The sequence below is a fragment of the Solanum dulcamara genome, chromosome 3, assembly GCF_947179165.1.
Source record: "Solanum dulcamara chromosome 3, daSolDulc1.2, whole genome shotgun sequence".
NCBI lineage: Eukaryota > Viridiplantae > Streptophyta > Magnoliopsida > Solanales > Solanaceae > Solanum > Solanum dulcamara.
In genome coordinates, this window is record NC_077239.1 from 36,770,466 (window position 1) to 36,914,644 (window position 144,179).

Sequence of the window (144,179 nt, forward strand, 5' to 3'; positions counted from 1 at the left end):
GTGAGGTACACAACAGATAAGCTAGCCCAATTGTATATTAGTTAGATCATTCGGCTTCATGGTGTCCAGTATCCATCATTTCAGATCGGGGTTCAATATTTACTTCAAACTTTTGATAGGCATTACAACATGGTTTGGGCACTAGACTTGATATAAGTATAGCTTTTCACCCACAGACCGATGGTCAGTCCGAGCAGATGATTCAAGTGTTAGAGGACATACTCCGAGATTGTGTTATTGATTTTGGTGTTAGATAGGATCAACACTTGCCCCCAGCGGAGTTTGCCTACAATAACAGTTATCACTCTAGTATTCAGATGGCTCCATTTGAGGCTCTATATGGTAGGAGGTGTCGATCTCCTATTGGCTGGTTTGACTTAGCTGATATGGACTCCTTAGAAACGACTTACTTAGAGATGCTATGGAGCAGGTTCGTAGGATTTAGGATAGACTCTTACAGCCCAGAGTAGGCAAAAGAGTTATGCAGACCGGAGAGTTCGACCATTGAAGTTCATGGTAGGTGATCATTTTGGGCTTTGAGTGTCACCCATGAAGGGCGTGATGTAGTTTAGGAGAAGGGGCAAGCTTAGCCCTTGATTTATTGGCCAATTTGAGATTTTGGCGTGAGTGGGAGAGGTAGCTTATAAATTGGCCTTACCACCTAGTTATCGGTTGTGCATAACGTGTTTCATATTTCTATGCTCCAAAAATATATTCTGGATGAGTCCCATGTGTTATCACTCGATTCAGTGGAGTTGGGTCCAGACTTGACATTTGAGGAGGAGCCTATAGCTATTCTAGATAGGCAGGTCCGTAAGCTTAGAACCAAGGAGATAGCTTCAGTAAAGGTACAATGGCAGCACCGTTCAGTCGGAGAGGCGATTTGGGAGATGGAGGCTGATACACATGCTAGATATCCCCATATTTTTGAATCTTCAGGTATATTCTTTTACTTTATGTTCGAGGACGAACATGGTTTTTAGTGGTGGATAATGTAACAACCTTATTTTGTGACTTTTGTTGATTTTCCTATTTAACCCTTAACTTTTATAAATAATTTATGACTTGTGGGAATGAGTGACATGATTTTCATATTAAGCCATCAAATGTAAACGAGAGAACGATAAATCGGCAGAAACTGGAAAAAAAATACGGAGGAAGAAAGAAAAGAAAGGGAAAAATAAAAATAAAGAAGAAGATAAAAATAGGGATTTTCATTCCAAAACGTCAAGGTAATTATTCTCATCCTTTCCATTAAATTTTTATGTGATTATGAACGTATTTTTAGGTTATATTGGTGGGAAAATAACACTGAAATAAGAAAATATGATCCTAGAGTTCTTCACATAAAATCTTGATTTGGAAGTCGAATAACGATCCGTTTTAAATGAAATTTGATATGTGAGTTTATTTTATCGTGAATGAATATAATTGGAAAGAAAATTTTAGATTTGACTTTAATGACTCAGAATTACTTTTTGACTCAATTTTTTGATCCGAAAATAAATATAGCAATATGGATGTCATTGGATTCGTATTCTTATGAAGATTATGTATTTGAATAGATTTTAATCATTTGGAAGCATTATGAAAGGCTCAAGTTTTAAAGTGATTATTCAATTTAATTGAGGCAAGTGAATTTCTAAACCTCAGTTTAAGCTTGTAGATGCTTGTATTTCCGTGTTATATGTACTAGAGAGTAATGAGAATTGGACTGGATTATTGACTGTATGGTTGGCCTTAAAAATGGAGATGAGGGATATAAAATTGTGATCTAATGATATATGTTGGTGGAATTGATATGTTGTGATTATGGATTTATTTTGGACATGTGAAATGACTATATTGAAGTGAGATAGGAAAAATTATTGTTTTTGTCATGTTATTATCGTGAATCATATGAACATGAGTTGATTGCATTGGTCCTGATATACTGTGCTAAGACTGAAAATGATATGAAATAAAAGGGTTGGACCACACGCTCCATGGCAGGTATTATGAAATAAAGGGGTATACGCTCCGTGGAAAGATATGTATATTGAGGGGATGGGTCACACGCTCCGTGGCAAGTAACATGGATAGAAATGTCCCCTATGGGTTTCAGACTGTAATTCAGCGAATGTGTACCGATAGGACAGACATGCATCATCTCATTGCATTGCATCGCATTTTGTTGATATTTTTGAATTCGTGTTTACCACTTATTGCTCTGTATATATTAAATTTGAGTTGATATGATTCACTTGATAAGACTACCGATGAATATTCATGGACTTTATTGTTATTATTGTGTAGAGTGTTGAGTTGGGCTAGTTTTATGCAGGTTGTAGTTGAGGAGGTTCGGTTGGGATGATAGGAATGGTTGTATCTATCGAGCTTTGCTTTGTTTTAGTTATCCACTTACTAAGTACCATGTTGTTTGGTACCCACTCCTTGCTTCTACACTTGTGTAGGTTGTGAGCCCGAACCTGCTTGATCTCCTAGTGTTTACTACTACTTCTGAGGCTATCATCTCGAGTGTTGAGGTAGCTGTTACATCCATCTAGCGGACACATCTTACTCCTTTAATATGTTTTAGTCCTACTCTAGAGAAAAAGACATTGTGACTGTATTTTCTTTCGTACTTCGGTAATGTATTAGTGTCTTGTACACATGACAACAAATCTTGGGGGAATTTGAGTTTGTTTTATATGTTTTTAATTAAGTTAAATTTTGATTTATTTCATTTTCTTTCGCATCTACTTTCCATTGGGTATTAGGCTGACTTATCTCGATAGGTTGAGATGAGTGCCATCACACTCGGATTTGGATCGTGACAGTATGAAAAGTGGTCAAAAGTTCATGCAATCATAAATGGAAGAAGAATAATGACTTCTAACATCAAAGAATGTATCAATGACTGCCTTGTTAAGCCACGGCAACTACCTATATTAGATTTTTAAAAAGATGCTAGAATTTTATTTGGTTCTTAGCATTACAAGAACATGGAATTTTCCTCATATATAAAAGAAATATTAGGAAAAAGATTTGTAAAGATTTTGATTATAAACGCATCTAAATATTCGAGAATAAAGGTATGTACAACCATATAAATATATTATGTATGGCTGAACACATAGATAGGCCCTTGAACTTGGTTGGTTTTTCCTCTCAGGCACCTCAACTATGCTATCTTCCTATTGAAGCCACTAAACCATACATAATTTGTACCTTTTAAACGTTCATTGCCAATATTGCATAAAATCTTTTATAATGTTTGAAGAGCGCGTGAAAAGTATTCAAAGAGGTTGATGTGGAATCCATTCTGGGATGTAAGGGGAAAATGTGAAATCCATTAAACGTGTTATCACATTTGAAGAGCACGTGAAAAGGAATACCATTACATCCCAAAATGGATTCCACATCATCCCCTTTAAATCTTTTTCACCCGCTCTTTAAACGTGATAAAATTACAATGTCAGCAATAAATGTATAAAATGTACAAATTATGTATGGTTCAGGGGTTCAATAGGAAGGCATCATAGTTGAGGTGCCTGAGAGGAAAAATTAACCAAGTTCAAGGGCATATCTATGTGTTCAACCTTTATGTATCTAAAGTAATGAATCAGTTGGCTTTTTGATCAGTTTTGATTTAAAAATCTTTGGAAAAAAAACATTCCATATAGTGTATCACTTATATTCTTAATGTTTGCATGTTGTTTCATCGTTTGAATTTATTTTTTCAATTTACAAAGGTGGAAGAAGATACATTGTTTGCCTTCAGAGAAAAATATGCAATTATAGGAGATTTCAAATTGAAGAGATACTTTATCACACGCAATTAATACTTTAAAGGGCAAGAATATTACAGATATGTATCCCTACTGCTCTGATTACTATAAATCAAATGCATTGGCAAACACATATGAAGTTCCAATGGTTCCAATGCCAAATAAGGAAGATTGATTGGTTCTAGAAAATATTTTAGATGAAGTAGTATTGTCACTTAGATTCAAAAGGATGTTTGCACGACCATGAAAAAAGGAGAAAAAACTCATATGAAAAGCTAATATCAAACACAAACTATTGTGGTCAAGAAGGTCAAAATCAACAAACTTGTACTTTCTTTCCCAAAGAGAATTGAAATAATATATTTTTGTGATACTTTAATTTTCCTGATGAATAGTTATTGAGTGATAAATTTTAGACTGTTCAAATAATTTTCACTAGATTTTACTGGTAGTTTGAATATTTTTGATACAACATATTAGAGTGTTACTATTAAATTTGAAACTTTCTTAACATTTGAGTTTAGAAGTGTTTGTTAAAAATATGTTCGAATATATATGACAGTTGATTTTTATAAAGTAAAAATTTGGGTATCTAGTACATTATGTCTTAAATCTGATACATGCACTAATAATTGTATCATTTTATTTTAGTTAAAAATGTATCTGATACAATATATATGGTAGTTGATTTTTATAAAGTAAAAATTTAAATGTATCACTTTATTAAAGAAAGGTGATAGGCATCTGATACTTTATTTCATGTAACCTGTTCATTATATGCATGCCTGAATTTTTATTAGTAACGTATCAAATATATAACAACTAACATATTGACATCAGATACAAAATAAAAAAAAAATATTAATGGCATTCATCTGATATTTACCTATGAGGCATTTTATTGTATAAGATAAAGAATTAAGTATTAAATACATTATTTTAAATCTGATAGATGGACTAGCAATTTTATTAAGTATCAGACACAATGTATCAAATAAAGTAATAAGTATCAGACACTACATGACTATATGTTAGAATGAATAACATAATATATTGACATCTAAGAACAAAATATATACATGCTTTAAGAGTAACAGTGACAAACTTAAGTAAAAGTATCTTCAAAAATTCAAAACAAATATTAAAGGTGTCTTTCCACTGATACATAACTATTCAACATTAATCAAATCCTCCGCAGATATTTGAGTGACATGACTCTTAGGCTTTGGTGGATCATCTTTTTCGCTAACATATTCTCCCTTGGAAATTTCAGTTTCATATCTCGATAGCAGTGCTGCATAGCTTGTGCTGAGGTAATCAACATTGAAAGCATCGAAAGTGATCAGAATCTCATTGTTAAGAAACTCAGCAAATGCAGCTACATACAACTCATAGTCCTTACAAAAATAATGTATATAAATTAAACATAAAATTAAAAAATATAATGATTTGATACTTACAAGCTATCGCTTTCTTGATGAGCAATGCCTTGGAGAAACTCAACATTAAAAGGGTGCTATGATCTCAAGAAGCTTCCCTTTCCTTATCCTTGTAAGCATCCAGTGATGACCAATCGATTCTTTTTATTTGCTAAAAAAATAAGACTGTCCTGAAGATAAACAGGTAGCATTAAAGACAACTTCTTTGTCTTTCCTGATTGTTATTTTTTTCTTAAAACTAATGATGAATTGTTAAAAAAATAAGCCGATGTTTTAAAACAAACAAATCCAAAACTCAATGAAACTCTCCATCGAAGTATACATGAATGTATATGAATGTATACATCATCTACTAGATGCCACGATAAATCTATTGAGATAAAAAATCCTTTGATGATGTTTGTCTGCAATGTCTCAAATTTAGATATAGAAGTTGCAATCGCCATGTCTTCCTGTGTATTAAGATTATCATCAACAAGACTGCACTAGTACCTTACGTGTGCATTGTTGATGTATGTTTTGAACAGGCAATTGGTTGTGGTGTATCTGTATTGATTGGACATTCAAAATTTGACTTCTTTCAAAGATAGTAGAAAACTACATCAATGTGTTGCATAACAAATCAGAAATCCACAAACACATTTAAATATTATGTATCTAGTAAAGTATGAATAAAGATACATACTATAAATGTATGTGATACATAATTAATTTTATATCATATACATATTATTAATGTATGTGGTACAATTGAATCATAAAATATCTATTATACTTCATCAGTTCTTCAATTCTTAGGCTAATATATATCTTAGAATCAATTTTTATTTTTGAAAGATGCAACAACAAAGTTCATCCTATCAAAATAAAAAAAAGAGGACTTTGTTGTGTAATGATCCTCCTTGGATTTCCTAATTGAACATTTCTATTCAATAAAACCTAAATATAGAATGAACTAATAATTTTTGAAAATATAAATAAAAAACTCACTTGTTGGCATATGTTTTGAGGAGGCCTTTTAAAATTCACTGACAATACTTCTCCATTAATTTGGAGGGAGGTTGATAACAAATTCTAAATTCTTCAAATGTGAAACTCTGATGAATATCAGAATTCAATTTCTCTTTGCCTTTCTCACCGAACCCAAAAGTTGTCAAATATGGAGACTAAAAATTCTTTGATGGCATCCTATTACTTGGAGCAGGGATCTTGATATCAACATGTAAAATAATTTCTTTGTCAGAAATTTCAGTGAGAAACTGACTGTCAGCTAATTCTTGAGGGCTGAGAGCATTCAACGGATTAGCAACAATGGAAACAGGAAGTCAGATAGAAGAACATCTACTATCATTTCAGTATCGAAAGATATTTGTCACGATCCAACCTCGTAGGCCGTGACTAGTGCCCGAATTGGACACTCATATACACATCTATTATCTATAATCGATCAACATTCATATGACATGAAATTTATATGGATGGAGCATCTTCTCAAAATCATCACATTTACATATATGTCGAAACCACCTGTCTCCTGGGGAGTCACAATTGTCAAAAATAAGATAGAAAAAAAATAAGATAGCATAGTGTGTAAGCCGACAAAGCTGTCATTACATGTATGAACGTCCCACTATATACATAACGCGAGCTGAAAATGCTGACACTACGAATGAGAATGTTCCAAAACATAAGTCATACTAGTACAACCGGACAATATCTATATAAAACCCACACATGTGTCTACAAGCCTCTAAGAGTATTAACAATAGCATATGACGAGACAGGGCCCCGCCGTACCTCTAAATAAACAAATATATACATCAAAGATTTGTACCAAAAGTATATGCTCCAGAAGATGGAGCACTCCAAATCAGCTGAGTGGAAATCCTAAGCTGGCGGATCTCCAAAATGATTATCTGTACTCGCGGACATGAAATGCAGCCCCCAAAGAGAGGGAGTCAGTACAAAATATATACCGAATATATAGAGCATAAAATACCATAAAAGAGATCACATCTGAAATAAAGATTCAGAAGACAAGTATCATAATCAATGAATCACTGTACCTGCGTCTTATGAAATGTAGTCATGCATATCATCATCATATATCATACCCGGCCCATTATGGGACTCAGTGTCACAATTATATAGTTATATCGCCATATGTATATATATACCATACTCGACCCTCTAGCAAGGGGCTCGGTGAATAGAGTAGTGTACACTTATATCGTACCCAACCCATTATGGGACTCGGTACCATAATTATATCTTCATAACATCATATTATCATATTATGTACCCAACCCTCTAGTAAGGGACTCGGTGAATAATGTAGTGGAATCCATACATGATAACATACTCGGCCTATCATAGGACTCGGTGGATAATACAATAATAATATGCACGAATAAGGTATCGTTAGCAACCATGTGTAATTTGATCATCATCTGAGACTTAATGGAATAATCAAATTAAACCATCATTTGAAAATCAAGACAATAGTCATTTCAAGTACTCTTCTATTGTCATTATGAATTATACCAAGTATGGATTATACCGAAATATGAATTATACCAAAATCTGAGTTATACCAAAATATGAGTTATACCAAAATATGAGTTATACCAACTAGGACGGCTGGAAGCATACACATGAGTCAAGACATAACGATATAAGTTATGGAAATCAAGAATATTAGCCATCCTAGTATATCTAAGAATAAGAGCTTCTTTGGAATTTATACATTCGTTTTCCGTTCGTTTCATATGGATCATGCCAAAAGAAGAAAAGGTTAGATTTACATACCTTTAGTGTTATACGTATATGCTTCCCAATATTGTCTCAACCTATATCAAAATATTAAGTACTATGCTTAAGCTATGGATAGGAATAAAATGTACTATATCGTTAGTAGGTTATTTCTAAAAAAATTTGGACAGCACCTCCCCCATACAACTCTCTTTCCCCACTTCCAAACCAGCCATATAATCATCAAGTAATATCAACAATCCAAATTATTGACATAAAACAAGATTTATTATTGACAATAAGCCTAGAATGTTGCCACCCGAATTATGTTACCAAAACAGTAAGTTCGGAAAGCCGAATACCTCAAGTTTTATCTAAATTTTGAAATTAAAAATGGCAAAACTGGACTTGATGACCTCACTAAACTTTTAGATCTCTGTATTAAGTTTTCAATCCAAAAGAAATCAATTCAAAACTCATTTTGTACAAAAATATATCATCAAAACACTAACAGCTATAAATGAGGGATTTTTCAATTAAGAATCTGGACAGAACTTGTCTTATGATTCATCCTCTTTTTTCGATATAATAACAACATATATAGGCTCTAACATAAATATAAGTGTTGTAGGTACGTGTATTAGCTTTCCAAAACATATTTATTTTCTAAAACCAAATGTCTGTACAATGAGATATTCAAGAATTACTACAAGCTACGCAATTCCAAAAATGGATTTGAACACTTACAATCTCTATACACCTTATTCCTCCAAATTCAAGAACAACAACTCATCAACAACATCAAAACAATATCAACCATTATTATACATCATCACTAAGCTAATTCGATTCATTTAATCCACCTAAAATAGCCCCTTAACCCATAAATCTCAACAAATCATCAAACGAGTTTATAACGCTATTTTCTCCGTTCTAATCCGTTAAAACTCTAAACAAACTTGTTAACAATGAAAAATGGACTTTAATATTACTTCAAGTGTGCATAAACCCTATTAACACGTCTTTCTTGCCTGATATTTAGCTCAAATTAAAGGCAACGCGATGTACAACACTTTTCTCTTCGTGAGCTTCGGATTTTAGGACTCGAATTTTGGTCAAATTTGGTGTTTCTCTATAAGATCTTCCTCTCTCTCTCTCTGGAAATTTCTGGATATTTATTTATTTGAGAATGAAAAAGGAAGCTAAAAATATCCTTTAAATGATGTGGGTATTGGGCCAAACCCGAGTTGGAATCCGGTTGGGCCGAATCCACTATTTAGCTTGACCCTTCTGCCTTAAAACATCCATATCTCCTTATCCCAATGTCTTCTTCAGACCCACAACCTATGGTTGAAAATATATTTCAATTATATACAACTTTAATTTTGAGAGTTTTCCCAAATTACCAAATCGTAAAGGGGTTATGGCCTCCCGAAGTCAGCTTACCCAAAAATGTGACTTTAAAAAAATATATTTGATGGCTTCTACTTTGATTTGGCTCAAGGGTCCTTCTTGAGATGTCTTTTACTTCACATATATTATCCATATTACTTTTCATTTACAAAAAAATCATGCCATTTTAAAATTCAAAAGTAAAAGTCCTTGAATTTATATCTGTTAGCTCACGAATAGTCCAAGATGTAAAAATACGGAATATAACAATATTGAAGTCTAAGTGGTAGAATCCTACATGATGCAAATTGAGTATAATATAATTCTTGAATATGAATTATAGTTAATGGGATATTCTTAATAAAGAAAGACATGACAAAATAAACGATTGTAAAGTTTACCGATATATCAACCACTATTGGATGTGCAGTTGATCGACGGATGTTATGATGTATTATGTCAGTGAGATCTTAATCCAGTGACACTTCTTCAGTTGTTTTGGGGACTTCAGGTGCTGCATCATCTTAAAAAAGATATATGATTAGTTAGAATAATACATTAAATAAGTATATATATCATATAAAAATTTTTGTGCTTATCAACTCTTTGTTAGTAACAATTGGTCCAATAGGGACATGAATATGAGCTGCTGTGGATGGAAGTTATGTTACATCCTCCATGCCTTGTTGATTCTTGGATGTATCATCACTCTATATTTTAAATTTTAATTTTTTTTTTAAGTAATTAAAGTATTTATTAATAATGCAATGTTAAGTTCATTAATCAATAATAAATTACAATATAAGTGAAACAATAAATTTATCATTAAGTGTATTTAATACAATCGTGTATGTATAAATTTAATGTATCAATCAAATGATAGCATGTATTATTAACTCAAATTGATACAAAACTTATTTAGATAGACAAAATGAATATTGTATCAAATATTAACTATTTAACAACAGTAATGGAGCAATGTTCAATCAAGTGTGTGTGATATAAGTGTTTATTTGATATAATAAATAATGCATCAAAATAAAATTAGTTATAATTAGTGTATCAGATACATGACCTCTTTGACATCCTGCTTGGAGACTTGAATTGGTTCTTCGGTCTCAACAACAAGTACATCAATGAGAACATTAATTGCAATGGATAAGTTTTGATGTAGTACTGTGGGAAGAATCAACATGGCTTATTGATCGAAATCTTCCACCATATTTTAAACATTTTTACCATCAATATCCTTCATGTAGAAAAAAATGATACAAAACATATATGAAACTAAACAAGGTCAAAAAACATGGTAAGTAAACTATTAACTTCTCTACTTTATTATGTTACTTTCGAACAACTTTCATCAACTCAGTGTGGATTGTTTGTATTAAAAACTGAAGATCTTCAATTTTTTTGTCAACCTAACAAAATATAAAAATATATTAATAAAAATTTAATGTAAATAAATATATATTTAATACAAAAGATGAGAATTACTTTCTTGAGTATTCCTTCACTTCTTCAATATCTGAATTGATAGAATGCTCTTTCAAATGAAATGAAGATGTCAGATACATTACCAGATGGCGTGAGTGGTTCATCTGAATTTACAAATGCTTGATTCGGTGGCACTGGAGCTTGTTTAGGTTGTTTAGCTTCAGGTGCAATTAATTTAGATTGATGAACATTATTTTTTGTCTTTGATGATGGTGTAGAGGCTGAACTAGAAACGCATCCTAATCTCCTTATCAACTGCTCCGGAGGTTTTGTAGACAATTCCTCAAAATCTGGAAGATCTTATGGTATCAATTGATTGGGCTTGGGAATATCTTGTGATTGCACCTGCTTGGACTTCGCAGTTGATATGGAAGGTTAAAAAGGTGATACATCAAGAGCACTAGGCAAATCAAATACTGTCAGTTTCTCCGGTGTAGGATGTATATCAGCGCACGTATTTTAATATATCATTGTAAATGAACAAACAAAAAATAAATATGTGTATCAACAAGAGAAAATAAAACTGATACATTAATATGAAAAAAATATATTCAAAATATATAGTGTAAATGAAACAGAACATAATTAAATGTTTAATTTCAATATCAAAAAATAGAGTATGAACATTACCTCGGTAAAAATACTCGACATATATATGTCAAATTTCAGCTTAATATCCATGACTTTCCAATTGCACATCTGTAACGATCTTATTTTGTAACTTTTGTTGATTTTTCTATTTAACCCTTAACTTTTGTAAATAATTTATGACTTGTAGGAATGAGTGGCATGATTTTCATTTTCAATGTAACGACCTTATTTTGTGACTTTTGTTGATTTTTTTATTTAACCCTTAACTTTTATAAATAATTTATGACTTGTGAAAATGAGTGACATGATTTTCATGTTAATGTAAAAAAAATTATTTTGTTGTTACAAATATTTTTTTAAAAAAGAAATAAAAATAATAAGAAGAATAAGAATAATAATAAAAGAAAAGAAATATATATATATATATATATATATATATATATATATATATATATATATATATATATATATAATCTGATGGCATTAATCCATCAGATGTAAATGAGAGAAAGAGAAAGCAGCAGAAACTGGAAAAAAAATACGGAGGAAGAAAGAAAAGAAAGGGGAAAAGAAAAATAAAGGAGAAGAGAAAACTAGGGAATTTCATTCCAAAGCGTCAAGTAATTATTCTCATCCTTTTATTTTTTTATGTGATTATGAACATATTTTTAGGGTATATTGGTGGGAAAATAACACTGAAATAAGAAAATATGACCCTAGGGTTCTTCACATAAAATCTTGATTTGGGGTCGAATAACGATCCATTTTAGCTGAAATTTGACATGTGAGTTTATTTTATCATGAGTGAACATAATCATAAAGAAAATTTCAGATTTGACTTCAACGACCAGAGATGACTTTTTGACCCATTTTTTTATTCGACAATAAATATAGCAATATGAATGTCATTGGAATCGTATTCCTATGAAGATTATGTATTTGAACAAATTTTGATCGTTTGGAAGCGTTATGAAATACTTAAGTTTTAAAGTGATTATTCAATTTAATTGAGGCAAGTGAATTTCTAAACCTCAGTTTAAGCTTGTAGATGCTTGTATTTCCGTGTTATGTGTACTGGGGAGTAATGAGAATTAGACTAGGTTATTGACTGTATGATTGACCTTAAAAATGGAGATGAGGGGTATAAAATAGTGATCTAATGACATGTACTGGTGGAATTGATATGTTGTGATTATGGGCCTATTTTGGACATGTAAAATGACTATGTTGATGTGAGATAGGAAAAATTATTATTGTTATCATGTTATTATTGTGAATCATATGAACATGAATTGATTGCATTGGTTCTGACATACTGTGCTGAGACTGAAAATGATATGAAAAAAAAGAGTTGGGCCACACGCTCCATGACAGGTATTATGAAACAAAGGTGTCGGGTGACACGCTCTGTGGCAGGATATGTATATTGGGGGGATGGGCCACACACTCTGTGGAAGGTAACATGGACAGAAATGTTCCCCATGTGTTCTGGACTATTATTCAGCGGATGTGTACCAATAGGACAGACATGCATCATTTCATTGCATTGCATCGCATTTCGTTGATATTTGTGAATTCTTGTTTACCACTTATTGCTCTGTATATGTTGAACTTGACTTGATATGATTCACTTGATGAGACTACTGATGAGTATTCGTGGACTGTACTATTATTATTGCGTAGAGTGTGGAGTTTGGTTGGTTTTATGCAGGTTGTAGTTAAGGAGGTTCAATTGGGATGACAAGAGTATTTGTATCTATTGAGCTTTGCTTAGTTTTAGTTATCCACTTGCTGAGTACCGTATTGTTTGGTACTCACCCCTTGCTTCTATACTTGTGTAGGTTGTGAGTCTGGACCTGCTTGATCTCCTCGCGTTTAATACCACATTCGAGGCTATCATCTCGAGTGTTGAGATATCTGTTACATCCATCTAGCGGACACATCTTACTCCTTTAATATATTTTAGTCCTACTCTAGAGACAAAGTCATTGTGACTGTATTTTCTTTCGTACTTCGGTAATGTATTAGTGGCTTGTACACATGACAACTAATCTTGGGGTAATTTGAGTTTGTTTTATGTGTTTTTGATTAAGTTAAATTTTGATTTATTTCATTTTCTTCCGCATCTACTTTCCATTAGGTATTAGGCTGACTTGTCTTGGTGGGTTGAAATGAGTGTCATCACACCCGGATTTGGATCATGAAAACATCCTAGGGATATAATTTCCCTCTTTGACTACAATTTTTTCATTGATTTTAGTTGATAAAGAGTTTACGAAAATTGGGCAGCACCTCCCCTATAGTATGCCCTATCTGAATTTCCAATTCCACTCTGAATACCTAAATCCAACCAACAATAACCTGCAACATATGTTTAAGCAGTTTATATCAATAATATATAACATAAACTCCAAATGACTCGTTCGGAGCTACGATACCAAAATAGGGTGTCTAGCCTTTATTTTGTAGAACCTTTAATTATACAAAACAAGGGGTCGTGTGGCTTCAACCAGCAGCACCCACACCCATTTTAGAACACATTTAGGCCCTACAACAAACCACCACACACCTGCAGCAATATACCACAAGCACAATACTTTACTTTGACGACAATTCAACTATAGCGACTCCAATTTAGTTTATTTCGAATGTCAAGCATCTCTATGATGTTTTCACATTTACAGCCACTTAAACAACATATAATACACTTCTTAAAAATACCATAAACTCCAAAATTAAGAGGAGAAACCTTACCTTACCCGAAATTGGCCAAAACTGCCAAATTACAACTCAGAACTTTTCCAAACGTGCTGAAATTAAGCGGGCTGTTTATTTCCCTTCTACGCTTCCCCAAATTGTAATTTTTGGTTATAAAACACTATTATATAACCTTGTAACACCTCAAATAATTAATTCACAGAATGAAACTCGGAAGCTTACCTTGGCAGCCCCCAAACCCGTAGCTCCTCCCCTTGCCCCTCTAGCGTTTTCCTCTTGTTCTTTCACCCTTTTCTAGGTATAAAGCTGAAGATATGGTTCCATAGGTATCTTAATATACATATATACATCTCCATGTGGTAGAGTAACACCATAGATAATTAATTCACGGAGAAAAATTGAAGAACTTACCTTTAATTTCTCAAAATTGGCTGCCTTGTTCCTTGTGTTCTTCACATTTTTCTCTCAAATTCCTTGGCTTATTTTTGGATAATGAAAAAGTTAAGAGTCACTTAATACATATATATACACCTCTTTAGAAGGTGCCAAGTGGAAGCCTCCTAGGGTGACACATGACAGCCTTCCTAGGGTGCCACCTCAACCCACGTGGCCAATCACATGCTGCCATATGACAGTGGGGTCCACCCCAAGCTGGTGCATCACTTACTTGACCCTAAGTAGGTGCATCACCTACTTGCTTCGAGTAGGCGCATTATTTCCCTATTTCTCTTTCGTGAGCTCATAATATCATCTTACTTCAAGAGCCTACACACTCCTTGCTACTTAGCTCGACGTGTACTCAAGTAGCTTAAGTTTGTAGGACTTCTAAGTTAGTAGCTTACGTAGGTAAGTCGAGTCCTACGACTCATTACTTGGCCTCCAACTTCTTCCGACTTCTCATAACCCTATTTCCAACCTTCCCTACTATGGGGTATCACATTCTCCCTTCCTTGGAGTTGTTTAATAGCGTTGTAGATTATCCGACTCATATAGTAACTGCTAAGAAGCTTAAGAGACATTCCAAGATCTATAGTGTGGGGTGTAACAACGTTCGATAGTGCTAATAATATATATGTGCTTATATGACAGAATGATGTAGATGGTACACCAAGTCCCCTAACGGGCCTGACACAGTACGTGATGGTAATATGTATGACTTTTTTATACGATGCGAGTATGGTAAATGGTTAAATGTTATACTTGCCCCCTGCATCCCTATGCCAACTATAATTTCCTTATGATGTCTATGCTTTACATACTCAGTACATATATCATACTGACCCCCCTTTTTTAGGGGGGCTGCGTTCATGCCCGCAGGTACAGATACATATTTTGGGGATCCATCTGCGTAAGAGTTCCACTCAGTATTTTAGAAGTGCTCTATTATGCCGGAGCTTAGTTTTGGTATTAACCCTCAATGTATATATTTATTTATTCATGGGTACGACAGAGGCCCTGTCCCGCCTTATGTTGTTGTTCTTACTCTTAGAGGTTTGTGGACATGTATATGGGTTGTGTATGGGTTGTATATGCATGTATGTACCATGGTGCCTATGATAAGTCTCGCCGGCTTATAGGTTATCCTGCCTATTGATGTGCTATAACTTAAACAGGGGATAGATTTACTTACAGATATCAGGGATATATGCGAGTGCCCAGTTCGGGCACCCATCACGGCCTATGGGGTTGGGTCGTGATAAAAGTGATATCAGAGTGGTCTTTCCTTGGAATATCTACAGACCATGTCTAGTAGAGTCTCTTTATTGGTGTGTTGTGCACCACATTTATAAACAGGAGGCTACATGACATTTAGGATGTTATCTTCCTTTCTTGTCTTAGATCGTGGGATAGAGCCTAGCTATAGGATATGAAATCCCTTTTTCTAACCTTTGGTTTCAGCTGAAGAACGATATCGACAAAAGAAAATGATGGATGATATTGGAAGCTACCCAGTATACAGGTAAGTAATGGTGTGAAGGAGGCATGCTAGATAAGGTAAGAATATTAAAATATGATTGAAATGTAAAGTCGAAGATTGAAGGGAAAAGTAGACAGAAAAGTGTAATAGGTGCAGTTCAAGTTGGACATACGAGGTAAGTCCATTATTTTAAACTGCTGTTGATATTGGGCATCCTATGTGGCGGTGATATGAATATATATATGTTGGCCCTGTGAGGCATTGTTGATATTTCCTGAGTGCAGGTTTGGGATAGTAAGGAATATAAAGGAAACTCTGCTGAATTGTTTTTTGAAATAAAAAGAGAATGAGATATAAGGTTATAGTATATCTTGAGAGATTGTATCCACGGTAATGATAAGATCCAACTAAACTAGGAGTACAACTGACTTTGGGAAATAGGTAAATTGCGGTATGGGTGGTAATTAAAAGGTCGATACTGATATGGTAAGAAGAATGGTGATAGATATGAACATCTTAAGACTAGGTATTAAGGATGAGAATGATGAGGAAGGATAAAGGGGTTAAGTACACTTGCTCCACCAGATGGAATTAGTCCAGAGTAAGGATCGTGAATAAAGGTTAAGAAATATTACCTCCGGGATTGACCATGAGCAGAATATAGTGTGAATATAATGAGGATCATCATGGAAGTACGTAGGGCCTAGTAATGAAGTAACTAAAGAATGTGATTGTGAGTAAGATTAGGAGTTAGCATCGAGTACACGATAAGAATGAAAGCGCACGAAGCAGAAAAGGGTATTGTGTATATGTACCTCCACCATGGAAAATAGTAAGACCCCTCAAGGATAAAAGAGGTAGCTCTGCAAGACCATTGATGCATTGCGAGTCCATTAAGAGGAATAAGTGGTATTCACTAGGATGAAGGTAGTGTTATAGCAAAGCTAGAAACACGTGTCATCAGAGTATAAGTTCCCCCGAATGGAGAATCGGACATGATTATAAGCATTAGTGACGTACTGATTGGGATGAAGGAAATGCGGGTTCGGCTAAACTACTACATTAGTTATATGACTCGAGTACTAGTACTTGGACTAGATTGGGTACTAGTTATTGAGAATTTTGAGCACCCCATGGTTATATTAAGGTTTCTTACAGGGGCAACCTAAAGTATAGATAAGTTAACAAAAGGTGTAGACATGGTGCAGTATGTCAAATGTGTTGGAACAGAATCATATGCGTATGAACAGTTGAAAATAAACAGAGGATGACATGGGTACACCCTAAAGGGGGGAAGTGGACAAGAGAAATACAAGCGTGAGAGGAAATCAACAGACACTGTCACATGTTGACATGACCGCTTAAATTTCAAGCGAGATCCAATACTGGCACGAGTTAGTAAGAGCTCAAGGCCAACAATAAATAGGTAGAATCTGCGGTATCTAAGACCGTGTGAAGAATCATGGGTTCCTACAAAAAAGGGTGAATACGATAAGAGAGTAGGACTGAGAAAACTAAGGGACGCGAAAAGGGTAGTAGGGCCATGTTTGAGTAAAGATTAAGATATGACAACAACGTCATTGGTCGCTGATATCGAGACGTACAAGTAGCAAGGAGAATAGAAAATCTCCTATGGTAGGAAATGAGGAGACCAAGGAGTACGTAAAGGAAGAAAAGAAAGAAGTAGGACAAAATAGCATTAGCATGAGCAAGTCCTAGTGTGAAGTCGATAATGTAAAGCAAGACAGACCGGGAGATGAAAAGACTGCATTTACCTCATACTAGTGGTATAAGAGTAGTTGTGCAACCTACGAATAGTTATATATAGCATAAGACCAAGCGAAGGAGTGCATGATGAAAATGAGTTATGATATTTTGGAGATGTTACAAAGGAATACGAAGAGAAGTTAAATTAAATGGCCAAAAAGGACACAATCATGGTTGAATTAAAAATCTACCCCGACACCGGTTGTAAGAGAGAAGAAGAGAGGGCAAGGATAAACATGAAGACTAGCGAGAAGATACTAAGGTAAATCTTGGGCTAAGATGAGTGCCTTCACACATTATTGCAAGGATGGCAATAGAACGTGACACGAGGACTTCCCGAGGGGGTCACCCATCCTAGTACTACTCTCGTCCAAGCACATATAACTTTGGAATTCCAGTGGGATCCGGTGTGTTAGTGCTTCTATGATCGCATGAGATAGGAGAATTTGAACTAGCGGCGAAGCAACGACACGAGATTATGTACCTAGAGTGTTATAACTTATGATAAGGTAATTGTAAAAGAGCTTAAGCAAAACAAGCAGGATTAGCCGATTACTATCAGATGACGCACTTATATGCCACAGTTCTTCAACATAATACCAGTTAATGATAAGTTAAACCACATAACGGCTATACAGGTCATTGTGTGAGGGGACTTCAGCACAACTTGGTAGCCAACTCTGATGGGCAAAAAGCAAAACCCAAAAGGCGAGGGTACCAGTTGATGTCATCTAAAGAAGGCAAGAAGTAATATATGAGGTCAAAGATTACATAACACAACCTTGGATATAAGACTCACTTTGCACTTCCTAGACATATAATTCTATATGGAATATTTTCCGCAGATTAACAAGATCAGCCCATATTCCTTCAATCAAGGACTACCTATCCAGTCGAGATTGTGTAAAATTATAGGTCAAAAGGGTGGTGAGACTTTATGGAGTTCCCATAGCTATTGTCTTAGAAGAAGGAGCCCGAGTTACAATTAACTACTGAAGATCAGTCCAAGAAGAGATTGGGAATATAGATAGGTCTTCGTACACCATTGTACCATCAGACCGAAGGATAGACTAAGCTTACTAGCTAAATGCTAGAAGAGGTATTGCGAGCCTATATGGTTGACTCCAAAGGTAGCTTGGATAATTGCCTACTACCTGTCAAGAGTATTTACTATATCAACTATCATTCTAATCTCCAGATGGCCCCGGAAGAGACTTGGTATGGAAAAAAGAGTAGGTCATCAATTGGTGGGTTGATGTTGGTAAAACGCGACTAATGGGCCCAGGCATGGTTCAATAAGCCATCGAGAAGGTGAAACTTATTTAGGAGAGAGTGTTAGCAGCTCAGAGTTGACATAATTCATACATAGGTAATCGATGTCAACTTCTAGAGTTTTAAGTTAATGATTGGGAATTTCTGAAGGTACCCCCCACAGAGAAAGTAATGAGATCCAGCAGGAAAGGGGACCTTATTCCTAGATACATTGACCTTATTAGATCCTCTGCCGATTAGGCAAGGTTGCCTATGAGCTTGACTTACCAGCAAATCTGGAAGTGGTACATCCAGTCTTCCATGTATCAATGCTTTTCAAGTACGTTGGTAATCTAACCCGGGTATATCCCGCATATGTTAGCCAGGTCACACATGAGTTATCCTATGAGAAGCAACCTATTGCCATCCTAGGTTGGTGAAGTAGAAGATTGTGAACTAAGGATGTAGCTTCCGTCAAGGTATTGTCGCGAAATAAAAATTGTAAAGAGATGACTTGGGAAGCGGAGAAGGAAATAAAATACAGTTATCCATACCTACCCCTTACGCTATAGGTAATCCCAACCTTTGGGACTCTGATAGTGATGACTCGATGAAAGTATATGTTATTGCAATGGAATAGAGAAACTCTCCAATAGTCTGTGTAAGATCTTGAGGAAGGTTTTGGTTCACAATCGAGGATGAATGTTCTAAAGGGGGGAAGGATGTTACACTCAGTACTTTTGTACCTTGGAACACGTTCTTAAGTTTCTTGAAAGGCTCTTAAGTTTCACGGAAGGATCGTAAGCCTCTTAAGTTTCTTAAGGTTTCCTAAAGTTTCTTAAAGCTTCTTAAGACTTCTTAAGAACTTTTAAGCTTCTTAAGAGTTGCCATGTGAGCCAAATAATCTATAACGTTATCAAAGAAATCTAAAAAAAGGAGAATGTGATACCCTATAGTAGAGAATATTGGAAATAGAGTTATAAGAATCTGGAGGAAGTTGGAGACCGAATGATGAGTCATAGGACATGACTTATTTACGTAAGCTACCAACTTGGAAATCTTACATACTTAAGCTACTGGAGTACATACCAAGCATACGTAGCAAGGATTATATAGGTTCATAAAGTAAGACGAGATTACAAACCCACGAGAGGGAGAAGAGAGTGCCACATGGCAGCATGAGAGATTCCCATGTGGAAGAATCTAGAGCAAGGATGGTGGACCCCACATGCCACATGGCTGCCTATGATTGGAGGAAAGGGGTGTATTGGCCCAATGAGGGCTTGACACATGTCACCACTTAGTGGTTGACACGTGTCACACCCTTAGGTGGCCTATATATATATATGTCTTATGACTTATTAAATTTCCATACTTATCTAGAAAATTCAAGAAAAAGAAAGAAGAGAAGAGAAGAAACTAGAGAGGGAGAGAGCCACAGTTTTAGAAGGAAAAAAAGGTGAGTTCTTTGATTTCTCTCCGTGAATTAATTATCTAGGGGGTACCACAATGTTATGAAGGTGTTATTAATGAATATTTATGGTTTTTAGCAGCCCAAAACATTAACAAATAGCCATAAAGTTTTAGGCGCGCTAAAGGAACTTCTGAGGCAAGTTTCGACGAGTTTGACGAGTTTCGGTAAAGGTAAGGGTTTCCCTTTCAAATTGAAGTTTATGATGTTGTTATAAGGTATATTAAATGTCTTAAATAAGGTTGGAAGTGGAAAAATTTCACAAGGATGCTTGACATTAAAAATAAACTAAATTGAAGTGGTTGTAGCTAAATCAAAGTCGAGTAGTGGTTGTCGTTGTGGTATTGCGGGTGCAGCTGGTTAGGTTGCGTGTTTCAGGGATTTAAAGTGTTTTAAAAATGGAGTGGTCACTTTTGGTTGCAGAAACACAACCCTCCATTTGGTATGGTTAAAGATTTTGTGAAATAAAGATTAAAAACTCTATTTTCGTGTCGTAGTTTTGAGCTAGTTGTTTGGAGTTGTATTATGTAATGTTGAAGTGGTTTACTTGTATATATTCTTCTGGTTGTTTTTGGTTGTATGGTTGTTGAAACTTTGGTCGAGTTGAAATCTTGGGGATGTTGAAGTAACAGGGGAAATACTGCCCGATTTTTGGTAGCATCGGAATTAGTTGAGGGTAATGGATAAGGAAATGACTCCTATTAGTACTTGGTTGTACAGTGGGATATTAGAAAGTGAAAGGCTATTAATCTTAGTATTAATTTTATGTCAAATAGGTTAAGGAGGTATCAAGGCAAGCCAAATTTTAATTAATCTCGAAAAAGGTATGTGAAGCTTTCTCTTGGCATGTCTTTTGCATAAGTATGTGAAGCTATCCTTCTTTTCTCTTGGCATGTCTAAGGCTTAAGTAATTGATATACGAAATGTGGGGATAATTCCATTCATATAACCCCAAGTATGACTCATAAGTCTTATTCACTTCTCAATGGTAGAATTCCTATACTAGTTGAATTATTGCTTCTCAAGGCTTCTATATGATGGAGAGTAGTAAGTATGTGAAGTTATCTCCTTTCTCTTGGCATGTTTCGGCATAAGTACATAGAGCTACCCTTCTTTCCTCTTGATATGTCTTTGACATAAGTGTGGTGCTATGATGGTAAGGTAATGTAATAATAAGGTTATGATACCGAGCCCATGACGGGCTGGGTACGATATATGTAAATGATGACTCCTTGAGGAAAAGTAGAGGCTAGGTAAAGCTTATTCTTTCTCTTCCTTTGGCATGTCCTAATTGTAAGTAAAATGTGATACGAGCTCTTGGGTAACTCCACTTTTAAGTCCTAAATGTAATCTGTATCTCTTATTCACTTCTGAATGTCAAACTCTTGTAGTAAGTTGAACTACTTTCCTTGAACTCCATAGGTTTAGAAGTACTGGATACACAAGCTCCTAGTCCTAAGGACTATGTGATGATGGGTATCCCTGATTCTATGAACTATTAGTATTACTTTAGTACATGTCTAGGGTCCTCGAGGTCCTAAGTGATATAGGCCTCAATTGCATTTAGAAAACACTTGAGATGGCTACACTACTATTCTGGTCCTCAGACGATAGCTTAATCTTCTTACATTTTCGAGTCTCTGATAATGATTTAGATTGTATATGGTTACTCACTACTTTATTCATGTATACTGTAATACATATTTCACTGAGTCCCGGGCCGGCTATAATATAATTATTATTATATGGTAGATGGATTGTGCCAAACGTTCCTTGGTATTACTATATGATATGTGGATCAGACCAAACATTCCTCGACATTACTATATGATATATGGATCGGACCGAACGTTTCTCGGCATTATTATATGATACGTGGATTGGACCAAACATTCCTCGACATTACTATATGATACGTGGATTGGGCCGTCGTTTCTCGGCATTATTATGCAATGTGCGGATCGGGTCATACGTTCCTTGGCATGTACTTACTATATACATGGATCGGGTTGTATGTTCCACAGCGCTAATAATATATATGTGCTTATGATGACAGAATGATGTAGATGGTACCCGAGTCCCCTAATGGGTTGGGCACAGTACGTGATGGTAATATGTATGACTTTCTTTTATATGATGGCCCTGGATGCGCTAGCGATTGGCACATAGGGGAATGGTTTCCCGAGTACGGTAAATGGTTAAATGTTATACTTGCCCCCTGCATCCCTACACCAACTGTAATTTCCTTATGATGTCTATGTTTTACATACTCAGTACATATATCATACTGACCCCTCTTTCTTAGGGGGGCTGCATTCATACCTGCAGGTACAGATACATATCTTGGGGATCCATCTGCGTAAGAGTTCCACTCAGTAGTTCAGAAGCGCTCTATTGTGCCGGAGCTTAGTTTTGGTATTAACCCTCGATGTATATATTTATTTATTCACGGGTACGGCAGAGGCCCTGTCCTGCCTTATGTTGTTGTTCTTACTCTTAGAGGCTTGTGGACATGTATGTGGGTTGTGTATGGGTTGTATATGCATGTATATACCGTGGTTCCTATGATAAGTCTCGCCGGCTTATAGGTTATCCTATCTGTTGATGTGTTATAACTTAAATAGGGGACAGATTTACTTACAGATATTAGGGATATACACGAGTGCCCAGTTCGGGCACCCATCACGGCCTATGAGGTTGGGTTATGATAGTTAGAGGTTGGACAAGGCCTACTTCTCCTATTGGTATTTGTATTTTTGTAGGGTTAGTCGGTTATTATAGATGGTTCGTGCAGGACTTCTCCACTATTGCAGCTCCATTGACTAGATTGACTCAGAAGGCCTTGGATTTTCATTGGTCTGACGAGTGTGAGAGACTTCCAAAAGGTTAAGACTTTATTGACTCCGGCTCCTATTTTGATGCTACCCAAGGACGGTGTGGGATTTAGTGTATACTATGATGCTTTTGGAGTTGGTTTAGGCGGAGTGTTGATGCAAAAGGGGAAAGTGGTTGCCTATGCTTCGAGACAGTTGAAGGCCCATGAGAAAAACTATCCTACTCATAATTTGGAGTTAGAGGCTATGGTTTTCATGCTTAAGTTATGGCATCATTACCTATACGGTGTGCATTGAGAGGTCTTCACCAATCATAGGGGACTTCAGTATATATTCAGTCAGAGGGATCTGAACTTGAGGCAACGTAGATGGCTTGAGTTGCTGAAGGACTACGACATGACTATCTTGTATCACCAAGGAAAATCCAATGTGGTGGCGGATGTCTTGAGTAGGAAATCCTCTAGTATGGGGAGTCTTGCCGCGATCCGAGTTGAGGAACAACCATTGGCTAGAGATGTTCAAAGGCTGGCTAATAGCCTTGTCCGGTTGTAGATTTCAGAGGATGGTGGTGTTCTTGCCTTGTGGAGGCACGTTATTCCTTGGTTGAGCAGATTCGGGAGAGACAGTTTGAGGATTAGAATTTATGTATCAATCGAGACATGATATTAAAAGGTGAAGCTAAGGAGGTGGTACTTGATTTGGAAGGTGTATTAAGGATTGGCGGCAAAATTTGTGTGCTTGGGTGACCTGAATAGACTTATTTTGGAAGAGGCTCATTGTTCAAGGTATTCCATCCATCTGAGAGAAACCAAGATGTATCATGATCTGGCCAGCACTATTGGTAGTACGGGGTGAAGAAGGACATCGCAGAGTTCGTGTCCAAGTGTTTGACTTGCCAGCAGGTAAAGTGTGAGCACCAGTGGCCTGGGGGTGTGAGTCAGAAGATGCCTATTCCCACTTGGAAGTGGGAAATGATCACTATGGACTTCATTGTGGGTTTACCTCCCATCGTGGGTGGTTATGACTCTATATGGGTGTTGGTTGACAGACTAACAAAGTCTGCCCATTTTATTCCAGTTAAGGTGAGGTACACAACGAATAAGCTATCCCAGTTGTATATTAGCCATATCGTTTGGATTCATGGTGTCCCAGTATCCATTGTTTTGGATTGAAGTTCAGTATTTACTTCACACTTTTGGCAGGCATTACAATATGGTTTGGGCACTAGACTTGATATGAGTACAGCTTTTCACCCACAGACCGATGGTCAGTCCGAGTGGAAGATCCAAGTGTTGGAGGACATGCTCCGAGATTGTGTTATTTATTTTGGTGCTAGATGGGATCAACACTTGCCCCTAGCGGAGTTTTCCTACAATAGTAGTTATCACTCCAGTATTCAGATGGCTCCATTTGAGGCTTTGTATGGTAGGCGGTGTCGATCCCCTATTGGATGGTTTGACTTAGCTAGGATGGACTCCTTAGACACAGAGTTGCTTAGAGATGCTATGGAGCAAGTTCGTAGGATTTAGGGTAGACTCTTGATAGCCCAGAGTAGGCAGGAGAGTTATGCAGACCGGAGCGTTCGACCATTGAAGTTCATGGTGGGTGATCATGTTTAGCTTCGAGTGTCGCCCATGAAGGGCGTGATGCGGTTTGGGAGAAGGGGCAAGTTCAACCCTCGATTTATTAGCCCATTTGAGGTTTTGGCGCGAGTGGGATAGGTAGCTTATAAATTGGCCTTACCACCTAGCTTATCGGCTGTGCATAACGTGTTTCATATTTTTATGCTCCAGAAGTATGTTTCAGATGAGTCCCATGTGTTATCACTCGATTCAGTGGAGTTGGGTCCAGACCTGACATTTGAGGAGGAGCCTATAGCTATTCTAGATAGGCAGGTCCATAAGCTTAGAACCAAGGAAATAGCTTCAGTAAAGGTACAATGGAAGCACCGTTCATTCGGAGAGGTGACTTGGGGGACAAAGGCTGAGATACGTGCTAGATATTCCCATCTTTTTGAATCTTCAGGTATATTCCTTTACTTTATATTCGAGGACGAATATGATTTTTAGTGGTGGATAATGTGACGACCTTATTTTGTGACTTTTGTTGATTTTTCTATGTAACCCTTAACTTTTATATATAATTTATGACTTGTGAGAATGAGTGGCATGATTTTCATATTAATGAAAAAAAATTATTTTGTTGTTAAAAATAATTTTAAAAAAATAAAAAAATAAATCAAAAAAGGAAATAAAATAATAATAATAATAATAAAAGAAAAGAAATATATATATATATATATATATATATATAATCTGATGGCTGTCATCAGATGTAAATGAGAGAACGAGAAAGCGACAGAAACTTGAAAAAAAAATACAGAGGAAGAAAGAAAAGAAAGGGGAAAAGAAAAATAAAGGAGAAGAGAAAAATAGAGAATTTTATTCAAAAGCATCAAGGTAATTATTCTCATCCTCTTCATTAAATTTTTATGTGATTATGAACATATTTTTAGGGTATATTGGTGGAGAAATAATGCTGAAATACGAAAATATGACCCTAGGGTTCTTCATATAAAATCTTGATTTGGGAGTCGAATAACGATCCGTTTTAGCTAAAATTTGACATGTGAGTTTATTTTATCATGAGTGAACATAATCAGAAAGAAAATATCAGATTTGAATTCATTGACTCGAGATGACTTTTTGACTCAAGTTTTTATCCGAAAATAAATATAGCAATATGGGTGTCATTGGATTCGTATTTTTATGAAGATTATGTATTTGAATAGATTTTGATCATTCGGAAGCATTACGAAAGTCTCAAGTTTTAAAGAGATTATTCAATTTAATTGAGGCAAGTGAATTTCTAAAGTTCAGTTTAAGCTTGTAGATACTTGTATTTCTGTGTTATGTGTACTGGGGAGTAATGATAATTGGATTGGGTTATTGACTGTATGATTGACCTTAAAAATGGAGATGAGGGGTATAAAATGGTGATCTAATGACATGTACTGGTGAAATTGATATGTTGTGATTATGGGTTTATTTTGGACATGTGAAATGACTATGTTGAAGTGAGATAGGAAAAATTATTGTTGTTGTGATGTTATTATCGTGAATCATATGAACATGAATTGATTGCATTAGTTCTGACATACTGTGCTGAGACTGAAAATGATATAAAATAAAGGGGTCGGGCCACACGCTCCATGGCAGGTATTATGAAACAAAGGGGTTGGGCTACACGCTCCGTGGTAGGATATGTATATTGAGGGGATGGGCCACACGCTCCGTGGAAGGTAATATGGACAGAAATATCCCCTATGAGTTCTGGACTATAATTCAGCGGATGTGTACCGATAGGACAGACATGCATCATCTCATTGCATTGCATCGCATTTTGTTGATATTTGTGAATTCGTGTTTACCACTTATTGCTCTGTATATGTTGAACTTGACTTGATATGTTTCACTTGATGAGACTACTGATGAGTATTCGTGGAATGCACTATTATTATTGTGTAGAGTGTGGAGTTGGGCTGGTTTTATGCAGGTTGTAGTTAAGGAGGTTCGGTTGGGATGAAAAGAGTACTTGTATCTATTGAGCTTTTCTTAGTTTTAGTTATCCACTTGCTGAGTACCGTGTTGTTTGGTACTCACACTTTGCTTCTACACTTGTGTAGGTTGTGAGTCCGCACCTGCTTGATCTCCTCGCATTTTATACCACATCCGAGGCTATCATCTTGAGTGTTGAGGTAGCTGTTACATCCATCTAGCGGACACCTCTTACTCCTTTAATATGTTTTAGTCCTATTCTAGAGACAAAGACATTGTGACTGTATTTTCTTTCGTACTTCGGTAATGTATTAGTGGCTTGTACACATGAAAATCAATCTTGGGAGAATTTGAGTTTGTTTTATGTGTTTTTGATTAAGTTAAATTTTGATTTATTTCATTTTCTTCCGCATCTACTTTTCATTGGGTATTAGGCTGACTTGTATTGGTGGGTTGAGATGAGTGCCATCACACCTGGATTTGGGTCGTGAAAACATCCTAGGGATATAATTTCCCTCTTTGACTACAATTTTTTCATTGATTTTAGAAGCACATTCAAAAATACAAACATTGAGTGCATAGGGCATGTCAGCTAACCGATTCATATATTTTTCCTTCATGAACTCATGCCTCAGTGTTTTCATCAACTTGAAGAATGCAAGTCGTCCCCAAGGGAACTGTTCATACCTACCATCTTCAACCATTATGAAATCATCGATAGATATCGGTGTATCACCATGTTGAGAAAATATGAATGTGTAGATAAAGAATAGGGTTGCCATTTTAAAGGCATCCTAATTGTTCTCCATCCGCTCATTTGGAATCATTGAGCCAAACGTCCCTTACTTACACTGATTCTTGAACCAGGGAAGTACCTTTCCAACAAGGAGTTCGAAGTGGATTCTGAATATCTAAATTCATCAGCATTAGCCCGATGCAGAACACCTTGCACCCTATCAAGGAGGAACATGAGTTTAAGGATTGCTTCCTGATAGCAAATTTTTTGATACTAAAATGCAGTATATTCCCTTTTGCATGAAGAATGTGAAGCTCATTGATGTTGTCCTGCTCTAACTCAAGAAGCAACAAACACTTTGTGAGTTGGCCTTGATAGTTACAATTAAGGATGTTGAAGTATGGCCCAAAAAATAATTTTTTTGAATAACTCGACATTGCTAATTGATGTAATTGATCGTGCACTTATTTGGATATGCTTTCATCCCATCCATCATCATCAGAATCATAAACACTATTAATGTTAGATGCGTTTAACTGGATAATACCAACACTAAAATAAAGAGAATCATCTATATGTATTAGGACTCTGAATATGCAAAAAAAAAATTGAACTATAAGATGAGAAAAAAGTACCTATTGAGGAAGCTGATATATATTGACTGGAGAGAGAACTAGTTTGAATTTCAAACTTGTAGTTAACTTTAAGATTGTGGGAGTGAAGAAATTGGAGTAGTAGAAAGAGGAAGAGGGAAATGTGGACCTAAGGAAAGAGAAGCAATGTATCCGATGAAATTGGAATTTGGCGTAAAAGGAGGGATTATTGAAATATTTTAAAATGATAGATAATAATGAAAAATATGGTAAATAAAGTTGTGTACATAGGTAATTTTTTCTTTCTTTAAAAAAATCAAAATAAAAAAATAAAGGTTTTGCCTCCCCCTCTATCCTACCCCTCCCCTACCCAGAACCCCTACCCCCACCCAACTCCCAAATTTTTATTTTAAAAATATATAAAAAAAAATGACCTCCACCTTCCATCCTACCCCTGGGACACCCAACCCCTAATTCTTTTTTTTAAAAAATCAAAATACTTCAAAAAAATAAATAAAATAAAAGTCACCCCAACCTCCACCCTACCCACAACCCCACCTCTAATTTATTTTATTTTTTAAAAATAAAATAATATTTTTAGTGTAATTAGGATTTTTATTATAAGTGGGCAGGACTGCGTATTAGTCGGTTCGGTTGGATTTTAAAGTTTATCGATTTAACTTATCGGCTATCGATTTATAGACATGCTAAATCGTTATATAACCATTAATATATTGATTTGTAAGTTATTGATCGTTATCGGTTTGATTATCGGGTTAACCATTAAGATTTGACACAAATATCATTAAAATTACTTAGAAATGAGGTGACAAACCAAATGAATAATGCATATGAGTTGACAGATTGCATTTTGCTAAAAAAACAAACACTATCACATTATAGAATAACCAAGAGTTTGAGACAATCAGAAATAAAAGTATGAAACTGAACTACAATTCAAGGACTTTATATACCAAATTGTATAAATATAATTATTTAATTTACTATCGGGTTATCAGTTAAGCCATTAAGAAAAGAACTAAGACAGTTAAGAACCGACAACTTTATCGAAATCACTAAATCATTAACCCATAATCAATAAACTGATAACCTTTTTTTGATTCAGGTTATCAATTTCGATTTGATTTGAACCGCCCTATAAGTCGGTGATCTATAGGTCTATATGAATACCCATATTTTATTCACTTCGTCCATATTTGTATGAACTTTTCAAATAGATCAATTCATATTTATTCATTTAAAAAATATGAGTAATACTGTCACGACCCAAACTACCCTATAGGCGTGACATGACGAATAGAATTTCGAAAGAGCCTAAACAAGCCACTTGACATAAGCATGACACGAAGATAAACAACATAAGTAAATATTGTGAAAAATGGAAGATAAGTCTTAGAATAATTTGATATAACAAACTAGGTAAATCAAATATAACTCAACATACGCGGAATCATCTAACATCGAAAAGCCTCTATCGTAGACGAGATGTTAGAACATGTCTCTAGCTATCTCTAGCATAAGGAAAACTAAATAAAAGTCTGAACAAAGTCTAATATGAATGCTTGCAACTTGAGGACTCACCAATACTATGAAAGCTGATAGGAGTCTACACTAACCACGGGCCAAATGAGAAGCGGTGTGACCTATATTATAAAATAATTTAGGCAAAAGTATGCAGTCAGTACTCGAAATGTACCGATTATGAGAAAAAATTCATGAAACTGAGAAAACATAGCATAATAAGTCTTAAACATAATGATGCAATGACCAAGTTAAAACATGACATAATCTGACGAATCTAAGATTAAAACATTCCATGGTGAATGCAATAATCGTAAGAAAATCATAAGCTTAGCATAACATAAGTGAGAATCATAAGTCTTTATGAGAGATGTCGTTATTCGACATAAATCATGTGAGCTATAACTTGGGGTCCAGTGTCTTTCCAATACCGAACAGGGATTGTCTTACTTGCCAGGTAAGGACCATTGAAATGAGTTATTTGTGGATCCACTATCTTAAGCTGATTATCCGATTGGGACATCCTATGGGGGTTCGCAGTTATGGGACAAGGAGATTGCTAATAAAGAACTCCACCTCTACTAGCGGGGGAGCCTTCATCCCAAGTCCTCTTGGGGCTAAGTAAACTCTCAACGGAAAATTATACATAAATATATCATAATCTGAAAATGATAAGAATCTAGTAATACCAATTTCATCATAACATACTTGAATCATAAGAATAGCTCCTTTAAACATATCATGATTTCATAACATACTCATAAAATCCACTTATCTAAAGTATCTAGATCATGATAAGCTTTGCTTAAATAAAAAATCACACTTTAAATGGAAGTGGCTAAATCATAGAAATCTTCGTAATGAGAATATTTCAATTTGAAGAAATCTTGTTTTCATAAAAACATAATTGATACTTTATCTAAAAGCATCCTTGAATCATAATTTCTTCAATCATATGATGTATGCATAATCTCAAAACATAATTCATAATTGTAAGTTAGACATAATGTATGGGTTCATGAGAAAACCATCGAAAATATGTAATTTAGATCGATCATGCATAATAAGATCAAATAGGATGCATTTAGTCATAAACAATGAACCCATAGGAGACTTGCAAAATCCTAGAAATTTGGATTTGAAAATCATGGAAAAAGTAGAGAAATCTTTGGAACACATGGATGGAAAGGATTGGTGAACTCACACATACCTTAATGAATTCTAGCCTTGGAATTGGAAGAGGAGGCTTGAATCCTTGAAACCCTATCTTTCTTGAAGATGACCTTAGAGAGAGAATCTCCTTGAGAGTTTTGGGATTTTGAGAGAATGAGGAAAATTTGAAGGGTAAAGGTAGTTATAGGACATAGGAATAGTCTAAAAATGACATAGTTTAGATATTAAAAGAATAGAAAATGACTGAAATATCCCTAAAAAATTACTGCCAAAGTGACCCTACGAAGCACCTACAGACCGTAGGTCCTCCTACGGACTGTCCTGTTCGTCCGTAAGTCACTTACTGAGACCCCAAATCCCAGAACAAAATCACGAACCCCTCTATGGTCCGTATACCCTTCTTGTAAGGTTCCGCATGGTTTAAAGGCTGGAATATGTCATACTAAGGTAAAGTAGGGGGAAATGGCTTCGAGGGACCCTTTTTGTCTTGAATTCGATGACTTCTAATTGTATCTATGAGTTAGGATCAATTCCTAAGTATTTAAAGAGTGTTAGATGTGGTGTAGGGTCATAAGGGATCTCTAACACCAAGCCGAGTCTAAATAATTTCTATCGGTTAAGTCTTCGTATGAGTCCAAAATAGGATCAACTTCAAACGTCATATCTCTAAGTATATACCGAATTAGGTATCCCATTACCTATCAAATTAAAGGTCTTTTAGTTTTATTTTCAACGCCACCAAGATTGTATTATTTGGAGTTCGGAGTAAAAATTTATTTCCTCTTAACTAGAAGGGTGCGTGCCAAGTCCGCGTCACAGACTTGGTCAATCTTAGCTCAAATTTTAATTTCGAAAAAAAATGAATTGTGGGGGAACACCTCCGCATCGCGGACCTGTTCCCAGTTAGGACAACTTGGACAATTCTCTAAACATATATAGACGAACTTGGACGCGTTTTGGGGTCATTTTTGAGTCTTTTGCCTCCCCAAAATTCTAAATTTCATCCTCTTCTCTCTCAAATCATCTCCAACAAATTTACCCTCAAACTCAAGGATTCAAGCTTCCCATTGAAGACCTAACATCAAGACTTCTCCAATTCTTCTTCAATTTCTCTCTAAGGTACATGGGTTTCATCCATGGGTTCTTCCACCCATGGAGCCCAAATATTTTCTCAACTTAGTATTTCAATTTTAAATGATGAAATCCTATGGGCTTTTACATGATGGTTCCAAATGCATAGATTATTGTATATTTTAAGTTTATTTACTCATATTATATATATATATATATATATATATATATATATATATATATATATATATATATTGACTCTCAATTTCAAGCGATGAGTTTTATGGGTTTTCATACTACGATTCCAAATGTATAGATTCTTGAATATTTGAAGTTTATCTGTCTATATTGACTTGTGTTGATTCTTATTTACATGTAATGGATGATTTATCAAGGTCCTTATATGAAGGCTTGAAAGTAGTTTTAAATTATATTGGTGTGTTATTTTAAGATGTTTAAATGATGAATTCCTTCCTCTCATGCATGCTAGCATTGATTTAAATGACTCAAAGATGATTGATTTGAACCCACCTAGTTTGACTCTATTTTCACTAAAACATGACGTGAAGTTTATGGACACCAATTAAATGTTTAAGAAAGATAAGGACTATGGTCATAGGAGTCTTTTCAATGAAAGAATGAATGGTTGTGAAAAGTATCCCCATCTAGTTTTACTATGTTTGGATGAAGTTTGAAATGAAAGCTTTGACTTCAAAATGAATGATATGAAACAAGTATTTATGAAATGGGAGTCTTATGATTGATTGAATGATGAAAGGACTTCTTAGCCAAAGTAAGGTTTCAATGTGAAAGGAGAATTCTCGCATTGAATCAAATGAAAAGTTTTAATGAGCTATTCCATCGAATGATGATTTTCTGTTAAACTTATATAAATGCTTATGTTATTATAATATTTAAATATTATTCTGTTGAGAGCTTACCTAGCACCGAGATGGACTAAGGGCGAATACACATGTCCCAAAACTACGTGCCACCGTAGGTATAAAGGAGATAGAGGCGAATACTCAAATCTCTAAGAGGTGAGTACCCGAAATATCAAGGCTTACACTTAGTACATTCAAAGTACTAACGCAAAATTTTGCCTACATGATATCACCATGTAAGGACTGGTGTTCCTCCTCCTCCTCTACGAGGTTAGTTTGGATCGCTTGAAGACTACTTTTGGTGAGTTCACATATTTTGGGAACAATACTCCTCCCCTTTCTAGCCTATGTTATGTTGAGACATTAAGATACCTATTTTGGTACTTCGTTGGTATTATATTTGAGGGTGAGCTAGGGACATGTCTTAGCCCCCACCAAGTCTAAAGGTAGAGGTATTGTTGGATATATGTATGATGAACCTTGGTTATTATAGTTCATGTTATGATGATCTCCCATAGTCCCTCTTTCCTATTTGTTTCTGCTGTTATTAATGTCATTACCGATGAAAAGGCTAAATGAATGCTAAGAGGCTTGTTTGAGATATCCTCAAATTTCTCATTCACCGTGTCACGTCTAGGCCCTAGGCTTGGGTCGTGATACTTCTCGTCATGTTGAAGCCCTAAAACCCACTCTTAATCTTGACCTACAAACCTCTCCTATGGGCCGTATAACCCATCTACGGATCATCCTGTTGATCCGTAGAAAATCTTCCAAGACTTGATATATTTTCCAACTTTCAAGATCCCTTTTACGATGGTCTTCTATGATCCGTAGGACCTTGCCCGTTTCGTAGGTCGGTTCATACACCAACTTCTGAAACTCAATATTTTTTCCAAGTACCAGGACTCACCTTCAACTGCCTTCTTATGGGCCGTAATCCGCAGGTGATGGCTTCGTGAGAATTGACACCAACAAATTTTCTGCAAATCTCAATTTTTCAACTTCCAAGGTATTACATGTCTATTTAAATAATTATGGATTAAATTTGCCACCCCTAGGAAGGACCCACCACGTTAGGCAGTTGAAGATTTGCCACTCTCTTTTAAATGTAGAACCAGATAAAGTTGAATAATTTAGCTTGCTTCAACTTTCATGTCACCACACAAATGAAAGATTCAGATCAATAACAATGAATGAGTAAATAAATGAAAGACTGGTGCAACATCAAAATTTTTACATTGGTAAGATGGTTGTATATCATCAATCCTTTTCCCAAAACAAAAATGGAATGCAGTCAGATATCTCAGACTTTGTTCTCATCCTCTCCTGAATGCAATAACATTACAAAACTATCACACAATTGAAAAGGTAGCAAGCATTATATGGATGGTTAATCCACTGAATAACATTGTTCAACTATCAGCTAAACAATTTACCAAGACAAACTCAAGATAGGGAGTTGGGACTAATGTCCACACTGACATATCATCTGATCTTGAATACAAATAATCCCAAGAAACAAGGCTACATACCTTACAAGATGCAACTACAACCTTCCACCTATGAATGCAGTTATTTATTGAAAGCTTTGCTAAATTGAGTCAATGAAGACCTCAAGACTATAGATGTCTAGCCAACATGAGGAATCCTGTTTTAGAATCCAACTCTCCCACTACAGTCGTTGCTTTTCTTTCTGTTACTTCGAAAGTAGCTGCTTCAGAATTAGCCACTCGAATTTCACTAATAATACAGGATTTTATAATTCTCAACATAGGCTTGGATAAAACTTGGCTGACTTCTTGAATGAAGTAACATCTTTGATGACCTGAGCAGATGCTACAGATGAATCAGCATCTTTCCAGTCAGTGTTGCAACCCCACACACGAACAGAGAGTCTCCGGCACTTGGGAGATGGTTGTCTTAAATAGGTGAGGTACCACTCAATTAAATCACTTTTCTGGATGCTCCGCAGCTCCTCTGCTTCTTTCTCAGACATGTCAAACATGTACCTGAAAATCAGTAAAACAGTTGAGGTGCACACTAAACTAAAAGCTATTTCATTTTCTATCACATTTGACAACAATGGTTCATTTTCTACAAGTCTAACTGCCATCACTTGAAATGTTTAAACCCGTTCACTACAGTTGCTGGAAAAAATGAGAAGTTTCTTCTGCACCTTTCTGGATTGGACACCACAAAATTAGAAGCAGAAGCACTCTCTGCTGGTTACAACTATACTTGCGCGACCATACTGTTAAAATTTAAAACCTTTTTGGAAAAGATGTTATGTATTTAATATTTAAGCAATGAATATACAAAACATGTACACTTTTTAGACAAAGCAAAAGGCTAGCTGCTTGGAGTTAAATTAAGTTAATTCCTTCCCAAGTCAGTTTGTCGTGACGACAATATTAGGGCATTCAATAAATACAGCCAACAAATCAATCCCGCATGGATAACGATTCAGATCATCTCCATAAACCTGCATGCTCTAATTAAATTTTGACCAACCGATCATCACAAGCTGACAGATCCCCAGATAAAAGCATCTCTGAATACCCTCTACTTATATGTAGTTTATGTATAACCCAACTATTGAAACCAGACAACTCAACCATCCTAGGCTTCTAAGCCATAATTGTAGACAACATATCTAGGTGAATTGATCAAATCTAGTGTTTATCCCAAACCCACATTCTATTTTCTTTTTTTTATATGATGGTGCTTGAGCCAACTTGCTGAACCTTGACTAATTGACAGGGCAACCTACAATATTACACATACCAAGTCTCCTCGAGGGCACATCCACATCCAAATTGAGTTTGATTGACATGGGTGCCGCAGAGGATTCCGTGACATAAGTCATCATAGGTATCCATCCTGGTGGCATTTCAGCTTGCCTCAAATTCCCAATTTTTGCTCCATCCAGAAGCATGTCGGGTAACTCGTGACCCTTCCATAACATCACCATCAATTGAGAAGCTTCCTTTTTCACCGCATGAGCTGACAGGTCGCACAATTTGGCGAAGTACAGTTACCTCTTTGGCACACTACTATATTACTCCATTCGTCCCATTTTAGGTACACTCACCTTTTTAGTCTGTCCCGAAAAGAATGATACCTTTCTGTATATAGAAAATGAGTTAACATTAAACTTCCCATTCTACCCCTATCTACCCTTAATGAGATGATTTATGGTCACACAGATATCTATGAATTGTTTTAGACCACAAGTTTCAAAAGACGGTCTTCCATTCTAAAACACCATGCCCAGTCAAACACCGTCAATAAAATGGGATGAAGTAATAATAAATCGTGCTAACATATTACCATAACAAAAATGTACTAAGCTTCCACATTATAATTACAGCTTATAATTAGCCAGCATGCTCATGAAGTAATAAGGATATGTGGAGACTTGAAAACCTTTTACATGATTCTACATACATATTCACACTAACTACAATGATTAAAATACAATTAAATCGCTGAAACTATTATACTGCAAATAATGAATAATCACATTTCTAAACTCTCATCGTTAATAGGTGATATCTTAGATATCCAGCATTGTGCATGATGACATAGACCAAATACCTTTTATCAGTGATCTGACCCCAAAAGCGATTAGTTTCATATGTGAGCGATGGATCTTTCTCCAAAAGTTTAGCTATCAACCCACTTCTGTAGCTCTCAAAAGATTTATCATCAAGGCCGTCCTGTCAATTGAAAAATATTTAAGTTCATGCATCTGAAATTAAACATCACAAATTGCAGCCGGGAAAACATGTTCCTATTCATCTCATCCCAGCACTCAACCATTGGCACAAACTAAATTTTCATATATACAAATTTGGGACAAACACCTACTAATGAATAGCATTAGGTATATGAATAGTCTTTGGGCAATAACTATAAAATTATATCCTACCTAAGCAGAACATGAAGCAAGTAGTTAAACAGAGCATTAGAGCAACTCATGAACCACTTAACAAAACAAAAGTCCATGCTTACCAGCAATTCTTCGACACCATTTATGAAGTTGTCAATCCTCCCTTGTAAGTAGAAAGGATCATAGTCAGATGACTGAACACGGAAACAGAACCCCATTATGCGATATGTTACACGTGCACTACAGTCAACAACATAACCAAGCTGCTCCTTTGTCCTATTTCAGACAAGAAAACGTAGGACTTAATAAAGTAACAGTAATCCTTATGGTAATCAAAAGTGTGAACACATTATGGATATGTTTGCTGCTTCATACATAACCAGGACCAAAGCACACAGTTCTCAAATGTTAAAGGAACCGGCTTTAAAAGATATCCTAAAATTATTATAGCATAAGAAAAATTGAAGATGTGTTGCTCAGAGTGTATAAGAGGTAATGAAACATGTTAAGCATATCAAGAAAAGGACCCATCAGAAAACATCAAAGACGCATGAAAGGAGAACACTTGACCAGGGTGGCATTAGTTGGGTCAGGATTAAAAGGAACTAATAGAAAATGACATGCAAGCCTGGACACCAAGATAACAGCCATATAAAGTATGTCAGATTCACAGAATGCGAGTTGTAACACTTGTCACAAGCAAGTTGTATTTAATTCACTCTCTCTATTAAGGACGGCTTGGAGCTTCAGAAGAATCAAATGATACATCTGCAGTCACGGTACTTATTGAAGCCTCAAATGTGGTCATACAAGAGTGAACACTCTCATTATACCTTAGCTGATTAAAAAGTGGCTCCTCCACAAGTTCATCAAAGAGATCTATTACTGCTTTCAATTTTATCAATGCAGTGCCTTCTTCAGGTTCAATCTGAAAATACAGCTGCAGACAAAGAAAACAGATTAGTCACATGATTCACTGGATTTCAGGAAGAACTGAACAAACTGAAAAGAAGATATATAATGATCTTACGCCTAACTCAACCCCAAAAGCTAGCTCATGAAAGGAGGATTGACAAGGCCATAAAAGGAGACCATCCATCCCTTAAAAGGGCATATGTGTGACTCCTTCACACCCCTCCTCACGCCCAGGGAAATTTAACATGAGGGACCCAACATCAGAAATGTAATTAGGATGGGTCCTGCTCTGATACCAATATAAAGAAATTGGTTCTTGGGTCTAATTCAACCCCAAAAGCTAGCTCATGATTGCTCAAGACTACATAAAGGGACGATGTGGGACTTACAATATGTACATATATATATCGGAAACACGCTATCTACCTTCAGTCCTTCATAAGGTAAGCGTAAAGTTGTGTGCACACCACCCTCTCCAAACCCCACTTGTAGGAATTCACTAGGTATGTGTAAAGAATCATTTTTAATTACCTCAACCACAGAGTTCGTTTCCAGTTTATTTTTTACTCTGACATCTCTGACTAGATCAACAGCGGTTGGAAGACACATAACATACTCTTTATGCCTCATCTCAAATGGTAGCGGTTGCACAGAGAAATTACTTCTAAATATTTTTGATATGTTGAGTGCTTCTTCCTCCAGCAAATTGCCATGGCAAAGTCCCTCAATATACAGCTGCAATATAAAGAGGTTAGTGACAAATGATTGCCTCGATAATGTATATTAATGAAATTCATCACAGGGCACAAGATGACTGATAGTGTGAAGTGCAACCCGTGTAGAACACCATGTCATCATATATAAGTCGATAAATAGTCGGACCAAAAAGTGGCTAATAATTTATTGCCAGACTAGAAGTAGGTACTCGAAATACTTCCTGTACATTTGTTGGGACACTTCTTTTCATTTCTTTGAAGCATACAGTTACTGTAGTTATCGAACCCCAGCCTCAGCAGAGGGCCCTCTTTGAATTTAGCATTCTGCTCGTGATTTTTATTTTTCTCATAAACGACATTACCCTCTCATCTCCATAGCTGAAAGAACCCAAAAGGCCAAAGGTTTGATGATCTCCTAGGACCTAAATTCATTCCAAGCTTGTGGATCTTCCAGTTTCCAAATATGTCTCAGGTAAATATTGATAAGCTAGAACTATGTAACCAGTATTGCTCCTTTCCAAAAGGATTTTTCATCAAACAAGAGCTATAGAAGTAGCAAAAACAATATGGAAAAGGTTAATCAAAGAGTCAATAACTAGAGACATGGTAAAAATGCTCAGAACTATGCACCAAGGTCACTGGCTAAACTCTATCAGTTTTTATTAGGATATAGCAATAAATAATACCTTCAGTTATATATTTTGGCAAGTAACCCGGGGTATCATTTCTCAATTTATTTAGTTTATTTATCCATCTGAGTCATTTCAAGGAAACATGTAACCACAACGATAAACATGATACCAAAACTTTAATCCTGTATTTTGCTTACTATATGAACATACAGTTTCAAGAAAAAAGGCCTTCCCCTTCAACTTTTGTGCATATGTAAAACCACTCAATTGTTGTTGTGAGAAATATTGGAGAAGAATATTATTGAATTATGTATTTACATTATTACATTAAGAGAGACACTACATTAAGACTCTTTTTCCAACTAGGACACTACATTAAAATCCTAAGTAGGATTCTATATATTATTCTTGTTCCACTCCCATGCTAACATTTTCCATCAAGCTGGTGCATACAGGTCATTTGCACCAAGCTTGTTACGGATGTGATTAATACGAGGACCAATGAGGGACTTGATGAAGATATCTGCAAGAAAACTGGTAAGGACTACTATGGATGTCTGGGCGACCCAAAGCTCAGCTGAAAGGGAACAAACTGAAAAATTGCTGGAAATTAGTATAAAATATATGGCTAGTCTCGAAATAAAGAGACGAGTAGATCTTGAACAAGAAAGCCAACGAAAAACTATCCAGAACAAGCTCACGAGTCGACGCGTGGAGGCACGTGTGAGGTCAATTCACATCGGTGCCGGTTGTGGTTTGATCGCAGGAAGACACTATACCACTTGGTGGTGTTGGTTTTCGCACAACATTGACGAAAAGTGAAACTACATAAGTCACATCTGAGTAGTCACTAGAAAGACGCATGGAAATACGCAAACCAAATCTGAGGAGTCAATAGAGAGGCGTGCGGTGCTACGCAACTCAGATATAAGAAAGTAGTCCAAAAAAATGCACAGTACTACACAAATCAAATATGAGAAAGTAGTCACCGGAAAGATGCATGGTGCTACCCAAATCATATATGAGAAAAGTCATTGGAAAGATGTAAGGTGCTATACAAATCAGATATGAGAAAGTAGTCACCAGAAAGGTGTGCTATGTAAAATCAGATATGAAAAAGTAGTCACTGAAGAGATGCATGGTGCTACACAAAATCAAATCTTAGAAGCCACCGAAAAGAAGCACGGTGACTACTTTCTTTTGTCCTAGATGCTTTTCAAATTAGTCCTCAACATGATTATTTTTCATGCATATAGTATTGCCGCAACTTTTGCAAACATAATCATTGGCAAAACGAGCGGCTATATTTATAACCGCTTACCGGCTGCATTTTTTTTAATTCTCTATCAAGATAGTAGAGGCTCTGATACCATGAGAGAAATATTGGAGAAGAATATTATTGACTTGTGTATCTACATTATTACATTAAGGTAGACACTATATTAGACTCATTTTCCAACTAGGACACTACAATACAATCCTTTTCTAAGTAGAATTCTATATACTATTGTGGAAATATGAATTATTCTCTTATATTATAAGAATTGGGCATAAAAGCCCTATATATACATGAAGGATTCGAATGTGGTTCCTTGATCTTAGGAAAGAAATCCCTCTAAAATAGCAACTACCCAATCCTAGGAGATATGTACAACTGTACAGGATCTGGAAATAATACCACATCCTCTAAATGTAGAAACAAATACAATACAGAAATAAATCCTAACTAATCCCTATTTACAATGAATCCTAATATTTCTACACCCCCCCTCAAGCTGGGGAGTATATGTTGATCATTCCCAGCTTGGAGCATAGATCTTCAAATATAGGCCTTTGGAGAGCTTTAGTTAGGACATCAGCGGTTTGCTGTTGTGATGGAGTGTATCCCAGGTTGATGACTTTAGCTTCAATCTTCTCGCTTATGAAATGCCGGTCAACCTCAACATGTTTTGTTCGATTATGATGGACAGGGTTCCGTGCAATGCTTATAGCTGCTTGGTTGTCACACAGGAGCGTAATTGACTCTGAGTTCTCAACTTTGAGTTCACTGAGTAATCTTTTAAGCCACATACCTTCACATATTCCGTGTGCCATTGCACGATACTCGGCTTCTGCACTACTCCTTGCAACTACGGACTGTTTCTTACTTCTCCAAGTAACGAGATTGCCCCACACAAATGTACAGTAGCCTGAGGTGGACCTTCTATCACATAGAGATCCAGCCCAATCCGCATCAGTAAACACCTTGATACCTCTCTCAGGAACCTTTGTAAATGCTAGTCCTTTGCCCAGTGTGCTTTTGAGATATCTTAGGATTCGATATGCTGCCTCCATATGCTCTTCTGTGGGGTTATTCATAAACTGACTTACAACACTCACTGAGAACCCGATGTCTGGTCTTGTATGAGATAGGTAGATTAGTCTTCCTACTAACCTTTGATACCGCCCTTTGTCTACCGGTGTACTGCCCTGTTTGGATCCTACTTTGTTGTATGGATCCATTGGTGTGTCGGCTGGTTTACTCCCTAGCATTCCTGTCTCCTTTAGAAGATCAATGACATACTTCCTTTGGGAGATAAAGATGCCTTTCCTTGATCTAGCAACTTCCATTCCCAGGAAATATTTTAAATTTCCGAGATCTTTAATCTCAAATTCCCTTGACAAGAGACTTTTAAGACGGATGGCTTCTATGTAATCATTACCGGAAAGGACTATATCATCAACATAGACAATAAGAATTGTTACCTTCTGATTCGATGTGTGTTTGACAAAGAGAGTGTGATCTGCTTGGCATTGAGTGTATCCGGTCCCTTTGAGAACTTTCGAGAACCTATCGAACCAAGCACGAGGGGACTGTTTGAGGCCGTAGAGAGACTTTCTGAGTTTGCAGACTTTGCCTTGATTTTCCTTTGTGTTAAAACCTGATGGAATGTCCATAAAAACTTCTTCCTCGAGGTCGCCATTGAGGAAGGCGTTTTTGACATCAAGTTGATGCAACGGGCAATCAAGGTTAGCGGCAATAGATAACAAAACTCTGATGGTGTTTAACTTGGCAACCGATGCAAAAGTTTCTTGGTAGTCTATCCCGTATGATTGAGTGAATCCTTTAGCCACCAACCGCGCCTTGTATCGCTCAACCGTTCCATCAGCTTTATATTTAACCGAAAAAATCCACTTGTAGCCTACTGTTCGTTTTCCTGGAGGAAGAGTTGTAATCTCCCATGTCCGGTTCTTCTCTAACGCCTTGACTTCTTCAAAGGTAGCAACTTTCTAGGCTGGGATTTCTAGAGCCTCATGAATTGAAGTTGGAACCTGAATCTCATCAAGTCTAGACAAAAACACACGGTAATTGGGTGACAATTCCTTGTACGATATGAAATTTTTTATTGGATGTGAAGTGCAAGTCCGAACCCCCTTCCTTAGAGCAATAGGAAGATCAGAATTATCAATATTAGTAGATTCACTAGGAAGCATACCTTGAGATTCGTCAGGAGTGGGAATCGGTTGAGACTCACGGCACTGTTGAGATTGTACAGGTTGTACCTCCTTATCTTGCTTCCTTCTTCGGGAATAGACCAGGATTTCTTTTTGTGGGCTAAGATATGTGTTCCCCGGTTTTGTTGGTGAAGTTCGGTCGGCTAAAGGTTCAGTAGACACTGTTTGGACAGGTTCATACACATGTGGGGATAGACTAGGTAAAGGTTGGGTAGGCTCTGCACGGGTAGGCTCGGCAGGTATTGTAGAAAGTACTTGAGATGAGGTTGTCTCTGTGTTAATACCTTCAATCATGAGAGGATGTTCTGTCACATTCCCCCCTGAACAGCCGTGTAGAATGGTTTGTTTTCAAAGAAAGTGACATCCATGGAGGTGAAAAATTTCTGGGTTGAAGGGCCGAGAAAGATGTATTTGGAGGCTTTTGGGTCAAGTTTGCCCCGGAGATGAGCATGGATGTGTACAAAGACAGTACAACCAAAAATTTTTGGAGGTATATCTGAGATTAGGTGGGTATGAGGAAAAGACTCTAGAAGAGCTTGACATGGGGATTTGAACTTTAATACACGGGATGGCATCCGGTTAATGAGATAGGTGGCAGTAAGAATGGCATCTCCCCAGAAGTGTTTGGGAACATTAGATGTGAAGAGGAGTGCTCGAGCAGTTTCAAGTAAATGCCTATTTTTCCGCTCGGCAACCCCATTTTGCTGAGGAGTGTCGACACATGAACTTTGATGCACAATTCCGTGGTCAGAGAGATAGTCACCAAGAATGCTATTGAAATAGTCAGGGGCATTATCGGTTTTAAGGACTTGGATATTTGTCTGGAATTGGTTTTTTATCATTGTATGAAATTTTATGAAGAGATGTTTGGTTTCTGATTTTTCCTTCATTAGAAACACCCATGAGAGACGAGTATGATCATCCACAAACAGTAAGAACCATCTAGCCCCTGTTCCCTGTTACATTACTCACCCTTGTTTTTCCCCAAATGTCACTGTGTATCAAAGAAAAAGGGTGAGATTGCTTGTGTGATTGAGGTGAATAGAATGCACGGGTATGCTTTGAGAATTGACAAATATCACATTGAAAAAATTGCGGATTTTTATTTCTGAATAATGAGGGATACAACCGAGATAGATACATAAAATTGGGATGTCCTAGACGATAGTGTAAGTTCATAATCTCACTATCCTTATTTGAACTGAAATAAATAGACTTTTGGCCGTGACTTGATGTGGAAAGACTAGTTGACTCGAGTTGAGAATGGTTGGAGGAGTGTTTTGAATCTGCTTGCATTCTAAGGTGGTATAGGCCTGCACAAATCTCAGCATTGCCAATCGTCTTCCCCGAGTCCAAATCCTGAAAAACACAAGTGTTGGCACGAAAATTAGTTGTGCATTTGCTATCCTGAGTAAGTTTACTAACAGTTAATAAATTGCAAGTGAGATTAGGGACAAAAAGGACAGATTTGAGGGTGATATTTGGTGACACTTTGATGGTACCAAGGCCTGTCACTTTGGAGCTGCTCCCATCGGCTATACGGACACATAAATTTGAGGGGCACGGTTTTATATCATCAAACAATCGTGCATCTCCTGTCATGTGATATGAGGCGCCGGAATCTACTATCCAGGACTGCGAAGATTCATTTAAAACTGTAAAGGCAGCTGGTGGAATACCTGTTTGAGCTATATTTCCTGTACTCGGGGTGGAAGGAATCAGAGAAGAGGAATGTTGTGCGGAGTTAAACATCTTCTGTAGCATATCCATCTGTTCTTTGCTGAATGGATATGTCTCGGCCTGAGGAGGATTGCTAGACTGACGTGTCTCGGTCTGAGAAGGATCAGTTGAGGAGACAAAGTGTCCACGGCTTTCATAGTCATTAGTTATCCGTTTTGGTTTCCAATCGGCTGGCTTCCCGTGTAGCTTCCAACAAGTATCCCGGGTATGGCCAGGCTTGCTGTAGTGGTCACACCAGGGTCGTCCACTCTTGGGCCTGTTTTCATTAAATGCTGAGTGATTTCCTCCTTGCCGTGAGTTTATGCTGTGATAAGAAGGTCCCCGAGCAGCAAGTGCTGATCTGTCACCTTGTGGGTTTGAAGGTGATATCCCCATCATAACTTTCTTTCGGCTTTCTTCCCTTCGGACCTCAGAGAAAACTTCCCTGATTGGTGGCAGTGGTTTGATTCCTAGTATTCTACCCTTGACTTCATCTAGATCCTTGTTGAGACCCATAAGAAACTTGAATACTCTTTTTGTTTCTACCATTCTCTGAACTTTAGCCTGGTCTTCAGAACACTTCCACGTATGAACTTCGTAGAGATCCAACTGCTGCCAATATCGAGTCAGCAGATTGTAGTAGGCAGTGACAGACAACTGCCCTTGACGTAGATCGTGGAGAGTACTCTCGATGGCGAATAATTCTGAAGTGTTGTCGTTGCTAGAGTACGTATCTCGGGCAGCATCCCAAATTTCTTTTGCAGTTGTGTAGAGAAGAAAATTTTCTCCAATTTCTATGGTCATGGAACTGATCAGCCATGCCATCACCATGCTGTTTTCGGCCTTCCAAGCTTTGAAGTTGGGATCATCAGGCTTGGGAGCAGTAGCAGCCCCTGTGAGGTGATCATCTTTGCCACGCCCACATATGAACAGCATAACGGATTGTGACCATTGGAGAAAATTGTGGCCATTTAACTTATGACCTGTGATGGGATGAAAACTCTCAGAGTTTCCATGGTGGGTAGGGAGAGATTGATTCGGGCTTGAGGTGACCTCAGATTGGGAGTGAGTTTCTGTGGCCATGCCGGACTTTAGGAGTGAGAGGAGAGGCTGATTAGGGTTTCAAATTTGCTCTGATACCATGTGGAAATATGAATTATTCACTTATCTTTTAAGAATCGGGCATAAAAGCCCTATATATACATGAAGGATCCGAATGTGGTTCCTTGATCTTAGGAAAGAAATCCCTCTAAAATAGCAACTACCCAATCCTAGGAGATATGTACAACTGTACAGAATCTGGAAATAATACCACATCCTCTAAATATAGAAACAAATACAATACAGAAATAAATCCTAACTAATCCCTATTTACAATGAATCCTAATATTTCTACAACTATTCTAGTTACTACACCTATTCTAACAGTTGCATATATACACAACCTTTCACCAATACCATCATCATTCAGAAAAAATAAATAAAAAATAAGGCTCTTTAAAATGTCAAGACCTTCACAGATAGCTGTCAATAAGTTGATGACAACTGACAATCGCTTAAAGATTAATAGCTTTAATGGGCACACCTGGGAAAGAAGCTCTGGAATGAAGGTTTTCACATCAGCAAGAGTAAAATCATTTAACACAAACAACTTCTCTTCCACGTCCCAGAAGCTCTGACACAAGACTTGCAGTCGCAGGTATGATGAATGATTCAAGGGCTTCATGTTGGTGTTCTTCAAAGTTCTTACCATGTCTTCCTTGATAACCTGTCAAACTTCACCCTTATTTCAAGAAATAAAGCACCTAAATCTCATTTATACCAAAATCATTATGGCAAACATAGAAGGTTCCAAAATTGTCAAGAATGTAACGCGTTTAGCTTATGCTAAAGATGCTAAACAGTCGCCAATCATGCAAATGGGCCAAAAAGTTCTTCAGCAACAAATAGTGGTTATAAATACTCCCATTTAACATGCACCAAATAGTGGTTGCAAACACACATGCCCATTTACAAGCACCTTACTAGCTAATTATCAACAGAAGTACACATAACCTAGGCCTCAACTGAACTCAGGTTCATACATGATACACTCACAAAGAGGAGACAGTGAATGAGTAAGTCAAAAATCAAGGAGTAGGTGATCATCAAAGAACTATCCTTTCAGTCCTCAAGCATAACTAATAAAAGAACGGTGATGGACTTATTACATTTTCTTCCTTCAAGTCTAACAAAAAAAATGCATCTTTTTATTTTGTTTCTAATAGGTAAACAGGGACTCAAAAATTTCAGTAGTTGAAGCGAATGTTGAGAACAATCCTTTTCCACTCCCCTTTTTATTTCCTCCTTGATATTCAAACATAGCAGCAGAAAGAAATTATGGAAAACATAAGATTCAAACAAGGCTTTATTTGACCCGAAGGTCTTTCGAAAACAGCCTCTCTACCTTCCCAAGGTAGGGGTAAGGCCTGCGTACGCACCACCCTCCCTAAACTCCACTTGTTGGATTACACTGGGTATGTTGTTGTTGTTGTTATTGTATAGCATTCAAACAAGAGAACAAGCAATAACAAGGGAAGCATATTCAAAGCATTCACATATACCATGAAGCGATCATCCCTTGGCGAAAATGATTTTGTTATTGCCAAAACCTTTGATAAAAGAACTGGAAGCTTATCATTGAAACCATAGACCTTAAGTTCCAACTTGTCACCATATAGAGAAACAGAAGTTTCCAGTTTCGCCACACTAGCCTGCATTCAGATGCAACATTAACAGCCAAATACCACAAAATGAATGTTAGAAATTCAACAACTAAAAAGACCACTAGTAAAAGAGCTTGGACTGTATTACAGATGTTCTTGATGGTTCTCAGGTAAATGGGTTATTTAAAAGCTGTTCATCTTTGTAGAAGGCAATAATCAAGTAAATAACCTGATATATAATCTCATTCAGCTCATCTTTTAGAAGGTGAATAAATAATTCAGTCAGCAAAGCGTTCTTCAAATTACTGTATCCTCCTCTTAGTGTAATACGGAAATATGTATTGGCACGAGGAAGCTTAAACGTGTTATCCAGCTTGTACCAGATCTTCATCAGCGGTTCATCAAGTATGCATCTTGGTCTTGCATTTTCCGAGTCACACTTAGCCTTCCCAGCACGTATTGAAAAATCAGATGGAACAAACTCATTCTTCGCAGGAAGATGTAAGCAGACATTAATTTCTGTAGGGTCCTTCCATAACTCAAATAGAGAAGATGGAATATCCTTTTCCACATATTGTGATCCAAACCATGGTTCCTGCTGAACATCTGAAAGAAAAAGGACATTAAGAAAAACAAGAAAAAGGAAAACACAGGTAAAATAGATGAGATACAATCACTCTGTACATTTTGGCTTTCTTTTCTCAGGAGGGGGGGTAAGGGAATGAAAAAGGGGGAATGTTATGAATATGAAGCTGCATCCCAGAAACAAAAGACTTGCTAGCCGAGGTGCCTCTGAAGCTGTGCTCATTTGACAAAAGTAAATACGTCTAACACATACCTCCGCAGTACAGAGTAGATATATATCATCAAATCCAAAACTCAAACAAGTACCTTCACCAAATATCACATTGTTGCAAGAAGTGAAGTTGTACTAGCAAACTTTATCTGAAAACAACAGGGAGAGCAGGGAAGTAGATCCAACTCGTTGCATCTTTTATGTCAAATCATACAACTAAAATCTCATATCTTGAAGACAGTCTAATGGTCATTTGCTGTGGAGAACTTATTTGGAAACGTTGTGCAACTCTGGGGTTTAAATTTTTATATGGCCGCCATGTATGGGATAATTTGACTTGGTATAATCTTTTTAAAAAAAAAAAACTGGTAATGTTAATTTGACTTGATATAATCTTCAACTTGGAGGATTCAGATTAGCAAACTGATTATTACCTATCAAAAATATTCTTTGTAAGAGAAGAGGAAGATTAGCTAATCATCTTATTGTTAATCAGCTAATCATCTTTTAATGCTAAATACATCGAAACCCCTTAAACTTGCCACCATTTTTTTATAGATAAACTTGACACCATTTTTTATAGGTAAACTTGACACCACTTTTCATTTAGACATCTTATCTTAGGGTTCAACCTATTGAACACTAAAACTTGGAAGATGTGTGTCTTCTGAACCCTCCACTAACAACCAATAAAACAAATATTAAGTGTGTGCAATGTACATGGAATGAGGTGGAAAACGAATCAAAATAAGACACACAGCTTTAAGCCAAATAATTAAAACACCCCATCACCACCCCCACACACTTCTCAGAAAACAAGACCCTCATCTCTTTCCTCCTCTCTTCTTCTCTTTGTCATCAATTCTCAAACAAATTCATCCATCCGTTCATTCATTTCTTTTTCATTATGTTACTTTTTCTTCTGGTTCTTTGCACCCAAAAATCAGAGAAACACCCATTGAACTTCACTCACCTATATTTTTCATGGAAATTGAAGAGAATACCAAGTAGTGAACTCAAAGGCCTACGGATGGCTTCTAAAATTCCCAAGTATAGTGAAGGATGAAGCTTTAGCCATTTTGGATTTTGACAGAATCAGTTGCAGAGGAAGATAAGATTGGTGTTAAAAAATAAAACTTCACTCCTCTAAGAACACGGCAAAAAATGGGCTTGAGAAATTAGAGTACACAAAAAGGGAGAAAGACCAGCAATTTGCTTCCACTTTACAACTCCATAATCCTTTTTTTATGAAGGGAATTTAATAGATGGCATCGAGAAGATGCAAAAAGTTCAAAAGATTACATAATAAAGAGCTATGAACAAAAAAGGCATAAGCAAGAGCTAAATAGTTGAGAAAGTCTAAGAAGTTGATAGGACAATCTGCAGGAGCTAAATTATGCCAACTTAACAACTATAAAATGCATCTAGCTTTAAGAATGCATGGGGAGTTGGTATCCCATCAAAGCATCTATGGTTCCTTTCAGTCCAAACACACCAAAAAATGCAAGCTGGAATCATCATAGAGACCAGCATTCATAGGCTTCTTTGATGCTTCGTGGCATAACCCAGTTGATGCCAAAAAATAGCAAGGAACATGTGCCAGACATCTGTAACAACTGGGCAATGCAGCAATAGGTGTCTATTAGTTTCTTACTGTCGTCGGCACATGAAGCATATACTGAATGTCTGAATGCATCTTTTGTTAAGATTATCCAAAGTTAGACCAGCTTCAGGTAAGCTAGAGGCTATCCAGCTGAAGTATATAACCTTTGCGGGGAGCTTAGTCTTCCACATATTTCCATATCTGTCAATACAACAACAACATATCCAGTGAAATCCCACAAAGTGGGGTTTGGAGAGGGTAGACCTTGGATCAAGTGAAGCAACATGGCCATCTGTCAATGATCTTATTAAAAGAGCACAAGTGACTAGTGAGAGTATCCTGCTTTACTGTATAGTTACCATCCTTTCACTTCAAGCTATCAGGCCCACCCCAAAAAAAAAAATTAGCCCAGAATACTGAACAGACTTACAAAAATGCTCCCAGGAACTCTTCCCGAGGTAAATCTAAGGGCTATTCTGGTCCTTGAGAGCCCCTTCTCCGGCGATATTCTTTCGCCGGAATCAACCTGCATTTAATTTTTTCAGCAACTCTTCTTTCGATTCTGATATGGGAGACAATATTATCTATTTCACGGCGGGATTCAAATCATACGACATCACTAAGAAGGTCTCAAGAGCTGAGACTTGGTACGATTGGGTGGAAAGAGACGCAATATGATGACAAGAGCGAGCTTCAGCCAGAAGACGATGGAATGGATAGCCCAAGTCCTCAGAGAAGCCTCGAAAACTAAAGGAAACTCAGTTAAAAAGATGGAAATGTCATGACCATCTCTCAGATTTTTTCTGTTAAAGAAATTTCAACAGATCTGGTCGAAATTTCAAAAGGAGACAGTAATTATCATCCCTGAGTGGACTTTCAACTCAGGATAGTCGGATATTGCAACCAAAATAACAAAGTTCATAAATGCCAGAGGTAAAAGAATAGAGCCATTAATACATCGAATTACAGAGGAAGGTCTACTATTCGCAGATACTGTCATGAACAATAATGGACTACAAGAGAAATGAATGTTGTGAGAACACATAGAAAAGGGAACTCTTTAGTTATTACTGATGACATCGAAAAAACCCAAAGTGAAGTGCTAGCTAGGAGTATTGTAGGTAGTCCCCCAGAGGAGATTACAAATATCATGCTGTCAGAGATTCGTCGATGGTCGCCGAGCACGTGGAAGCATCTCAACATTTATGAGATGGGTCGCAACCAGTTTCTCTTCGAGTTACCCACCAAGAGGGATGTAAATCATATCGTAAAAGGAAGTTGGTTCTGGAAGAACCACAAATTCCATCTTAACTGGTGGTCGCCGACATCAAATTCAATAACGGAAAATCTAGAGTAGGTGTGGATAAGATTGGTCGGGCTGCCACTCCAATTCTGGTCTCAAAAGATATTCCAAGACATAGGTGAACTCTGTGGCGAATGGATCCAAACAAAGGAGGAAACATAGCTCTGAAACCATATAAAATGGGCAAGATTGAAGGTGAGAGGAGACGAGGTATCGGTCCCGAGGGGGGTGGAGCTGATTCAAGAGAGAAAGATCTTCAAGATTCAAATCTGGATCGAAGCTCCGACGAGAATATTAACTGATGGACCTAAGGAGAGTTTGGCATCGGACAGACAAATAATTAAGAAACCCTATGATGTAGAGGGAGGGGGAAATCTAACTTTCATAGAGACTGCAGACCTCGTGGGTACTACAGAGTCCCAGCAACTTTTGAATTCTTTAGTTGCCCCAACACATGACTTTCCACGTGTAATGGGATTAGAATCACATGAGATGGTACGTGGCCCAGGTTTAGTGAGAGTTAAGAGAAAGGAGTTGGACTGAAGGAAATTGGGCCAGGACCCAATGGCCCAAATGGCAAATTCCTTTGGAATTCTAGAAGAAGATAAAAGCCCAAAGGATCCTTTAAGAGATGAAGTAGAAGCTTATCAGATTAATTCTATTTCTTCTCCTCGACCAAACAGGGGGAAAAACATCAGTTCTTCGGTGCCAGAGCTCATGCATTCCAATGAAGAAGATGATAACCAAGATTTTCATCTTGAGAGACTAGTAGATGAGGATGCCATGTCTAGTATCCAGATAGACAGTAAGGAGATGGTGGAACAGGCAGAAGAAGTAAGGAAGGAAACCGGGGCCCTAAATGTAGAGGAGGCTATTACTTTAAATTCAACAGAACTGACAGATAATATGGAATCAATTCTTGATATACCAACCCTCTCTGGGTTCGACAAAATATAATCAGATTGGGTGAGGAATTTGGGGTCCACTTCAGTGGCTATGAGGAGATAGAAGAGGCATTGTTCATGAAGATTGATGGGAAGAGACAGAGCTCGGCCAAAGTAATAAAGGCTTTGATTCCGGCGACACCCAAAACAAAAGGATCTATGGATTTGAAGAGGCTGGAATTTGGGAACAATTTTTTTAGCTATGGTACAACGAGCAGGGGGGATGCAGCAAGGTAGCTAATGAATGTGTGGATGTGAGACAGATCAGTAAGATTCCAGGCATCCTTTGTAAGCTGGACATAGAGAAAGCCTATGATCACTTACACTGGGGCTTCCTCTGGAAAACTATAGAGAATATGGGCTTTGGTGTGAAGTGGATAAACTGGATCAAATTCTGCACTACTACTGTGAAATTCTCAATGTTGATCAATGGATCACCCTCTGCTTTCTTCAATTCAGAGAGAGGCTTGAGACAAAGGGACCCCTTATCCCCTTTCCTTTTTATACTAGCAATGGAGGGACTTAATGATATGTCAAGGAAAGCTCAAACATACAGTTGGATAAGGGGTTTTAATGCTAACTTGGATGACAGACAAGGTCTGGCAATTACTCACCTTCAATATGCAGATGACACTTTAATTTTCTGTGATGCACACAATAATCAACTGAAATATTTAAGAGTCATCTTGATTCTGTTTGAAGAAACTTCCAGCCTTCACATTAATTGGAGTAAAAGCTTCATTTACCTAGTAAATGAGGTACCTAGGATAGAAAGTTTGGTAGACATTTTGGGAGGGAAAATTGGAGAATTACCTACTGTATATCTTGGCATGTCATTGGGGGACAAGAGCAAATCAAAGGGAATATGGAACAACGTATTGGAGAAATGTGAGAAGAAGCTTGTTAACTGGAAAAATCAATATTTGTCCTTGGGTGGTAGAGTTACTCTCGTATACTGGACACCATTAGAAGAAATTTCCAGTGGCAAGGTAACTATGACCAAAACAACCACAAGATCCATTTGGTCAAATGGGATGAAGTCATAGCCAGCAAGAAAGAAGGGGGATTGGGAACAAGGAAACTGAATGTTCAGAATAGCAGCCTACTTATGAAATGGTTGTAGAGGTTTGCTTCTCAAGAACAATCCCTGTGGAAGGAGACAATCAGGACAAGATATGGCATGCAAAACTGGTGGATCAGCAAAGCTACTTCACAACCATATGGTACTGGTCTGTGGAGATCAATAAGGAATTTGTGCCAAAATTGATAATAGATTGTAAGATCAAGGTATGGAAGGAAGACCTTGTTCTGGGAGGAAAGCTGGGTGGACAAGGATCTCTAAAAAACAGTTTCCCTGATCGTTTTCTCTTGAGTCTCCAGGAAAAGGTCACTGTTAAAGAGATGACCAGGGGTGGAACTTTAGACTCAGAAGATCATTGAATGATTGGGAGGTGAGTAGAGAGATTTTCAGTTGGATCAGCTTACAGGAAGCTTCAGAGATCAGGCCAACAGCAAAGAGGTTGGCCATGGAAGATGTTATGGAAAGTCGAGATTCCATTCAAGATAGCATGTTACTCCTGGCTTCTGGCCAAGCAGGCTGCACTAACTCATGACAACCTCATGAAAAGAGGCTTACAATTGCGCTCCAAATGCTCTTTTTGTGAATGTGAGGCAGAGACAATAAATCATCTCTCTCTACACTGTAGAAAGACTAGGAAACTTTGCAAGTCTACAGCAATCTTAGGGGCATTAGCTGGACTATGCCAAGGAATATAAAGGAAGCTTTAGCCTGTTGGAACAGGGATGGAAATTATTGGTTTTTTCTATAAAGAAATTAAGAAAATAACAGAGATAGACTTTGAGAGAAAAATACGGCAATGAGGCCAAAGAGAATTATTTTATTTTGCTTTCTTTGACTCTACATTTATAAGAACAAAAACAGTAAAAAAAAATAATGATAAACTAGCCTACAATATCTCTGCAAAATATCTTAATAAACTAATTACTAATAAATAGGAAAAACTTGCTAACCAACTATTAACTTGGATTTATTCAAAAACTAAGCAGTAAAATAAAGTTACTGCAGTTTAAAAGCATAATTCTAACAGTCCTCCTCGCTTGAGGAATTGCAGATTCTAGACTTGGCTAAAATTGACCTCATGAACAAATCGGCCAATTCATCTTTTGTCTTACAAGGCTTGTGTGCATCTTTTGTTGGATTAAATGAGAAGCTTTTATCTCTCATTTCAACTTGTAAAATCTCTTGCTCAGTGGAATCAAAGATCCGACAATATTTTTTCCCAAATAATAATTTAAATCCTTTTTCCATTAATTGACCAACACTCAACAAACTTTTATCAATATCAAGCACATAAAGAACATCTTCAATTATTTTTGTACCTGAACTTGAATTGATTGCAAGACCCTTTTCCTTTTACAGGAATATAATCATCATTTCCAAATTTTGACTTTCTTATTTTCTATAGACACAAACTCTTTAAAAAGATTTCTATCATGTGTCATATGGTTTGTACAACCACTATCAATCATCCAAAAATAAGATTCTCTGGTTGAAAAGTAGGTTGCCACAAATAAGCGGTCTTCTTCTTCTTCAGTGGTGACTAGGGCAACTGCTTCATCTTTTTGTAATTTGCTTATGCAAATTACAGCTTCATGACCAAGTTGTTTGCAGATCTTGTACTGTGCATCTGGTCTCCTCCAACACTTATATGGAGGATGTTCATTTTTGCCACAGTGCTGACAAGATGGGTAATTTTTCAAGAATTTACCCTTACTTTGAGTTTTGTGGCTGGCTGCTAATGCTTCTTCAACCATGACATCTTGCTCATAAGCCTCCTTTGTTCCTGTGCCTGCAAAGAATTTAACAATTCTGCCAAGGTAATTTTGGACAGATCTTGTGTGTTTTCCAAAGTAATTATACATGCTTCATATCTTTCGGGCACTATTACAAAAAAAAAATTCAACAATTCTTGAATCTTTAAATTCAGTGCCTAGCAATCTTACCTTGTTAACAATACCAAGCAATCTGTCAAAGTATTCCTTGACTGTTTCTGACACTTTCATTCTCTGCAATTTGAATTCCCTCATTAAATTTAATACCTTCATTCCTTATATTCTTTCATCTCTAGCATATTCTTTCTTCAGATAGTCCCACCTTTCTTTTGGTGATGCGAGTCATGATTCTCGTGAAAATAATTGTTAAAACAACAACAAACAAAGTTGTTTTTACCTTGGACTTAATGATTGTTTTTTCTTATGACTCTTGATTTGGGTCACGGTGGGATTATTAGGCAGCGGATTAACTACAAAATCCTCTTCCACGGCTTCCCAAAGATCAAAAGCCTCCAAGTAGGCTTCCATTCTCATAGCTCATAGTTGATAGTTCTCACCATCAAAAATAGGAGGAGCCATTCGTGAAAAGCTATTTTCAGAATCCATTTTTTTCACTCATAGGTCCCTCAAGAAAAAAGCTCTGATACCAATTGTTGGTTTTTCTATAAAGAAATTAAGAAAATAACAAAGAAAGACTTTGAGAGAAAAATACTGCAATGAGGCCAGCTTCTGAAAAATCTTTCTTTTTCGAAATATTTATTCCAAGGCCAGTTCTTCAAGTTCTGGAGTTGATTATTTTATTTTGTTTTCTTGGACTCTACATTTATAAGAACAAAAACAGTAAAAAGATAATGATAAATAGCCTAGAATATCTCTGCAAAATATCTTAATAAACTAATTACTAATAAATAGGAAAAACTAGCTAACTAACTATTAACTTGGATTTATTTAAAAACTAAACAGTAAAATAAAGTTACTACAGTTCAAAAGCATAATTCTAACAGAAATCAGTCGGGGCACAGAGAGAGATGGAAGATTATCTCAGCTTGCATTTGGTGGACTATATGGCTAGAAAAGAACCACAGATGTTTTGAAAACAAGAGCTGCTCTATTGAGAAAATGAAGATGAATTGTATGGTTCATTTCTATTTTTGGAGTAAGCATGAATATCCTTATTCATTAGGATTGTCCCCTCTCCACCCTCTTGTCTGTCTAGAGCCTGATGCTGGTCTCATTGCCCACTTTGTAAGCAGTATTCATTCAATAGTTTTCTGATATGTTTCCATGGCCCAACTCCATGTAAACTACGGAAAGCCTGGTGCACAAATGGCTTTGAAGGCCATGTTTTGCCCTTACAACCTACTTCCATAAAGGAGTTGCCTTCTTGACTGTATCTCCGTAACCACTTCACGGGAATGAATTTGTTGTGAATGGTAACGTCCCTGATGCTTAAATCCCCATGATATTTAGGCATAGTGACCTTGGACCGTTTGACAAGATGAAATTTGTGTTCCTTGCTGTCACCTAGTCACAAGAATGGTCTCCTGATCCTATCAAGTTGTTTGGCCACTTTACTGGGGAATGGGGTAAGAGACCTTAGATTAGTAGGGATGTTATCCAACACCCAATTAATGAGTGTCGATAGGATATCATCTCTGCCAGGAAGCAAGTTTAGTTTCAAAATTCTCTACAACTCGGCTCCAAACTCAGTTGATCTGTATTTTGCCTCAAGTGGAAGGCCTAGAGAAGTGGTAGGCAGAGAAGCTGTACCACAACACAGAATCCCAGCTAACTCTTCAAGATAGGAACTTTATTTACAGGATAAATAGAACTTTTTAACATGTTGATATGTAATCCTGAGAGAGCTTCAAATAGTTGTAGAGTGAGATTAAGATATTTTACTTGAGATCTCTCTACCTCACAGAAAATCAAGGTATCATCAGCATATAATAGTGGGGGACTCGGAGAAATTTTGGAGTTTAGACCAACATAAAAACCACTGAACCATTGAAGTTTCTTGGCTTTGTCTAACATCTTGCTGAGACCCTCCATAGCCAAGATAAAGAGAAAAGGAGAAAGAAAGTCACCCTGCCTTAATCCCTTCTATGAAGAAAAGAGTCCCATTGATCCCCTATTAAGAAGTATAGAGTATTTGACAGTGACAATACAAAATTTGATCCAGCTTAACCACCTAATACCAAAGTCCATTTTCTTGAGGACTGCAAGCAAATAAGACCAGTTGACCTGATCGAATGTTTTCTCCACATCCAGTTTCCATATAACACCAGGATCTCCACTCTATAGATGGCAGTCTAGAATTTAATTTACAATGAAGCATCAATAATGTGCCGGCCTTTGATGAAGGCCTTTTGGTGCGCCCTAAAATTAGATCTCCAACCACCCTTTTGAGCCTTACAGCAAATAGTTTAACAACTATCTTGTAATCCTTGAGTTCTATGAGAAATATAGGAGAAAAATATTATTGAATTGTGTATCGACATTATTACATTGAAAACCTATTTAGACACTACATTAAACTCCTTTTCCAACTAGGACACTATAATACAATCCTTTTCTAAGTAGGATTCTATATACTATTTCTATTCTTATTCATATTCTAAGTAGGATTATATATATTATTCTTGTTCCTAGTCTTACTCTTACACTCCCCCTCAAGCTGGTGCATACAAGTCATATGTACCTAGCTTGTTACAAATGTAATTAATACGAGGACTGATGAGGGGTTCGGTGAGATATTTGCAAGTTGATCACTCTACTTAACAAAATTGACGGATGACAACCATATATAGGAAAAGGCGTACATATGCTAATTTACCCACAGAAGAGAAAATATCATTGTAATCCCGCCCAAATATTCGATTATACCTTCTATTTGGTTTTGGCAAAAGTAAATGTAAAACAAAAAGTGCTCAAAATCTGATATAAAATATATGAATCGTCTCGAAATCAAGGGATGAGTAGATTTAAACAAGAAAGTCACTGTAAAACTGGTCAAATCATGCTCATGCACCGGATTACTAGATTTGATGGGTAAAGTGATCACAGACTAAGATATAAAAGTATATGGAGGTCGAAATGATAGCACGTTCCTACAAAGAATGTGAATTATATGGGCAAAACTAACAGGAAATGAAAGCAGAAATGGATCTCAGTTCTCTTATCCATCGGACCAATGCACTGGACTCATCTCATGGAGGGAAAGGGTCGGAACAATGGCACAACTCTACGCAAATCAGATTTGAGGAGTCGCTAGAAAGACGCATGGAACTACGCAAATCAAATCCGAAGAGTCACCAAAAGGACACACGATGCTATGCAACTCAAATATGAGAAAGAAGTTTTGAAAAATTCACTGTACTACGCAAATTAAATATGAGAAGTAGTCCAAAGAGATGCACAGTGCTACATAAATCATAGATATGAGAAAGTAGTCACTGGAAAGATGCACGGGACTATGCAAATTGGATATGAGAAAGTAGTCATCGAAAAGATGGCACAGTGCTCCACAAATTAATTATAAGAAAGTAGTCATCGAAAAGATGGCACGGTGCTACAAAAAAACTGACGGTTATGGGGTTGAAAAAAAAAACAACCCAAAAAAATCACTAGAAATTGACACACGATGACCTATCTGACTGAGATTTCTTTCCCATAATATGCAGTTCATGTATATCATTGACCATACTTTTGTTAACATAACCATTGGCCAGACAAATGGTTATATGAGTTATCCTCAACTAAGATCGTAGAGGCTCTAATACCATGTGAGAAATATTGGAAAAGAATACTATTGAATTGCGTCTCTACATTATTACACAGAGACCCTATTTATAAACACTACAATACAATTATTTACCAAGTAATATACCATTTATTATTCATATTCCTATTCTAAGTAGGATTGTATATGCCTTTTCCTGTTCTAACAATTCCAAAACCAGTCGCCGGCCTTAACTCGCGCTACCTCCTGCCTCGAGGGAAAATCAAAAAGGAATATGTTGTGGAACTATAACTTTGAGATCTGACGTTACATTCCACCTGTTTAAGAACAGCTTCTGGATCGCATCAGGATTGGGACTTTGATGGAAGGTGTCATTGATACTACCCACAAGGCATATTGAAAGATAGCGGGTGTTTTCACATTAAGCTGCATAACTGGAATCAACTTTATATGGGATATTCACAACATCCTGCTCACCTCATGCTGGCCAACAACAACATACCACTCAATGTAATCCCACGAGTAGATCTGGAGAGAGTGGAATGTATGCAAACCTTACCCCTACCTTCATGCTGGCCATTAGAGAAATTTTGCAGCTTCTACATATGATTATTGGCCTGTTAGCAAGAATCCCGAGTCAAAATAGTTCCCCCAGAAAACTTGTGACTTTGTTTGCAATGTCATCTAATCCTTGTTCTAATCATTCTCCATAATTATGATGGCATTTTCCTGTCCCCTAGACAAGCTTCAATTCTCAAAAATTTGCCATGAATGTTGTAGTCTAGAACATATTGGATGTATAATATGCTTGTGTTATATTCCGTATTTTTGCTTCTTGGACTATTCGTGAGCTAACGGATATAAATTCAAAGACTTTTAATTTTGAATTTTAAAATGACATGATTTGTTGTAAATGACTAGTTATATGGATAATTTATGTGAAGTAAAAGACATCTCAAGAAGTACCCTTGAGCCAAATCAAAATAGAAGCCATCAAATATTTTTTTTCTTAAAGTCATGTTTCGGGTAAGCTGACTTCGGGAGGCCATAACCCCTTTATAATTTGGTAATTTGGAAAAACCCTCAAAATGAAAGTTGTAGAAAATTAAAATATCTTTCCAACCATAGGTCGTGCGTCTGGAGGTGACATCGGAATAAGGAGATATGCATGTTTTAAGACACAGGGGTCAAGCTGGATAGTAGATTCGGCCCAACCCGATTCTAACTCGGGTCAGGCCCAATAACCACATCCTTAAGGGATTTGTTTAAGTTTCTATCTTCATCCTCAAATAATAAAACATCCATAAATTTCCAGAAAGAGAGAGAGGAAGTTCTTGAGAGAAAATCCCAATCCGACCAAAATTTGAGTTCCGAAATCCAAAGCTCATGAAGAGAAAATTGTTGTACGTCGCGTTGGCTTCAATTTGAGCTAGATATCAGCAAATAAGGAGAAGATTTAATTTGTTTGCTGCACACTTGAGGTAATATTAAAGTCCTTTTTTCATTGTTAACAAGTTTAGTTAGAGTTTTAACGGATTAGAACGAAGAAAATAGCGTTATAAACTAGTTTGATGATTTGTTGAGATTTATGGGTCAAAAGGTTGTTTTAGGTAGCTTAAATTGATGGAATTAGCTTATTAATGATGTATAATAATGGTTGATATTATTTTGATGTTTTTGATGAGTTGTTGTTCTTGAATTTGGAGGAAAAAGGTGTATGAAGATTGTGAGTGTTCAAATCCGTTTTTGGGATTGTATAGCTGGTAGTAATTCTGGAATATCTCATTGTGTAGATCTTTGATTTTAGATATTAAACATTTTTTGGAAAGCTAATACACGTACCTACAACTCTTAAGTTTATGTTGTAGTCTATATCTACTGTTTTGATGTCGAAAAAAAGGGACGAATCATGAGACAAATTCTGTCCAGATTCTGGATTGAAAAAAATCTCTCATGTATAGCTGTTAGTGTTTTGATGATATCTTTTTGTACAAAATGAGTTTTGAATTGATTTCTTTTGGGTTGAAAACTTAAGACATAGATCTAAAAGTTTCATGAAGGTCATTAAGTCCAGTTTTACCGTTTTCAATTTCAAAATGTGGACACAACTTGAGGTACTCGGTTTTCCGAACTTACTGTTTTGGGTAACATAATTCGGGTGGCAACATTCTAGGCTTATTGTCAATAATAAATTTTGTTTTATGTCAATATTTTGGATTGTTGATATTGCTTGATGATTATATGGCTGATTTGAAAGTGAGAAAAGTGAGCGGTATAGGGGAGGTGATGTCCAATTTTTTTTAGAAATAACCTAGTAACGGTAGAATACGTTTTATTCATGTCCATAGCTTAACCATAGTGCTTAACGTTTTAATATAGGTTGAGAAAATATTGGGCAACATATTCGTATAAACGCTAAAGGTATGTAAAGCTAACATTTCTTTCTTTTGGCATGATCTTATTTAATAAATGGACGACGAATGTATAAAATTCCAACGAAGCTCTTATTCCTAGATATACTAGGATGGCGAATGTTCTTAATTTTCAAAATTTATATCGTTATGTATTGACTCATATGTATGATTCCAGCCATCCAAGTTGGTATAAGTCGTATTTTAGTATAAATCATACTTCTGTATAATTCATATTTGGAATAATTTATAATGTCAATCGGAGGTTACTTGAATTGAATATTGTCTTGATTTTCAAATGATTGTTCATTTGAATTATTCTATTGATTCTCAAATGATGATTTAAATGCATATGGTTACCCACTACTCTACTCGTGCATGCCTTAATGTATCTTTCACCGAGTCCCAAGCCGGGTATGTATTCGTGCATAGTTTCACTGCATAATTCACCGAGTTCCTCACTAGAGGGTCGGGTACGGTATATATGTATATGATGATATGACATGAGGCCATGATGGGCTGAATATGATATGTATGTATACGACAGATTCATCGAGTCCCTAAATGGTCGGATATGATATATGATATAAGCATGCATGACTTTATTTCATAAGGTACAGGTACAGTGACTTCTTGAGTATCATACTTGTCTCGGGAAATCTCTACTTTAGCTATGATGTTTCTTATTGTATTTTATGCTTATATACTCAGTACATATATCGTACTGACCCCCTTTCTTCGGGGGGCTGCGTTTTATGCCCGCAGGTATAGATACTCATTTTGGAGAGCCGCCAGCTTAGGATTCTACTCAACAAGTTTGAAGTGCTCAATTGTCTCGGAGCCTGAACTTTTGGTACTAATCCTTATAATGTATATATTTACGTATTTAGGGGTACGGCGGGGCCCTGTCCCGTCATATGCTATTGTTAATCCTCTTAGAGGTCTGTAGACACATGAGTGGGTTGTGTATAGATGTTAGCCGGTGTACTAGTATGGATTATGTTTTTGGACGTTTACATTCGGAGTGAAAGCCTTGTCGACTTACGTATTATGTTATCGTATTTTTGACAATTAAGACTCCCCACGAGATAGTTGATTTTGGTATATATATAAGTGACAATTTGAGACGATGTGTTGCCCGTATAAATTCTATATCATGTTTAATTGCTGATTGACTATAAATAATAAGTGAGTATACGAGTGTTCAATTCGAACACTAGTCATGGCCCACGGGGTTAGGTCGTGACAGCTTGACTCTTCCCCCCTCTCCCCAGTGAAGCCTGCAGCATTGCATCACAGACCCAAAACAGATTTTCCCCATCAATCTAGATTTTACTGGTGATTCTTCTACCTCGCTCTGTGAAGGTGAACCATTTGTTGCAGTCCTCAGTGATATCTAATATTTCAAAGGATTCCTCACCTAAAATGAAGAATATTTTAAATAGCCATATTTAAGAAACTGGAACTAGGGTCGTCGAAAAGGTCATTTACAGAATAAAGGTCAAAGAAGCAATGGAAAGGATTTCCTTTTTAGAGAGAAGTCGTCAATTTGTTATGATATTGGACTGTTCCGTCATGCTAATTTCTTGTACTACTTTATTATCTTATTACTCTTGAAACACGCAATTTATTAGTGTGGAAATATGAATTATTCACTTATCTTTTAAGAATCGGGCATAAAAGCCCTATATATACATGAAGGATCCGAATGTGGTTCCTTGATCTTAGGAAAGAAATCCCTCTAAAATAGCAACTACCCAATCCTAGGAGATATGTACAACTGTACAGGATCTGGAAATAATACCACATCCTCTAAATATAGAAACAAATACAATACAGAAATAAATCCTAACTAATCCCTATTTACAATGAATCCTAAGATTTCTACACCCCCCCTCAAGCTGGGGAGTATATGTTGATCATTCCCAGCTTGGAGCATAGATCTTCAAATATAGGCCTTTGGAGAGCTTTAGTTAGGATATCAGCGGTTTGCTGTTGTGATGGAGTGTATCCCAGGTTGATGACTTTAGCTTCAATCTTCTCGCTTATGAAATGCCGGTCAACCTCAACATGTTTTGTTCGATCATGATGGACAGGGTTCCGTGCAATGCTTATAGCTGATTGGTTGTCACACAGGAGCGTAATTGACTCTGAGTTCTCAACTTTGAGTTCACTGAGTAATCTTTTAAGCCACATACCTTCACATATTCCGTGTGCCATTGCACGATACTCGGCTTCTGCACTACTCCTTGCAACTACGGACTGTTTCTTACTTCTCCAAGTAACGAGATTGCCCCACACAAATGTACAGTAGCCTGAGGTGGACCTTCTGTCACATAGAGATCCAGCCCAATCCGCATCAGTAAACACCTTGATACCTCTCTCAGGAACCTTTGTAAATGCTAGTCCTTTGCCCGGTGTGCTTTTGAGATATCTTAGGATTCGATATGCTGCCTCCATATGCTCTTCTGTGGGGCTATTCATAAACTGACTTACAACACTCACTGAGAACCCGATGTCTGGTCTTGTATGAGACAGGTAGATTAGTCTTCCTACTAACCTTTGATACCGCCCTTTGTCTACCGGTGTACTGCCCTGTTTAGATCCTACTTTGTTGTATGGATCCATTGGTGTGTCGGCTGGTTTACTCCCTAGCATTCCTGTCTCCTTTAGAAGATCAATGACATACTTCCTTTGGGAGATAAAGATGCCTTTCCTTGATCTAGCAACTTCCATTCCCAGGAAATATTTTAAATTTCCGAGATCTTTAATCTCAAATTCCCTTGACAAGAGACTTTTAAGACGGATAGCTTCTATGTAATCATTACCGGTAAGGACTATATCATCAACATAGACTATAAGAATTGTTACCTTCTGATTCGATGTGTGTTTGACAAAGAGAGTGTGATCTGCTTGGCATTGAGTGTATCCGGTCCCTTTGAGAACTTTCGAGAACCTATCGAACCAAGCACGAGGGGACTGTTTGAGGCCGTAGAGAGACTTTCTGAGTTTGCAGACTTTGCCTTGATTTTCCTTTGTATTAAAACCTGGTGGAATGTCCATAAAAACTTCTTCCTCGAGGTCACCATTGAGGAAGGCGTTTTTGACATCAAGTTGATGCAACGGCCAATCAAGGTTAGCGGCAATAGATAACAAAACTCTGATGGTGTTTAACTTGGCAACCGGTGCAAAAGTTTCTTGGTAGTCTATCCCGTATGATTGAGTGAATCATTTAGCCACCAACCGCGCCTTGTATCGCTCAACCGTTCCATCAGCTTTATATTTAACCGAAAAAATCCACTTGCAGCCTACTATTCGTTTTCCTGAAGGAAGAGTTGTAATCTCCCATGTCCGGTTCTTCTCTAACGCCTTGACTTCTTCAAAGGTAGCAGCTTTCCAGGCTGGGATTTCTAGAGCCTCATGAACTGAAGTTGGAACCTGAATCTCATCAAGTCTAGACAAAAACACATGATAATTGGGTGATAATTCCTTGTACGATAAGAAATTTTTTATTGGATGTGAAGTGCAAGTCCGAACCCCCTTCCTTAGAGCAATAGGAAGATCAGAATTATCAATATTAGTAGATTCACTAGGAAGCATACCTTGAGATTCGTCAGGAGTGGGATTCGGTTGAGACTCACGGCACTGTTGAGATTGTACAGGTTGTACCTCCTTATCTTGCTTCCTTCTTCGGGAATAGACCAGGATTTCTTTTTGTGGGCTAAGATATGTGTTCCCCGGTTTTGTTGGTGAAGTTCGGTCGGCTAAAGGTTCAGTAGACACTGTTTGGACAGGTTCATACACATGTGGGGATAGACTAGGAGCAATCTGGGTAGGCTCTGCAGGTATTGAAGAAAGTACTTGAGATGAGGTTGTCTCCGTGTTAATACCTTCAATCATGAGAGGATGTTCTGTCACATTTCCCCCCTGAACAGCCGTGTAGAATGGTTTGTTTTCAAAGAAAGTGACATCCATGGAGGTGAAAAATTTCCGGGTTGAAGGGTCATAACATTTATAACCCTTTTGAGACGGAGAATAGCCGAGAAAGATGCACTTGGAGGCTTTTGGGTCAAGTTTGCTCCGGAGATGAGGATGGATGTGTACAAAGACAGTACAACCAAAAATTTTTGGAGGTATATCTGAGATTAGGTGGGTATGAGGAAAAGACTCTAGAAGAGCTTGACATGGGGATTTGAACTTTAATACACGGGATGGCATCCGGTTAATGAGATAGGTGGCAGTAAGAATGGCATCTCCCCAGAAGTGTTTGGGAACATTAGATGTGAAGAGGAGTGCTCGAGCAGTTTCAAGTAAATGCCTATTTTTACGCTCGGCAACCCCATTTTGCTGAGGTGTGTCGACACATGAACTTTGATGCACAATTCCGTGGTCAGAGAGATAGTCACCAAGAATGCTATTGAAATAGTCAGGGGCATTATCGGTTTTAAGGACTTGGATATTTGTCTGGAATTGGTTTTTTATCATTGTATGAAATTTTATGAAGAGATGTTTGGTTTCTGATTTTTCCTTCATTAGAAACACCCATGAGAGACGAGTATGATCATCCACAAACAGTAAGAACCACCTAGCCCCTGTTACATTACTCACCCTTGTTTTTCCCCAAATGTCACTGTGTATAAAAGAAAAAGGGTGAGATTGCTTGTGTGATTGAGGTGAATAGAATGCACGGGTATGCTTTGAGAATTGACAAATATCACATTGAAAAAATTGCGGATTTTTATTTCTGAATAATGAGGGATACAACCGAGATAGATAAATAAAATTGGGATGTCCTAGACGATAGTGTAAGTTCATAATCTCACTATCCTTATTTGAACTGAAATAAATAGACTTTTGGCCGTGACTTGATATGGAAAGACTAGTTGACTCGAGTTGAGAATGGTTGGAGGAGTGTTTTGAATCTGGTTGCATTCTAAGGTGGTATAGGCCTGCACAAATCTCAGCATTGCCAATCGTCTTCCCCGAGTCCAAATCCTGAAAAACACAAGTGTTGGCACGAAAATTAGTTGTGCATTTGCTATCCTGAGTAAGTTTACTAACAGATAATAAATTGCAAGTGAGATTAGGGACAAAAAGGACAGATTTGAGGGTGATATTCGGTGACACTGTGATGGTACCGAGGCCTGTCACTTTGGAGCTGCTCCCATCGGCTATACGGACACATAAATTTGAGGGGCACGGTTTTATATCATCAAACAACCGTGCATCTCCTGTCATGTGATCTGAGGCGCCGGAATCTACTATCCAGGACTGCGAAGATTCATTTAAAACTGTAAAGGCAGCTGGTGGAATACCTGTTTGAGCTATATTTCCTGTACGCGGGGTGGAAGGAATCAGAGAAGAGGAATGTTGTGCGGAGTTAAACATCTTCTGTAGCATATCCATCTGTTCTTTGCTGAATGGATATATCTCGGCCTGAGGAGGATTGCTAGACTGATGTGTCTCGGTCTGAGAAGGATCAGTTGAGGAGACCAAGTGTCCACGACTTTCATAGTCATTAGTCATCCGTTTTGGTTTCCAATCGGCTGGCTTCCCGTGTAGCTTCCAACAAGTATCCCGGGTATGGCCAGGCTTGCTGCAGTGGTCACACCAGGGTCGTCCACTCTTGGGCCTGTTTTCATTAAATGCTGAGTGATTTCCTCCTTGCCGTGAGTTTGTGCTGTGATAAGAAGGTCCCCGAGCAGCAAGTGCTGATCTGTCACCTTGTGGGTTTGAAGGTGATATCCCCATCATAACTTTCTTTCGGCTTTCTTCCCTTCGGACCTCAGAGAAAACTTCCCTGATTGGTGGCAGTGGTTTGATTCCTAGTATTCTACCCCTGACTTCATCTAGATCCTTGTTGAGACCCATAAGAAACTTGAATACTCTTTTTGTTTCTACCATTCTCTGAACTTTAGCCTGGTCTTCAGAACACTTCCACGTATGAACTTCGTAGAGATCCAACTGCTGCCAATATCGAGTCAGCAGATTGTAGTAGGCAGTGACAGACAACTGCCCTTGACGTAGATCGTGGAGAGTACTCTCGATGGCGAATAATTCTGAAGTCTTGTCGTTGCTAGAGTACGTATCTCGGGCAGCATCCCAAATTTCTTTTGCAGTTGTGTAGAGAAGAAAATTTTCTCCAATTTCTATGGTCATGGAACTGATCAGCCATGCCATCACCATGCTGTTTTCGGCCTTCCAAGCTTTGAAGTTGGGATCATCAGGCTTGGGAGCAGTAGCAGCCCCTGTGAGGTGATCATCTTTGCCACGCCCACATATGAACAGCATAACGGATTGTGACCATTGGAGAAAATTGTGGCCATTTAACTTATGACCTGTGATGGGATGAAAACTCTCAGAGTTTCCATGGTGGGTAGGGAGAGATTGATTCGGGCTTGAGGTGACCTCAGATTGGGAGTGAGTTTCTGTGGCCATGCCGGACTTTAGGAGTGAGAGGAGAGGCTGATTAGGGTTTCAAATTTGCTCTGATACCATGTGGAAATATGAATTATTCACTTATCTTTTAAGAATCGGGCATAAAAGCCCTATATATACATGAAGGATCCGAATGTGGTTCCTTGATCTTAGGAAAGAAATCCCTCTAAAATAGCAACTACCCAATCCTAGGAGATATGTACAACTGTACAGGATCTGGAAATAATACCACATCCTCTAAATATAGAAACAAATACAATACAGAAATAAATCCTAACTAATCCCTATTTACAATGAATCCTAAGATTTCTACAATTAGTTTCATTAACACAGTTGTAGTTTACTTTAAGCAAGGAGGTAGAGAAAGAGTTCATCCTTGGAGAAGGGCAAAAGAAGAAATCTAGTGGTGGGGGGAATTTATATACAAGAGATCAGGTTTATTAGCAAATTGCTATTCTTTCTGAACAACACTGAGAAAGTATAATAATGAGTTGTAAATTGTTAATGGATTAGATACATTTTTGGGTTATTTTAGCTGAAGAAGAACGAAGAGAGAAGAAGAAGAAAACCAGGGAAGGCTTCTCTTTCTCAAGAGAGGAAAAAAGTTTATTTTAGTAACTATGTCAGAACAATTGAGTCTATTTTCGGGCCTAATTTTAACTGCAAAACACAAGACCTGCATGTCAGCACTTAAGCTTCAATAGTGACAAGTTGAAGTGTTCAATAAGTCACTGTTTGGTGTCAAGTTTCAGGGGTCATCAATGTATTTGGCTCTTTATAATGTTCCGCCATCTTTTTATGGCATAGAACCTACATCGTAAACCTAGAAGAGGAGCTCAGATAGTCTGATTTTCCTGACTAGGGCCTACTGAATAAAGATATAGCAGATGTTCTAAAACAGAACCTTTTTAACGATGGAAGTGTACCGACCAGCTTCTGCACACCTCAAACATTCCACCGGATACCTGCTACCTCCCCACCAACACAAGTGTCGGGTAACTCTGTCCACCAACGTTTAGGCAGATTGGAAGAAATGACCTAGTGTTTTTTGCCTCCCCTGGGATTTGAACCTGAGACCCTCCTCCTACTTCATTGAACAATAGACCACACCCTGAATGCAAAAGAGAATCTTTACCATTTACAGTATGATACCTTAGATTATCCACTAGGGTTGAGAAAATGTCTGGTCAAGGTGCGGATGAACTTTCCAATTTCATTTCAACTCTTCCTAGGGATAGTTATTCTGTTGACTAGGATTTTTTCTTCCTTTCTATATCAGGTGCACTTTTCATATCAATCCACAGAACACTATCTATATAAAAAATAAGCTAATGGAAATTACACAAAAGAACTTCAATCACAACAAATACCAGCAACATCCTCCTTCCATTCAATTGAATTGATATTCTAAGCTTTTAACCTGAAGAAAAATATCACCAGACACCTATCTGAAACCTATTGTCTACATTTTTTCTTGATCAACAGAATTGGGTACTAAAGTCATTTTTACAAGTCAAAGATGCTATAAACAAAGTCATCTTTACAAGACAAATATGTTGCTGTAAACTTGAAATGTTGAGAAAAATGAGGTTGTGGAAGTTACCATCTGACTTCTGATAAGCCTTCGATACAACGTCAACTCTCATGTTCTCAGGCCTGAAGAAATCCAAAACATACTTTATGAACTCCGCATCCCAAACATCATATGCGTAGTCACCATAAATGACATGCTTGGGAGGATAAACAAGTAAACCCTCTGCAGCAAAGAAACTATATTAGTAGATACAAGATATATGATTAGAAATTCAAGACTTCCCCAGTTACACATCGCAACTATTATGTAAAGAAGGAAATGGATGAAAGGGATTCTGAACAACTTTCTACATACAAAAATAACAAGCTTGTTGCACACCACCAACTACTCGCACCACGACCCCCGTGAAAAAGAGCGAACACTTTTTTTAAAAGAGAGAGGTGGTGTTTGAGCCTGCTTGTGAACACTATGACTATGACTGATTGCATCCTCCCACCAGTACAGGTACAGGATGAGCATGCATTTAATACTTGTATGCCTCTTTCAGTCAAGGTACAATTTCACAAGAAAGAGTTAAAACCAATCTAATCTCTCACTTCTGGACCCTATGGGCTATGGGGAAACAAAGCACTTTTTTTTTTTGGGGGGGGGGGGAGGGGGGGGTAATTGGAAATGAAGAGGCTTCTCCTTGTCATAAATGACGTATTCAAAGGCCTAGAGTGTTCAACTACCAGATCGTGCTTAAACAGTTGCTCCACAACCCCATCCACCCAAACTGCTCACTTTTTGTTATCCTAAAATTTCTCAAGAATTAACATATTCTAGGAAACATTTCTTCTGTGCTATTCAATGGATCGGATCCTTTGAGTTGGTCAGAATACTAAATGGGGGTGCCAGATTACATATTTTCAAAACAATAATTTGTTCAAAGAAAAGAATAGTTTCAGCAACTTCCAAAAGGTTGGATCAACCGACTGTCTATCTCAATGTTGTTGTACGCAGAAAGAGATCATGAAATACACAAGAAAGATAGATAACCAGCAAGTTCTGCAGCATAATCATCTTGAGGTTGCTCCTCCGCATATCTAAATTCTACATTTGCAATATCCTGAAGTTCCTTGAATATCCACTCTTGAGGAGAATTTTGATGCAGGAGCTTGAGGTATTGATAGACAAAGCCAATGATCTCAAATATCTATAAAAATAAACAATTACATATTAAAGCCATCAATCAAGCCAAGTATAGATGATTATGTACCTCTAAAGGTATAGCTGTAGTTACTGATATTGGTGAAGACAATCAGAAAGCTACAGTTGCAGGTATATGAAAGCATGAGTTCAAATCCCATTAAAGCCACACAAAGATTTATAGCGTATTGGTACTGGTGAGAGTCTCCTTCATAAATTAAGTGGGTTCAATTCTCACTGTCCTCTTGTGATAGCACCCAAAGTGGCTGCTATCAACCCCACCGGGTGCCATTCTCTATCCTCTTATGTAATCAAAAAAATAATCACTATATTAAGAGTGAATGTTTTAGAAAGGTAAAAATCTATATGAGAGTGAATCAGTGTTGTGAAAGGCCCTCGCCTTAGCGCCTTCAGCGAGAGGTGAGGCAAGGCGAAGCCTTCACGAGTACCTTAGTGCCTTTAGCGAGAGGTGAGGCAAGTTGAAGCCTTCATGCGTATTACTAGTGAGGCGTGGCGATCTCGCAAAGGCAAGAAAGGGCGAGTGGTGAGGAGTCTCCTTTTCTTTTTTTTTAAAAAAACAGATATTTAAAAATTAAAAGGCAATACTAGAGTTTACTTGCACAAAACCGCGACTCTCTTCTCCAAAGTTCAGACTTCAGACTTCAGCAACGCGACTTCTCTTCAGGCTTCAGGTACGTCTTCTCTGTTTTGTATTTTCTGCAATCTGCCTATTTTTAAATTAAAAAAACCTAGTCCTCCTATTATTGTTTCTGTGCAATTCATATTAGTTTTATAACAAATTAATGTAGTAATTATTTGTCCATAAACAACAATTTCAATGCCGTCTGATGGTAGCAAACAAAAAGACCTTGGATGAATTTATCGTATGCAAGCCGCAAGGACGACCCACAAAAGTAAACATACTTCCAATGGTGGTATTAATCAGCACAAGTAACAATTTATGGTGGAAATAAAAATGTAAAACAATGTCCAAGTTGTCCGACGGAAGTTAGGGAAGAAATAAGGGTGTATGTTGAAAATAATGTCGCGGATAATCCGAAAAATCAAATGAGAAATAAACATGTGGTTAATGTCATTAATGATGATGATGATATGGATGAATATGATGATGTCTGCCTCAAAAACTCAAAAGATGTCTTCTAGGGGAAGTGGACCATCCACGGAGGAGACCGTGATGAAAGGTCCTCTTAATATTTACTTTTCACAGAAATCACAACAAAGGGAGGCTTTAAGAACGATCAGGATTTTTTTTTGATAAGTTAACATTTTATAGACAGCCATACACCAAAGGTGTATTTCAGTAGTAATCTTCTTGGTTTTGGAAGGGTATCAGGATTTGGTGAAACCAAGAAGATTCTAAGGGAGCGCGCAGTAAAGTGTTTTTGCATTATGGATGTACGATGTGGGGCTCCCTTTTAATTGTGTTAATTACAAAGCATTTGATAATTTCATTGAGGCAGTAGGACAACATGGCCCAGGAATGAAGCCTCCTGATTTTCATGAAGTTAGAGTTAATCACCAAAAAAAGAGGTGAAGAAAGTGGACAAGATTGTTGTGGAGCATACAGTGCAATGGAGAAAGTTTGGATGTTCCATTATGATGGACAAAATGAATGGCACGAAATGGTAAAAATGATGATCAATATTTTGATGAATTCTCCAATAACTAGTGTGTGTTTCTTGGTTTTGTAGATGCTAGCAATGAATCTACTGATTCTACCAAAATGTACAACTTGTTCGAGAAAACTATTGAGAGAATCAGATCGAAAAATATTGTACAAATTGTCACTGATAAAGATAGTGAGAATGTTAAAGCAGGTGACATGATGATTGGTGGGTACCGACACATTTATTGGACTCCATGTGTGCTGCCCATTGTATCAATTTGAGGTTTGGTAACATATTCAAGATTAATCCATATGCTTCAAGTAATATAACTCTCCTATCCTCTTAACATACTTTATAGTTAATACTTAATACTTTTTAGCTACTTATTACTATAATATTACTTTAACAGTTTTTAAGAAGGCCATCAAGATCCATTCTTACATTAGTCAAAGGCTGTTGTTGAACTTGATGAGGAAATTCACAAAGGCTAGAAACTTGGTGAAACCGGCCAAGACCAGATTTGCAACGGCCTTCTTAACTTTGCAAGTTATGTACATACAAAGATTAAAAAAAATTGAGAACTTTGGTCCTCTTAACCAAATGGACTTCAAGTAGATTTGCAAAGGAAATTTTGGGGAAAGAACTTGCCGACCATCTTATTTCTGCACACCCCTCCTTCATGGTCACATATCTTTCCGACTAAGGAATGGAAAATCTTTCTCCTATCACATGAATTGGAATGATGTTGTCAGGGCACTTAAAGTTGCAGTCCTTTGATGAAAGTGCTTTGTTTGGTGGATGGGAAAAAACCCACCAACAGGCTTTTACTGGAGTTTGGAGGCACTGATGCAAGGTGGACTGACCAACTTCATTGGCCTTTGCATGCAGCAGGCCATATTTTGAACATGGGGCTGTTTTATACTACTCAGGAAAATGACACTTTAGATTCAGAAGTGTGGATGGATTATCATAGATTGTTGAGATTTGAGAAGATGGTCCCCAGTATAACAACACAAGATATACTAGTCGTTGAGCTTCCTAAGTATAAAAATGCAGAAGATGTTTGATCATGGTCGGGCTATTAGAGCCAGAGACACGAGGTCACCGGGTAAGTGAGTTGGTTTAGTTCATTATAGCTTTACTTAAATTATTTGACTTATTTCTACTTATTAACCTTTAAATTTATTTTTCTATAGTTGAATGGTGGTTTCTTCAGCATTAGGAATGCTGGCCACCATCAAAAACATGTTACAAGCTAGTGAGATTCAAATCTAAACTTTACAAAGTACCTAGGAAATCAACCAACTCCTCTAATTCCTCTATACAGTTTTGTTTACACCAAAAAAATAAGGTTTCCAAGCAGTTCCATTTCACATCATGAATGGACCTGATCTTGTCTTCGAAGCACCTTCCATTTCTCTCCTTCCAAATTGTCCACCATATGCATGAGCGTATTATCCTCCACCATTTTTTCTGACTCTTGCTTTCGCCTCTTCTAATCCAACAGCTCATCAGATCAGCTGTATGCTCTGGCATTGTCCATATTGTCTTTGTGAGCTTGAAAAACAGATTCCACACTTGAGTAGTGAACTTACAGTGTAGGAACAGGTGATTATTTGTCTCTCCTGTTTCATTGAACAAAAAAACACCTGGTCACCACTATTCTCCCCTTCTTTTGTAGTACTTCATAAGTAAGGCATGCCTTCTTAACTACTAGCCAATTGAAGCATCTCACCTTGGTAGGAGCTATATTCTTCCATACATTCTACCATATCCTTAGCTCTTCCTCCTGCATAACACTATTCTCCCTCTTGTACAAATTTTTAACAGAGAAACTTACTTATGTAGTGTGTCCACACCTTAGCTTGCCAAGTTCCATTGTGGTTCCAGCAAAAATCTCCACTTCATTTGGCAAACTAGCCACCCTTTCCAGTTCCCAATCATTTAGGTGTCTTCTGAAATTCAGATTCCATCCATGGTTAGACCAACATTCAGCAACATTTATCTCTGGATTCCTGCATAACATCATGAGATCTAGGAATCTGTCCTGCAGTGGAGCTTCACCAAGCCAATTGTCCTTCCAGAACCTGGTTTTGAGGCCATTCCCCACCCTAATCCTAGAGTTCTCCTGCAACTTTGGCCATAATGCTCTGATTTCCCTCCAAACACCCACCCCATATGTAGTATTTACTCATTTGAGCACCAAGGGTTGGTTTGCCCATACTTATGGATAATTGCTTGCTTCCAAAGAGAGGACTCTTCTTCACAAAATCTCCAAAGCCACTTCATCAAAAGGCTACTGTTTTGGGTCTTTAAATTCCTCATTCCTTGTCCTCCTTGGCCTTTGCTAGATTGAGTCACTTCCCATTTTACCAGATTATAAACCCCTTCTCCTTTATTCCCTTTCCACAAAAAATCCCTTCTTATTCTGTTCAGTTTTTCCACCACACTATCCGGGATGAGAAACAAGGACATCACATAGGTGGGCAGGGAATCCAACACTGAACTAATCAGTGTGACCCTTCCCACTAAATATAAGAATTGTGACTTCCATTGGGCTAGTTTCCTTTCAGACTTCCATTGGGCTAGTCTCGTTATTTGGTAGTCAAACTCCAACCTCGCAAAAGAACATCTAGTAGAGAACCTAAATCTTCAAATATTGGATTGCTAGGAGTCTCAATGGGACAACATGGTTAATGAGAATTTAAAATTTATATGACTGACCCCAACTAGCTTGTGATTGAGGACACAGTTGTTGATCAAAAAGCTATAATTTCCCTTGTGACAGCTCCTGATCAGAAGTCTCATCTTAATGATTATATGTTCCGCACACCTACATGTTCCTATATTCTACATCTGCATGCTACTAAAGATCTACTGTTCATATAAACCAAAGATACTTCTCCTGGCTATCAATTAACATTAATGCATCAAAAAGTTGTCTTTCCACACAAATTATACTAGAACCAGTACAAGCATCAATGATTATGAAGAGCAAGAATGCTAAGTACATCAAAAAAAAACATCAATGATTATGAGAAGTATGTAAAATGACTACAATATAAAGGATTGATCAGAAAAATAAGAGAAGCAAAGTAAAAAACCTTTTGCAAGCCAAAATCAGTGAGATGTATTGACATGCCAAATATGTATGCGAATGAAGAGCGATGCATTCCTTCATCACCAACACCAGCAGTTATTGATGTTACCCAGCCTCTAGCCTTTAGGAAGAAAAGCAAGGACCCTTTTCCTTCTGAAACATTTTAATTTTCTAAATCCTCAGATCTCAATAAAACTACCACTTCCATTAAGTAGAAGCACACTTGTACATGCACATAATTAATAATTTCCAGCCACAAATCATCACAACTGAATTTGCCAGTGAATCTAAGTGTGATAATGATAAAGTATAAATTTCTTAGAGACTGTTATCAAGTAAGGTCACAACATAAAACAACTCAAATAATGAAGACGACATATAAACACATCAAACAGAAACTAGAGGGTTAGAGATAGCAAAACAGTATCTTCCGAGTCTAAATCAGGTTAAGCAGCATTGATTCATATGGTAGTGCTCTCTTAGCCCCGGATGATGTCGTACTAATGTATCATTACCAAATTATGATGCTGATTGACTACACTCGAAGTCTCGAACACATGACAGTCTGTCTAACCAACTGCAAGCAAAAGCTAACAGAAATTGCAGCAAGCCAAATAAAATAAAGGGAAGCAGAAACAAGCCAATAGGCAACTATAGTGCACAATAAGGTGCATTGCAATATATCTTTGATATGAAGCCAAAAGAACTACTGATGACACCCTCATTACATTGTAACATATGTTTGACATGAAACCAAAGGTAAGACTGATAACACCTCTGATACACCTTACCATGCCCCAGTAGATGAGCCAGGTAATCTTCAGCTTTCTTCAAGTACCCTTTGCGAAGAGAAGGCAGCGTCCATGATAAATCAAGGATATGAACATCTTTAACTGCCTTTAACCAATAAAGTTTGCCAACCTTCCAAATTGGAAGTTCACTTCCTCCATCTAGATTTACCAAAGGGCCTTTCTTGACACTGCTAAATAATTCGAGAACCCAACTTTCAAGGATATCTAGGGACTCTGCATTTATCAAAAATTATAAAATTAGCACAGAACACGTCGCAATGAAAACTTATGTGGCTACGTGCCTACGTCCATAACTATCTGAGGGCCAACCTAAAGTAAAATATCAGGAACATATTACTAGAAATATTTCAAATATAATCAAAGATATTTAGAGTGGAGATCATCCACATCATGTGGCCAGTATGTGTCTTGAGACCAGTTTCTACAGAAATTAATACTCTTTCTCAAATTGTCATCTACCAATAAAAACCTCCTTGAAGTGGATTTAGTCTAAAGTAGAACTTTCAAATATTTTTTATTGAAATTTCTTTCCTTATTCTGAATCGCAAAAAAATTACCTCCCCCTATAACAGCCAGTTTCATGGATCCACCACGATAATTGTCATGGTATAGTCTTAGAATTTGTTCCCTCAAATTAACTCCTTTCTGCACTGCATCAGCAAGGCTCTTCTTATTCCCTTCACAGAATCACGAGAAATAAAAGGACAGTTCATAGATTAAAATACTGCAGCCGAAGGAAAAGAAAAAAAAGAGATGGTTTTGATGGCGTAAACTTGCCCCAAAAGAACCGATTAAAGGGATGGCCAGGATTAGATGTATGGCACTGTAGTTGTTGCAGGCGGCAGGAATCATTTTGTAAGACCTGATTAAATTCTGTAACACAAGCGTCAAATAACAGCATTTAAATTGGTAAGACACTTGGGTTAGTGAGATCAAGAAAACTATAGTACTGCATACCCGAGTCCACCGCTAGTACCTCCCGTTCCATGGCTTCAGCTTTAACCAAAGGTGAAACAAAAAACTGAGAAAACCTGAAAAGGAGACATAATAAGGTAAAGAACACAACCACCTTTTAAAAATAATTGTCGAGGGGTTCGTTTGGGGGGATGAGGGAGTTGGGTCGGGGTAAGCACCTTAGTAAATTGAAGTTAAAGACAAGGCCACTTAATGTACTCCCTCCATTCCATAGGAAAAATTGAAGTTTGAACATAATAACATATTTGAACACCTCCAAGAACAAAGATTATATAGAGTTAAGTAGAGAGCTATAAAGGAATTCTCTAATATCATTGAGTATCTTGAACTCATTGATCCTCCTCTCCTACGTGGAAAATACACTTGGTTTAGAGGTGATAATCAAGAATGCTCCTCGAGAATTGATAGATTTAACACTCCGTGGAATGGGTTGAAAAGTTCAGCAAGATTAAGCAGTCTATGTTACCCAGGATCATCTCACATCTCAGATCAATTCTCTATATCTCTGAAATGTGGGGACATTTACCATTGTCAAAAAAAACTCCGAAATGTGAGGAGTGGGATTTCTCAGAACACTACTTCAAATTTGAAAATTGGTGGATAGAGGTTGCAGGATTCAAGGAATGGTGGAACTCTTGTGAGACCTCAGGAAGACCAGATTATATCTTGACTTGCAAACTGAAATTCCTAAAAGTAAAACTGGAACTGGAAGAGTGAAATATTTCTAATTGGGGGTTTGTGTGTGTGTGTTGGGGGGGGGGGGGGGGTGAGATATCAGGAAGTGGGGGAAAATGAGGAAATCCTACGGAGATAGAGATCTAGAATATTATGGCTGAAGGAATGGGATAACACTAAATTTTTTTCAAGGATGGCTAATTGTCATAGGAGATTCAACCATATTGATATGTTAAAGGTCCAGGGAGATACCATCACTGATCCAGAAAGAATCGAAGGAGAAATTGGTGGATTTCTATCAGAAACTTTACACTAGACAGAATCCTAGCATCCTATTTTCAATATGCAAGAGGGCTCTAAAGTTACTGAAGAGGAGAATGAATGGTTACAGAGAGAAATTGAAGAACAAGATGTGTTGGAGTGTCTGAAATCATGTGCTGCTGAAAAGCCCTAGGTCCAGATGGCTATTCTATGGGATTTTTCCATTGCTGCTGGGAGATTGTGAAAGAGAACATGATGAACACTATTGGGAATTTTCAAAGAAGTGAATATTTTGAAAAGAGCTTTAATGCAACTTATATTGCATTAATTCATTAGAACGATGAGGCCAAGAGACACAGCGACTTCAGTCCCATTAGTCTGATTGGGAGTGTGTATTAAATCATCGCTAAAGTTACTCAAGAGAGTGATCAACATGCTGGTGGATGGGTATCACATGGCCTATATTAGTGGAAGACAAATTATGGATGCAGCCTTGATTGCTAATTGTTGGTAAATTTCAGAAGTACAAGATATTAGAAAGCAGAGTACTGAGAAGAATATCAGCAGAAGAACTCTTTTATTGATGTCTGCAGGTTACATTTTAGACCTAGAATAAAAAGAAAATTGTAAACACACAACTTGCAGATTCCCCTAATCACTAACTAGCTCCTAAATAACAGGAATAGATGGCTAACAACTAATTGACCAAGTCCTATTTAATACTAAAGCAGTAAAAATAAGTTAACTGCAGTTCAAAAGCAAATTCCTAACACTCCTTGCTTTGGAAACTGCAAACTCCAATTGTTTGTCTGAGAAGCTCGAACTTGCTGACTGGTAAAGGCTTAGTGAAGACATCAGCCCATGTTCTTCCGTCTTGCTGCAGACAAGAGTTATATCTCCATCCTTTTGCACTTCTCTCAAGAATGATTTTGAAGTGCTTGGTTCTTCCATGAAACACGGGATTGTGAGAAATAGCTATTGCTGCTTCATTGTCCACGAACACTTTGATGGTTCCAGTCGGCTACATATGCAGATCAACCAGAATTTTCTTCATCCATAACACTTGATTTACTGCTGCTACAGCTGCCACAAACTAAGCTTCGGGAGTAGATTGAGCCACAATATCTTGTTTCTGACAACTCCATGAGAAAATTCCAGAACCAAGACAGAAACAGTACCCTGAAGTACTCTTTGCATCATCCTCGAAAACGCCCCAATCACCGCCGGAGTACCCACAAAAGCTTCACAGGTTGACTCTTCTGAAACTTGACTCCATTGATGATGGTTCCTTTGATGTATCGCACAATTCTTTTGGCTGCCTGAAAATGTGTTTCACTCGGACAATGCATGAACCTTGATAAAACACTTACAGCACAAAATATATCGGGTCTTGTTGTTGTAAGATACATCAAACACCCAATAAAACTTCTGAAGTATATTTCCACCTTTTCGGCTCCATCGACTTTACTTAGTTTCTCTTTTTGGTTCATGGGAGTACTAATCTCTTTGCAATTTTCCATTTTGAATTTCTTGAGAATTTCCTTTGCGTACTTTTTCTAACAAATGAAAAACTCATTTTTTTTTTCCTTGTGCAATTTCCATTCCAAGGAAATATGTCATAAGACCAAGATCAGACATTTCAAAAGCTTGCATCATATCTTGCTTGAACCCATCAATTAGCCTTTCACTACTCCCTGTAACCAAAAGGTCATCCACATAAAGAGAAACAACAAGAATCTCACTGTTGTTGAGTTTAACATACAGTGTGAATTCTGAAAGATTCTTTTCAAAATCGAGGCCAAGCAAATAATATCTATTCGACTATACCAAACTCTTGGTGCCTCTTTTAGGCCATAAAGAGTTTTATGTAGTCGGTAGACTTTATCTTCCTTTCCATATACAATAAACCCTTCAGGTTGCTCAACATAAATTTCTTCTTCAAGAATGCCATTAAGAAATGCTGATTTGACATCCATCTGATGCACTTTCCAGCCACATTGTGCAGAAACAGTTAGAAGCAATTTGATCGCGTTGAGCCTAGCAACTGGAGCAAAAGTGTTAGAATAATCTACACAAAATATCTGCGCATAACCCTTAACTACAAGCCTTGCTTTATGCTTGTTGATTGAACCATCAGCATTTAGTTTGGTTCGGAACACCCACTTTGCCCCAATTACTTTTCTCCTTTGAGGTTTTGTCAACAAGCTGCCACGTATTATTTTTTGATCATAAACAACTCGTCCTCCATTGCATTTCTCCACTTGGGGTCTTTGAGAGCATCTTTAGGGTTATAGCAAGTTCATGAATCGCAACATTGCATCTCTCATATATATCAGAGAGAAATTGAGTTCCCCTCACGGGTGGAGGATCAACCTCCCTTTCATTTAACCACGAGCTTGTTTTCTGGACAGAATTCCTTGATTCATCCCAATCCCATTCTTCATTCTCCATGAAGAATTCCTTTATTCATCCCAATCCCATTCTTCATTCTCCATGAAGTGGAAATCTCTGTTTATAACTATCTTCTCACCTTTAGGTTGAAAGATTTTGTACGCCTTTGAAACATTACTGTACCCAATAAAAATGTCTGGGCAGCCTTCTTGTCTAGTTGATCTCAGTTGACCTGAGGAACATAGGTAAAACAAAGACAACCAAACCTTTAAGAAAATGCAGCGGAGGCTTGTACCCATACCATGCTTCAAAAGGAGTTTGATCTTTCACAGCTTTTGAGGGAAGTCAATTTTGTAGGAACACAGTTGTATTTGCTGCCTCTGCCCAAAACACCTTTGGCAAATTCTTTTCATGCAACACACATCTTGCCATCTCCATAATAAATTTATTTCTTCTCTCACTAACTCCATTTTGTTCAGGAGTATAAGGAGCAGTAAGTTGATGTTCAATCCCTGCTTCCTCACAAAATAGACCAAACTGTTGAGAAGTGTACTCCTTGCCATTGTCAGATCATAAAATCTGAATTTTGCAGCAAGTTTCATTTTCCACCTTCGTTTTGAACTTGTAGAAAATTCTCTTGACCTCTAATTTGAACTTTAGAAAATAAATCCAGCACATCCAGGACAGATCATCAATAAAAATAATATAGTAAAGACTACCTTTAAGTGAAGGAGTCCTTTAGGCTCCTCCAACATCAATGTGAACCAGGTATAACTTTCTTGTTGCTCTCCAAGTTGCCTTTGGGAATGGAAGTCTACTTTGTTTTCCAAATCGACAAGCTCGACAATTTGTAGAACTCGCTCCCAATTTAGAAAGGTTCTCGGCAATCTCCAATTCTTGCATTATGAGAAGCCCTTGATAATGATAGTGTCTGAGACTCTTATGCCATAACTCAACAACATTTTCCCTTGCCGAATACACCACTTGTTCTTCCTCCAATGGATTTAATGAGAAACTTTTGCCTCTCATTTTGACTTTAAATAAGTCATTTTCTGAGGCTTCCTTGATCAAGCAATGTTTTATCTTTCAAATACAATTTGAAACCTTTTTCTAACAATTGACCAACACTTAACAAGTTCTGGTCTAAATTTGGTACATAAAGAACATCAGAAATTGCTTTAGTACCTGATTGTGTTTCAATTGTAATGGTTCCTTTGCTGGAATATAACCGCCATGACCTATTCTGACTTTTGTAATTCTAGCAGGCTTCAAGTCTTTAAAGAGCTCTTTGTCATGAGTCATATGGCTTGTGCATCCTCTATCAATCAGCCAAGCCTCAGTTGAAACGTTGCTTGCAAAACACGATGCCACAAAGAGTTGATCTTCTTCGTGTTCATCGACAACCTAGGTCCTAGGCGTATGCGTCATGCTGCTGCAATTTATTCTTCAATATAATTGCTTCGTGTCCGAGTTGGTTGCACTTACTGCACTTAGCATCCGGCCTTTTCCAACACTTATACGGCGCATGTCCATTCTTTCCACAATGCTTACAAGGAGGATAGTTTCCATTGAAGCTACCTGTTTTGCTTTTGTTGTTGTAGCGAGCTTCTTCTCCATTTGTTGGTTGGTTCTTCTTACTGTTTTTCTTTTTGTATCTTCCACTATCTTCATGATTGGCCGCCAAAGCTCCCTCTCTAATTCCAACTTCTCTCATAACCCTTCTTTGTTCTTGAGCCTGCAAGGAATTCAATAATTCCGCCGAAGTAATTTTTGACGGATCCTTGGTGTTCTCCAAAGTGGTAATGGTGGCTTCAAATCTTTCCGGTACAGTAACCAGAATCTTTTCACCAATACGTGAGTCTTTAAACTCGGAACCAAATAATCTTACTCTGTTTGCTATGTTCATAAGCCTGTCAAAGTATTCTTTGATGGTTTCCAATTCTTTCATCTTCTGTAACTCAAAGTCTCTAATGAGATTCAGCACTTGCATACCTTTGATACGATCATCTCCTTCATATTCTGCCTTGAGATAATCCCAGATGGCTTTTGCTGATTTTAGAGACATAATACGAGTGAAAATTGTTGAAGAGACTGCTGAAAAAAGACACGCCTTGGCCTTAGAATTTCTAGTTTTCTTGTCCTTGTGATTTTTGATTTGAGCCATTGTTGGGTTTTCGGGTAGTGGAAGAACTTCATAGTCTTCCTCGATTGCCTCCCAAAGATCTAAAGCTTCGAGATAAGCTTCCATCCGCACTGCCCACATGTGGAAATTTTCACCATTGAAGACAGGAGGTGGCATTGCCAAGAAATTTGAACTTTCTTCCATGTTTGAACTTTTGTTGATTCTAGTTGTGGTGCTTGAGTCACTTGAAACACTCACTCATAGAAATACTCACAGATCCCGCAAGAAAAAAAGGCTCTAGATACCAATTTGTTGGTAAATTTAAGAAGTACAAGATATTAGAAAGCAGAGAAGTGAGAAGAATATCGGCAGAAGAACTCTTTCATTGATGTCTGCACGTTACATTTAAGATCCCGTGTCAAAGAGCATTTTTTCCTTCGCTTTCTTTCTATATAGTTTATATAATGCATCAGACATACAGGTAGAAAAGGCAGGGGCGGTTGTACTATGTTAATAAAAAGTCATTGGCCTAGGCCCCCAAAATATGGGGGCCCCATTTTTTGATGTACTACTTAGGATTGGACTTTTAAAAAAAAATAGAAAAGTCATAATTTCAAACGGGTCATTGAATTGACATTTGATAAAACTACACACTTTTTACCTTTCCAATAAAAAGTAAAGTATACTTTTAAAAAAATATTTAAATTATGTTTTCCGTTTTTTTTACCTTATTATTCATTTCTTTTTATATTTGATATATTCTTCCTTCTCTCTTTCTCTTTTGTATTCCTTCTCTCTTTCTCCATTCTATTCTTCTATTCTCTCATTTAAAGATTAAAATTTTTTATTCATTTTATTGATAATTTCAACTTGAAGAGAAGATAGTTTATGATTTAAATTTTGGAAAAAAATATTGAGGCAGCCAAATATTTTTTGGAAATCAAGTCTTCATAGTTCTTGGATCGGGTAATATCATTCTAAATTCTAATATTATTTTTGTGTCTTTTGTTTCTTATATTTTTTTTATTTGATATTATAGAAAGTGTTTATATATTTATTAAAATTTTAATATGTCTACTAGAAAATATGAATCCAGTCATTCAAAACTTAAAAGAAAAAGAAAAGTTTATAATTTGATAAAATCTCAAAAAGGTGCTTTTGATAAATTTTTAGAAAATAATACCAAAATAAGATTAAAAAATATACGAAATTACTCTTTAGATGAACAAGTCACTAACTTAGTTGAAGTTGAATTAGGTAATGATATAATCCAAAAAGAAGAAGAAAAAGGGGAGGAAACTAATGAAGAATCGGATGTAGATTCCCAAGAAAATCAATAACTTATAAATGAATTAAATAATCATACTCCTAAAAACATATATGATCCTAGTCAATGGAATAATGTTGATACAAAGTTAAGAGATCTATTAGTAGAAAAGGGACCAATTAGAATTACCGAGACATGTTTTCCAAAGGATAAATTTTTTAGGCACTTTTCTACAACACATTATTTTCGAAAGTTGACAAATGGAGAAAGACATGAAAGAAGATGGTTAGTATATTCCAAAGATTTGAATAAAGTATTTTGTTTTTGTTGTAAGTTGTCTAATATGACTTTTAATGCTAAGAATAATAAATTAGCTAATGAAGGTAGTAGAGATTGGAAAAATCTTAGTACTAAGCTTAGAACTCATGAAACAACCAACCAACATATTACTAATATGAGTTCATGGATTGATTTAGAATTTATATTGCGTAACAATAAAACAATTGATAAAAATGTCAAGATCAAATTAATAGAGATAGAGAACATTGGAAAAGTGTATTGTCAAGAATTATTTCCATCATAAAAACTCTTGGAAAAAATAATTTGCATTTTTAGGGGGGCATATGAAAAAATCTATCAAGAAAATAACGGAAACTTCTTAAGTCTTATTGAAATGATTGCAGAATTTGACCCAGTCATGCAAGAACATATTCGACGAATCAAACATGTTGAAATTCATAATCATTATCTTGGACATAATATACAAAATGAATTAATAAATTTATTGGCAAATGAAATTAAGAATAAAATTATTGAAAAAGTTATAAAAAACAAAGTATTTCTCTATCATACTTGATTGCACGCCGGATACAAGTCATCAAGACCAAAAGTCTTTTGTAATACAGAGCGTAGATATTTCAGCAACTCCAATAAAAATAACCAAATATTTCTTAGAATTCTTAAAAGTGGATGATACAAGTGGAAAAGGTCTTTTTGAAGTTATTTTAGATGAAATAAAATGTATTGGACTTGATATTGATAATTTAAGAGAACAAGGATATGATAACGGATCTAATATGAAGGGAAAACACCAAGGAGTGCAAAAAAGACTTCTTGATATAAATCCTAGATCATTTTATACACCATGTGGTTGTCATAATCTAAATTTGGTACTTTGTGATATGGCTAATTCTTGTACAAAAGCTATATCATTCTTCGGAGTGGTACAACGTATATATTCATTATTTTCTTCGTCCACTAAGCGGTGGAAAATTTTAAAAGATAGTGTACCTAGTTTAACTCTTAAATCATTGTCACAAACACGATGGTAAAGTCATATTGAAAGTATTAAAGCAATAAGATTTCAAACTCCACAAATAAGAGAGGCTTTATTTAAATTAGTAGAAATTAGCGATAATCCAAAAATTAATAGTGAAGCTAATTGTTTAGCAATTTTTGAGCTTGAAAATTTTGAATTTTTATTGGGTATGACTATTTGGTATGATGTATTATTTGCTGTTAATTCAACTAGCAAAAGTTCACAATCAAAAGATATGCATATTGATGTCGCCATAGATCAATTAAGAGGTCTAGTTTCTTTTTTAAAAACATATAGAGAAGAAGGATTTACAACTGCTATGATTTCAGCTAAAGAAATTGCATTAGAGATGAATATAGAACCTGAATTTCGTAAAAAACGTGTAATTCATAGAAAGAAAGAATTTGATGAGAATGTTGATAATGAAATTACAAAATGTTTGATGAGAATGTTGATAATGAAATTACAAAATGTCTTGAAGAATCTTTTAGAGTTGATTACTTCTTATATATAGTAGATCAAGCCATCTTTTCACTTCAAAATAGATTTGAACAATTCGAAGTATATGAAAATATTTTTGGTTTTCTATTTAGTGGGAAAAAATTGAGATCATTAGATGACGAGAATTTAAAAAAATATTGTTTTAATCTTGAATGTTCCTTAAAACAAAATACTCACCCCAATATTGACGGGTTAGACTTATTTTTTGAATTAAAAGTGTTAAGGGAAATCATACAAGTAGAAGATAATACTCTAATCGAGATACTCAATCAAATAAAAAGGCTTAAATTTTTTCCAAATGATTATATTGCTTATAGAATAATGTGAACAATTCCTGTAACAGTCGCCTCAGCAGAAAGTTTTTCAAAATTAAAAATAATAAAATCTTATTTAAGATCAACAATGTCTCAAGAAAGATTAAGTGGATTGGCTATATTATCAATTGAAAAAGAATTATTAGAAGAAATCGACTACACAAAAATTACTAACAACTTTGCATCTCAAAAAGCTAGAAAAATAGGTTTCAAATAAAAACATGAATAATTTTATTTATTTTAAATTTAAGGCCTCTCATATGATTTTGGCCTTAGGCCACCAATGGGTTTGAGCCGCCCCTGAGAAGAGGGTAAATTTGCAAGAAGAAAACTATTTTGGGATTAAATTGTAACAAATGAAACTTAGGGGGAGACACCATTTTTACAGCATTTTTATTTTTAAAAAACATAATAACACATGTTGTGCAGCCATTGGCGACTGTCATGCAATCATTCTTTTGGCAACCTGTAGCATCTTTCTATACAGGTTATACAGCATCAGACATACATATACGCAAAAATGCATACACTTTCTGGGGGAGTGGAGTGGTAAGAATGAACCACTGCACATGACTGCGACGAGATGACACTAAGTGAGAATAGGACAGGGAAAATTAGTAGTAACTTCGATTTAATATCAAGGAAGTTGTAAATACATAAAAAGAACAAAAGAAGCTGCAACGAGACAAGTTTCATCACGTAGCTTAAATAATTACCTGATCTTTATAAACTCAAGAGAAATAAAATATATGTTTTACCTTCTCAGGGCACCCTTAAGGCAATCCCTCTTAACTTCAAAATGGTAGCAGGTGTGTTCTGTTTCTGTGTATGCATTTGAACACCCTCCATGCTTGGACAAGTAACTATCATACTAGCAAAGAAAAGAGTCAATCTGATATCCACATTCTTTTTTTTTTTGAAACAGGCAACTTAAAAAACCAAAATTTTCTGCAGATAATTTTTTCAGTGATATTGAGAAATAATCAGAGGACACCACAAGTATATCCAGAAGCAAGATAAGAACGACGCACCTCATTTTCATCAGGAAAATCAGTGCTTCCCATGAATAGCATGTGTTCTGAATGCATAACAAATAGGATGGATTACTTGAGTGTCGAGACGAATGATATCAAAATGCACATAACCAAAGTCAGTTTTGTTATATGATCTTCAGCATTAATGACGGAGAAAGTTGAATTTTAGAATAACATTTTGTTTGGGTAGGAAGAAAAGAAGATAAAAAGGAAATTGCAGACTGTAATAAGAATTTTTCATATAACGTGGTTTAAGAGAGAAGAAAAGGAAGAAAAAAAAATTAAATAAGTAGGGACGAAAAGAAAACTAGTATCTCCTCAAATTCCACAAGTAATTTCCCAGAAGAAAGGTAGACGGGCCAGACCCACCATCCACCGAATTCCAAATCGAGCACAACGGACTTATCAAGGATTCTTAGCTATCAAAAAAAGAAGAAGGTTATTTCCCTTTCTATTTGTTCCCCTTCTGCTGAATGAAGCACCTGAGAAAAAAACCTTTTGAAATTCCATACAGCCCTTGTAAAATGCTACTTTAATTCTCATGAACAGATTTATATTTTCGCTCAAGTGTCTCATGAGCTCAATCACCAAGATAACAAATCAAACTTCCATTCAAAGCTTAAACAATATGTTAAGGAACCATGCATGAATTGGACATCTTGCAATCATTTTACTTGGCAATGGAAAGATAGGCATCCTTTAAGAGAGAAGCCAAGAACTAAAGCTCAAGACTCCGGTGGTTTTTCAGATCTTCACAATTATGGTGCCTAGTACTTTATCACATTAGCCATTAATGGCAACAACTACATACCCAATGAAATCCCACAAGTGAAGTCTGGGGAGGATAGAATGTACGCAAACCTTACCACTCGTGGAGGTAGAAAGGTTGTTTCTGAAAAACCTTAGACTCAAGTACAGCAAATCCCGGTATAAAGAAGGAGAAGACAAGGAAGAGAATATAGCAAATAACAAGGAAACAGTGCAAAGAAAAAAAAGAAATGAATTTGCCTAAGTGAGGAGGGGAGACTCTCCGAGACTTGGCACAAAGCACTTCACCCGAAAAAGAACAAAGAAAGGGAAATCAATTGTTTAAATTGTCAATGAATTATTTGAACCATTTTTAATATGGACTAATTTCTTAAACCATCATAAAAATAAACCTTTTCTAGGTCTTAACCAAGGGCATGTGATGTATACTTCTAAAGATGTAGCTTCAATATGATTATGCATGAAACCATGGACGATGTCCGACATTAAGAAGGTGACACAAGTGTAAAAAAGTCTAGCCAAAAAAATGAGCAGTTCAAACATTGATTTCCAAACAAGGTTCAATTGTTTTCGGAAAAAAAAAAAACAAGGTTCAACAGTTTCCAAGCTAATTCTACAATTTCATAGAGCAGCAACAAAGGAGCATCGGTCGAGTTTGCCCCAGGCCATGCTATTCAATAATATTGGAAAAATGGCAGTGTAAGGTAATAATTGTGAGGGGAATTAAACGATGCAAAATGTTTTTTGTGAGTCTTACAATGAATCCTTGCAGACCTACTTTGTGTTGTTCATATTCATAGGAGATCTGGACCTTGTTCCGAGGGGTGAGCATGGTACGGTATCGTATGGAAAACTTCGATTTTGTATTTTCTATTTTTAAAAATACTATACCATTACCATTCAAAATTAATTCGGTATGATTCGTTATTTTTAAGTTCGATTTCGGTATTTTGTAGTATGATAAATTGGTAACCATAGCTTATTCGACTTCAACTAACATATACTTAGAGAGTTATCAAGTTGAACATTTCAAGAAACGTCTCAATTATATCAAACTACCACCTTACACGTGTAGAAAGATTCAAAAGAAAGTGTACAAACAATTCCCATCATTAAATCAATTACACATAAAGGACATATCAATCAAGATAGAGTAATCAAAGTTTTTAAAGTCTAAACAACATTAGCCAAAATTAAGCACAGTCCTATTGTACAATCTTACGCCAAAAATGGTGTGATATGTAGGACTGCTTAAAAGACAATCCTCTGTTAGATATAACGTGACATTAAATGAGACGTGATATGTAGTTTTGTACTTGTACTAATTTATATATTTGTTAGTATTAATATAATATATATGGATTATATATGTTACTAATTACTTTGGTACGCTATTCAGCATTTCGATATTTTTTATAAATACTTAATTCCATTTTGAATACCAAATATTTTTAAAATGGATACCAAATACCGTAATACCGAAACTACAGTATCAGAAAAATCATTTTTAGCATCCTACCTATGAGAAATATAGGGAAAAACTATTATTGAATTGTGTCTCTACATTATTACACAGAGACTCTATTTATAGACACTACAATACAATCCTTTACCAAGTAGGATACTATTTATTATTCCTATTCCTATTACTATTCATATTCATATTTATATTCATCTTCCTACTCTAAGTAGGATTGTATATACCTATTCCTATTCTAACACTCCCCTTCAATCTATTGCATACAAGTCATATATACCTAGCTTGTTACAAATGTAATTAATATGAGGACCGGTGATGGGCTTAGTGAGATATCTGCAAGTTGATCACTCGACTTCACGAAATTGACAGTCAATCTCAATGTGCTCAATCTTCTCATGAAATACTGAATTTGATGCATATTGCCACTCAATCTCAATGTGTTTGATCTTCTCATGAAATATTGGACTTGATGAATAATGTCGATAAACGCCCTTGGGTACTATCCATCAAAGTCATACGAATGCCCTCATAGTGACAAACCCCAGCAACAATCTCTCCCCCTTCAGCTTCCACTCCTGATTCTCTCTCCTGCCCCGGTGATAAACTCCTGAATTGCAGTGTTGAACTTTCCAAACCAAATTTGAAAAGACTGTTTCAGACCATAGAGTGACTTACAAAATCGACATACAAGGTTACCAAACTCCCTCTAAGCAACAAAATCAGGTGGTTGCTCCATATAGACTTCTTCCTAAATATCACCATGGAGAAAAACATTCTTAATGTCAAACTGATTAAAAGGTCAATGGAGAACGACAACTATAAATAGAAAAAGGCAGACATATGCTATATTAGCCACAGGAGAGAAAATATCACTGTAATCCAATCCAAATATCTATGTGTACCTTCTTGTTTTTTTGGGGCAAAAGTAAATCTGAAAAAGAAAGAAAACACTGCTGGAAAATTCATATCACTCGAAAACAATGTAATGGTCACTGAAAAGTGCTCGAAATCTGGTATAAAACATATGGAACGCCTTAAAATCAAGAGATGAAAAGATCTTAAACAAGAAAGCCACCGTAAAACTAACTGGAATATGCTCATGCGCTAGATTATTAGATTTGATGGTTGAAAGTTGTCACAATTTGAGAAATAAAATTATATTTGGTAGGATCGGAATGATGGCACAACCCTACTGAGGAAGAGAATGATATGGGTAGGGTCGGAATGATGGCACGACCCGACACAAATAAGAAAGTAGTCACTGAAAAGATGGCACGGTGCTACACAAATCGAATATGAAAAATTAGTTACCGAAAAAATGGCACGGTGCTACATAAATCGGATATGAGAAAGTAGTCACCGGAAAGATGGCACGGTGCTGCACTAATAAGATATGAAAAAATAGTCACCAAAATGATGCACGGTGCTACACAAATCAGATATGAGAAGTAGTCCCGAAAAATGCACGGTACTACGCAAATTAAATATGAAAAAGTAGTCACTGAAAAGATGCACGGTGCTACGCAAATTAGATATGAGAAAATAGTCACTTGAAAGATACATAGTGACCTCGACTTTTGCTAACATAATCATTGGCCAGACGGGCGACATATATGAGTAATAGCCGCCCGCCAGTAGCGGAAGCTCTTTGATTTTCTATCGAGAGAAATAACCTCACCCAATTCACTCGGAATACAAAGAGGTTCACACAAATGATAATGTATCACTTGTGTCCCACCGTTTCTCCTCCTACACAAAACTCTCAAAGCCCCTAGGACTACATTGTGAATTCTACCATGTTAGAAGGAATGAACCTCTATTTATAAAGTCATAAACTTTTTCCTACAAGAAAAAAAACTAGCCAAATATGGAGACTTTGTGTTTTCCTTTTAGGAAAAGGAAAATCCAATTATACTAGAAAGTCAGGGCAAACACCCAACAATTCTCCCCTTTGGGCTGAAATTCTGACAAAATAAATTTGTTCCACCTTCTTCATATAATCTTCAACAGGTTGCATCTCCGTCTACAAATCTCCTCCATCAAATCTTTGTCTCACACAGAGAACCTCTCTGACAATTTCTCAACCAAAATATTCTTCATTACTGTAAAATAAGTTACGTTTAGACTAAACTCGCCAAGATGAACACTCATTTTTAACCTGGTTCATCAATTGGATCATGGAACCATTAAACCTAGCTCTGATACCATATGAGAAATATAGGGGGGAAATATTATTGAATTGTGTCTCTACATTATTACATAAATACATTATTTATAGACACTAAAATATAATCATTTACCAAGTATGATACTATTTATTATTCCTATTCATATTCTTAGTAGGATTGTGTATATCTATTTCTATTCTAACACTACCGAAGTATGAACACTCCTACTTGTTCCAAAAAATATTTAGAGTGTAATGAAAGAAGATAGGGTGTCGTACGTAAAAAAATCATATATTTTTGCTAGATTTTCTACGTTTTGGTATATTACTTTGTATACAGGTGTTTTTTACCCTTCATCAATTAAATTTGTTTACTTTGTCACGAAAAATATTTGGGTGCAATGGGTGATTCCAGCATTACTGAAAGTAGCAGTATGAAGATGGCAATACGAGAACACCAGGAATTAACTTGAATGCATATGGAACATAGTATTGTTAAGCATCCTTGCTATAGGTGATTGTGGGAGAAAGGAAATAGTGTTTTTTAAACCAAGCATAGAACAATAGATGTAATGAAATATAGGGTCTTATTGTCTTACAATTGCTATATTCCTGGTGTAATATGCAGGTACCAAGATGTATAGCTATATCCCAATATAGGCTACAAAAGAACTTTGTACTGTTGTCGCCTTGCTTGATCAAAGACATATCGACTTTTGCCGCAAAGAGGTCTCTCCATCTTTTTCCAACTCCTTAATACGGTTACACTTCATAGAATCTAGATCAATTTTAGTTTCAACTGCAGATTTGACTCGTCGAGTGCAGTAAGCTTCTCCAGTCATGCCAACAACTTCCTTATTCTAATTTTTGATGTCTTCATTCAATAGCTTCAGTTTTACTTTGCTAGGAGAGCATCTTGTCTCCCCTGTACCTCATAACACTTCCACCTTTAACAACTAAATCAACAAACTCTTCATGCTCCAACCACATCTTTTAATTTAAAGAATCATTTTCCCATTCTACCAATTCCCACACCCAGAATAGAACAATACGACAATGGTTAGAACAAGATCTTACAAGAACCCTTTGTTTTTAAACTTGAAGAAATCATTTCAATCAATGTTATCAAAAGTAAAAAAGGGTAAAAAAGATCTAAGGTCAATAGGAGCTTTAAGCACAAATAAAGTATGGCCTTTAGTGATAAAAGGCACAATTAGAAAAAATATATATATATATAAATATATATACATATCTGTTTAGTCACAAATATAAGTATGAATAACAAATATATGGACAAGGAAATTGAATTGTTTTTATGATAAAGTGAAATACGAATAATCTACTGTCCCCTCTTCAGGAAAGACACTCATTCGCGAGGAAAAGTTTGTCTTGGAGCCTTAATGACAACATTGAAGAGCACATTAAGAGAGGCAAAGCGCTAACATATTTTGAACCTCGCTTCAGGGTTTAAGCCCGCTTTAATCAGGCCTTTGACAACACTGGTTTCAATTGTTGGATACAAGGAACCTGTCAATCCTCGAAGTAAAATAGTCAACTTCACCCTTGAAACAAATAAATTGCACACCATGTAAAGGACAATGTATTAAGAGAAACTCTTCAATGGTTTTTGAGAAATCTACCATAAACCTAACATTGTTGGCTCTTGCATTTCTTTCCTATAAAACTTGTGAAATTTAAATCCCCTCCAACAATACACAACGCCACTTCCCATCCCTATAGCAGCCCCATTCACGACAAAGCTACTATTTTCCGATCACAGAGTTCATAAATATCAATAAACATAAAATATATCTCGAGTTCAGTTCTTGCATTAGCGAAATGAAAACTCTACAATTTATCATTACATTTCCACCTCTTATCCAAGAAAACTATGATACCCACCATTACATCAAAATTCTATGATGTCCACCATCTATCAACCCTTATTTGCCTCATAAAAGAACAATCAACACTCTTCACTTTTTCTCCAACAAACAATTGATATATGAGTTCCATTTTGACCATATCTGTTTCTCTTTATCATTGAACCCCTTACGTTGCGGCGACTTATCTTCAAGCTCATGTTTCTCACTTCACATTTCTACCTCCGCCATAATTGACATTTAACTCAAGTAGTTTCAACTTCATCTCACTGTTCTTTTTCGGCAAAGAGCTTTTAGAAAAGGACTCCATTTTGTAGATTATATTTCAATTCGTACCAGCAAATCAAGAAGCTCACTTTCAAATTGGATTGTCTCACTCCAAGTCTTTTAGGACCCATTTTGGCCATAAGAATTATTCACTTTCCCGAAATAAATTCCACTTTATATGAAAATCAATGTTTAGCAATGAAAATTTCAAATCCAACTTGAAGTTGTATTTCAAATTACGGAAACAACTTATAACTTGTTTGGAATTATTATTATTTTCATTTTACCTTAATTTTTTGGTTTTATAAGAATAACCCCATCTTTTATTTCAGCCACGAACCAGCGACAGGACTAACAGTGCTGCTGCTGCTTCTTGTCAGGTGATTGGGAAATGCATGCTCAACGAATAGAGATTGTTCACACAATGTGGAAGAAATATCTTAAAGAACAGCAATTTAGTAGTGTTGTTGATTTTTTGTACTAATGATCATATAATGTAATAGATTGGATCCCATATACGAGCTATTACATGCCCTTACACTTCGTCAGATTTAGTCAAGTACGGTGGTTAGTCAAGTACGGTGGTTTTGCTAGTTTTCTAATTCAAGGAAATTCAAACATGAAGAAAATTCCATCCAATTCTTTAAATCCAATGAGAATTTTTTAATTTCTATCCATCTATTTTTTAATTTCCCAACAACTAAGAGCAACATCTGGAATCACCAAAACACCAACTAAACAAAGATACAAGTATTCTATTCTTAATCTGAGGGTGTTTTTGTCAACCAAGAATATATTACTACATTTTCCTTCTTCAAAGATTTTGATTTCTTTTGGCCAACTTGTTATCTGAGCAACTTGGACATAACTCCACTTCATCAGACATAGACACCTCATTAAGACATCAACCTATCTCCACCAATTTGATGAATTTACCGGCATAATCCAGCCACCCACAAACTTCCACCAATCCCTAGAATGATAACAATAGAAGTTCGACTAATATTCTTCCATTTTCTATAAATACTTCCTTTTTCCTTCGAAGCCAGCACTTATGTAGTTGCAAAATAATGCAATATCGAAAGCAGAAAAGAAATCATAATTCTAGGAACAACAATAAAAGATAGAAAAGATAGATTGATTGATACAAGAATGGAAATAATTGATAAACACTATTTGATAGCCAAAACTCTCAATTAAGCAATCCAAAACAAGGCCCTTATCTCTTAGGAGCCGTTTGGTAGTGTATTAAAAGAAATAATGCATGCAGTAGCTTTGTGTATTAGTAGTACCTTGATTGGTATACTTTTTGAGCCTATGTATCTTGCATTAGTTATACGGTCTATTGTGTATTGAGGTGTGTATTACTAATACATGAAAATCCATGGTATTAGTAATGCAATGAATTTTAATACATGCATTAGTATGGTTAAAAACCCAATTGTCTCTCAAAATCCTTTTTTACATCTTTTCCACCATATTTGTAGAGGGTATATTTGTAAATAAATATTTTTAAAAAAAAATACGCAATGTATGTTATTTTTAATACACCAAACCAAACAATGCATAAGAAATATTTTTTGCATAATTAATGCAAGCATAACTAATATAAACATTATTAATGCAAGCATTACTAATACACTCTATTTAACATTATTCTTATACGCCCTGCCAAACAACCCCTTAGAGATACCTTCAAGAAAAAGAACTCCTCAAGCAAATTATTCCTCTCGATAACCTTCACCGGGAATGATCTCTCAAGCAAGCAATCTCAACAACACTGTTTAACAACAAAAGTCATGGTCCTACTCTCTCAAGAGTTTCACTCATCGAAGTCATAGTTAAGCCTAAATGAGCTAGTCTCAACTATTTATAGCCTAAGCTAGGGCACTCCAGGAACTGAAAAGGTAGCTCAAGAATGCACTGGCAATTGACATATGGTGCATTCATGGTGGTCTTATAGACCATATGTGCCATTCATAGTCAGTAGGTGGCTCCATAGCATCAAGATAAAAATATGATCCGTAGGTTGCAATTATGACAAAGCTTTTGACTTATGGACCGTATGTGGGATCTAAGAACCGTAAGTTGTGCCATTGGTAAGACACGAAGCTTATCGAATGACCCCGAAATCCCCGATTGCCAAGTATGATGGACCTATGCATCGTCAGGGGAATTCACAGCTTGTATGTCGCAACCGTACTTCAAGTACATCTGGCCTTCAACTTGTAACACAATGTACGTTCTATAGATGGATTTTACGGATAGTATGTCACACATGCGAGTAGCTAAAATTCTAAATTTTCTTCCTCTAACTTTTCTGATTCCATAATTTTCTTTGACCCACTTCGATTAGTATTTACCCCTTTTGGATCTAAAACACACATTTTCCAAGACTTTAAAGTGGGGTGTTAGATCAAACTTATACTTTTTGCTTCTCCTTCTTCAAGAACAATTATGAACTTCAAATTTTGCAACTTCTTCACATCTTCTTGGAATTCTCTCAAACTTCAAATTCTTGGATCCCATTTACTAGGCAAAAAATCTCAATAACTTTGAAGCTCAAAATCCCACTCAATTTTCAAGGCCCAAAGCTTGTTCTTCAATTTCTTCAAACCCAACAATGGTAGAATCTTCAAATCAAATCCAAATGACTTGAAATTACATATTCAGACTCAACTAACACTAGGGAATGCAAATTTAGTGTCAAAACAACAAACAACACCAATTTGAAACAAATTCTCGAATTTGGACATATATTTTGAAATATTTTTTGTTATAGTCCTACTCTCTCAAGAGGTTCACTCATCAAAGTCATATCATATCAAAATCAGCTAAGTCTAGATGGGTTATTCTCACCTATGTATAGTGTAAGCTAGCTATTACATAAATACCCAAAAGTGGCATTCTAGAAATTGCAAAAGTAGCCCAAGATTGCACTATTAGTTGACATAGTGTGGGCTCAAATGGTCTTATGAACCGTATGAGCCATTTACGGTCCGTAGGTGACTCCATAGCATCAAGACACAAGTTGGTAGTGTCCATTCTCGACATACAATTCAAAGCATGGGCCATATGTTATGCTCCGGACATATGTGACTAACAATCAACATACCGTTCAGAAGTTGCATTTTCCAGCCATATGTGACTTACAATCAACATACCGTTCAGAAGTTGCATTTACAGACCATATGAAGGTGGAGTCTGCAATACATTCTTCTTCCTGCTCCAAGTATTCTTCTAAATGGAGCCTTGTACATCTATTCTAGCATGTTCTTGGACTTCAAGCCTTCATTCCAAGCTCCTTTCAAGCCTCTGAAGTAGCGACTTGATGAAAAGTCCTTGAACTCATATCCCCGAAAGTGAATGGCAAACGATCTGAAATCCAGTGGATAATAAGCTCGCTCTTCTAACACCCAAGATATTATAACTTGTCAAATGTCATTAATTATATTAACAAATTCCATCCTTCATTCAATAATCTCAAACCAATTTTCCCCAGTTCTGCAACTTAGAAGGATTTATCCCAGAAACAGAGAAGGCGACTTAGAAGGGTTTATCCCAGAAATAGAGAAGGTATTTCTTCCCATAATATCTAAATAGTTCCACAACATTTACCTTTCTCTTCGTCGCAAAACTAGGCTTAAGTTATACCTTCCTTTACTTTTCCTAGTCTCTCCTCCCCCTACTATTCTCACTGCATAATAGCTGGCCAGGCAACTCTTGATTCTTTTTTTATAAGGTAAATAATTAGGTAGCTCTCGGTTCTTTATTTTGTTTGTTAAAATCTGTCCATAAAAATTATATAGTCTCCATCTTTTGAATCTTATGTTTCCCAATAAAAGCTACTTAACCCCCTTTCACTTACCGGTGCAATAAGGTCTCCACATGCTTTGGCCAACAAAGAACTAGGCATGCTATTTTCCACTATTCTCGCAAGTCAGAACAACGGAGAAACAAACTAATAAGAGAAAATTATATACCTAGCTAATCCACTATGTATGTTTCATCTTTACCCATGGGACCATGATAGTAAGTAGCAGTCAGTTTTCCCTTTCCTTTATCAGTTACAAGACTTACCATGCTTTGGTAATCCATTCAAACCCCCACTCCTCACCCATTAATGGTTAGAGAAACAATACACCCTAATCTATGAAGCAATTAAGTAGATGTCCAAGCAAGAGTCAACAACTTGTACTCTTGATGAACAATATAATCAATCAGCTTGCCTTGGTGTTCTCCGTCAATGCCAATTTGCACAACCACAACAAGATTTGTGAAGGACAAAGTATTTTAATAATAATATATACAAAACTAACCAAGAAAATGTGCAAGACCCTGAGCATCATAAGGATCAGAGAAACTGCCCGTTCTTACACACATTGCAGCGGCTGCCTACAAAATGCCAACAAATAAACCAAGCATGAAAAAAATAAGAGATTGCATAGCAACATATACCTAAAAACATTTGTTGATTATAATTCCATTAAACTGACCTTTTTCTGTGAAGCTCTTTTACTCTCTACATCTCTAACTTCACTTTCTTCTTCATCAGCGTCATCACTTTCTTCTTCTCCTTCTTCGCTATCCTCTGTTTCCTCATCCTCTTCGTCTTCACTTCCTTCATCTTCTTCGGCTTCGTTGTTTTCACAGTTCCCAGAATGTTCTGGAAGTCCATCCGGGTAGATATCAGGATCGTGAACAAGAAGAGCACAGAGACCATTAGGGAGTTGAATGTATCTGTACAAACGCTTATCGTTCGGAGATTTTTCTACTATGTCATCCGCTGTAAAAGTACGGCCGCCGAACGCCATTGTTTTCAAGTCGAATTACACTCTCTGCGTCTGTGAGAGAGAGGAATTAGTACGTTAGCGTCTATGCTTTCTATACTCGTAACTCTCTCTCAGAATCTCTGCACAGATTACTCTGTTCAAGGTATTCTCTAGGCTCGGTGTTTAAGCAATCTTTTCGCTGACCCACATTCTAGGGTCTAATTCCGGCTCCTACTTTCCCATTTGAACGTCACCCAAACCTTCAAAATATAATTCAGAGCCTGTTTGGATGGTCTTAAAAAAAGTAACTTTTATGTATGAAGTGCTTTTAGAATCTTAAAGTGCTGAAAGTTATTTTTATAAATAAGCAGTTGAGTGTTTGGATAAAAGTGCTTAAATAAGGAAAATTATGTGAATTTTAGGGTTAAAAGAATAAAAAGGGTAGTTTGGGAATTTAGTTAAAATATAAGGGATATAAAAGTAATTTCCATGGTCAAAGAAAATGACTTTAAGCACTTAGGAAAAAAAAAGTTAGGAATCCTAACTTTTCATTTTTGACTGACTTTAAGAACTTTCTGGCTTAAAGTTAGCATTAGGCAAACACGTCCAAAAGCTGAAAAGGGGCTTTAAGTTGGTTTTGACCAACTTAAAGCCAATCCAAACGGGCTCTTAAATTAAATAAACAATTATTCTCTCACTGATATATTTTGGATTATTTTTTTGGGATAATTACAAAAAAAAATGTCATTCGACGTATATTTCATGTATAGAGTATATCACAATGTATATTTAGTATAAAGATTATGTATAAGTATTCTAGATTGTATAGTTAGTCTATACTTTCTATGGCTTTTGGCAAGCTATATTATATAGTCACTGTATATTTTTTATGATTTTGGCTATTTTTTATGTAAAATAAAACATGTCTATATTTATTGTAAACTAATTAGTTTATTGTATATATTTGAAATTTTGTCTATTTTTTAAGTTTAAAGAGAGATAGTAGTCTCCATTTTATTACTCTATCATATATAGGGATAATTTTAAATATATACAATAAACTAATTAGTTTACAACAAATATAAGTATATTTTATTTACAGAAAAAAATAGGCAAAATCATAGAAAATATATAGTAACTATACATTATAGCTTACCAAAACTCATAGAAAGTATACATTGACTATAAAATATAGATTACTTATACATGAGCTATACATTAAATATACATTATGATATACTCAAAAATTGACTATACATTAAATATACACTGATTATACATGTCTATACAACAAATGAATATTTTTTGATAATTATTTTTGTCAAATAGCCATGTGGCGTAATTATTCATTATATATATATATACACACACATACATTCTAGAAAAGAGGAAGCCCGAGCTTTGCACGGGCCCAATCACCATTATTTGAAATTCATAATTTTTATTTGTGGTGTTTTTAATTTTTTAACTTCAATGATATTTGATTTTTTTCTACTAATAATATTAACGATTTAACATTAACAATAGAAATAAAAGGTAATTTATAGATTAAAAAAATTGAGAAATAAAATAATCAACCGTATTACTTAGTTAATAATAAAAAATATGATAGAATTTTGGACAATTACACCAAAAATTTAAATTTAAAACATCGTGAATATTTGCTACACTTAATTAAGTAATACTTTGTATTTTTTTTATAGTAAAAATTCACTTATGTAATAAGATTTTCTTAAAATAATAACTATAATAGTAATAATAATATCTTTTTAATTATATAAAACAAAATATTTTGATGAAATTTTAAAATTAAAAATATTTTATAATATCGAAAATGAAGTAACTAAAATATAAGTAAGTAATACACAAATAATTAAATTTTCGTAACTAATAGTTACATAATACGAAATGTCCTTTTTAATCAACACTAAATAAGATAAATGATGAGACATACATTTTAATTAATGAGAACACATAAAAGGAGAGGATTTGTAACACCCTGTATATCAAAGGCGACTAACTCAGTAAGCTAAAGACGTACGCGTCAAAAATTATATTTTGCCTTACATAGGTTATTGATGAGTTGTCAAGAGAATAAGATTTTAAATGGGTGATTATATTGATTATTATTTATAGTGTATCACCATAAGTGTTATACCAAGGTTAGAGGCCAAAGAAATCCTTGGAACAATAAGACAAGTTGAAGGTCACGTTACGACGAACTATTTCATATGATCTCATATATAGTCTGACTTGGAAAGGGCATATCTCCCTGTATATAACGAGTTAGAAGGTCTACTTATATTAAATTAAAGATATTTGATTCTAGTTTCCAATGAACAAATCCTCTCATCAATACGACTTTGGAGTAAAAATATGTGTGTTTTACTACGGACTGCGCAGAGACCAAAACTGGTCGCGACAGCCACATGACTTGCACATGTTAAGTCGGTCTAATGCTTATAAATCAGAATTTTGCATTTGGAATTCATCAAATATTGATCCTAAGACATTTTAGAAGCTTTTTCTTGTTGTTTCTTCAATCCCTCTTGGAGGATGCTACTACTTAAAAAGAGAACGTATATAATACTCATGACATTTAAAAAGCTTCACGCAAAACATATTTATATAATCTAATAGTGAAATTTGGCTCATTTACAATAGTTAAAGGTGTAAGATTTTGTCATTTAAATTTTTTGTGATCTCAATTAAACCAAATTAAAGTTCCAATCTAGGACATAGCGACTTTTCAAAATAATTTAAGAAAATACCTAACAAGACACCCATGTACCATTCCATATTACTACAATTCATGTTATAAACTATTATCAACTTATAAGTACCAAAGTTAACTAATTCATGCCTCATACTAATATTCCAACTCTAACGGTAAATTTAGTGCATCACAAGACTTGAATTTACATGCCCCTAAATATTAAAACAAACAACCAACTTTAAGTTACAACTCATGATGTCATGAATGGATCAACTCTCACAAATAAATACATAAATACATATACACAAGCACCCCATAGATCATATACATGTCCCAAAACTACTACAAAATATAGATGCCTATATGTAAATATGATCTTTCATAAAGCTTTCAAAAACTTTATCTTCAATGGCCAACTTCAAGCATCTCCCTGGACATTTCCTACAATAGAAACAACTATCGCTAAGCATAAAGCTTACTGGTGTAAAACTACAAGTTTGAAGCCTTTAGATTCTCCAATTACTCTTCTTAGGTCATGAGTAGCACAAATGTAAACATAATAAATAAATCAAGCCAACAACTATATCACGAGTATCAAGTTCGATATTTAATGCTTAAGTGTCAAGAATTCATTGAACCACATTTACAAGAGATTAAATAACAAGTTTCTCTCAATATGTATGTCATGCCGTCACACCAAACATGATTAAGTACCAAGAAGGACCAGAACCCTGTTTCAAGAAGAGTAAAGACCCAATAATCAAGAGAACCAAGAACCATATTAAAAGTGACTTTCTAGTTCTTACTTAAAATGGACAACTTTCATACTTAAGACGAACCAAAAATCCAGAATCAAGATGGCAAAGTGTCTGAATCAAGAGGCATGCCCATGGTGACAAAGTCACAGCCATAAGAAGGACAAAGTCTACAAGAATATCAAGTGATCGAGCAATCTGTACAAGTGGGCGAGTTAAACAAGTGTCTTGCAGGTCTCCAAGTTACAAACACAACAATACAAAGTAACAAGAAATAGCCGAAGTACCAAAATAGGCTTTCACATATACCAGTAGGTAACAAGAGTACAAGCACAATTTTATACACAAACCTCAGGCTTTTAACATACAAACAGCCCAACACAACTTCAAGAGTTCAAACCGTAGACCAACCAATGTCTTAAGTTCCTCAACTTGTACATGATATAAAAAAAACTTGAAAATATCATTAAATACCCTTTTTAATTTCCATTATCTCCATAATATTAACATAAAATAAAATTTATCATCAAAAGTAAGCCTAGAATGTGTAAACAGGATTATGCTACCAAAACAATAAATCTGGTCAGCAAAGTACCTCATATCATAACTAAATTTTAAAAATTCAAACGGCAAAACTGGACTTTATGTCCTCATGAAAGTTGTAGATATATGTCTTAAGTCTGCAAAAAAAATAAGAATCACCTCAAAATACGTTATTTACAAAAAGATATAATTAAAATACTAACCATCGTACATGTGGGATTTTAAATCAAGAATTTGGACAGAACTTGTCCTATGTTGCGTCCTCTTTTTTGACTCAATAATAGCATATTTAGGCTCCAATTTAAACGTAAGAGTTATAGGTACATGTTTTATCTTTCCAAAACATATTTATTTACTAAAAACAAAAGTCTACACAATGAGATATTTAAGAATTACTAATAGTTACATAATTGCAAAAATGGATTTGAACACTTACCACAAGGGAGGGTTTGCTTTGTAATCTAGCTGAAAGGACAAGCTTCCTTGGAGATTTTTTGAGGGATTAAGATGTAGAGAATATTCAGGATTTTCCTTATCTTTAAGGAGTCAAAATTTGGGGAAAGGGTGGAAAAATATGGCTTCTAAAGTGATACTTATCACTAACAGCTCTAGAAGGGTTGCCCAAAAATATAAAGTGGCTGCCCAAAATATATCAATATATACATATATAAGCTTTTTTTTATCAAATTAAAGGTGATCTATCCACTCCATACCGGGCGTGACATCCACGGGCTTCTCACCTCATTCATGGTCACTCACCTCAATGGCCGAGGGTGAGTAGGATGTTAGGGCCTCACTTGGAGTAGGCTCGAGCGACACCTCTTTATTCCTCTAGAGTTTTTCTTTCCCCTGCGGTGCTTCCTTCCAACATCTTGCTTGACATTGGTGGTGGTGGTGGTGTTAATGTCTCCGTCACTTTTCATTTCTCTTAGTAGAACCTTAATTTGATACCACGTTGTCATGGACTTAGACTTCAACTAAGACCTCCGTGCGGCACTTGATAAGAGAGCTTTTTATGAAGATGGCTTGTGTATTACTGTGGAAGGATGCTTTATTGCTTGATTTCTGGGTGGATGTTACAAATGAATGCCCCCTCTATTTATACTCCCCTTAAGGGCTTGAACATAAATAAAAATTACTATACAAGTCCTCTCATATTTACAAAGAAGTCCTCTCTAGAATTCTCTATACATTTTAGAGAAATCTAGGTCTTCTAACTCTAATCTACAATGTTCTAGATTTCTCTAAGTCTTTTTCAAGAATTCTCTTGGATATTCTAGAGCCTTCTATTAACCTCTCTAAGACTCTAGATTTTCCCCTTCTTCATGATCAAGTGACGGATCATGACATAAGGGACTGTATTTTCTTTAATTATGGTATTATCATGTTCCCTACTCTAATGTATGTGATACTCTTGATGTTCTTGCTATATTCTATGGGTAGGGCCCACAAGACAGTGATAGAAAGTCGTGAGCCCAAGTGTCTCTATTGTGATTGATGTATTTTGTGAGGAGGGACTTTGTGGAGTAATTTGGTAGCTGCTGGCTGATATGGAGTCATATAAGTGTTGTATATTGTGGTTAGGGATGTGAAGGAGCGAGGGATAATTCAACTGCGGTAGTACATTAAAGGACTAAAATCAAGGTATGTAAAGGCACCCTTTTTCTCCATTTTCTAGTATTCATATGTTTAAAACTCATATTAAGATATGGTATAGTTCTATGAAAAGGTTGGGAAAACGTGGTGATGGCCTAAATTGTTCAAATGTTTAAGATATATAATGCGATGCAAATGGTGATATATATACAATTGTTCTCGTAGTTGTAAATTGAGTTTTGAGACCCCTGATCATGGGCACTGTGAGCTGGTCCTATTTGTGTTTTTATTAAGAAGTAATTGTGCATATGAGTTCCATGTTTCCATGTGAGTAAGGTCAAGGAATTAAGAACTATTTGTGACTATCAACACTATAAGTTAATAATGGAAGTCCAATTATAAAATTATCAGCACGAATAAAGGAAGTACCTTATGGGCAGGATTTATATGTATAGATGCAGATCCTAAATGTTAGTGGATTATATAGAAATAGAAATATACGTGCTCTTGTTCAAGCTATAAGCTAAGGTGACAGAAATATTTTTAGTACATCGTTCATAAGAGCACTAGATTCCTTATGACATCTAAACCATTTTAAAGTTGTTTAAGTATTATGTAGGTGTACTCATATGCTATTTGAAATCTTTATATGTTATATGTACATAGTTGCAATTCACGAGTCTTGAAGAGGCCTATTGTGGCTCAAGTCTTAGAGTCAACTTGCATATGTGCTATGTTTATTAGATATACTCGATATTAGCCCGGTCAGCTTACTATATGATAATGGTTATGACTTTATATTACACTACCGATGGAGTAATGTTGGTAGGCAGATACACTATTAGTTATAGCTATAATTCACCATACCACAACGGCAGGCATGTATGGTGGGAAGATGTTTACCCAGTTATTACACCACCACGGCAGCATGCCTGGTGAGTAGATATTTATTTAGTTACTACACCACTGAGATGGCCACTCGATTGGGCGGGGTCATCATTATGACAGGATTATCACGTAGTTCACCATTAGGGCAGTATGATTTTTATATGTGTTTACTTGATTGTATTCACCCAGAAAGGTTACCATGTTATCAAATTTCAACTCCAGAGTCGTAGGTTGTTTCTATCCCTAACTTTTGGTATCCTTGATATACTTATATTTACACATTTCAACCTTACATACTTGGTACATGCTATTCAACTAAAGTTCCTTTGCCTGGGGACGCTGCATTCATGCTACAGGCACAGGTAGAGTCTTTGATCGTTAGTTACAGTTAGGAATGTACAAAAATTGAACCGACCAATAAAGCAAACCGAAAAAAGTGTTATTGATTTATTGTTATTGGGTTATTAGGTTAATGATTATTGTTATACCCCGCACTCTTGGTACATGAGAACATTTATTTAGCTTCTCTAAAGTTACCATGTGATCTATGTTCTCCATGATGTTATCAAATGATCCGAAGGAAGGGAGGATACAACACCCCATATTTTGTATAAGCTAGCTCTATGTGAGTAGTGATAGTTGGAAATAGGTTTGGAAGGATTTAAAAAGAGTTGGAGGCCAAGTAATAAGTCGTGGTAATCGACCTACTTGCATAAGCTGCCGACTTGGATGTCTTACATAATTAAGCTACTTGAGTACATGTCGAGCTTAAGTAGCAAGGATCACATAGGTTCTTAAAGTGAGATGAGATTACGAACCTACGAAAAAGAGTAAGTAGGTGATGCACCTACTTCAAGTAGGTGATGCACCTACTTCAAGTAGGTGATGCACCTACTTGGAACATGGACCCCACCAAGACACGTGGCAGCAGCTGGTTGGTGCATGGATGAGGTGGACCTATAAGAGTTGAACACGTGTCACCTTTGGGGATGGACATGTGTAGGGGATGGATACGTGTCAACCTTAGGGGCTGACACGTGTCACCTTCAAAAGTGGTGTATATAGGCTTGAATTGATGACTAAGAACTTCATTTTCTTATCTTTAACCCTAAGAACCCTAGAGAGAAAAATAGAGAAAGAAAGAGAGTTCAAGCCATGGCAACTTTTAGCCATGGCTGAAGCAAGGAGGGGCTTCAAGTCTTGCTCAGTAAATTGATTTTCTAAGGTAATATCGATTCATTAGAAGGTGATTAACAACGTAAATCAATTGTTGGGGCAACAAGGAGGTTCAACGAGAAGTCCATCAACTTTCAGCCGAGTTGCGGAGCCAAGTTGCTAAGATAGGGTTTCTTCCTTTGAAATTGGAGTTAATGATGTTGTAATAGAGAGATTAATTCGAATAAAGTGAAGTTGGAGGTAAGAAAACTACTTAGTTATTATTGACGTTGTAAACGGACAAAATTGAGGCCGTTCTAGTTGGATTAAAGTTTGATTAGTGTTGTCGTTATTATGGTATTGTATTTGAGGGTAATTTGTATATGTTGAAAGGCTAGAAATGTGGTTATAAATGAGTATAAGTATTGTTGTTTGCAGCCACGTTATGCTCCTTTCAGTGTAGTTGTGATTTTACGAAAGAAAGATCGAAAATCATATTTTGATATCATGGTTTTGGGTGGGATGTTTGGAACTTGTATTGAATAACGTTGAAGTAATTTTATTATATATGGATGGTGGTTGTTATTGTTGGTATGGTTGTGCTAATCGGAGGTTAATTGGAAGTTCGGATAGGGCGAATTATAGGAAAAATACTGTCTGATTTCCGTTAACTTCTTAACTAATCAATATACTAGTCGAGAAGTGTGAAAGATGAAATGATTCCTATGGGTAATTGGTTTTAGATTTGGAAGCTAGAAAGTCGAAAGTTATTCATAATAGTGTTACTTTCGTGTTAAATAGGTTAAAGAGGTAATGAGGCAAGCTTGGTTGTGGTTGATCTATAACAGGTATATAAAGCCTATCCCTCTTTTCTTTTGGCATGTCTTAGATATAAGTGATATGTGATATGAGCTTTGGGGATAATTCCATTCATAAGCTCCGAGTATGATTCATGACTCTTATTCACTTCTGGATGTTAAAATTCTTAAAGTAGTTGAGTTATTGCCCTCGAGCCTTCTATATGTTGAATAGTAATTAGATGTATAAGCTCTTATTCCTAAGGACTCTACGATGACAAATGTCTCTGATTTCATAAGCTGTTTAGCATTGTCTTGATATATGTCTATGATTCCTGAGGCTCCATTTGATATGATCCCTAATGACATGTAGAGGGTACTTGAGACGATTACTACCCTAATCTTGAAGTGATGGTTCACTTGACTATTTTATTGAGTCTCAGATAATGATTTAATTTTCATATAGTTACTCACTATTTTGCTCGTGCATACTATTAATACATCTTTCACCGAGTCATGGGTCGGGTACGTTATCATGCTCAATTTCACTGCATTATTCACCGAGTTCCTCACTAGAGGGCCAGGTACGGTATATATATATATATATGATGACATGATGATGTGATGATGGCGCCGGGCCCCATGATGGGCCAAAGATGATATATGTATATGACAGATTCACCAAGTCCATAATGGGCCGGATATGATATATGATATGGTCATGCATGATTTTATTTCATAAGGCACAGGTACATTGATTTCTTGTGTATCATATTTTTCACCTGAACCTCTACTTCAGATGTGATCTCATTTATGATATGTTATGCTTTATATACTCAGTACATATATCGTACTGACCCTCTTTCTTCGGGGGGATGCATTTCATGCCCGCAGGTACAGACACACATTTCGGGGATCCACCAGTTTAGGCTTCCCACTCAGCCATTTTGTAGTGCTCCATTGTACCGGAGCCTAGCTTGTTGGTGTTAATCTTTTTGATGTATATCTTCGTTCATTCAGGGGTACGGCGGGGGCCCTATCCCGCCATATGATACCATTGATACTCTTAGAGGTCTGTAGACATATGTATGTGGGTTGTATGTAAGTTTTGTTCAATTGTGTCTATACGATGTGTTGTAAATATTAATATGAAATGGCACCTTGTCGCCTGGCATGTCCCTTCATGAGATGATTAGTGACAACTCCTCAGGGGACAAATGATAGAGATGTATTTATAGGAAGACGTCATGACCCATTGGAGTTCTTATGTATGTTATCATGTTGTTTGTAGTTCGATTTGACTACATCTAATAGGTATGTATACGGGAGTCCAGGTCGGACCCCAGTTGCGGTCTACGGGGTTGGGTCGTGACAATTATTTATTGGTTTTATAAAAAATAATTATTGGGTTATCGGTTCATTATTGGTTTTATACTAATTTAATTTTTAGTTTTTTAATATACAAATATCAAACAAAAAAATTAATATAAATATATAATCAGTTAATCACTATATCATAATATTTAGTATTTAGAATTTTAGTATTTACCCTTTAGACTTTGTCGTTTTAGGTTCGACGACAAGGGTTTACAAGTTGCTACGACGGCGGCTTTAGAAATCATATATTTTCCTTAAAAGTATTTTCTTATTAGTTAAATCAAAAATCGAACTATTAAAGACCAAAAATCGATAACAAATATCTTATTGGTTTGCTTATCGGTTTAGTGTATTTAGAAATCAAAAACCAATAAGCCGAATCGATAATACTTAAAACCGAACCGAATCGATCAATACACACCCCTAGTTGCAGTAGGAGTCTGATTTCAGCTGAGAGTTGGTATTCTCTTTTCTTTTAGGAGTCATGTTTTAGTTAGACAGTATTGTGTCATGATGTTTTGTATGGTTAGGCCAGGGCCTTGTCCTATGCAATATGTTTGCTACTCTTTAGAGGCTTTTGTGGACTTGTATGTACAGTTTAGTTCAGTTAGGGTTTATGGTTTTGTCGGCTTTCGTTGCTCGATTCAGTTGTATTATGGCCTAGTTGACCTTATGCTCTTCACATTTTATATAGCTGCGACCTTGTCGGTCCAGGTGGTTATGACATGTGGCTTGTTTAGCCTAAGTATTATAGTTTCAGATGTTATATAGTCGGCTTCTCGATTCAGTCAATATTGAGGCTAGTCGTGCCCTCTCCCAGTTTTAGGGTATGACAAGATAGAATTGGGGCCCACCAAAAACTACAAATGAGTAAATGAGCTAAACTAAAAATACAAATTCAAAAATGATATAGCCTAGGTTCGATCCCAAGACGTTGCACATGGAATGCCACTATTTAACCAATAAGTCAAACAACTCAATATGATGGAAAGCACAAAGTTGAAGCACCATATTGACGGTCAGTTGTGCTTATTCTCTTTTCTTAGATAGTAATAATAATATATATATATATATATATATTATAGAAGCGAATAGATGAGCTTAGGGTCAGTCAGTCATTTGATTGATTTTCCCTTCTCCTTTATTATAGAAGAGAATAGAGGAGCTTAGGGTCAGTTGGTCAGTTGATCGATTTGCCCTTCTCCTTTAATTCCTTCTATTTATATTACTCTATAATTAATCAATTGACCGATTTTCCCTTCTCCTTTAATTCCTTCTATTTAGATACTTAATATTTCTTTCATATTAATTTATTTATCTTATTTTTCTTATATTATGTTATGTATTTAAAAATTACGATATAATACGTTATTTAAAAATTATTGTAATGACCCTCCAAGTCATTTATTTCATCTTCCAACTTTTTCAGGTTTTAGATCTTTCCTATAGAAACCTCAAGTCATTTATAACTTGCTGACACTGATTGTTTGGTCACTGGTCATTAGTTTGGATTTTAGGCCCATTTTCCTATTTTAGAGCTTTTATAACTTGAAAAGTTGATTTCGGTCATAACATCAGGTAAATGACCTTAGAACATAATTCTGACGGTTCCATCAGCTTCGAAATAGACAAATTAGGCTAGAAGCATGATCAACATAGTATCGAGGCAATCCATACAAGTTTGGGCCATTTGGCGCTTTTGCCTTTGAAATTTCATCTATGGTTGACTTTGGTCAACATTCTTGGAAAACATACTCAAATGAGAATTCTGTCAGCGCAGTTAGTTCCGAAATATCGAGTTTGGTCCAGAACGATTTTTCATGCGATTCTCGAAGCTTCCAATCTTATTTCGAACCTCCTTGTGGAATTTGGCTAAAAATGGTTTTTGGGTGTGGGACCCACTTCTTATCAAAATGACCTCAAATGGAAATTTTGACTGCACCTTGATTCTGGAATGTCGTTTACAAGTTGTTTGCTCTTTTGGTTTGCATCGTTTGTACTCTAAATGATTTTCGAAGGCTTGTTCGAAGTTTTGGGAGACTTGGCCCTTTTTTCTGGTTTCTGGTGCAACAATTTGTTCTCCGCATTTGTAGGCATGAAGCTCCATATTCGTGGATGGTTAAATGGGATTGTTCTCTATGTTCGCGGGCTTGGAAGCTCCGCTTTCGCTGAGGGTTATCCGAGCAACTTAAAGACCCGAATTTGAGTTTATTCTCTCAACTTTAAAACACAATTTCTAGAGCTAGGAGAATCCAAATCGAGTGATTCAAAGCTCTAAATTGTGTGGTTTTTCTGTGGAAATATAGTGGTGTGATCGAAAATTGCCGGGGAATCTCCTTTGAGGTATTTTCTTAGTTTTAGATGCTTCCCTTGTCTTCATTTTTCCCCATAATTGTGGTTTTAATTTCTTAAGCTATAGACCTCCATTTTGGGTGATTTCAGTTGCGTTTTGCACGAAATTGGTGTGGTATACTATGGATTAATTGAATATCATCAGGGACTGCATTTTCAAGGTAATTTTGTGTCCTACAAGGGTTGCCCTCCTTCTTGAATTTTCCATTAATGGTGAAAATTATGCATGGGTGTTTTCCTTGGTGTTGAGCATTGAAATGTGTTGTAAATTGGAAGACAAGTTCATTAAGCTCAAATGCACTTTTTCACGTAGTCAAATTCGAGATTCTTGATGTGGGGCCCATAATACCATTTTAGACCTGATTTTGGTCCGTCTTTGAAAAATGTGAATTTCGTGTCAAAATGTTTGTGTTGAAATTGTGATAAATATTTTGTTAGCATGGTGCCAATTGGAGGTGATTCATAATTAGAGATCATCAATTTGGTGAATTTGAAGTGCGCGTGACAGGCTTTGAGGTAGGCTACAGTGTCCCACTCAGACTGAGCTTTAGTAGATATTATGTAGTATATATTCATGTGATTTAGGTTTGTCTCTTCCGAGTTTGGGACCTGTCACGACCTAAGCCTAGGGCCTAAATGTGACACGGCGATCGGGAACCCGAGGGATCCTAACCCAGCCATCTTAGCATTCAATGCAAAAATATGGTAAAGGAACATGATAAGATAAGCGGAAGAAACAACTCAAAAGTGTAAGTCTAAGGAATAGAAATACTCAATCAATATCCAATATGGGCTTACATCAACTTGAACGTCCAAACATGCCTCTATACTAGACCTTGATGGGGGATCAGGACAAATTCTTAGCTCACCCGAATCATAAGAGAAAGAAAATGTAACAATATCAAAGAAAATTCATATTCTCGATGAATGAGGACTCACTAACTCCTGATAACTAAAGAAACTCTATCCACGAATATGAGGAGCGTAAGTATCACCCGTCTATACATTATGAGCGAATATAGGCAAAATATGTGTTAGTACATATAAGGTACAAAGTATGTGAGTTATGCATGAACAAGTAATAGGACATGAGAAATATGGCGTGGGATGCATGATCAATCATAATGAGAATGAATGAAGCTTAAAAATATTTGGAAACATATGAAATTTATGATCAATGCATCAACTTTTTTGTAAATCTCAAATCTTTGCATTCAACTTGTGTGGTATAAGACCTTTAAATGATATCTTAAAACCATCGAGCTATAACATGGAATCCGATTTAACTCTCACATTGAGAAGAGATAGGCTACTTACCAAAATAGATTCCGTGAGAACAACTTTAACTTTGTAAGCTATATGTGGATCCACTAGTTAAGCCATATAGGCAACCTACGAGGGCGACATAGTTTGAGATTTTAGGTTGCTACTAGAATTCGCTTGAGTAACTAACTACGTTACCAGACCAAATCCCACATAAAAGTCCTCTCGGTGCTTAGTTAATATCCGAACGGAATTCATTAGAACATAGAAATATCATCATTAACTTCATCATGAAAATAATCATTAGAGTAGCTCATTAACTTTAGTGATTCATAGAAATCCATAACTTAAGTGAAAATTATCCTTATCACCATCTAAACATGATTGTGTTAGAATGGTCCTTATCACACCATAATAACTTTTTTAAATCATAATTGATCATCATCATAACTCTCATAATTAAATCGTGAATCTCAACTTCATTCATACAAGCTTTTCTTTGAAAATCATTAAATTCATAATCAAAACTCATGTAAATCATCATTGAACCTCATAATCATAATTTAAAGTAGTTTCATGCATGATCATTCATAATTCAACTTGAAATCATACAATTCATGTAGAAATATGCTTATACTGATCATTGATAATTTCTAAAAATGAAATTGAAACAAACCAATGCAATTCATTAAAACTAGGGTTAATGGACAATTGAAAATTGAAGAAAACTTTGCGGAAACCTTGGGACTCCATGGGTGAAAGGAACCCATGGATAAATCCCCATATACCTTGGTGAATTTAGTCAGAAATTGAAGAGGAATGTGATTGCTTTGGAAACTCTAGCTTGGAATTTGAAGAAAAGCTCGAGAGAATTCTTTGATATTGCCTTAGAGAAATTTTGAAGAATGATTTAGAATAGAGGGAATTTTGAAGGGATGGGTAGTTATAGGCTTGAACTAGGCCATAATAGTGTCTAGATTCATTGAACCGAAATTTGAGAAAAGATAAGATTGCCCTTCATTAAACTCGAATTTGGATCTACGATTTATATTCTATGACTCGTACTTAAGTCTACGACTTGTATTCTTGAGTCTTCGTACAAGTCCTGATTTTCTGGGATTTGAGAGCTTCCAAAGTTGCATCTACGAGTCATGATTACGACTCGCCATTATGATTATGAGTCGTCAACTTGACTCGTCCTGCAGGCCTAAAAACCTGCAAGTTTAAGGGTCTCTAAAATTTTAGTACAAGTCATCCTTATGACTGATCAACGGGACGACGACTCATTTTGTTGAGTCGTAGGATTTTTCTTAAGTTTCATCCTAATCAAGCACCAGGGTACACTCTACGACTCTTCCTTATGAGTCATAGAAATAGTTATGAGTCATAGAGGGACTCGTAATCTTGAGGTCAATCGACTTTTTTTGAGTTTTCCGTTTTGATCAAACTTTTTGACTTTCGGAGTCTTACAATATCTCCTCATTGAGAACATTCATCCTCGAATGAGCTTTGACTAGCTTAGGAAAGACACGGAAAGAGGACTAGCAACTCAACATGAATATAATGGTACCTTAAAATGCATATAACATGAAAATTTCAAACTTAACATAAAACATGGCTTAAAATCAGTTTTCATGAACATGCATGCATATGAATGACATAGGAGGGACTGAATATGTAGGAGTTCAATTTACTTGGATAAGAATAACTTACTACCTTAGGCTTGAGTAGTGGGAAAGAGATGCTGGTATCATTTCATCATATCTGCCTCCGCTTCCCAAGTAGCGCTCTCTACCATTTGATTTCTTCACAACACCTTAACGAACACGACCTCGTTGTTTCTTAGCTTCTTCACTTGCCAGTCTAAGATTTCCACCGGAACCTCCTCGTAAGTCAAAATTTCTTCAATACTTACATCTTCCAATGGTACAATGGAATTCGGATCACCCACAAACTTTTTCAAAATAGATACATGAAATATCGGGTGAACCATAACTAATTCAAATGGCAACTCTAACTCATAAGCCACCTTGCCAATACGACTCAATATCTTATAAGGTCCAACATATCTAGGATTTAATTTTTCTTTCTTACCAAAACGCATTACACCCTTCATGGGTGAAACCTTCAAATAGAACCAATCATCCACATAAAATTCAAGCTCCCTTTTCCTAACATCCGAATAGGACTTTTGACGACTTTGAGCCATCTTCAACCTACTTCAAACTATCCCACCGGGGACCTACATCTTCTCCTATACAATGCTTTAAAAGGAGCCGTTAGGATGCTCGAGTGATAATTATTATTGAAGGCAAACTCAATTAATGGTAGGTACGTATCCCAACTTTCTTTGAAATCAATAACACATGCCCTTAAAATATCATCAAAAGTTTGGATCGTTCTTTTGGCTTGACCATCGGTTTGAGGATGGAAAGTGGTGCTTAACTTCCAAAAGTGCAAAGTGAATTGAATATCTCGATCCGATATAATAGAAAAGTGAATACCATGTAGCCTTACCAAGTCACGAACATACAACTTAGCATATTCTTCGGCACCATAAGAATTCTTAACCGATTGAAAATGAGCCGACTAAGTCATCCAATTGACAACAACCTAAATAGAGTCGTATTGTTTCTTAGTACGAGGCAAACCCATCATAAGTACATATTCACTTCTTTCCACTTTCAAGTAAAAATTTCAATGTATTGAGTCAAACCTCCCAGTTTTTTATGCTCAACTTTAACTTATTGGAAATTCAGACACCTCATCACAAATTCCACTATGTCCTTCTTCATACCATTCCACCAATGCACTTCCCTCAGATCATGATACATCTTAGTGGATTCCGGATAGATCAAATATGGAGAGATATGGGCCTTATTCAATAGCAATTCTCTCAACCATCAACATTAGGCACACATATACGACCTTGGTAATAGAGTACCCCATCTCTTCTTTGGTAGAAAGCTTCAATGGCTTTTTCGGCAATAGACTTCTTCAGTTCAACCAAATGCACACCTAAACGTGTCAATTTATGAACAACCTTGATTGATTCTTTCTTACCTTCCTCAACATGTGCAACACTATTCATGGATAATCTACTTAATGCATCGACAACTACCTTAGCCTAACCCGGATTGTACAACACGCTCATATCATAGTCCTTCAATAATTCAAGTCATCTCTTTTGCCGAAGGTTTAAGTCCTTTTGCTTAAACACATATTATAAACTCTTATGGTTGGTAAACATATCCACATGAACACCATAAAGATAGCATCTCTAAATCTTCAAGGCGAACACAACCGTCGCTAGTTCCATGTCATGGGTGGGATAATTTTTTTCATGCACCTTAAGTTGCCTAGAAGCATAATGTACCACCTTACCATATTTAATCAAGACACAACCAAGTACCCTTGAAGCATTACAATACACAACAAAACCATTGAATCCTTCCGGCAAGGTCAAAATAGGAGCAATAGTAAGATGATCCTTCAACTCTTGGAAACTCTTCTCACAAGCTTCCGACTATTGGAACTTTACTTTCTTTTGAGTCAACTTAGTTAAAGGTGACAAGATTGATGAAAACCCTTCTAAAAATCTTCTATAATATCCTGCTAGGCCCAAAAAACTCCTAATATCCGAAAGACAACTATCTAGGCCGATTTTTGACCGCCTCAGTTTTCTTAGGATCAACCATAATCCATTCGCCGGACACAATATGACCAAAAAATGCAACCTTCCTTAACCAAAACTCACTTATTGAACTTGGAAAATAGTTGCTTATCCCTTAGAGTTTGCAATACAATTCTCAAGTGATTAGCATGATCCTCCTCATTTCGAGAGTAAGCCAAAATGTCATCAATAAACACAACTATGAAGATGTCCAAATATTGTTTGAACACCATATTCATCATGTCCACGAATGCCACGGGGGCATTAGTCAAACCAAATCACATAACTAGGAACTCATAATGGCCATACTTTATTCGAAATGTTGTCTTCGGAACATCACACTCCCTCATCCTTAGTTGGTGATAACCAAAATAGAGGTCAATCTTAGAGAAGTAACTTGCTCTTTGTAATTGGTTAAATAAAATATCTATCCTCGGAATTGGGTTTTTATTCTTAATGGTGACTTTGTTCAATTGCCGATAGTCAATACACATATGAAGCAAACCATCCTTCTTTCTAACAAACAACACGAGAGCACCTCATGGGGATGTATATGGTCTAATATAATATTTGTCTAACAAGTTTTTCAATTTATCCTTTAACTTCTTTAGTTCCACCAGAGACATTCCGTAAGGAGGAATAGAAATAGAGAGAAGAAGCTCTATGTCAAAGTCAATTTTCTTTTCGAGAGAAACATCAGATAGATCATTGGGAAATACATCCGAAAACTCATTAACAATAGGGACCAACTCTAGAGTTGGGGCTTCGAAATTAGTATCCCTAACCCTTACAAGATGGTAGATGCAACCCTTGAAAATCATTTTTCGAGCTTTAAGGCACAAAATGAATTGATCTTTAAACACAGAATTACTATCCTTCCTTTCTAGGACTGGCCCATTAAGGAATTAGAACTTAACCACTTGGGTTCTATAATTAATAGATGCATAACATGAATATAGCCAATCCATACCAAGGATAACATCAAAATTGGTCATCTCAAGTTTAACTAGATCACATAGAGTAACTTTATGGAAAATTGAAACCAGACAACTTTTATAGACTCTTTTAGCCACAAATGACTCACCTACGAGAGTATAAATGGAAAAAGGCTCTAACAATATTTCGGGGCTAACATCAAATCTCATTTCCACGTACGGAGTAACAAAAGACAAATTTGCATCCGGATCAAGTAAGGCATAAATATCATAGTGAAAGACCCGTAACATACCGGTAATAACACCGGGAGTCTCCTCCACCTCTTGCCTAGCACGAAGAGCATAAAACCGATTGTTGCGTTGATCACCCTTTGGTTGTACTTGAGCAGCTTGTTTCACTTGTCCTTGAGGATGACTATCTTTAACCCTATATTCCTTAGCATGATGGCCCAACTTACCACATCGATATCACATATTCAAACCCGTTAGACACTATCCCTTGTGATTCTTTCCACATTTCTTGCATGCGGGGAGTAACATGGCCAATAGCATGACCTTCTTGAGGCTTAGGGTTGGGTACCCCATCTTTGTCAAACCTTAGAGTAGTGGCATTTGAAGATCCTTGTTCAAAATATTTTTGGCGAAAATAAGGAAGCCCACCACTTTCGGATCTAGCATGTGAGGAATCACCACCATCATTCCTTGCCCTTTTCAACTCTCTAGTTTTCTCCCTTAACTTTTCACCCTCTATTTGCTCCGCATAGGTCATAACTCTAGAGATATCCATTTTTTGAATCAACATGACCATCTTACACTCCTTAGAAACCAAATCTAACACACCCGACACAAACTTTCTCATATGAGCTATTGGGTCGGCAACCATGAATGGAACATATTTTGACAATTGATTGAAATTAAGGGCATACTCCCTCACACTCATACCACCTTGCTTAATATTGATAAACTCTTGTACCTTGGCCTTTTTCAACTCCAATGGGAAAAAGCGATCAAGAAAAACTCTTTTGAATTCCTCTCAAGTCACGAGTTTTGCCTTTCTAGGCCTCTTACTCATCCATTGGTCAAACAAAATTCTAGAAACACCCTTCAATTGATAAGTAGCCAACTCCGTCCTCTCAATAGGGCTAACACTAATAATTTCCACAAACTTTTGAATGCTATAAATAAACTCTTATGGATCATCTTCCACCATGGAACTTTAAAACTCTAGAGAATTTATCCTCGTGAAGTCATGAAATCTCTTTGTCACCGTACCCATACTTAGGTTCACGAGAGTAACCATCTCACGATTTGCTTATGCCGTCATGGGTTGAGCAAGTACTTAAAAGGCCGCTTGAAACTCGGTATTAGAGACTTGGTCATTCAAGGGATCATTAGGCAAAATATATGTTAGTACATTGAAGGTACAAAGTATATGAGTTATGCATGAACAAGTAATAGGACATGAGAAATATGACATAGGATGCATGATTAATCATAATGAGCATTAATGAAGCTTAAAAGCATTTGAAAACATACGAAAATTTATGTTCAATACATCATAAAACTTTTTTGTAAATCTCAAATCTTTGCATTCAACTTGTGTGGGATAATACCTTTAACTGACATCTTAATACCATGCAATCTATAACACGAAATTCAATGTAACTTCCACATCGAGAAGAGATAGGCTACTTGCCAAGGTAGATTCCGTTAGAATAACTTTAACTTTGTAAGCTATATGTGGATCCACTAGCTAATCCATATAGGCAACCTACGAAGGCGATGTAGTTTAGGACTTTAGGTTGCTACTAGGATTCCCTTGGATAACTAACCGTGTTATCGGATCGAACCCCAACTAAAAGTCCTTTTAGTGCTTAGTTAATATCCCAATGGAATTCATTAGAACAGAGAAATATCATCATTAAATTCATCATGAAAATAATCATAAGAGTAGCGCATTAACTTTAGTGATTTATAGGAATTCATAACTTTGGTGAGAATTATCCTTATCACCATCTAAACATGATTGTGTGAGAATGGTCCTTATCACACCATAATAACTTTATTGGATCGTAATTGATTGTCATCATAACTCTCATTAATAAATCGTGAATCTCAACTTCATTCACACAAGCTTTTCTTTGAAAATTATTAAATTCATAATCAAAACTCATGTAAATCATCATTGAACCTCATAATCATAATTTAAAGTAGCTTCATGTATGATCATTCATAATTCAACTTGAAATCATGCAATTCATGTAGAAATATGCTTATATTGATCATTGATAATGTCTAAAAATGAAATTGAAACAATCTAATGCAATTCATTAAAACTAGGGTTAATGGACAATTGAAAATTGAAGAAAACTTTGAGGAAACCTTGAGATTCAATGGGTGAAAGGAATCCATGGATCAATTCCCGTATACCTTGATGAATTTACTCAGAAATTGAAGAAGAATCTGATTGCTTTTGAAACCCTAGCTTGGAATTTAAAGAAGAGCTTGAGAGAATTCTTTGTTCTTGCCTTAGAGAAATTTTGAAGAATAATTTAGAATAAAGGGAATTTTGAAGGTATGGGTGGTTATAGGCTTCAACTTGGCCATAATAGTGTCTATATTCATTAGACCGAACTTTGATAAAAGACAAGATTTCCCTTTATTAAACTCAGATTTTGATCTACGATTTAATATTTTACAACTCGTCCTTAAGTCTATGACTCGTAGACTTGAGTCGTCGTTCAAGTCCTGATTTCCTAGGATTTGGGAGCTTCTAAAGTTGCATCTACGAGTCGTCAACTTGACTCGTCCTGCAGGCCTGAAAATCTATAAGTTTAAGGATCTCTAAAGTTTTTGTACAAGTCTTCCTTATGACTCATCAATGGGATGACGAATTATCCTTTATGAGTCATAGGACTTCTCATGAGTTTCGTCTTGATCAAACACCAGGGTGAACTCTACGACTCAACCCTACGACTCGTAGAGGGACTCGCAATCTTGAGGTCAATTAACTTTTCTTAAGTTTTCCTTTTTGATCCAAATTTCCAACTTTCGGGGTCTTATAGGACCTCTCATCTTCAATTCCATTTTGTAGTGAGACTTTGACTAATATAGTCTATTGAAATTCTTATCTTAGGCCATTGACTTTACTTACATATTGGGATTGGTGAAATTATCCTTCTTAGGATCGGTATTGATGGCCTTAGTATAAGTTGAGCCTTAGATGATTTAGTTTTTCCTTTAATGCCCTTATCACTAAGCGTAGATTCAGTCAGGGCTTGTAATGGCTGGTGTGACTTAGTGCTAGTGTCGGAGATCTTTGAGGCTCGTCGTAGCCATAGGTTTGACTTAGTTATGCTCATTGGGAGCTGAGATGGCATATTTTAGGGTAAGGTGTCGACCCTAGAGATATTTCTCCCCCTATCTGATTCTGAGCCATGTCTCAATTGTCTTCTTTTGTTTAGCGGTAGGCTTAGGATGCCTCTATATCTATTATATATTGATTGGGCCCGAGGTCATGCTTGAAGAGCACTTGGATCCCGAGTTAGTCCCTTTTGTGTGGTTTAGCTCGATGTTACTGTTTGTATTGTGTGTTTCCTTTTTGGATGCTAGTGATGGTGTGCTTGCATTGATTGAGCATATTCACTTATTTTGTTGTACGATCCCGGATTCTTTATGGGTTTTCACTACGATTTTGAGAGAACATTCTCACATTTTTACTACTTTTGAATTAGTTTTTAATGGGAGTCGTACCACATGGACTACTTTGATAAAATGGTTTGAGATTTATGAGGCATCAAGGACGTGCTCTATTTTATACCGACAGTTCAGAGCCATCAAGGATGCACTCACTTTTAATTGATATCCGGAGAGGCGTCACCCTTTATATACTATGGCCGCATTTGGGATTCCTTTAGCATATAAAAAATCTAGCACGACATCGCTCTTTTCTACATCGTCTTGGCGACTCACTCTCCAGTACCAGTACAGGGATACTATATGTCTATGTAAGACCTGGGTCAGGCCCAGGCAATGTATACAGACATCCCACTTTTCCTATGGGCCCTTTTGGCCAGTGCACCGCTGAACTGTATGAGGGAGTCGCATGGGTCCCACCTGGCAGGCCGGGCGCTGGGTGGGTCTATACATTTGTTTTTGATTAGTGAAATCCACCAATGATGTTACTGGATTTTACTACAACTTGCATTCATTAGCATCGCCTATCACCATTATGCTTGTATGGTGTAGTTCCCTAGTTTTATGGGGGACGGGGGCATGATTGTCATTGTTTGTATCTTTTGGGGTATGGGCGTCTGGTCAGTTATTGTTTGATTATATTTGTACTTGTCTCTTATCTCCTTGATAGTTTGTTTACCGTGTGTCTTAGTCTGGGTTGTGGTTGGTATTTCCTATTAGTTTCAGTTAGTTTAGTCCATAGGTGTCTTCATGATTAGTAGTGGCAGACATCCGTCCTTGGTTAGTTGACTCCTTTAGTGCTTCCTTGTTGTAAATAGATTGTTGGATTGCGTTTCTGGTGCGTCCTTTAACTTTGCTCCTTTATCTATGTCTCATGTCTCTTTGCCTTGTTTCATGTCAATATTGTGATAATCATGATTAGTTACTTGTACTGTATTTATCTGATTATATGTTATTCATACTTGTTTTATCTGTGGAGCTCAGTCGGCCTATGCCTACTAGGGGTGGACGTTAGGTTCTTCAATTCGATTTTGCTAAAATCCAATTCGGTCCTTCGGTGTTTAGTTTTAAAAAAGTGTGCATCATATTTTAAATCAAACTAGATCGGTTCAGTTTTTTCAACTTCGGTTCGATTTATTTTGGTGTTTTTAAAATGGTTTTTGATGTAAAAAATTCTTGTGTTGATTTATTATTCTGCAGTTTTCTTCTTGCATAATTCCTAAAAGAACCAATAGGGAAAAAAAGAACAACAACAAGAAAATGTTAAGCAAGAAATCAATAGGGGAAAAAAGAAATCAAGAATTACCACCTTAGTTGCAAAAAGAAATCAACACATTAGCTGCACCAGACTACTTATTATTGACCGAAGAGCCACTGTGTGTTATTAAGCTTAGTACCAAGAATTACCAAGAAATCAATAGAGAAAAAAAATAGAATTGCGAATAAAAATTAAAATATTTTGAGTCAAAAATGTATAAATAATATAATTTAAAATACAACAACAACAACAACCCAGTGAAATTCCATAACATGGGGTTTGAAAAGGATAAAGTGATACAGACCTTACTCCTACCAAGGTAGGACTACTGTTTTCGAGAGACCCTTGACTTAATAGAAGCATAAAAAGAGGTCAGATAAGCTAAGAAGTTCAAAGCGATATGGAAAAACAAATAACGAAAGCGACACAGATATAATAGAGTAATCAAAGTACAGAAAGTAATAGATAATAACAGAAGTCAGAGTACAAGAATTTATAGTGCGCTAATGCGTCTACTAATACGGAAGAATAATGAGACTATGAACTAGCCTTCTACCCTAATAAGGGTCCTCCACACCCTCCTATCTAAGGTCATCTCCTCGGTAAGCTGTAACTGCGTCATTTCCTATCTAATCACCTCTCCTCAATATTTATTCGGCCTACCCTACCTCTTCTGAAACCATCCATCGCCAACCTCTCACACCTCCTCTTCACATGCCCATACCATCTCAGTCGCATTTCCCTCATCTTGTCTTTCACCTAGGCCACTCCTATCTTGTTCCGAATAGCCTCATTTATAAACCTTCGCTCCTAGTATGCCCACACATCCATCTCAATATTCTAATATATAATTTAAAATATTTTTTAAAATTTATATAATAAAACTTTGGTTCTTCGGTGCACCATGGTTTTCTGAGCCTTACACAAAACACCGATTTCCATCTATGCCAAAGTAGGACTAGTATTTACTTGCTTTCAAAGATTATTTGTACTTATTTTGTATTTTAAAAAGCCTTGTATTCGAATTTTGGTTTAGATGCTTGATTACCGACTGATGTTAGGTCTTAGGGTGGTTCCTTGTAATTTATTTCAGTTGTCCTCTCTCTTTGTATTATTTTTTTTTCACTTTATTGTTCATCTTCTGCTTAATAGCTCGTTTCCTCTGATTTCGGGATATGGGTTAAGGGTTAGGCTTACCTATTGGTGGGTGTTAGTAGGTGCCATCGCGGTCCGAGAAATCAGATCGTGACAATTGCGTAGTTATTCTCCTTTAATGCTTTCTATGCCCTTCTCCTTTAATTCCTTCTACTTATATTATTCTATAATATAAAAGCGAATAGAGGAGCTTAGGGTCAGTTGATCAATTGATCGATTTGCCCTTCTACTTTAATTCGTTCTATTTATACTTAATATTTCTTTATTATTAATTTATTTGTCTTATTTTTTCTTTGTATAATGTTATGCATTTAAAAATTGTGATAAAAATAGTACTATAATATGTTATTTAAAAATTACATAATTATTCTCCTTTAATTACTTATATTTATGTACTTAATATTTCTTTTATATTAATTTATTTGTCTTATTGTTTCTTTATAATATGTTATGTATTTAAAACTTACTATAAAATAGTACTATAATATGCTATTTAAAAATTACGTAATTATGTTAGAAGTACTATATATCACAATAACTAAAACATAATATAAGCGAATAGAGGAGCTTAGGGTCAGTCGGTCATTTGGCTGATTTGTCCTCTCCTTTAATTCATTTTATTTATATACTTAATATTTCTTTTATAATAATTTATTTATCTTATTTTTCTTTATATTATATTATGTATTTAAAAATTATGATAAAATAGTACTATAATATGTTATTCAAAAACTTACGTAATTACATTAGGAGTACTATATATCACAATAACTAACATAATAGAAGCGAATAGAGTAGCTTAGGGTCAGTCGGTCATTTGGCCGATTGTCCTTCTCCTTTAATTCCTTCTATTTATATACTTAATATATCTTTTATATTGATTTATTTGTCTTATTGTTTATTTATATTATGTTATGTATTTAAAAATCATGCTAAAAATAGTACTATAATATGTTATTTAAAATTACGTAATTACTTTAAGAGTACTATATATCACAATAACTAACAACTTAAAATATTTGAAAAATATATTAAAAATTTGATTAACTCTCAAATTTCACATGTGCCACATAAATTGGGACAGAGGAGGTAACATATATTATTTGAAAATTACGTTTTGAATAACTTTCAAAATTTAAATCGTGCCACATAAATTGGGACGGAGAATAATATATATTATTTGAAAATTACGTTAATGATATTATAAATCACAATAATTAATTAATAGCTTAAACTATTTTTAAAAAAACATATTAAATTTGATTAACTCTCAAATTTTCACATGTACCACATGCGCGCGAGAGAGGAACATATATTATTTGAAAATTACGTTAATTAAGAGCATTATAAATGATAATTATTAACAATTTAAAATATTTTTAAAAATATATAAAAATTTGGTTGACTCTCAAAGTTTCACATGTGCCACATAAATTGCCACAAAGTGAGTATCATATATTATTTAAAAATTATGTTAAAAGTACTGTAATATTTAAAAATTATATAGAAATTTGATTAACTCTCCTAATTTTATTCACGTGCACATAAAATGAGATAAACAAAATAATATATATTAGGCCTGTGCTTGCACGGGCTTTAGTATCTAGTATTATATAGGGAAATTTACATAAATGTACTACATTAAGAAAATATTTATCATTTATAACAATTATATTTTTTTTACTGAACACTTATAATATAATTTTAATACATATTAGTGAAAATAATTTATATAACTCATATAATACAAGTGTTATTCAAGGATAATATATTTATCACATACTTTAATACACTTATAATACGTTGTGTCAATTTCTTACCAAACAAGTATAATATATTTTAAAACACTTATAATACATTTATATTGCATGCATAATTCACTTTTAATACATGACAGATATATTATAATATTATTATAAATGGTAATAAATAAAAAATATTGCTAAAATCAGTAATTATTTATTAAAAAGTATTTTTCCTAGTAATATTTCCTATTATATAAGAGGGAATTGGAGGAGCTTAGGGTCAGTCGCTCATTTGATCAATTTTCCCTTCTCCTTCAATTCCCTCTATTTATATTTAATATTTTATTTTATGTATTTTACTTTTCTTTAGATTATATTATATATTTAAGACTGATTTTCCCTTCTCCTTCAACTCCCTCTATTTATATTTAATGTTTTATTTATTTTAATTTATTTATCTTACTTTTCTTTATATTATGTTTTGTATTTAAAAATTATGGAATTTTGCTTGTGCTCGATAAAAATGACCGACTGAATTTAAACTCCTCTTATTCCCTCTTAAGTAATAGAGTAAAATAACAAACAACTCAAAATATAGCTTAGGGTCAATCGGTCGATTGACAGATTTGCCATTCTCCTTCAATTCCCTCTATTTATATTTAATATTTTCTTCGATTTAATTTTCTTTATCTTATTTTTTTAGTATGTTATGTATTTAAAAATTATAAAAAAATAATACTAGAAATTACAATAACAAACAACTTAGGGTAGTTTGGTAATCTACTTAATTTTTTACCAATTGAATTTCTCTTGGTCATAGCTTACAAACTGCAGGCAGGAGCTTCATATTATTTTTGGCTTTTTCAGTGATGGACACATGGGTATCTTGAAATTTATTTATCTAAAAATTATTTTAAAAATAGTACTATAAATTATAATAATTAACAACTTAAAATATTAAAAAATTGATTAACTCTCAAAATTTTGCATTTATAACATAAATTGAAACAGAGGATGCAACATATACTATTTAAAAATTACGTTAAGAGTATTATAATTCACAATAATTAACAACTTAAAATAATTGAAATACATATTAAAAATTTGATCAACTCTCAAAATTTCACATGTGCCAACTAAATTGGGATAGAGGGAGTAACATATATTATTTGAAAATTATGTTATGAGTACTATAAATTTCACGACCCGAATCCGGGCTATAATGGCGCCTACTATAATGTTATACCCCGTACTTTCGCACCTTGGGATATTGTCGGAAGTCTCTTGAAAAGTTCCATGTGATCTAGACTATCTACTACGCTATCAAATAACTCTACGGAAGGGAGGATGTGATGCCCCTTAGTAGGGAAGGTTGAAAATAGAGTTATAAGAATCCGAAACAAGTTGGGGGCCAAAATATTAAGTCGTGGGACTCGACTAACTTGCGTAAACTACCAACTTGGACGTCTTACATACATAAGCTACTGGAGTACATGTTGAGCTTCCGTAGCAAGGATTGCATCGGCTCCTAAAGTAAGATGAGATTACGAACCCACGGAAGAGACGAAAGGAGGAGTAGTACCTACTTGGACTAAGTAGGTGATGCACCTACTTGGACAGAGTAGGTGATGCACCTACTTGGACCAAGTAGGTGACACACCTACTTAAGGTGGGTCCCACACTGCCACGTGGCAGCAAAGAAGTGGGCGCATGATTGGGGTGGCGCCCTAAGGGGCTGCCACATGTCACCCCTAGGGGATTCCATATTTCACCCTCTAAGGAAGGTTATATATTAGTCATCTTATGACTAAACCTTCATTTTTAGCATTCTTAACTTAGAATTTGAGAGAAAAATTAAGAAGGAGAAGAAAGAGAGCTACGGTTTGGCTAAAACAAGGTGAGCCCTCAACTTTTATTCCGTGAATTAATTATTTAAGGTATCCTATGATTACATGATGGTGTTTAATAGAATATAATCACTATTTCGGGTAGCAAGAAGTGCAGCGAGCAGCCCCACTAATGTTCAGCACGTTAAGGAGCTTCTGAAGTCAATTTTCAGCAAGGTAAGGTTTGATTCTCTTGTCCCATATTTGGGTAAGTGTTTAAGAATGTTATGGATGTTTAAATATGAGTTGTATACATGAAAATATGTACGTCACTGCTGAAGGAGGTTGCAAGGCGTGTAGGGACTATTTTGGTGTATTCTAGTCGGCTTAAAGTTTAACTAGTGTTGTCGTTAGCATGGTGTTGTGTTTGGAGGCGATTTATCTATGTTGCAGGGCTGGAACACAACTAAAAATGAATTTATATGCTTCTGGTTTCAGCCACGTGACACCCCATTTCGTGTGGTTAAAGGTTTTATAAAATACAGATTAAAAACCCTATTTTGGTATCATAGTTTTAAGCGAGTTGTTTGCAGTTTGTGTTGTATAATGTTGAAGTGGTTCACTTGTATATAAGCTGCTGATTGTTTTTGTTGGTTGACTGGGGTAGTTGAGGATGTAATTGGAAGTTCGGATAGGGAAAGTTATAGGGGAAGTGCTGCCCGATTTCCCTTAACTTCTTAACTAACTTATAGACTAGTCAAGAAAAGCGAATAAGGAATTGATTCCTATGGGTGATTGGTTGTGGATTTAGAATCTGGAAAGTTAAAGGTTATTAATATTGGTATTACCTTTGTGTTAAATAGGTCTAGAGGACAATGAGACAAGCCGGGTTAAAAGCAATCGATAAGAGGTATGTAAACCCTATCTTTCTCTTCTTTTGGCATGTCTTCAAGTTAAGTAATGAATGATATGAGCTTGAGGGTAAATCTACTCATAAATGCCAAGCATAACTTACGGTCCTCATTTACTTCTTAATGAAAGCACTCTTACAGTAATTGAATTAGGGCTTCTCAAGCCTTCCATATGTTAGGAAGTGATGAGTATGTAAAGCTATCCTTCCTTTCTCTTGGCGTGTCTTAGACTTAAGTATGATGTGCATATGAAATATGGGGACAAATCTACTCATGAAGATCTGAATATGATTTACGACTCCTACCTACTTCTTGAAGTGAGAGATCCTATGCTAATTGAGTTAGTGTCTCTCACTGTCTCCTAGATGATGAAAAACAGAGGGTATGTAAGGCTTAACTCTTCTTTTCTCTTAGCATGTCTTAGCCATAAATGGATGGTATATGTAATGTGGGGATAATTCCATTCATATAACCCCGAGTATGGTTCATAAATCTTATTCACTTCCCGATGTTAGAACTCCTGCGATAGTTGAGTTATGGCCTTGTAAATCATGGACATGACAAAAAGTAGTACACGTGAAGCCTATCCCTTCCCTCTCTTGAAATAGTTTAATATAAGTAAAGCGATATATGATATGAGTTAGAGGTAATTCCCTTTGTAGGTTCCGGGCATAACTCATGACTTGTACTCACCTTTGAATGGTAAGGGTCTTAAAGTAGTTGAACTACGACCCTCGAGCCTTCTACATACTGAATAATGATTGGATATGTAAGCTCCTATACCTAGGGCTCTTGAATATGCTTTATGGTGATATTGAGGGATGTTTGATATGTTAGAGTTTTACGTGCACATATATGCTATGATATATATGGATCGGGCCAAACGTACCTCGACATATTTTGCTATATTGGGATCGGGCCGTACATTCCATGGCATATTATATTATATACGGATCGGGCCATCTTACCTTGATATTATTATATAATATACGGATCGGGCCATCATACCTCGACATTATTATATGAGATACGGATTGGGCCATCGTTCCTCAGCATTATTATATGATATGTGGATCAGGCCATCGTTCCTCGAAGTGTACTTGCTATATACATGGATCGGGCTGTACGTTCCACAGCGCTAATGGTATATATGTGCTTATGATGTAGTTGTTACACCGAGTCCCCGAACGGGCCGGATACAGTACGTGATGATAATATGTATGCCTTTATTTTATAAGATGCAAGTACGGTAGATGCCCCCTGCATCCCTAATTCAACTGTAATTGCTTTATAATGTTTTATACTTATATACTTAGTACATGTATCGTTCTGACCCCCTTTCTTTGGGGGGCTGCATTTAATGCTCGCAGGTATAGATGTTCATTTTGAGGGATCCATCGGTGTATGATTTCCACTCAGCTATGTTAGAAGTGCTCCACTATTCTGGCGCCTAACTTTTGACGCTGGTTATTTGATATATATATTTGTTTATTCAGGGGTACGGCGGTGGCCCTGTCCCTCTATATTATACAGTTAATACTTCTAGAGGTTTGTAGACATATGTACGTGGGTTGTTTACAAGTTTGTTTCAGTTGTACCTATATGGCTTATTGCAAATGTTCTTATGTTAAGGCAGCCTTATCGGCTTGCATGCCCTTTCATGACATAATATAAATGAAAGAGGCTATATGTATGCACATATGTTATCACCCATGGGGGTTCTGGTGTATAGTTCTTATATCGGATAGGTATGTTTATAGGGGGTCCATATCGGACCCCAGTCGCGATCTATGGGATTGGGTCATGACAAAAGTGGTATCAGAGCAGTTCGTCCTTGGAGTGTCTACAGACCATGTCTAGTAGAGTCTTGTCTATTAATGTGTTGTGTACCACATCTATAGACAAGAGGCTACAGGAAATTTAGGATGTTACTTTCTTTCATATTTAAGATCGTGCGATAGAGCCGAGTCGTAGGGAATGAAATTCCTTATACTAACCTTTGACTTTAGCAAGTGACTGGCGATATTTGAAGTTGCCAAGCATATAGGTAAGCAATGACACGAAGGATATATGTCAAGTAAAGTATTGTAGTACGCTTGAAACGTAAAGTTGAAATTGAAAGGAAAGGTAGATAGGAAAGTGTAACAGGTGCAGTTCGAGTGAACATACAAGGTAAGTCTATTTTCATACTATTGATATTGGGTGCCCTGTGTGGCTGCGATATGATATGATATGAGTATATATGTCTGCCCGGTGAGGCATTATTGGTATTTACTGCGTGCAGGTGTTGAGATAGTAAGAAATACAGAGGAAAATCTTCCCAAATTTTCCTAGAAATAAAAAGAGAATGAAATGCAGGGTTGTAGTATGCCCTGCCCATCATAAAAAAGGTATTTGACTAGAGTACAAGTATGTCTGACCTCGAGGAATACGTTAATTACTGAAGTGATAGTAATGGTAACGAGGAGGTCATTATAGGTATGGAAAAAAAATCTGGAAATGAATGGTGAGACTAAGAGATGATTTAGAGAATGAATAAGAAAGACTTACACAGATTTATAGGGAAAGTTAAGAATAAAAGTTTAGAATGAATAGGGAAAGTGATAACGAAAGTAAAGGTGAGCAACAAGATAGGATGAATGCCAGAAATGACTGGTATGCTAAGAATAAATAGAGGTAAACAGAAGATGTTTTGAAAATGAGAAATGAAAGGACTACTGAAGAAAGCGCTCAAGATAGACGTAATTACTTAAGTGTGAGTATCAGACACAAAGGATGAAAAGGTAATAAGATAGTTATTGTCACGACCCAAGCCTAGGGCCTAGACGTGACATGGCGAATGAGGAACCCGAAAGTACCTCAAACAAGCCTCTTAGCATTCTTTTAGCCTTTCATAGGTAATGATGATAAATAGACAAGCGGAAATCATAATAATAAATCTTCAACTTACATATGTCCAACAATACCTCTAACTATTAGATTTAATGGGGCTAAGACAAGTTCCTAGCTCACCCTCAATCATAATAGAAGAAATGTCATAATAAAATATCTTAACATATCATAAGCTAGAAAGACAAAGGAGTATTGTTCCCGGAACATGGGAACTCACCAAAAGTAGTCTTCAATGGAATATCAACTAGCCACGTAGAGGAGAACGAGGAGGAGCACCGATCCCTACATGGTGATATCATGTAGGCAAAAGAGTATGCGTTAGTACTTTGAATGTACTAAGTATGTAAGGATGCATGAACATTGAGAAAATATTATAACATTTATGTAATATGGAATATAATGTAATACATGCATAATAAATCATATGGATATCCTTTAAAACATTCATTTTGTGGGAAGCTAACCATAGCCGACATTTAAGACCATGCGAGCTATTACATGGAATCCAACATAACCCCCTACGTTGGCCGGAGAGACTACTTGCCGGGTAGAACTCCGTCAACTTCATTCGTTTCTTTAACTTTAACTTTAAGGGCTGTTTATGGATCCATTAGCCTAAGCCTACAAGGGCTCCTATATTGGCACATAGTTAATGAGACAAGGGGTTGCTACTAGGATTCCCTTACCGAATCCCACCTCAATGCCTCATTCGGTGCTAAGTCAATCCCACGGAATAGTTTAATACTTCAAAATATTCATAGCATATAACTTGAGAATTCAAACATCATATTCGGTAGAATAGCTCATTAAAATATTTGATAATTCAAATATGCAAGAATTGTCCTTATTGCATAAAGAATTCATCATTCATATCATTTCATCATTCTTTCATTTAATAAGACTCCCTTTTTGATCATAGATATTTCTTTCATAAACATTTATTTGGAGTCAAAGCTTTCAAGTCAAACTTTATTAAAAACATAGTAAAACTAGGTGGGTTCAAATCACTTCAACTTGTAAATATGTATGTAAATAAATATACATAAATACTTTGAAATCCATTAATTAAAAATCATACTTTAAACAATCCACCATGAATTTCAAGAACCTTTAAATAGATAAATAAAAGAATTACTTGTAAACTATCAATTCATACATATAAAATTATGTTGCATCAAAATAAAGCAATAATCATTAGTTTAACCATGATTCATACTATTAAGTAAAATTAAGAATTAACATAAGAAAATATTCTTGAAATCAAGAGACTTAATTGAAAGAGTTTTTGGACTACATGGGTGGAAGAACCCATGGATAAATACACACATAACTTAGAGTAAAGCTTAAAGAAAATAAATATAATTTATCATATAATCAAAATAATTTAGACATGAGAGTGGAAGGAATACTCTCATTGAAACCTTACATACCTGGAAACCGAAGCTTTAGTTGGTACCGGAAGACTTAATGAACACTCTTGAGTCCTAGCTTCTCTCCTTGCCGGAACGTTTTGTGTACTACCCGGAATATATGAATCACCGGAATAGTATTTCTTCACTAATAAGAACTAAAACTATATTTGAGAATGTGTATAGAGAGAAGATTTGCTTGAGAAAGCTTGATGAATAAAATGAGGAAATAAGGTGGGTATTTATAGGTGGGAAAGATGACCTAACAATAAATAAAATAATTATAAATAAAAATCTGAAAATTTAGTGGAATATATTGATGTCATGGATGATGTTAAATGGAGGACAATTTATGTCATGAGTGATGTCAAATGTATCTAGATCTTTCTATGGTAGGTGAAATGAGTTATTTTTGACAGAATACTCTTTTTGGGAGCTACGTTTGAATAAGATAAATTCCTTATTAGAATTTGGTGTCTTCATAAGAATTGTAGATATGGAAGTCTAGTTTCATATTATTCAAGAATCAACCAATTTGGATAAACCTACAGTGAGATATGATTTTTCTTCTATAAACACTCATTTCTGTCACAGCATCCTACCTTACAAAGATTAATTTATTTGACCTACTTAACCTCCGAATCTTAAAATATGGTCTTCATAACAGTTGTAGGTAATGATCTTGTGGTTACTCAGAAATTTGAATAACTCAATTTGGATATTCCTATGAAAAGTTATGACCAAAATACAGAGGCTGTATCATATTTAGGCAAAAATTAAAACATCGTATACAACATTTTTAGGGTGTGTTACATTATCTCTCCCTTGGGAACATTCGTCCTCGAATGAGAAAAGACTTAGCTTGAGTAGAGTAGAGTGTTAACAAACAACCTATCATTAATGCAACAGTGTAATTTAAAATATCGTTTAAAATATATTTCATAATTTTACAAGCATATGACAAGAAAAGTTGAGATGTAAGGATTTCAAGTAATTGAGCAAGGACAACTTAATACCTTAGGTTTGGGTAGAGGGGAAAAGATGAGGGTATCTCTTAATCATATCCGCTTCCGCTTCCCATGTTGCACTTTCTATTTGTTGATTCCTCCAAAGGACTTTAACAGATGCAATTTCTTTGTTCCTCAATCTCTTAACTTGCCGGTCCAAAATTTCCACAGGAACTTCTTCATAGGTCAAGTTTTCTTCAATATTCACTACTGCCATAGGTACAATGGAACTAGAATCACCCACATGTTTTTTCAACATAGACACGTGAAACACCGGATGAACCATGGTCATTTCCAATGGTAATTCCAACTCATATGCAACCTTACCAACACGTCTCACGATTCTATAAGGCCCTACATATCTAGGGCTCAATTTCCCTTTCTTACCAAATCGAACCACACCTTTCATGGGTGAAACCTTCAGATACACCCAATCATCCACATTAAACTCAAAATCCCTTCTTCTAGTGTCAGAATAGGACTTTTGATGACTTTGAGCCGTCTTCAGCCTTTCTCTAATGATCTTCACCTTCTCTAAAGCATCAAGTACCAAATCGGGGCCCAACAAGGTCATCTCACCTACTTCGAACCAACCTACCGGTGATCTACATCGTCTCCCATACAAAGCCTCAAACGGTGCCATCTCAATACTTGAGTGGTAACTATTATTATAGGCAAACTCGATGAGAGGTAGATGATCATCCCAATTCCCTTTAAACTCCAACACACAAGCCCTTAACATATCCTCTAGTGTTTGAATCGTCCTTTCGGCTTGCCCATCCGTTTGAGGATGGAATGCTGTGCTCAACTTTACCTTAGTACCGAGGCCTTTTTGAAATGATATCCAGAAGTGAGAAGTGAATTGGGTACCACGATCCGAAATAATGGATAATGGCACACCATGCAACCTCACCAGCTCCCGAATATACAACTTGGCATAGTCTTCGGCACTATAGAAAGTTTTAACCGGTAAGAAGTGAGCTGACTTAGTCATTCTATCAATAATTACCCAAATCGAGTCATGACGTTTTCGAGTATGAGGCAAACCCACTACAAAATCCATATTCACATTTTCCCATTTCCAAGTTGGGATTTCAATGTCTTGGGCTAGGCCACCCGGTCTTTGATGTTCGGCCTTCACTTGTTGACAATTTGTACATTCGGACACAAACCTTGCTATGTCCTTCTTCATGCCACCCCACCAATACAACTCTTTTAAGTCTCGGTACATTTTTGTTGAACCGGGATGAATGGAGTATCTAGAATTATGAGCCTCCATTAAGATCAAACTCCTTAGGCCATCAACATCTGGAACACATATCCGACCTTGGTAGTATAGAACCCCATCTCCCCCTTGGGAAAAGACTTCTATCTTCTTTTCCTTTACCAACTTCTTTAACTCGATAAACTTTGGGTCAAGATCTTGCTTTGATTTAACATCCACCACCAAAGAGGATTCAGAACTATTTTGAACAACCATACCCCCATCATTAGTACTACCCAACTCACCCCTAATCTAGCCAATCGGTGAACATCTTTCACCAACTCCCTCTTCCTTTCATCCACATGGGCCACACTCCCCATAGATATTCTACTAAGTGCATCAGCAACCACATTGGCTTTACCCGGATGATAGTGCACACTCATGTCATAGTCCTTAAGGAGTTCTAGCCATCTCCTTTGCCTTAGATTATGGTCCTTTTGGGTAAACACATATTGAAGACTCTTATGATCAGTATAGACATCCACATGCACCCCATAGAGGTAATGCCTCCAAATCTTCAGAGCAAAAACAACAGCCGCCAATTCAAGGTCATGGGTAGGGTAGTTGCGCTCATGCACCTTTAATTGCCTAGAAGCATAGGCTATTACCTTGCCTTTTTGCATTAAGACACAACCTAAACCAATCTTTGAAGCATCACAATAAACTACAAACCCTTCTAATCCTTCTGGGAGAGTCAAAATAGGAGCAGAGGTAAGTCGATCTTTTAAGGTCTAGAAACTCTTCTCACACTCATCTGTCCATATGAATTTGGATTTCTTTTGGGTCAATTTTGTCATAGGAGATGAGATGGAAGAAAAGCCTTTGACGAACCGTCTATAGTACCCGGCTAGACCTAAGAAGCTCCTAATGTCTGAAGGAGATAATGGTCTAGGCCAATTTTTGACTGCCTCTATTTTCTTAGGATCAACCTTGATTCCATCACCGGACACTACGTGACCAAGAAATGCTACCTCCTTTAACCAAAATTCACACTTACTAAATTTTGCAAATAATTGTTTATCCCTCAATGTTTGAAGCACAACTCTCAAGTGATTTTTATGTTCTTCCTCACCCCGAGAGTAAATTAAAATATCATCGATGAAGACTACTACAAAGGTATCAAGGTAAGGTTTGAACACCCTATTCATCAAGTCCATAAACACCGCCGGTGCATTCGTCAATCCAAAACTCATCACCACAAACTCATAGTGACCATACCTTGTTCAGAAGGCTGTTTTGGGAATGTCACACTCCCTTACCCGTAGTTGGTGGTAGCCGAACCGAAGGTCAATCTTGGAGAAGTGACTTGCCCCTTGTAATTGATCAAACAAGTCATCTATTCTAGGGAGTGGGTACTTGTTCTTAATGGTCATCTTATTTAATTGCCGATAGTCTATGCACATTCGAAGTGACCCATCCTTCTTTCTTACAAATAGAACGGGAGCACCCCATGGCGAAATACTTGGTCTTATGAACCCCTTCTCTAACAAGTCCTTTAATTGTTCCTTCAGCTCTTTCAATTCTGCTGGGGCCATGCGGTAAGGAGGAATAGAGATAGGTTGGGTATCGGGGAGGATATCAATACCAAAATCAACTTCCCTTTCGGGAGGGACACCGGGAAGGTCATCAGGAAAGACATCGGGGAATTCATTGACTATAGGAACTGACTCAAGAGAAGGACTTTTGGAGTTGACATCCCTAACCCTCACAATATGGTAAATACATCCCTTAGAAATCATTTTGCGAGCCTTAAGATAAGAAATAAACTGACCCTTAACCAACGAATCACGACTCTGCCATTCAATAACAGGCTCATTTGGAAATTGGAACTTGACTCGACGATTCCTACAATCTATGGAAGCATAAGATGCATGTAACTAATCCATCCCAAGAATGACATCGAAATCTATCATATCAAGCTCAATGAGATCACAAGGAATAACTTTATGCAAGATAGACACAAGGCAACCCCTATAGACCTTTCTAGCAATAACTGACTCACCAACAGGGGTAGACACCAAATAAGGCTCTAATAACATTTCAGGTAAAACATCAAATCTATTAGCAAGGAATGGAGTAACAAAAGATAAATTTGCACTCGGATCTAATAGTGCATACACATCAAAAGAAAAGACCTTTAACATACCGGTAATGACATTGGGTGCATCCTCAACCTCTTGTCTCCCATGCAAGGCGTAAAAGCGGTTGGTGCGTTGGACACCTCCTTGGACTTGTTGACCATGAGCAATTTGGCCTTGAGTCCTACTACCACCATCTCTACAATCCTTAGCATGGTGGCCCAGCTTGCCACACTTAAAGCATGCATTGGAGCCAGCTAAGCATTCCCCTTTGTGAGTCCTTCCACACTTCTTGCAAGCAGGGAAAGTTTGAGTAGCAACATTCTCTCTTGGAATCATTGGTTTACCACTCTTGTCCTTGTTGAACCTTGGAGGAGGAGTATTGGTGGAACCTTTCCCCATAAATCGTTGCCCACCTTGGCCTTTGCCATTGTTACCATAATCGGACCTTTGAGGGTTAAACCCTCCACCATCCACTCTAGCCTTTTTGAACCCCCTTGATCTCTCTCTAAGCTTCTCTTCTTCAATCTGTTCTGCGTAAGTCATTAACCGAGAGATATCCATCTCCTTGATCAACATGGCCGTTTTGCACTCCTTGGACACCAAGCTTGAGACACTGGAAATAAACTTGCTCATTCTAGCTCTTGGGTCAAAGACCATGAAGGGAGCATACTTTGACAACTTAGTGAATTTGAGAGCATACTCCCTCACACTCATACTTCCTTGACGGAGGTTGATGAACTCTTGGATTTTGGCCTCCCTTGGCTCCAATGAGAAGAAGCGGTCTAGGAAGGCACCTTTGAACTCTTCCCATCCTATCGACCCTATTTCTTCATCCTTCTCAACAATCCATTATTCGTACCACACTCGAGCCACACCTTTGAGTTGATAGGCCACTAGCTCGGCCTTCTCATTTGGTGGCACACCCATGATAACCACAATCCGGTACACCTCATTAATGAACTCCATAGGGTCCTCATCTAGTTTAGAACCGTCGAACTCGGGCAGATTCATCCTTTGGAAATCCCGAATCCTAGAGGCTGGATTTTGCATTTGGGGAGGAGGAACACCTAGATTCCCTTGGTTAGCTATGACTTGAGCTAACAAAGTAATAACACTGCGAAACTCGGCATGGGTTACCCCATCCTCATGATGTTGGGCATTAGGAATCGGAGGAGTTTGGTCCTCATCGTCAACCCTTGCTCTTTGAGGTGGTCTTCCACGAGTCATTATCTAGAGAACACAAAATGGGTCGTTAGTTCAAGGAAAGCTTAGGACACTCTAAGGCACGACATGAATTTGAAAGAAGTGAAAATTTTCCTAAACGCCTCATAGTCTCTTATTCATAATTGTGGCGCGCTTCACAACCATGAACAAGACCCTATTCGACGCGGTATGTTGGACTCCAAGGATCATTCAAAACCTCGGGCTCTGATACCAAGTTTGTCACGACCCAAGCCTAGGGCCTAGACGTGACATGGCGAATGAGGAACCCGAAAGTACCTCAAACAAGCCTCTTAGCATTCTTTTAGCCTTTCATAGGTAATGATGATAAATAGACAAGCGGAAATCATAATAATAAATCTTCAACTTACATATGTCCAACAATACCTCTAACTATTAGATTTAATGGGGCTAAGACAAGTTCCTAGCTCACCCTCAATCATAATAGAAGAAATGCCATAATAAAATATCTTAACATATCATAAGCTAGAAAGACAAAGGAGTATTGTTCCCGGAACATGGGAACTCACCAAAAGTAGTCTTCAATGGAATATCAACTAGCCACGTGGAGGAGAACGAGGAGGAGCACCGATCCCTACATGGTGATATCATGTAGGCAAAAGAGTATGCGTTAGTACTTTGAATGTACTAAGTATGTAAGGATGCATGAACATTGAGAAAATATTATAACATTTATGTAATATGGAATATAATGTAATACATGCATAATAAATCATATGGATATCCTTTAAAACATTCATTTTGTGGGAAGCTAACCATAGCCGACATTTAAGACCATGCGAGCTATTACATGGAATCCAACATAACCCCCTACGTTGGCCGGAGAGACTACTTGCCGGGTAGAACTCCGTCAACTTCATTCGTTTCTTTAACTTTAACTTTAAGGGCTGTTTATGGATCCATTAGCCTAAGCCTACAAGGGCTCCTATATTGGCACATAGTTAATGAGACAAGGGGTTGCTACTAGGATTCCCTTACCGAATCCCACCTCAATGCCTCATTCGGTGCTAAGTCAATCCCACGGAATAGTTTAATACTTCAAAATATTCATAGCATATAACTTGAGAATTCAAACATCATATTCGGTAGAATAGCTCATTAAAATATTTGATAATTCAAATATGCAAGAATTGTCCTTATTGCATAAAGAATTCATCATTCATATCATTTCATCATTCTTTCATTTAATAAGACTCCCTTTTTGATCATAGATATTTCTTTCATAAACATTTATTTGGAGTCAAAGCTTTCAAGTCAAACTTTATTAAAAACATAGTAAAACTAGGTGGGTTCAAATCACTTCAACTTGTAAATATGTATGTAAATAAATATACATAAATACTTTGAAATCCATTAATTAAAAATCATACTTTAAACAATCCACCATGAATTTCAAGAACCTTTAAATAGATAAATAAAAGAATTACTTGTAAACTATCAATTCATACATATAAAATTATGTTGCATCAAAATAAAGCAATAATCATTAGTTTAACCATGATTCATACTATTAAGTAAAATTAAGAATTAACATAAGAAAATATTCTTGAAATCAAGAGACTTAATTGAAAGAGTTTTTGGACTACATGGGTGGAAGAACCCATGGATAAATACACACATAACTTAGAGTAAAGCTTAAAGAAAATAAATATAATTTATCATATAATCAAAATAATTTAGACATGAGAGTGGAAGGAATACTCTCATTGAAACCTTACATACCTGGAAACCGAAGCTTTAGTTGGTACCGGAAGACTTAATGAACACTCTTGAGTCCTAGCTTCTCTCCTTGCCGGAACGTTTTGTGTACTACCCGGAATATATGAATCACCGGAATAGTATTTCTTCACTAATAAGAACTAAAACTATATTTGAGAATGTGTATAGAGAGAAGATTTGCTTGAGAAAGCTTGATGAATAAAATGAGGAAATAAGGTGGGTATTTATAGGTGGGAAAGATGACCTAACAATAAATAAAATAATTATAAATAAAAATCTGAAAATTTAGTGGAATATATTGATGTCATGGATGATGTTAAATGGAGGACAATTTATGTCATGAGTGATGTCAAATGTATCTAGATCTTTCTATGGTAGGTGAAATGAGTTATTTTTGACAGAATACTCTTTTTGGGAGCTACGTTTGAATAAGATAAATTCCTTATTAGAATTTGGTGTCTTCATAAGAATTGTAGATATGGAAGTCTAGTTTCATATTATTCAAGAATCAACCAATTTGGATAAACCTACAGTGAGATATGATTTTTCTTCTATAAACACTCATTTCTGTCACAGCATCCTACCTTACAAAGATTAATTTATTTGACCTACTTAACCTCTGAATCTTAAAATATGGTCTTCATAAAAGTTGTAGGTAATGATCTTGTGGTTACTCAGAAATTTGAATAACTCAATTTGGATATTCCTATGAAAAGTTATGACCAAAATACAGAGGCTGTATCATATTTAGGCAAAAATTAAAACATCGTATACAACGTTTTTAGGGTGTGTTACAGTTATGAACTGAAGGTATAGTATGATGAAAAGGTAATAAGACAAGACCACTATTAAAACCAAGTTTCTATGATTCTGGGTGAGATTAGAAGATAGCATCGGATACACGACAAGGATGAAAGCTCATGAAGCATAAAGAGGTAGGTGTATATGTGACTCCACCGTTGAAAATAGTAAGATCCTTAGCAGATAGGGGATGTAGATTTACAAAACAACTGATGTGTTGTGAATTTAGTAGGAGGACAAGTGGTATCCACTAGAATGAGGCTGGTATTATGACAAAGCTTGAGACACGGATCATTAAAGTATAAGCGATCCCGAGTGGAGAATTTGAAATGATTATGAACACGAGCTAATTACTGATTGGGATCAATGGAATGTGGCTTTGAATGCATTGCTGCATTAAGGATATTACTCGAGTATCAGTGTTCAGATTGGATTTGGTACTGTATATCGAGGTTCTAAGCACCTCATGATTTTATTAAGGCTTCGTACATGGGTACACCCTAAAGGGGGGAAGTAGATAAGAGAAATACAAGCGTGAGATGAAACCAACCGACACTATAACGTGTTAATACGAACACTCAAACTTGAAGTGAGATCCCATGCTAGAATGAGCTAGCAAGATCTAAAAGCCAGCAATAAATAGATAAAAGCCAAGATGATATCTGAGACAGTGCTGGGAAATTATTGGTAAAGACCTCAAGCGGTATGACATTATAACTTAGGTGCATACAAAAGAGATGGATACGACAAAGGAATGATAACGAGTAACTTAAGGATATTGTAAAGGGTAACAAGGCTATACTTGACTAAAGGTCAAGATGTTGGTAATCGGGTTACTAGCTACTGATATTATGATGTACAAGTAGCAAAAGGGGAAGGATAATAAATCTCTCCTATATTGGAGTATGAGAAAACTTAAGGGTAAGTAGAGGGAGCTAAACAAGTATGACTGACAAGAGACTGCAAATACATGTCAGTACAATGACATATGTAGAGCAGAGTAAGCCAAGAACAGGAAAGAAATTAATGTGGATTATAGTATAGGATGACCTCGCATTCTATGGAAGTATGATCCATATGGGTTATTATAGGCAGGCTGACAAAAATCATCCCATTTACGTCCAATTAGGGAGACATATTCAGCTAAAGATTATGCGAAGTTATATAACAAGGAAATAGTAAGCCTTCACAGAGTTCCCACATCTGTTATCCTCGGCAGAGGAACCCAATCTACAGTTAACTTCAGAAGATCATTCCAGAAGAGATTGGGAACACAGGTGAATCTTAGTACGGTATTTTGCCCTTTGATTAATGGACAGGCCCAGATGTGATCCAGCAAGTTATGGATAAAGTGAAACTTGTTCAGGAAAAACTATTAGCAGTTCAGAGTCGACAGAAGTCATACGTAGATAACTGACGTCGATGCATAAAGTTTAAGATGGAAGGTTGGGTGTTCTTGGAAGCATCACCCAGGAAAAAGAGTAATAAAACTTGACAAGAAAGGGAACCTTGGCCCGAGATATATTGGCCCTTATCAGATCAATTGTGGAATAGGCAGGGGTGCCTATGAGTTGGACCTATCATCTGAATTGGAAGCAATGTGTTTGAATCTCTCATATCAAGGTTCCATCAATGTGGAAGTGAACTCTTCCAGAACGTTCTCCGTGGATAGGACATGCGTAAGCGAAAGATTATCCTATAAGGAGCAACCTGTACCTACGGGACATATAAGCTCTTAAAATTGCTTATATTAGCTAATAAGGGGATTATGAATGATAACTATTATAGAGACCTCTCGAAATCCTCGTAAGACCCTATAAAATGAGTTAATATTCGAGGACGAATGTTCTAAAGGGGGGAAGGATGTTATACCCCGTACTTTCGCACCTTGGGACATTGTCGAAAGTCTCTTAAAAAGTGCCATGTGATCTAGACTATCTACCAAGCTATCAAATAACTCTACGAAAGGGAGGATGTGATGCCCCTTAGTAGGGAAGGTTAGAAATAGAGTTATAAAAATTTGGAATGAGTTGGGGAACAAATAATAAGTCATGGGACTCGACTTACTTGCATAAGCTACCAACTTGGACGTCTTACATACTTAAGCTACTGGAGTACATGTTGAGCTTCCGTAGCAAGAATTGCATAGGCTCCTAAAGTAAGACGAGTTTAATAACCTACGGAAGAGATGAAAGGAGGCATAGCACCTACTCAGAAGCAAGCAGGTGATGCACCTACTTGGACTAAGTAGGTGACACACCTACTTAAGGTGGGTCCCACACTGCCATGTGGCAGCAAAGGAGTGGGCGCATGATTGAGGTAGCGCCTTAGGGGGCTGATACGTGTCACTCCTAGGGGATTCCATGTGTCACCCTCTAAGGAAGGTTATATATTAGTCATCTTATGACTAAACCTTCATTTTCAGCATTCTTAACTTAGAATTTGAGAGAAAAATTAAGAGGGAGAAGAAAGAGAGCTACGGTTTGGCTAGAACAAGGTGAGCCCTCAAATTTTGTTCCATGAATTAATTATTTAAGGTATCCTACAGTTACATGATGGTTTTTAATAGAATAAAATCACTATTTGGGGCAGCAAGAAGTGCAGCGAGCAGCCCCACCAATTTTCAGCACATTAAGGAGCTTCCGAAGTCAATTTTCAGCAAGGTAAGGTTTGATTCTCTTGTCCCACATTTGGGTAAGTGTTTAAGCATGTTATGGATGTGTAAATATGAGTTGTATATGTGAAAATATGTACGTCACCACTGAAGGAGGCCGCAAGGCATGTAGGGACTGTTTTGGTGTATTCTAGTCGGCTTAAAGTTTAACTAGTGTTGTCATTAGCATGGTGTTGTGTTTGGAGGAGATTTATCTATGTTGCAGGGATGGAATACATGAAAAAAGTACGGGGTATAAAATTATAGTAGGCGCTATTATATGCTGCTGGGTTCAGCCACGTGACACCCCATTTCGTGTGGTTAATGGTTTTACGAAATAGAGATTAAAAACCCTATTTTGGTATCATAGTTTTAAGCGAGTTGTTTGGAGTTTGTGTTGTGTAATGTTGAAGTGGTTCACTTGTATATAAGCTGCTGATTGTTGTTGTTAGTTGTATGGGGTAATTGAGGATGTAATTGGAAGTTCGAATAGGGCAAGTTATAGGGGAAGTGCTGTCTGATTTCCGTTAACTTCTTTACTAACTTATATACTAGTCAAGAAATGCTAATAAGAAATTGATTCCTATGGGTGCTTGGTTATGAATTTAGAAGCTGGAAAGTTAAAAGTTATTAATATTGGTATTACCGTTGTGTTAAATAGGTCTGGAGGACTACGAGACAAGATGGGTTATAAGCAATCGATAAGAGGTATGTAAAGCCTATATTTCTCTTCTTTTGGCATGTCTTCAAGTTAAGTAATGAATGATATGATCTTAAGGGTAAATCTACAAATAAATGCCAAGCGTAACTTATGGTCCTCATTTACTTCTTAATAAAAGCACTCTTACAGTAATTGAATTAGGGCTTCTCAAGCCTTCCATACGTTAGGAAGTGATGAGTATGTAAAGCTATCCTTCCTTTCTCTTGGCGTGTCTTAGTCTTAAGTATGATATGCATATGAAATGTGGGGAAATATCTACTCACGAAGCTCCGAATATGATTCACGACTCCTACCTACTTCTTGAAGTGAGAGCTCCTATGCTAATTGAGTTAGTGTCTCTCACTATCTCCTAGATGATGAAAAGCAGAGGGTATGTAAGGCTTAACTCTTATTTTCTCTTGGCATGTCTTAGCCATAAGTGGATGGTATATGTAATGTGGGGATAATTCCATTCATAGAACCTCGAGTATGGTTCATAAATCTTATTCACTTTCCGATGTTAGAACTCATGCGATAGTTGAGTTATGGCCTTGTAAGTCATCGACATGATAAAAAGTAGTACACATAAAGCCTATCCCTTCCCCCTCTTGAAATAGTTTAATGTAAGTGAAGCGATATATGATGTGAGTTAGAGGTAATTTTCTTTGTAGGTTCCGGGCATAACTCATGACTTGTACTCACCTTTGAATGGTAAGGGTCTTAAAATAGTTGAACTACGACCCTCGAGCCTTTTACATACTGAATAATAATTGGATGTGTAAGCTCTTATACCTAGGGGCTTTTGAACATGCTTTATGGTGATATTGAGGGATGTTTGATATGTTATAGAGTTTTACGTGCACATATATGCTATGATATATATGGATTGGGCCGAACGTATCTTGGCATATTTTGCTATATAGGGATCGGGCCGTACGTTCCACAGCATGTTATATTATATACGGATCGGGCCATTGTACCTCGGCATTATTATACAATATATGGATCAGCCCGTCGTTACTCGGCATTATCATATGATATGTGGATCAGGCCATCATTTCTTGGCATTATTATATGATATGTGGATCGGGCCGTCATTCCTCGATATGTACTTGCTATATACATGGATTGGACTGTACATTCCACAATGCTAATAGTACATATGTGCTTATGATGTAGTTGTTATATCGAGTCCCCGAACGGGCCGGATACAGTACTTGATGATAATATGTATGCCTTTATTTTATAAGATGCAAGTATGGTAGATGGCTAAATGGTATACTTGCCCCCTGCATCCCTAATTCAACTGTAATTGCTTTATAATGTTTTATGCTTATATACTCAGTACATATATCGTATTGACCCCCTTTCTTCGGGGGGCTGCGTTTAATGCCCGCAGGTACAGATGTTCATTTTGAGGGATCCACCGGCATAGGATTTTCATTTAGCTATGTTGGAAGTGCACCACTGTTTCGGAACCTAACTTTTGACGCTGGTCATTTGATGTATACATTTGTTTATTCAGAGGTACGGCGGGGGGCTGTCCCGCCATATGATACAGTTAATACTGTTAGAGGTTTGTAGACATATGTACGTGGTTTGTTTACAAGTTTGTTTCAGTTGTGCCTATACGGCATATTGCAAATGTTCTTATGTTAAGGCATCCTTGTCGACTTGCATGCCCTTTCATGACATGATGTAAATGAAAGAGGCTATATGCATGCACATATGTTATCACCCATGGGGGTTCTGGTGTATAGTTCTTATATCGGATAGGTATGTTACGGGGGGTCCATATCGGACCCCAGTCGCGGCCTACGGGGTTGGGTCGTGACATATAACCTCGAGTAAGCAAGCCAAACCCAAGTCAAACGGAAGTCAAATCTCAATCTAATTAAATAATTAATAACATAAGAAAATAAAAGAAAGAAGAATATAACAAAAGAAAATTTGGGCTATGGTATAGATATGTGAATACGATATAAAATATAAAAAAACTCGATACTGACCAAAACAAATGACGAATTGGCATTAGACCAATCCTGAACCTGGTATCACCTATGCAGGAGCTACTAAATACAAAAGCTGACAATGTATATATATATATATACAATACAAAACTAACTATCCAAAAGTACAAGTGTAAGTCAGTACAAAAGTGGAAAAGTAGCAAGTCTCTGAATGCCGAGAGCTC

General features: G+C 36.4%; 1 protein-coding gene and 2 pseudogenes across 3 annotated transcripts; 1 reads left to right on the plus strand and 2 right to left on the minus strand.

The window, feature by feature from the left end:
* Positions 1-18,158: 18,158 nt before the first annotated feature.
* On the minus strand, positions 18,159-18,278 carry LOC129883871 (5S ribosomal RNA; annotated as a pseudogene).
* Positions 18,279-34,202: 15,924 nt separating this feature from the next.
* LOC129882533 (nardilysin-like) lies at positions 34,203-97,804 on the minus strand. 3 transcript variants are annotated; one of them, XM_055956873.1, is made up of 20 exons: positions 97,301-97,804; positions 97,124-97,199; positions 86,237-86,283; positions 85,964-86,076; positions 76,339-76,412; positions 76,159-76,254; positions 75,939-76,058; positions 75,361-75,594; positions 74,574-74,722; positions 69,692-69,848; positions 68,723-68,875; positions 54,471-54,545; positions 47,259-47,635; positions 46,928-47,077; positions 45,910-46,092; positions 38,294-38,497; positions 37,681-37,787; positions 36,970-37,123; positions 36,553-36,674; positions 34,203-34,964 (listed from the first exon to the last, which is right to left on the minus strand). In XM_055956873.1, exons 1-20 carry the CDS (start codon positions 97,616-97,618, stop codon positions 34,721-34,723), a joined length of 3,153 nt encoding a protein of 1,050 aa, XP_055812848.1. In that variant the 5' UTR covers positions 97,619-97,804; the 3' UTR covers positions 34,203-34,720. The 3 variants fall into 3 exon arrangements, with proteins under 3 accessions (XP_055812848.1, XP_055812850.1, XP_055812849.1); XM_055956875.1 differs by having other exon boundaries at positions 85,964-86,068; positions 97,301-97,442; XM_055956874.1 differs by lacking the exon at positions 54,471-54,545 and having other exon boundaries at positions 97,301-97,803.
* On the plus strand, positions 83,333-84,403 carry LOC129881383 (uncharacterized; annotated as a pseudogene).
* Positions 97,805-144,179: the final 46,375 nt, after the last annotated feature.

Bases quoted from the DNA above. Each gene is read 5' to 3' on its own strand.
- LOC129882533 (XM_055956873.1), bottom strand. From the start codon at position 97,618: ATGGCGTTCGGCGGCCGTACTTTTACAGCGGATGACATAGTAGAAAAA. The intron at 97,200-97,300 runs GTCAGTTTAATG...GGCATTTTGTAG, and splicing joins AAAGAGCTTCACAGAAAAAG to GCAGCCGCTGCAATGTGTGT. The intron at 36,675-36,969 runs GTAAGCATGGAC...TTCAATTGACAG, and splicing joins ATGGTGTCGAAGAATTGCTG to GACGGCCTTGATGATAAATC.